Source organism: Moschus berezovskii, chromosome 17, assembly GCF_049115385.1.
Source record: "Moschus berezovskii isolate FMDL1 chromosome 17, NW_MosBer_1.0, whole genome shotgun sequence".
Classification (NCBI taxonomy): domain Eukaryota; kingdom Metazoa; phylum Chordata; class Mammalia; order Artiodactyla; family Moschidae; genus Moschus; species Moschus berezovskii.
Genome location: NC_142476.1, coordinates 63,457,388 through 63,599,256, shown reverse-complemented (window position 1 = coordinate 63,599,256; position 141,869 = coordinate 63,457,388). Strand labels below are relative to the sequence as shown.

At 48.1% G+C, this 141,869-nt stretch overlaps 4 protein-coding genes across 10 annotated transcripts in view; 2 read left to right on the top strand and 2 right to left on the bottom strand.

Moving 5' to 3' along the window:
* Positions 1-5,193, top strand: part of SRP9 (signal recognition particle 9) — a 10,592-nt gene extending 5,399 nt beyond the window's left edge. The window contains exon 3 of the mRNA XM_088845527.1: positions 3,661-5,193. Coding sequence (XP_088701653.1) covers positions 3,661-3,780 — 120 coding nt within the window. The 3' untranslated portion in view covers positions 3,781-5,193. The remainder of the gene's footprint in view (positions 1-3,660) is intronic.
* A 30,918-nt stretch (positions 5,194-36,111) lies between these two features.
* On the top strand, positions 36,112-73,668 carry EPHX1 (epoxide hydrolase 1). 4 transcript variants are annotated; one of them, XM_055419794.2, is made up of 9 exons: positions 36,112-36,268; positions 57,616-57,803; positions 60,124-60,304; positions 64,387-64,614; positions 65,175-65,304; positions 65,833-66,038; positions 68,422-68,530; positions 72,439-72,555; positions 73,155-73,668. In XM_055419794.2, the coding sequence occupies exons 2-9, from the start codon at positions 57,621-57,623 to the stop codon at positions 73,354-73,356; spliced, it is 1,356 nt and encodes a 451-aa protein (XP_055275769.1). In that variant the 5' UTR covers positions 36,112-36,268; positions 57,616-57,620; the 3' UTR covers positions 73,357-73,668. The 4 variants fall into 4 exon arrangements, with proteins under 4 accessions (XP_055275769.1, XP_055275771.1, XP_055275770.1 ...); XM_055419796.2 differs by lacking the exon at positions 36,112-36,268 and adding an exon at positions 36,989-37,143; XM_055419795.2 differs by lacking the exon at positions 36,112-36,268 and adding an exon at positions 52,727-52,745.
* Positions 73,669-74,207: 539 nt separating this feature from the next.
* On the bottom strand, positions 74,208-109,875 carry TMEM63A (transmembrane protein 63A). Of its 3 annotated transcripts, none has more exons than XM_088845526.1 (24): positions 109,581-109,875; positions 106,107-106,275; positions 104,046-104,245; positions 101,548-101,627; positions 99,420-99,483; positions 98,416-98,453; positions 94,468-94,610; positions 93,475-93,526; positions 92,962-93,070; positions 91,907-91,977; positions 89,224-89,304; positions 88,855-88,978; positions 88,628-88,761; positions 87,002-87,139; positions 85,563-85,716; positions 82,908-83,014; positions 82,679-82,765; positions 82,135-82,197; positions 81,020-81,182; positions 80,013-80,118; positions 78,641-78,808; positions 77,820-77,935; positions 77,400-77,462; positions 74,208-75,175 (listed from the first exon to the last, which is right to left on the bottom strand). In XM_088845526.1, the coding sequence occupies exons 3-24, from the start codon at positions 104,232-104,234 to the stop codon at positions 75,011-75,013; spliced, it is 2,415 nt and encodes an 804-aa protein (XP_088701652.1). In that variant the 5' UTR covers positions 104,235-104,245; positions 106,107-106,275; positions 109,581-109,875; the 3' UTR covers positions 74,208-75,010. The 3 variants fall into 3 exon arrangements, with proteins under 3 accessions (XP_088701652.1, XP_055275766.1, XP_055275768.1); XM_055419791.2 differs by having other exon boundaries at positions 104,046-104,259; positions 109,581-109,869; XM_055419793.2 differs by lacking the exon at positions 109,581-109,875 and adding an exon at positions 106,378-106,510.
* Positions 109,876-112,304: 2,429 nt separating this feature from the next.
* Positions 112,305-115,159, bottom strand: LOC129551108 (left-right determination factor 2-like). Of its 2 annotated transcripts, XM_088845067.1 has the most exons (5): positions 114,910-115,159; positions 113,638-113,668; positions 113,422-113,538; positions 112,967-113,209; positions 112,305-112,668 (listed from the first exon to the last, which is right to left on the bottom strand). In XM_088845067.1, the coding sequence occupies exons 1-5, from the start codon at positions 115,157-115,159 to the stop codon at positions 112,305-112,307; spliced, it is 1,005 nt and encodes a 334-aa protein (XP_088701193.1). The 2 variants fall into 2 exon arrangements, with proteins under 2 accessions (XP_088701193.1, XP_055274818.2); XM_055418843.2 differs by having other exon boundaries at positions 113,422-113,668.
* Positions 115,160-141,869: the final 26,710 nt, after the last annotated feature.

The window sequence follows — 141,869 nt, the reverse complement described above, 5'->3', positions numbered from 1 at the left end:
TATTTTTAATATTTATTTGGCTGCACCAGGTCTTCGTTGAGACATTCAAGATCCTTATTGCAGCATTCGGATTCTTAGTTGCAGCATGTGGGATCTAGTTCCCTGACCAGAGGTCGAACCTGGGCCCCCTGCATTGGGAGCACTGGACCACCATGGAAGTTCCCCTCCTGGCTGCTTTTGAAACAGAAAACCACTTCTTGTAGAAATTATTTTGACATCTGTGCCTCCCTTTTATCTTGTTTTTCTTTTTCTCTGTTTATTTCATTCTTTGCTAGTTATTTTGCTGACTTGCCCCCATCGATATTGGTTTCTCCAGGATTCTGTCCTCGATGTCGTCTTACCACTTATGGATCAGTCCATTAAGTCCAGTACTGCCTGTATGTGTCTGTTTCCAAGTTTGTAGCTTTAGCTCATATTTTTCTTTTGGCTTCCTGACTAGGTCTAAGTTGAGCATCTTTCCTCCTCTACTTCATAAGGTTAGCCTGTCTAGAGTGGAAGTCCTCATCCCTTATCAAACTGCTTCTTCCTGCTTCCTGTCTTTAATTACACTGTCATCTACCTGCTCAGAACCTGGGAATCATTTTTGGTCCCTTCCTTTCCCTTGTTCTCACATTTACTATTCCTTCATTTGAAAAACTTGTATTTTGATCCTCTGGTAAGTTCCATGTGCTTTGCTGGGCATTTGTGAATTATTGATTCAAGCTCTCATCTCATTTCCTGTCGCGAACCCTCCACCCTCATTGCTAACCTCTTAAGGCTTCTTTGTCACTTGCCTGGACCAGTAGCTCTGTGTCCCTGCTTCCAGTTTGTCCTTCAGTTGTCCTGTACTACTGTCCCGCCAGAGTGATTTCTAAAAATGCAGATTGGATTCTTACTACCCTGCTTAACAGTCTTTAGTGGCTTCCCATCACTCATGTTGTAAACTCCACCCTCACATCCCCTCTAATCTCTGTCTTTTTTGTGTTACTTAAGGGCTCCTTTAATATGCCATGCAGTCTTAGGCCTCTGAGCTTTTGAACAAGTCTGTCTCCATCTTTGCAGTATTGAATCCCACTCCTGCCCCAGTGTGACAAGCCAACTGCTTATATTTCAAAACCCACCTCAGAAGGACTGCTTCATTTCTTGTTTTTATTTCTGCCTCTTTTTGTGCTGTTTCACAATTAAAAAAAAAAAATCACATTTGACTTTTAATAGGTTGTGGGCTTTGAAATGACAAGAATAGATGAGTAATAGTCTTACTGTATTTGCAGTGACTAGTCCTGACCCAAAGGGTACTTAGCAAGCATTTCTTTTAATGGATTAACTCTTTAAAAAATCTCATGGTGACTTTAAAAATGACTTTTGGTCATATCTTTTACTGTATTTGTATTCAGGGTTCCATTATGAGGTTGCATGAAGTCAGATCTTTTAAAATTAGTGTCATATCTTCTAAGAACCTATTGAGTTTGGTGAATGTGAAATGCAAAAAAGGAGTAAATTGAACTGTTGTGTGCTAAACCTAGGTTGAGGAGATTTGAATCCTAGTTTAGCAGTCTAACAGCATTTTAGTCTTGGGGAAGATCAGGCCAAAAGTTTGGCTTTGGGAGCCTTAATCTGTGAAGTGCTGTAGTAATAGTCTGCTTACCTAATTGGGTTGTTGTACAAAGTAAATGAAATATGTGGAAGTGCATAATGCTAGTGCCTGCCATTTAGTAGGTTCAATAAATGTGTACTTGAATCCTGAGCATTCACATTGAGAAAAATGTTACTTGTGATTGTCACAGAGTGGATAGATACATCTACTGAAGAGAAATTGGTATGTTCTGCTTTAAAAGTAGAGGAAAATGCAGAATTGAATTCAATACAAAAGAGTTTACCTCCAAATGATGACTTTTGGCCTCTGGTAATGATTAAATATAGTTAAAGATCCATGGTGAGCAATACTGGAAAGAACTTTAACATTAATGATTTTCGTGATAAGATCTAAGTATAAAGGATGCTTTTTGTTCCCTTTCTTAAAACTACTGAGAATCAGTCCTTATCTAGAAGGGACCAAAGATAGAATCAAATCCATCGTACTAAACAATAAGTATGTGAACCAACTCCAATGAAAAAATCTGTTTTCTAATGATTTTTAAAGAAAAGTTTGTATACTTCCCTCAGTAATTCATTTTAATGGCTTAGAAAACTCTTCTTAGACTTTATTGTCTTAGAGCTTTGACTTTTTTATAGTCCCATTTATGCATCTTTTGTTTCTAATTCCATGTCTGATTTATAATATTGTTTTCTATGAACCTCTTTCTATGTCAAACTGTAGTGAGAAGGTATATGTTCTCCTATAGTACATGTGCTAAAATTGAAACTCTGAAGATGATTATGGCCGCCTTATAAGATTGTTAGATTTGTACAATGTGTGAACTTTTCTAAGTGGTTTAAGGGTTGTATGAATTCAAATCAGTTGCGCATTGTCAACCACAAATTGGCACTTGCCATCTACCTCTACAAGGATTAAATTATGTGCTGCTGCAGCTGCTGACCTCCAGCACCCCTTGAAGGAGCCCAAGATGGAGAGCAGAAATGAGGCACTCTACTCCCCGAAACCTGGCAGGACAGGTCTTCAGATAGTTAGATATTCTCAGGAGCTGATTTTCTGAGCCCAGTTCTTATATCTCCTCGTATCTAGAAAAACACTAAAATCTTTCATGGTGATGACTGTTTTATCATGACAAGCAAAAGTGTCATGAGACAGCAGAAACTTTCTAAGAAATAAACATGCTTGATTGCGTGTACTCCCCCCTTCACCAGAATTGCATGTATACTGTCCTTCTCCTTTATGTCTTTGGAACAGTCTCTCAGAGCTGTTTGAGGTGCTGTCTCCTGGGTTGCAGTCCTCGTATTGCCCCAGATAAAACTTTTAACTCACGACTCTGATGTGCGGTTTTTTTTAAGTTGACAGCACGATCAGGTTGAATTCCAAATCAGTGTAAGTTGATGAATATTACTGCAGGATCACAAAGTTCCCATTGCTTAAAACTCATACGAATCCATAAGATGGGCTGAAAAAAAATGGATTTGTGTTACAAAACGAGACTGCCAGCTTAAGTTTGATAATTTGGAAGATTCTAGATGAATGTAAAGCCAGGAAGAGTTTAGATTGGTTTAAAAGTTATACCAGAAACAAGATTGAACAAATTTATCTAGCTTGATGTAGGTAGCAACCAGCAGTAAGCAAGGAATTCCTGATTTTTAAAAGATTATCATATACCATACACTTCTCATTTCATAAACGGAGAAAGAGATCCTAAAATGTATACGTGTTTCCCACTATAACTATAGAATCATTTATAACCAGATCCCAGGGAGAAAATACCTGATTCCAACCTTTAATTTTTCTCATCAGACCATGGCAGAATTTGATTACATTAGTCTACTGATCATTTTTGAGATGCTTCCAATAGAGTTCATTTTGTTTTTTGTCCATAGCAATGGCATTTAAAATATTATAAAATACTAAACTTAAGGAATGTAATTGTGGGAACCTGGAAACTTGAATGATCTCCGGAGGAAGTAAAGCAAAACAGTGGTAGGGAAAGACTCAGATTTTTACCCAAGAATATGTTTGCTACGTTGTTAGTTATCTAGTTTTACATAGTTAATGTGTGCTTTTAAAATTCCTGACAGTGTTTGGTGTATAGAACAGACCAAGCTCAAGATGTAAAGAAGATTGAGAAATTCCACAGTCAACTAATGAGACTTATGGTGGCCAAGGAATCCCGCAGTGTTGCCATGGAAACGGACTGAATGGTTTGAAATGAAGACTGTTATGTTCTTAGGAAGTAAATATCTTTTGAATTTGAAAAAGTATTGGGAGAGAAAATACTTTATGTAACTAAATGGGCTATACAGAAGCCAAGAGATCCTTTTTTTTGTACTTTGTTTTTTAATGTTTACTTTAGAGAGCCAGGAATGTAAATGCTTTCAGTTAGAAAGCCTTTATTTATTTTTTGGAGATTGAACAAGAAATGCATCTATCTTGGAAACTTTTTGTAGATTATTTGGTGTTAAGCAAAATAAATAATTACTCTCTGTTAAATTTGTATCAGTAACTTGAAAATGAGATTAAGAAAAGCCAGTTCTTCCTTAAATTTAGTTAATCTGTGTTTAAAAGAAAACTGAATATAATTGTTTCGCTAGATTGATGTATTTTTTTCGGAGCATAAATTTTGTGCTGTTGATGACCAGCAGATATAAAATAAGGTAACTGGAATTAACTGCACAGCAATATAGCTGATTATATATAGTAGTGTAGTCTCAATTATATCTAAAAATAATTATGAAAACAAGTATGCTTTACCTTAAACTTTACAAATTTAAGCTATATTTTTAAATATAAGAGATTGTTGAGCAAAGACTTAGTTTGAATCTAATTTTCAGTGCTCTGAAACATCTGCAGTTAATTTAAATGCAGGAACAGAATGATCACTAATGGATTGAAATCACCATATTACAGAAATACTTGCCACATATTTGCCATCTATCTTTTCTCAGAAGGGCTAAAGATTATTTGAACTGTTAAATTTTTGCATACCTCTATGATATCCCAGCTCGTTTCTCTCTTTACTTAACCAAGGTATTAAGCTTGACTGTCAAAACTGTGTCCTTTAAATCAGAAATATGATATTATTTGACATTTATCTTATATTTGCAATTAATTTTACCAACCTATATATAATGTTGATTCCTACATTAAAATGTTTTTTGTTTGGAATTTGTTGTGTTGACCAGCATTTCAACATGCAGGGTTCCATTAACTATGAATTTTGGCATGTTTCAGAGAGGTCAGTAAATAAAATATTACATAAATGTGTATTATGTCTCTTTAAGTTTTCAACTTCTTAAGAATAATTGATTTCTTGATTGGGATATTCTGTATTAGTTTAGAGTAACGTGAGCCTAATTATGCTGTATGTACATTTTATTTGTTTCTTCGTACTTTTAGTAGTCAGCTTTCTCTGTTTTGGCATTTGTTTTCTTTTTTTTCTACTGTTTCTCACAGTTGTGTTACAAAAGAACCATGCTAGCTTTTACAAGTCTCCTATTGATAGACATTTGGTTGTTTCCAGTCTTTTGCTCTTAGGATGCTGCACTGAATATACACATGAGTAGTATATGTGTACATTAAATTTCTAGAAATAAAATTGGTGAATCAAAGGGCATATGTATTTCTAATTTTAATAGATACTGTCAAATTGCTTTATGTGGAGATTGTCCCATTTTGCATGCCTCGCAGAAATGCAGGAGAATGCTGTTTCTTCACAACATTGCCACACAAAAATAAAAATTCTGGATTTTTGGCATTCTGCTGCGTAAAACACTGTTGTTGTTCAGTCACTAAGTTGTGTCCAGCTCTTTTGCCACCCCGTGGAGTGTAGCCCACCAATCTCCTCTGTCCATGGTATTTCCCAGGCAAGAATGCTAGAGCGAGTTGCCATTTCCATCTCCAGGGCATTTTGTTTTCTTGAGTAAGAAAAGTAACATCAGAGACTTCTCCGGTGGTCCAGTGGTCAAGAGTCCATCTTGTACTGCAAGGGATGTGGATACGATCCCTGGTCAGCGACTAGGATCCCACATGCTGCAGGGCAGCTAAGCCTGTGAGCCACAACTAGAGCGTCTGTGCACTGTGGTGAAAGATCCTGCATGACTTAAAGAAAACCCTGTGTGCCACAACTAAGGCCCAACACAGCCAAATATTTAAAAAAGGAAAGTAACATCAGATAATGTAGGGGTTTTTTGGGTTTTGGCTGTTTCCCGCCCATAATAGGATAGCTGGAGGGTTTTTTGGCCTTTGTCTCTCTCATTTGAATCTTCCACTTTTTAACCCTACTCTATGAAGATAACCTGGAAGGGGACAGACATAGGTTTGAGTTCTTTGAATCCTTGTAACTTGTAGCAGTGATTAAAAGCAGAAGTTCCAAGGCAGACTGTGTTGCAGTCTTGGCTCCACTACTTCTACTTCCTAGTTCTGTGGTTTTGAGAGAATATTTCTCCAAGCCTCCATTTTCTTCTCTGGAAATTGGGCTGAAAGTAGTATTCATAGGGCTTTGATGATTAAATGGCATAATCTACTTTTAAGTCCTTGGCACATTGCCCGGAACATAGTAAAAGCTCAATAAATGGTAGCTATTTATTACTGTTGTGGTTGTTATTTTTCAGTGGAATCGGTATAAGTAGCCAGCTCTTAAGTTTTCTCATTTTAATTGAATATTTTTTTATAAGTTAACAGCTGCCTTTGCTACCAAGCTGTGTCTACTGTCAAATACTATTTTTGGCAGATGGAAAGTAAAACAAGATTGTCTCCATGGAGAGTGTTTTTATGTGGTGGGGGAAACTGAAATCTTAAATCTAAGACATGTTCATTTGTACCTACACAAAATTATTAGGAGAACTAATTGATGGTGAAAATATTAAATCTCTCAAAGACCGTATAATAATAAAACTCCAAATTATATATTCTAAACATCACAGTGCTGTATACCCTGACTTTTCTTTTATCAGGAGGTATTTTTGGATACTATAATCACACTTTTCATGGACTCATTTTTTTTTTTAATCATTCCACGTGGCTTATGGGATCTTAGTTCCCCACCCAGGGATCAAACCCATGGCCCTGGCAGTGAGAGCCCCAAGTCCTAACCACAGGACTGCCAGGGGATTTCCCATGGACTAATTTCTAGCAAACTGTTTTGTGATGTATTTAATCAAATCTTACTTACCCTAGTCAGTTCAGTTCAGTCCAGTTGCTCAGTCGTGTCCGACTCTTAGCGACCCCATGAACCATAGCACGCCAGGCCTCCCTGTCCATCACCAACTCCTGGAGTTCACTCAAACTCATGTCCATCGAGTCGGTGATGCCATCCAGCCACCTCATTCTCCGTCATCCCCATCTCCTCCTACCCCCAATCGCTCCCAGCATCAGAGTCTTTTCCAGTGAGTCAACTCGTCGCATGAGGTGGCCAAAGTATTGGAGTTACTGACCCTAAGGTAATCCAAATGCAGTTATCACAGTAATTGATATTCTAGGTACAATTAGCAGTTCAAATAATTTAATTTTGTTCTCTTCTTAGGAAGACCCATTCTCCTTGGAGCACATAGCATTGTTGGAGCATTAAGCATTGTTGGCTACCTGTGTTTTCTGTTATCAAGGGCTGGCTTTTCCCTTTTCCCTAGCCTGTCAACATTTTTGTCTTAAAAATATAAAAGCTGTTAGTCACAGCTTTAAGTGATTAGAGGCTGTATTGGCAGCATTTTATAGTTGACATCTGTTACCCTTAGAAAAATCTGACACTAGCAACAGTATGATGGTAATAGTCTTGAAAGTACAGCTGACCCTTGAACAACATGAGTTTGAACTGCATGGGTCCAATTATATGCCACTTCTTTTCACAAATACGTAATGCAGTGATACACAATCTGCAGTTGGTTGGAATTAAGTTCTGGAGGGCTGTCTACAAAGTTAAAATTGGATTTTCTAATGGAGGGAGTGTCAGTACTCCTAACCCTTGCATTCATTGTTCAGTCGCTCAGTCGTGTCCAACTCTTTGCGACCCCATGAACCGCAGCACACCAGGCCTCCCTGTCCACCACCATCTCCCGGAGTCCACCCAAACCCATGTCCATCGAGTCCGTGATGCCATCCAACCATCTCATCCTCTGTCGTCCCCTTCTCTTCCTGCCCTCAATCTTTCCCAGCATCAGGATCTTTTCAAATGAGTCAGCTCTTCGCATCAGGTAGCCAAAGTATTGGAGTTTCAGCTTTAGCATCAGTCCTTCCAATGAACACCCAGGATTGATCTCCTTTAGGATGGACTGGTTGGATCTCCTTGCAGTCCAAGGGACTCTCAAGAGTCTTCTCCAACACCACAGTTCAAAAGCATCAATTCTTTGGTGCTCAGCTTTCTTTATAGTCCAACTCTCACATCCATACATGACCACTGGAAAAACCATAGCCTTGACTAGACGGACTTTGATGGCAAAGTAATGTCTCTGCTTTTTAATATGCTGTCTAGGTTGGTCATAACTTTCCTTCCAAGGAGTAAGCGTCTTTTAATTTCATGGCTGCAATCACCATCCGCAGTGATTTTGGAGCCCAGAAAAATAGTCAGCCACTGTTCCCCATCTATTTGCCATGAAGTGATGGGACCGGATGCCATGAACTTAGTTTTATGAATGTTGAGCTTTAAGCCAACTTTTTCACTCTCCTCTTTCACTTTCATCAAGAGGCTGTTTAGTTCTTCACTTTCTGCCATAAGGGTAGTGTCATTTGCATATCTGAGGTTATTGATATTTCTCCCAACAATCTTGATTCCAGCTTGTGCTTCCTCCAGCCCAGCGTTTCTCATGATGTACTCTGCATATAAGTTAAATAAGAAGGGTGACGATCTACAGCCTTGACGTACTCCTTTTCCTATTTGCTGTTCATTGTTCAAGGGTAACTGTATTCTAAAACTAAAATGAGTTAAATATGGGACTTCCCTGGTGGTCCAGTGGTTAAGATTTCGCCTCCCAATGTGGGGAATGCATGTTCAGTCCTGTTCTGGGAGCGAAGATCTTACATGCACCCTGGCCAAAAAACCAAAATGTAAAACAGAAACAATATTGTAACAAATTCAATAAAGACTTTAAAGATGTTCCACATTAAAAACAAAAGTGAAATATGAAATGAATTGCCCAAGAACAATAAAGTTTGTGCCTACTAAGAATGAAAGAAAACCAAATCCCTAAGTAACATTTCGGAGAAGGCAATGGCAAGCCACTCCAGTACTCTTGCCTAGAAAACCCCATGGATGGAGGAGTCTGGTGGGCTGCAGTCCGTGGGGTCGCTAAGGGTCAGACACAACTGAGCGACTTCACTTTCACTTTTCACTTTCACACATTGGAGAAGGAAATGGCAACCCACTCCAGTGTTCTTGCCTGGAGAATCCCAGGGAAGGGGGAGCCTGGTGGGTTTCAGTCTATGGGGTCACACAGAGTCGGACACGACTGAAGTGACTTAGCAGCAGCAGCAAGTAACATTTATTGCTCCCCTATTTTTCCTCTTTTAGTAAAAAATACCTTGTGGTAGTGGCAATATCATAGTATTTAGTATTATTTCTTTTTAAAATATTCAGGAGTGGGATGGGGGAGGGAGGTGGAAGGGAGGTTCAAGAGGGAGGGGACATGTATACCTATGGCTGATTCATGTTGATGTTTGACAGGAAACAAAATTCTGTAATGCAATTATCCTTCAATTAGAAAGTAAGTTTTTTAAAAATAAATACTCCCCTAGTTGGGCTTCACAGGTGGAACAAGTGGTTAAGAATCCACCTGCCAGTGCAGGTGGTGCAAGAAATACAGGTTCGATCCCTAGGTCAGGAAGATCCCCTGGAGAAGGAAATAGCAACCCACTCGAGTATTGTTGTCTGGAGAATTCCATGGACAGAGGAGCCTGGTGGGCTCAGTCCATGAGGTCGCAAAGAGTTGAACATGACTGAGCACACAGGCACACACATTCCTCTAGTTTTGCAGTTAAAGTTTATGATAGCATGAGAAGAAAGAAAAATATTTCATTCTTTTTTCTTACATTAAAAGTAGTAATCGGGCTGGTTCCAGAAAAAGATGGTATAAGCACACTCCACCTCGGCTCTTCCGCTGAATCCAGCTGTGAATACACAGAGCAACTGTTTGAGGACTCTGAAAAGAAAAGAGGTGGATTGGGCATGAAGACCAACATGTGAAGTACCACTGAACCAGCGATGATTGATTCTTATCAATTTTCCCCCTGGAGTTATCTCCCAGCATTGAATTCAGGCCCCACTGCATTGAATTCAATGCACTGGAAACCTACAAGTGAGTACTGGCTGCAGACCAAGAGTGCTAGAAACCTTTAGATCTGGTCCAAGAAGTAGAAGGGTACATATTTGGAGGGAGTGCAGAAATCCTTTTTCTTTCTTCCACCTTTTCATTGTCCTCTTACAGCATACCCCCAAGCAGTCCCACGGTGGTAACCACGTGAGCTACCTGCAATGAAGCCAGTAGGAGCCAAAACTCAGGGAGATAGATAGCCCTTCCTTTCCAGTACAGCTTTGTTTCCAAGAGGTTGGAACCAACCTTCATTTTTTTCTCTTTGTTCTATTTGCTTGGCTCTGGATACAAAAGATGATGGGGAAAGTACACATGGTAGCTAAAGCCTCAGTCTTTTGGCCAGAGAATGAATAGAAGGAACCAGAAAGTACCAGGGAGATCATAGACAAGAAGGAACTAAAAATAAATGACCCCATAAAACTGTTTATATAGTTCTCAGTCTACCCCCAGTGTGCACATGTGTATGGATCTGATTCTTCTTAGCATGTTAAAAACTTAGAAACTGAGTATGAAGGAGAAAACAGAGCAGGCTCTTATCTTGAAAGCAGGACTCCATCTTGGGCCAGACTGTGGACTTTGAGCTATATACCCAGTATCTATGGAAACAACATACCAACTGGAAAACCAGGCCCCCCAGAAGGAAGAGCCCCAGGGCTCGTACCTAGACTCACCCTTGCCTAAAAGAGTACCCTAATTATCTGTGTAACAGAATAGAATCATCCATTCTATTATGCGTATTGGAGTATGACCACAGGCCTATTGATAATTGTCCACTGTTAACTACCTAGACTTAAGGCATATGAATCACGGGTTAACTTTGATTGTATCTTTCTTTTTCCTTTGTTCAGACTCAGTTCAGTTCAGTTCAGTCGCTCAGTCGTGTCCGACTCTTAGCGACCCCATGAACCACAACACGAAAGACCTCCCTGTCTATCACCAACTCCCAGAGTTCATTCAAACTCATGTCCATCGAGTCGGTGATGCCATCCAGCCACCTCATTCTCTGTCGTCCCTGTCTCCTCCTACCCGCAATCGCTCCCAGCATCAGAGTCTTTTCCAGTGAGTCAACTGGTCGCGTGAGGTGGCCAAAGTATTGGAGTTTCAGCTTTAGCATAAGTCCTTCCAATGAACACCCAGGATTGATCTCCTTTAGAATGGACTGGTTGGATCTCCTTGCAGTCCAAGGGACTCTCAAGAGTCTTCTCCAGCACCACAGTTCAAAAGCATCAGTTCTTCGGCAATCAGCTTTCTTCACAGTCCAACTCTCACATCCATACATGACCACTGGAAAAACCATAGCCTTGACTAGATGGACCTTGGTTGGCAAAGTAATGTCTCTGCTTTTTAATATGCCATCTAGACTGGTCATAACTTTCCTTCCAAGGAGTAAGTGTCTTTTAATTTCATGGCTGCAATCAGCATCCGCAGTGATTTTGGAGCCCCCAAAAATAAAGTCTGACACTGTTTCCACTGTTTCCCCATCTATTTCCCAAGAAGTGATGGGACCAGATGCCATGATCTTCGTTTTCTGAATGTTGAGCTTCAAGCCAACCTTTTCACTCTCCTCTTTTACTTTCATCAAGAGGCCTTTGAGTTCCTCTTCACTTTCTGCCATAAGGGTGGTGTTATCTGCATATCTGAGGTTATTGATATTTCTCCTGGCAATCTTGATTCCAGCTTGTGCTTCTTCCAGCCCAGCGTTCCTCATAATGTACTCTGCATATAAGTTAAATAAGCAGGGTGACAATATACAACCTTGACGTACTCCTTTTCCTATTTGGAAAAGGAAACTAAAAGAACCAGTCTGTTGTTCCATGTCCAGTTCTAACTGTTGTTTCCTGACCTGCATACAGGTTTCTTAAGAGGCAGGTCAGGTGGTCTGGTATTCCCATCTCTTTCAGAATTTTCCACAGTGAGGTGGGTTTGGGCATGTACATTTGGGGTATATAAAGTTTTCACAAAAACTGGTTGGGGTCCTTGGCTAAGAGGAGACTCTGCCTTGGGCCCGCTGGTGTAATAAACCTCACTCCACTATCTGCATTGTCCTTCTGAATGAGTTTGTTTCCCAGAACATGTGGCTACAACAAATAGACTACACCCAAATCCCAGACTGGCAATCAGGAGGCATTCACATGCAGTAGGTCCAAAATGCACTGTAAAAATTTTGAAAGCTGAACTGACATCCCAATCTGTCTTCTGCAGGCTATGAATCCAATGTCAATTCAGCTTTCAAAATCTTTTACCTTGTGTAGAACACTTGAAACTAAAAGAAACCAAAAAAACTTTAGCCTGCAACCTAACCAGTTTGACTGCCTGATGAAACAGACAGAAGTTCTGTATTCTCCATAGTATTTAACCAAGGCTCTGAGTTGGTAACAATATTCAAACTGTCAAGGATACTATCCAAAATAGCATACTGGAAAATGGAAAAAGTATCAACTCTTAGAGAAAGACAATCAACAGATCCCAGTCAGAGATGTTGGAGTTATCTGACAAAGACATTAAAGTAGCTATTACAAAAGTGCTCTAGCAAATAATCATGAACACTGTTGAAATTAATGAAAAAAACCTAATCAAAGAAATAAATATTTTTAAAAGAATAAATAGAAATTTTACAATTGAAAAGCAACCAAAATTGAAAAACCACTCAACAGTCTTCAGCATCTAAACTTGCTGCTGCTCCTAAGTTGCTTCAGTCGTGTCCAACTCTGTGCAACCCCATGGACTGCAGCCTACCAGGCTCCTCCATCCATGGGATTTTCCAGGCAAGAGTACTGGAGTGAGGTGCCATTGCCTGCTCCAAGTAAACTTGAAGATGAACTAAGAGAAATTGATCTGAAAAACAGAGAAAAAGATTGGGAAAATAAAGCAAAACCATTAGCAGAAATTTAGAGACCTATAGATAGCATATTAAAAAGTAGAGACATTACTTTGCCAACAAAGGTCCATCTAGTCAAGACTATGGTTTTTCCAGTGGTCATGTATGGATGTGACAGTTGGACTGTGAAGAAAGCTGATCACTGAAGAATTGATGCTTTTGAACTGTGGTGTTGGAGAAGACTCTTGAGAGTCCCTTGGACTACAAGGAGATCCAACCAGTTCATTCTAAAGGAGATCAGTCCTGGGTGTTCATTGGAAGGACTGATGCTAAAGCTGAAACTCCAATACTTTGGCCAAGAGTTGACTCACTGGAAAAGAGTCTGATGCTGGGAGGGACTGGGGGCGGGAGGAGAAGGGGACGACAGAGAATAAGATGGCTGGATGGCATCACCGACTCGATGGACATGAGTTTGAGTGAACTCCGGGAGTTGGTGATAGACTGGGAGTCCTGGTGTGCTGTGATTCATGGGGTCGCAAAGAGTCAGACACGACTGAGCGACTGAACTGAACTGAGGGCAGTAATAAAATGTGTAATGTTTGTGCCATCAGGAATACCAGAAGGACAGGAGAAAGTGTGGTGCTGAAAAAATATTGGTTGGAAACTTCAAATTTGGTGAAAAATTTAAACCTATAGATTCAAGAAGGCCAAAATAATCCATCATAATGGAAATGTAGTCAGTCACAATGAAACTGGACAATAATCTTAAAAGCAGCCAGCAAAAAGCATAACCTCAAAGGAAACTGATTTGAATTACTGGATTTCTCGTCAGAAATTGTGGAGGCCAGAGGGAAGTGGCACAATATTTCTAAACTGCAGAAAGGAACTGTTAACCCAGAATTCATATCCACAGATAAAAACCTTCAGGAACAAAAGTGAAATAGTCATTCTTGGGTAAAGAAAAAGGAAGAGAATCCATTGCCATCAGACTTGGTTTAAAAAGAATTACTAAAGGAAGTCCTTCAGTTAAAAGGGAAATGACACCATAAAGAAAATTGGAACATTCAGGAATGAAGAGAAATAGAAATGGCAATTATCTGGGTTAAATGAAGAAGCTATTATCTTGAGTTCTTAAAATATATTTGATAATAGAAATAAAATATGACATGAATGTTCTCATTGTGTGTAGATGTAGAAAGGCATCAATAGCATAGAGGAGAAAAAGATACCTATATGATAGTAAAGTTTCTATTAATACACTCCACTTGAAGTGAAAAATAGTCATTTCAGTAGACTGGAAAGGTTTAAGTATGTATATCCTCATCCCTCAAGCAATCATTAAAGGATTAATAAACAATAGATAAAATGAAATACTAAAGATTTAAATAAAAAAGGAGGGCAAGAAAAGGGCATCAGGAACAAAATATGGGAAACATGAACCAAATAATAAAATGGTAGGCCTAAATGAAAACACATCAATTGTGTGTGTGCAACATGCACACACGTGATCAGTCGTGTCTGACTCTTTGTGACCCCATGGACTGTAGCCCTGCAGCTCCTCTGGCCATGGGATTTTCTAGGCAAGAAACTGGAATGGATTGCCATTTCCTCCTCCAGGGGATTAGGGATCTTCCTGACCCAGGAATTGGACCCACATCTCAGTGTCTCCTGCATTGGTAGATTTATACTTTACCAACTGCACCACCTGGGAAGCCCGTATCAATACTTACATGAAATGTAAGTAGTCTCTGCACACAGAGATTGTCAGAATCAAAAAACTAGAACCAGCTGTATCCTCTCTGCAAGAAACTTACTTCAAATATAATGATACAAGTAGGTCACAAGTAAAAGGATGGAAAAAACGGGCCATGCCAACACTAATCAAAAGAAAGCTAGCATGACTGTGTTAATTAGTAGACTTCAGAGCCGAGGGTGTCTCCAAGGATGAGGATATCCAAGGATAAAGAGGGACTGAATGTACTGATAAAAGAGTCAATTCACCAAGAAGACATAGTAATTCTAAATATAATTACACATAAACAGCTTTGAAATGCATGAAGGAAAAGCTGACAAAACTGAAAGAAGAAACTACAGTGATGTATCACCTCACATCAGTCAGAATGGCCATCATCAAAATGTCTACATATAACACATGCTGGAGAGGGTGTGGAGAAAAGGGAACCCTCCTGTACTGTTGATGGGAATGTAAATTGGTGCAGCCACCATGGAGAAAAGTATGGAGGTCCCTTAAAAAAAAGCAAAAATAGAACTACCGTGTGATTCTGCAATCCCACTTCTGGGCATATACCCTAACCATAATTTGAAAAGACACATGCACCTCTGTGTTCAGAACAGCACAGTTTATAATACCCATGACATGGAAGCAAACTAGATGTTCATCAACAGATGAATGGATGAAGATGATGAGGGGTGAGGGGTAAGTTAGGAATTTGAGAGTAACACATACATGTTACTGTATATAAAGTGAATAATGACCTACTGTAAAAAAAGCTTTTTGAAAATCAAGATATACACAGGAGGCTATAGAACATTACTGAAATTGAGAAGAAAATTAAAAAGTGAGTCATATTAAAAAATTTCATGTATCTTATTCATGTGTCAGAAGAATCAGTATTTTGATGATACTGGTTTTCCCCCAGTTGACTTATAAATTCAGTTCAATCTTAAGTAAAATCCTAGCAGGCTTTTTTTTTTTTTTGTAGAAATTGGCAAGCTGATTCTAAAATTTATATGGAAAAGCAAAGACCTAGAATAGCCAAAACAATTCCACAAAAGAAGAATTAAAGTGAAGAGCTAAAACCTCTTTTTTAAAAAATTAATTTATTTTAATTGGAGGCTAATAACTTTACAATATTGTGGTGGTTTTTGCCATATATTGACATGAATCAGCCATGGGTGTACATGTGTCCCCCATCTGAAACCCCTGCCACCTCCCTCCCCATCCCATCCCTCTGGGTTGTCCCAGTACACTGGCTTTGAGTGCCCTGTTTCATGCACTGAACTTGGACTGGTCATCTATTTCGCATATGGTAATATACATGTTTTAATGCTATTGTCTCAAATCATCCCCCCTCACCTTCTCCTAAAGGTCTATTCTTCATATCTGTGTCTCTTTTGCTGTGTCTCATATAGAGTCGTCATTATCATATTTGTGAATTCCATATATGTGTGTTAATACACCATGTTGGTGTTTTTCTTTCTGACTTACTTCTCTCTGTATAATAGGCTCCAGTTTCATCCAGCTCACTAGAACTGATTCAAATATGTTCTTTTTAACAGCTGAGTATTATTCCATTGTGTGTATATACCACAACTTTCTTATCCATTCATCTGCTGATGGACATCTAGGTTGCTTCCATGTCCTAGGTATTGTAAATAGTGCTGCAATGAACAATGGGGTGCATGTGTCTCTTTCAATTCTGGTAATACCTCTTTCATGTCTTATAAAGCTCAATTAAAGTGCAAAGGCAAGTCAATGGAGAAAGGATAGTCTATTCAACAAATGATGCTGGTGTGATTAGATATCCATATGTCTAAAAACCATGAAATTGGACCTCTACCTTGCACTACGTACAACAAAACTAGTCATAAGTCCAAGTATAAAACCATAAAACTTCCAGAAGAAAACAGGAGAAAATCTTTGGGCCCTTGGCCAGGCAGGTACTACGCAAGAGACAAAATTTATAAAAGAAAAAAATTGGACATCAACATTGAAATCTTCTGTTCCTCCAAAGACACTGTTAGGAGAATGAGAAAACAAGGCACATATCAGAAAAAAAATTTATTTACAAGCATATATCTGAGAGATGACAAATCCACAGCACAAAGAATGGTGAAATCTCAGTAAAATCCCCCACCCTGCATAAATAGTACACAAAAGACGTGAAAAGACACTCAACTGGAAAAGATGTAAAGATGGCAAATAAGCCCAAGAAAAGATGTTCGACATAATCAGTTGTTAAGGAGATGAAAATTAAAATCACAAAACACCACTACATATCTATTGTTGTTTAGTCGCTAAGTCATGTCCAACACTTTTGCAACCCTATGGACTGTAGCCCTCCAGGCTCCTCTGTCCATGGGATTTCCTGGGCAAGAATATTGGAGTGGGTTGCCATATCCTTCTCCAGGGGAACTTCCCAACTCAAGGATCAAACCCGCGTCTCCTGCATTGGCAGGCAGATTCTTTACCACTGAGTCACCAGGGAAAGCCCACATACCTATTAGAATGGCTAAAAGACTGACCATACCAAGTGCTGACAAGGATTTGGGGCAACCAAAACTCTCATACCGCTGGTGGGAACGTAAACTGGTATAACCAATTGGAAGCAGGCAGTTTCTTTAAAAGTTATGCATATATCCAGCATTCCATTCAAGGACTTGTACCTTACCTGAACGTTCATAGGAGCCTTAATTATTAATAGCCAAAAAACTAGAAACAACTGAAAAGCCCATCAATAGGTTTTTGGATAAATAAATTGTGACACATTTGTACATAGCAATACTATTCAGTGATGAAATGAACTATTTATACATACAACAAGGTGGATGAACCTCACAATAGTTAGGCTAAGTTAAAGAAACCAGGTGCAAAAGAGTACATACTGCATGACTTAACTCACATAAGATTCTTGGAGGTGCAAGCTAGTGTACGGTGATTGCAGATCAGTGGTTTCCTTGGTGAAGAGGGGAGATGTGGATGGAAGGAGGGATCTATTTGCTGTGTTAAGTCGTGGGTATACATATACCAAACTTTGAAAAGCTGTATATTCTGAATATTTGCTGTTTACTATATGCCAATTATACCTCAACACAGTATTTTGAAAAAAAAAAGTCCTACAAAAAACTGCAGTCAGCTGACTGCCTCCAATCGCAATCGCCACATCTGTGAAGTTTGTTGCAGGTCCACACTGACGTGTCACTCTTCCTGAGCTGTTCCCAGCCTGTAGCTGAGCATGGCCAGGACACTTGTGCTGGGCCAGTCCTGCCCCGTGTGGCCTGGCCAAGACTGAGAGCTGCACTGCCAGCCGAGGCTCTTCCTTCCTCCCTGCTCTCCTGATGCCAGTGTCAGACCCACACTGTGGTCTGGGGCTCTTTTTTTTTTTTTTGTAATTTTACTTATTTATATTTATTTTTGGCTGTACTGAGTCTTTGTTGCTGCACACAGGCTTTCCCTAGTTCTGGCAAGCGGGGGCTACTTTCCAGTTGTGGTGAGTGGGCTTCTCATTGCAGTGGTTTCTTTTGTTGCTGAGCATGGGCTCCAGGCACTCAGGTTCAGTTGTTGAATTGTTGTGGTTTAGTTGCTGGATGGCATGTGGAATCTTCCCGGACCAGGGGTAGAACCCGTGTCCCCTGCATTGGCAGGCGGATTCTTAACCACTGGACTACCTGGGAAGTCCAAGACTTTTACTCATTACTGCTCCCTTTCCTGTTCACAGGCATCTTTGCCAGGAGACCATTACACTTCTTATTCCATCTTGGTATGTGCTTTCTGGAGGCTTGAGTTGACACGGTATCTTCAAATGTGTGCTGTCTGAGTTTACAATTTTTTGCTAATTTTCTGCTGGGTTGCTGTCATTTCTTTAAGGATTCTTGGAACCTTAGACAAGTTACCTAACCTCTGTGCCTCAGTTTCTTCTGATGTAAATGGTAAATAATAAGGATCTCATACAGTTGTTATGAACTTCCCTGGTGGCTCAGAGGGTAAAGAGTCTGCCTGCAATATGGGAGACCTGGGTTCAATCCCTGGGTCAAGAAGATCCCCTGGAGAAGGAAATGGCAACCCACTCCAGTATTCTTGCCTGGAGAATCCCAGGGACAGAGGAACCTGGCAGGCTACAGTCCATGGGGTTGCAGAGTCTGACACAACTGAGCGATTTCACTTTCAAAGTTGTTATGAGGATGAAATGAATTAGCATTGGTAAAGCACTTAGTGCCTGGCACATAGTAATTTCTATGTGTTCATTGAATTAAAAAAAATCCTCTATGTTTTCAGAATGTCCTTTGTTAAATAAGCCTCAAGCATATTTCCCATCCTGTCGCTCATATTTTATCTCTGTGTATGGATACTGTTTTGATCCCATGGAAACTAATTTGTTTCTTACTGCTGCCATAACAAATTTTCACAAATTTAGTGGCTTAAAAAAACCCACAAATTTATTCTCTTATAGGATTAGAAGTCCGAAATGACCCTTAAAGGGCTGAAATCAAGTAGGGTCGTTCTACCTAAGGGCTCCAGCAGAGACTGTTTCTTTGTCTTTCCGAGCCTCCAGAGACTGTTCTCATTACTTGGCTCATGGCTCCACACTGCATCGCCTTTCCTACCTCTCCTCTGTCACCACATCACCTTCTTTGACCTTCTTGGCTCCTTCTTTAAAAAAAAAGAAAAGTCCTTTCTTTGACTGCCCTGGGTCTTAATTGTGCCACATGAGATCTTTAGTTGTGGCATGTGGGATCTAATTCCCTGACCAGGGATTGAACCTGGGCCCCCTGCACTGGGAGCACAGAGTCTAAAGTCACTGGACGACCAGGGAAGTCCCTTGACTTCCCTCTTACAAGGACCCTGGCGATTACATTTCTTTCCCACCCAGATAACTCAGGATAATCTTCACATTTTAATCACATCTGCAAAGTCTCTTTTGCCATATGAGGTAACAGTCACAGGTTCTGGGGGTTACCTCGGGGATGTCTTTGGGGGAATCATTGTTCAGCCCACCACTGATACCTTTGGCCAAACAGAAGTTTCAGATTTTGATATTGTCACTCTCTTAGTCCATTCCTTTGTGGTTTCTATTGGACACCAGTCTTCTTGGCAATCATGTATAAGCAACCTGGAAACACAGGAAATTCTAAGTCTGTGAGGTTCGCCCTCGGCCAGAGGGATGGAGCTAATGCTCCTAGTTTTTGCTCCCTGGGTGAACAGTTCTGAGACTCATTTTATAAATCTTCTCAAAAGGCCCCACAGAATCAAACACCAGTTATCCCGAGCAGTGGCCAAGTTGGAAACACATCCTTGTATTGTCTTTTCCTCCTTTACATTTTCACCTCCCAGCCCTTACCTCTTATCCCTGGGATGACCTCCAAATAAGCTACCATAAGCAAGCCTTTGTCTCAGGCTCAGCTTCAGGGGAAACTAGATTAAAAGAACAACAACAAAAAGACTCCTGGATGTTAAGAACAACTGAAGTGAAAAAGAAGCTTGAAAAGAAGAAAAAAATTTCAGAAATATCCAGAAAATAGAGTCAAAAAGAAAAAAGAGGCAGAAAAACAGTTAAAGATTTGGATATAGGAATTTCAGAAAAAAGAACATGGAGTGGAAGAAATCATCCATAAGATTTTAAGAAATTTTTGCTAAATTAAAGAACATGTATTTCCAGACTGAAAGGGCCTGCTTAGTGCCTTGCACAAGGGTGAAAGTATATGAAATATCAAGGCCTATGATCTCAGAATTTCAGTATAATGGTGATAAGAGAAGCTCCTGTATGTTTCCAGAGGCAAAGGAGGGGTTCTTTAAAACAATCAGGCATAAGAGTGGCTTTGGACTTCTCAAGGGCAATACTAGAAGATTATGGAGCAATGCCCTCAAATTTCTGAAAGAAAACTATTTCCATCCTGGATATGTATTCATCCAAACAATTAAAAGGAAGCATTGAATAAAGACATTTCCCAGACACATTTAGATTAAGTTTTACTGAGGGAACCCTCCAATCTCAGTACCTTGAAAAAAGTTTATTTTTTGCTCAAATTACAGATAACTGTGCCTCCACAGTTCCTCCCCTGCTCCAAGGTCCTCATTCTAGGATCCAGGATGAAAGAGCAGAAACTAGAGAGAGATAGCTTATAAAGCTTCTGCTCAGATGTCACCTCATACTCTATTGGTCAGAGCAAATGACATGCCCAAGCCTGGTATCAGTGACATGGGGAATTATATTCATCTGTAGGGAAGCACTGGAAGTCACCTAGAAAAGGGCAGGAATATAGGAATATATATCCAGCAAATTCCTGAAAACAGTAATTTGTTTCCTCAGAAATTTACCTCCCACATACACCTTTTCAGAAAGTCACTCAAGGAAATGCTCCTCTAAAATGGAATGAACCAAGAAAGAGGAGGGCATGGGATACAGAAAGTGGATACCTAACACAGGAGAGGACAGAAAGGAATCCCCCGAGACACGGTGGAGGTGGACCTCAGATATCCCAGGGATAGAGCCACCGGATCAGATCGGAGGAAGACCAGAAGACTCCTGAGGCACTTTTTTAAGAAAATGAAGAAAATCTGATGTGAATAAATTTACTAGGAAAGAATGTAGAAAGCCTAAGGAGGTCTGTGGTATACTAGTGGTTGGCACATAGAAAACCAAGCAAATTTTAAAATTATTAAGTCTAGGGAAAACATGTTATACAGGAAAAGAAAATCATAGTGGTGTTAACTTGGCCCTGAATCGCCTTCATAATAATGAAAACACTTGAATATTTGTAACTCAAATGTGCGGGGTGGGAAATATGGGGCAAGAAGGACGTTCACCTAGTGAAGTCAATTCAGCTAATTTCCTTATCTGTTGAAGTCTTCAACAGGTAGTGCCTAAGATGAGGTTAAAAAGAAAAACACTTAAATAATATTTTAAAAAATCAGTTAAAAGGGTGAAACCTGGTTTTTGCTCTTCAAGGAGAATGGGGATGGGGTGGGGAAAAGTGCTGAAATTGCTGTTGTCTTAAAACCATGGAGAGACAACCGAGGTTTCAAAAGACTGATTAAAATACCAAGTTTAAACAACAGTCCCCCCATCCTGGGCAAAACAAGAATGATGAGGAGGAAATGGCAATCCACTCCAGTATTTTTGCCTGGAAAATCCCATGGACAGAGGAGCCTGGCATGCTACAGTCCACAGGGTCACAAAGACCCCGTCAGGTCACTAAGTCATGTCACTAAGTCAGACATGACTTAGTGACTAAACAGCATCATCTCAGATCATCGGGCATTAGATCCCAGTTATAAAGGACTATTTTTGTGAAAAACTGTTTTTGCAAAAACTTGTTTTCACTGATTTCTTGCCTCTAAATTACCTACTAGACCCTAGTATATATAAAATAGACAGCTAATAAGGACCTACTGTATAGCACAGAGAATTCCAAACTCAATACTCTGTAGCAACCTATATGAGAATAGAATCTGAAAAGAATGGATATATGTATGTGCACAACTGATTCACTTTGCTGCACACCTGAAACTAACACATTGTAAATCAATTATACTCCAATAAAATGGATAATAATTTTTTTTAAAGTGAAATGCTGCTGCTGCTGCTGCTAAGTCACTTCAGTCGTGTCCGACTCTGTGTGACCCCATAGACGGAAGCCCACCAGGCTCCCCCTTCACTGGGATTCTCCAGGCAAGAACACTGGAGTGGGTTGCCTCATCCTCAAACAAGGCATGGTCACAATGCAGTGTCCAATGTAGGCCCATAGAGGGCTCAAGAGGGCCTTGACTACATTCAAATTTTGTGAGGAAGCTGTGTTTACAACTGACTTCTTTACTAAATTTTTCTGTTGACTTTTGATCTTCCTGCAGTAATACTGTTGATCATTGACCTTGGAGTCCTGGGAATGTAGTAGAGTTGGTGATCTCAAGAAACCTGGGAGAAAGTGGTCAGTGTGAAATCATTCAAAAGAAATTTCAGGATTGTTGCTGCTGCTGCTGCTGCTAAGTCGCTTCAGTCATGTCCGACTCTGTGCGAACCCAGAGACGGCAGCCCACCAGGCTCCGCCGTCCCCGGGATTCTCCAGGCAAGAACACTGGAGTGGGTTGCCATTTCCTTCTCCAATGTGTGAAAGTGAAAAGTGAAAGTGAAGTCACTCAGTTGTGTCCTACTCTTCGTGACCCCATGGACTGCAGCCTACCAGGCCCCTCCATCCATGGGATTTTCCAGGAAAATCCATGGGATTTTTCCACTCCAGTAGTGGGTTGGAGTGGGTTGCCATTGCCTTCTCTGCAGAATTATTGAGTAATAATGTATTCTTCTGCCTTTCTGTGGACATAGGAAAAGTGCTTAAAAAACTCAACATTTTGCATCATTTCTCTTCATTTGAAACGTTTTATAAAATTATGAAATTTATTTAAAATCTAAAATTGTTTTCTACTTGTGGTTGCTCCATGATAGGACATATTATTTTGTCATTCTTGATAATCTCCCAAAAGATAATCTTTGTAAATTATCTTATCCATTGTACAGTTCAGTTCAGTTCAGTCGCTCAGTCGTGTCCAACTCTCCGCGACCCCATGAATCACAGCACGCCAGGCCTCCCTGTCCATCACCAACTCCCGGAGTTCACTCAAACTCATGTCCACAGAGTCGGTGATGCCATCCAGCCATCTCATTCTCTGTCGTCCCCTTCTCCTCCTGCCCTCAACCTTTCCCAGCATCAGAGTCTTTTCCAGTGAGTCAACTCGTCACATGAGGTGGCCAAAGTATTGCAGTTTCAGCTTTAGCATCAGTCCTTCCAATGAACACCCAGGATCGATCTCCCTTAGAATGGACTGGTTGGATCTCCTTGCGGTACAAGGGACTCTCAAGAGTCTTCTCCAGCACCACAGTTCAAAAGCATCAATTCTTCGGCGATCAGCTTTCTTCACAGTCCAACTCTTACATCCATACATGACCACGGGAAAAACCCTAGTCTTGACTCGACGGACCTTTGTTGGCAAAGTAATGTCTCTGCTTTTTAATATATTATCAAGGTTGGTCATAACTTTCCTTCCAAGGAGTAAGCGTCTTTTAATTTCATGGCTGCAGTCAGCATCTGCAGTGATTTTGGAGCCCCAAAAAATAAAGTCTGACACTGTTTCCACTGTTTTTCCATCTATTTCCCATGAAGTGATGGGACCAGATGCCATGATCTTTGTTTTCTGAATGTTGAGCTTCAAGCCAACCTTTTCACTCTCCTCTTTCACTTTCATCAAGGGACTTTTGAGTTCCTCTTCACTTTCTGTCATAGGGTAGTGTCATCTGCATATCTGAGGTTATTGATATTTCTTCCAGCAATCTTGATTCCAGCTTGTGCTTCTTCCAGCCCAGCGTTCCTCATGATGTACTCTGCATAGAAGTTAAATAAGCAAGGTGACAATATACACCCTTGACACACTCCTTTTCCTATTTGGAACCAGTCGGTTGTTCCATGTACAGTTCTGACTGTTGCTTCCTGACCTGCATACAGGTTTCTCAAGAGGCAGGTCAGGTGGTCTGGGATTCCCATCTCTTTCAGAATGTTCCACAGTTTATTGTGATCCACACAGTCAAAGGCTTTGGCATAGTCAATGAAGCAGAAATAGATGTTTTTCTGGAACTCTCTTGCTTTCTCCATGATCCAGCGGATGTTGGCAATTTGATCTCTGGTGCCTCTGCCTTTTCTAAAACCTGCTTGAACATCTGGAAGTTCACGGTTCACATATTGCTGAAGCCTGGCTTGGAGAATTTTGAGCATGACTTTACTAGCGTGTGAGATGAGTGCAATTGTGCGGTAGTTTGAGCATTCTTTGGCATTGCCTTTCTTTGGGATTGGAATGAAGACTGACCTTTTCCAGTCCTGTGGCCACTGCTGAGGCCACAGCCAAATTTGCTGGCATATTGAGTGCAGCACTTTCACAGCATCATCTTTCAAGATTTGAAATATCTCAACTGGAATTCCATCACCACCACTAGCTTTGTTCGTAGTGATGCTTTCTAAGGCCCACTTGACTTCACATTCCAAGATGTCTGGCTCTAGGTCAGTGATCACGTTATCGTGACTATCTTGGTCGTGAAGATCTTTTTTGCACAGTTCTTCTGTGTATTCCTGCCACCTCTTCTTAATATCTTCTGCTTCTGTTAGGTCCCTACCATTTCTGTCCTTTATCGAGCCCATCTTTGCATGAAATATTCCCTTGGAATCTCTAATTTTCATGAAGAGATCTCTTGTTTTTCCTATTCTATTGTTTTCCTCTATTTGTGTGCATTGATCACTGAGGAAGGCTTTCTTATCTCTCCTTGCTATTCTTTGGAACTCTGCATTCAGATGCTTATATCTTTCCTTTTCTCCTTTGCTTTTTGCTTCTCTTCTTTTCACAGCTATTTGTAAGACCTCCTCAGACAGCCATTTTGCTTTTTTGCATTTCTTTTCCATGGGGATGGTCGGTCCCTGTCTCCTGTACAATGTCATGAACCTCCCTCCAGAGTTCATCAGGCACTCAATCTATCAGATCTAGTCCCTTAAATCTATTTCTCACTTCCACTGTGTAATCATAAGGGATTTGATTGAGGTCATATCTGAATGGTCTAGTGGTTTTCCCTACTTTCTTCAATTTAAGTCTGAATTTGGCAATAAGGAGTTCACAGTCAGCTCCTGGTCTTGTTTTTGCTAACTGTATACAGCTTCTCCATCTTTGGCTGCAAAGAATATAATCAGATTTCGGTGCTGACCATCTGGTGATGTCCATGTGTAGAGTCTTCTCTTGTGTTGTTGGAAGAGGGTGTTTGCTATGACCAGTGCGTTCTCTTGACAAAACTCTATTAGCCTTTGCCCTGCTTCATTCCGTGCTCCAAGGCCAAATTTGCCTGTTACTCCAGGTGTTTCTTGACTTCCTACTTTTGCATTCCAGTCCCCTATAATGAAAAGGACATCTTTTTTGGGTGTTAGTTCTAAAAGGTCTTGTAGGTCTTCATAGAACCGTTCAACTTCGGCTTCTTCAGCATTACTGGTTGGGGCATAGGCCTGGATTACTGTAATATTGAATGGTTTGCCTTGGAAACGAACAGAAATCATTCTGTCGTTTTTAAGATTGCATCCAAGTACTGCATTTCGGACTCTTTTGTTGACCATGATGGCTACTCCATTTCTTCTAAGGGATTCCTGCCCACAGTAGTAGATATAATGGTCATCTGAGTTAAATTCACCCATTCCAGTCCATTTTAATTCACTGATTCCTAGAATGTCCACATTCACTCTTGCCATCTCCTGTTTGACCACTTCTAATTTGCCTTGATTCATGGACCTAACATTCCAGGTTCCTATGCAATATTGCTCTTTACAGCACCGGAACTTGCTTCTATCACTGGTCACATCCACAACTGGGTATTGGTTTTGCTTTTGCTCCATCCCTTCCTTCCTTCTAGAGTTATCTCTCCACTGATCTCCAGTAGCATACTGGGCACCTACCGACCTGGGGAATTCCTCATTCAGTATCCTATCATTTTGCCCTTTGATACTGTTCATGGGGTTCTCAAGGCAAGTATACTGAAGTGGTTTGCCATTCCCTTCTCCAGTGGACCACATTCGGCTGTGGTCCATGTGATCAGATCGACTAGATTCCTGTGATTATGATTTCAGTGTGTCTGCCCTCTGATACCCCCTCGCAATCTTATTGCATCTTATTTGGGTTTCTCTTACCTTGGGTGTGGGATATCTCTTCACAGCTGCTCCAAGAAAGCACAGCTGCTGCGCCTTACCTTGGACGAGGGGTATCTCCTCAAGGCCGCCCCTCCTGACCTTGAACGTGGAGCAGTTCCTCTCGGCCCTCCTGCGCCCGCGCAGCCACCGCCTATTGGACGTGGGGCAGCTCCTCTTGGCCACCGGCCCTGGCCTAAGGCATGGGGTAGCTCCTCACGGCCGCGCCTCTTTGCGAGGTCGGTTGCGCCGCAGCCTTGGCTCTATGGACCTTTGTCAGCAGAGTAATGTCTTTGCTTTTCAACACACTGTCTAGGTTTGTCATAGCCTCCCTACATTTGCTTCCAAGAAGCAAACGTCTTCTGATTTCAAGGCTGCAGTCACCATCTGCAGTGATTTTAGAGCCCAAGAAGAGGAAATCTGTCACTACTTTCACCTTTTCCCCTTATTTTTGCCATGCAGTAATGGGCCTGGATGTCATGATCTTAGTTTTTTTAATATTTAGTTCTAAGCTGGCTCTTTCACTCTCCTCCTTCACCCTCCTCAAGAGGCTCTTTGTTCCTCTTCGCTTTCTGCCATTAGAGTGATATAATCTGCATATCTGAGATTGTTGATATTTCTCCCACCTGTCTTGATTCCAGCTTGTAACTGATTCAGCCTGACATTTCTCATGATCTGCTCAGCGCATAGGTTAAACAAACAGGGTGACAGCAGACAGCCCTGTCGTACTCTTTTCTTGATCTTGAACTAATCAGTTGTTCCATACAGGGTTCTAACTGTTGCTTCTTGACCTGCATACAGGTTTCCCATCTCTTTAAGAGCTTGTCACAGTTTGTCATGATCCACACAGCTTTGGCATAGTCAATGAAACAGAGGTAGATGTTTTTCTGGAATTCCCTAGCTTTCTCTATGATCCAGCTGCTGCTGCTTCTGCTAAGTCACTTCAGTCGTGTCCGACTCTGTATGACCCCATAGACGGAAGTCCACCAGGCTCCCCCTTCCCTGGGATTCTCCAGGCAAGAACACTGGAGTGGGTTGCCATTTCCTTCTCCAATGTGTGAAAGTGAAAAGTGAAACTGAAGTCGCTCAGTCGTGTCCAACCCTTAGCGACCCCATGGACTGCAGCCTACCAGGCTCCTCCATCCATGGGATTTTCTAGGCAAGAGTACTGGAGTGGCTTGCCATTGCCTTCTCCGCTATGATCCAGCAAAGATTGGCAATTTGGTCTCTGGTTTCTCTGCCTTTTCTAAACCCAGCTTGGACATCTGGAAGTTCGTGATTCATATAAAGCTGAAGCCTAGCATGCAAGATTTTAAGCATGACCTTTCTAGCATGGGAGATGAGTACAACTGTCTGATGGTTAGCACATTCCTTAGTGCTACCCTTCTTGGGAATTGGGATGGGGACTGACCTTTTCCAGTCCTGTGGCTGTAAGGTCGAAATGGCCCAATGATGTTAAACAAAAGAACCCAAACGCCAAATAGATAATGTAACAGGCTTTAATGGCTGCACACCCCCTGGCGGAACCCCAAGTCCTAACAGAGCAAGGTCAGGAAGTCCGCACCGAACAAAGGCAAGAGGCAACTTATATAACTTCAGGCAAGATTTGGAGTGTTGGTCTCTCATAGGTCAGTTAGCCGGGGGGCAAGACCAGGTTGGTTGCCCGATCTGCTCAAGGTTGTGCTGACACAGTGGAATAGTTCTTGCTGTTTCTGGGCAGAATGCTGTTTCTGGACAGGAGGTTAGGAGGGGGAGATTAGGAGAGGGTTGATCTCTACCAGGAACTGATACTTCAAGGACACTGTAGCAATGGGCGAGGGAATGAGGGAACAGAGCACAATAGTCAGCCTTTTTCTGCCAGTGGGAAGAAGAGAAGGGGGGAAGGGAAGAGGCCAAAATGGCCACTGAGGTCTGACCTTACAGTGGCCAATGCTGGGTCTTCCAGATTTGCTGACGTATTGAATGAAACACCTTGATGGCATCGTCCTTTAGGGTTTTGGATAGTTCTACTGGAATTCCATCTCATCCACTATCTTTATTAACAGCAGTGCTTCCTTAGGTCCACTTGACTTCGCTTGCCAGAATGTCTGGCTCTGGGTGACTGACCACACCATTGTAGTAATCCAGTTCATTAAGATCTTTTTTGTACAGTTCTTCCATGTATTCTTTCCATCTCTTGATCTCTTCAGCGTTTAAATCATGTATTCTAAATCTTATGCAATACTTATACTAAACCATGTATAAGCCAGAATAACTTCTCTTACCTTACTATGTGAAAATCTCTTCTATCAGTTGGTAGCACCATATGCTAATAGTGAAGTCGCTCAGTCGTGTCCGACTCTTTGTGACCCCTTGGACCACCAGGCTCCTCTGTCCGTGGGATTTTCCAGGCAAGAATACTGGAGTGGGTTGCCATTGCCTTCTCCAGGAGATCTTCCCGACCCAGGGATTGAACCCGGATCTCCCGCATTGTAGGCAGACGCTTTACCGTCTGAGCCACCAGGGAAGTTGCTAATAGATGACTGTTAAATATAGTTGATTATAAAAATGATGAGAAAATAGAGCTATGAAACAATTCTGTATAACTGATGTTCTTATAAAATGCTGTCTTTTTAGGGTGCTTTGTAAAATAGCCACTTGCTATCAGCATCTCCACTTCTTTAATGTCCCAGGGGATCTGTAATCCATTTATTTTGAAGTAGGGAACACTTCTGTGATGAGCAGCAGGTGATATGCAACTCTAGTAAACTACATACAGCATCTAGTGCAATCAATAATCGTTCAATTAGCATCTGAAAAGGAATTTATTGATAAGCACCCAGAGAGTAGCAAGTGTAGAGCAAGAGCCCAGTGGTGAATAAACATGAAGAAAAAGCTTGAGTGGAAGCAGCAGGAAATAGCAGTTTACTGGAACTGATAAAAGCCTAGAAATAAAAACTGCAATGCATGCTTTAGAAATCTAGGGAGAAAAGCAATGAATCTGGAGTGTCCAATGACCTAGAAATCTAGAAAATAAGATTTTTTTTTTTTTTACAGCCAGCATTCACTCCCACTTTTTTTTTTTAACTTTGTTTTTTTCTTTTTTATTGGGGGCTAATTATTTTACAATATTATATTGGTTGGTTTTGCCATACATTGACATGAATCCGCCCCGGGTGTACGTACGTTCCCCTTCCTGAACCCATCTCCCACCTCCCTCCTCCCCTTATCCTCCCTCTGGGTCATCCCCGTGCACCAGCCCCAAGCATCCTGTATCATGCGTTGAACCTGGACTGGTGATTCCTTTCACATATGATAATATACATGTTTCAATGCCATTCTCCCAAATCATCCCACCCTCACCCTCTCCCACAGAGTCCCAAACACTGTTCTATACACCTGTGTCTCTTTTGCTGTCTCATATACAGGGTTATCATTTGCATCTTTCTAAATTCCATATATATGCGTTAGTATACTGTATTGGTGTTTTTCTTTCTGGCTTACTTCACTCTGTATAATAGGCTCCAATTTCATCCACCTCATTAGAACTGATTCAAATGCATTCTTTTTGATGGCTGAGTAATACTCCATTGTGTATATGTACCACAGCTTTCTTATCCATTTGTCTGCAGATGGACATCTAGGTTGCTTCCATGTCCTGGCTATTATAAACAGTGCTGCGATGAACATTGGAGTACTTGTGTCTCTTTCAATTCTGGTTTCCTCGGTGTGTATGCCCAGGAGTGCGATTGCTGGATCATATGGCAGTTCTGTTTCCAGTTTTTTAAGGAATCTCCACACTGTTCTCCATAGTGGCTGTACTAGTTTGCATTCTCACCAACAGTGTAGGAGGGTTCCCTTCTCTCCACACCCTCTCCAGCATTTATTGCACGTAGACTTTTGGATAGCAGCCATTCCGACTGGTGTGAAATGGTATCTCATTGTGGTTTTGATTTGCATTTCTCTGATTAAGAGGAATGTTGAGCATTTTTTCATGTGTTTGTTAGCCATCTTTATGTCTTCTTTGGATAAGTGTCTGTTTAATTCTTTGGCCCATTTTTTGATCGGGTCATTTATTTTTCTGGAATTGAACTGCAGGAGTTGCTTGTATATTTTGTATATTCTTTGTCAGTTGTTTCATTTGCTATTATTTTCTCCCATTCTGAAGGCTGTCTTTTCACCTTGCTTATAGTTTCCTTTGCTGTGCAGAAGCTTTTGATTTTAATTAGATCCCATTTGTTTATTTGTTTGTTTATTTTTGCTTTTATTTCCAATATTCTGGGAGGTGGGTCATGGAGGATCCTGCTGTGATTTATGTCAGAGAGTGTTTTGCCTATGTTCTCCTCTAGGAGTTTTATAGTTTCTGGTCTTACATTTAGATCTTTAATCCATTTTGAGTTTATTTTTGTGTATGGTGTTAGGAAGTGTTCTAGTTTCATTCTTTTACAAGTGGCTGACCAGTTTTCCCAGCACCACTTGTTAAAGATACTGTCTTTTCTCCATTTTATATTCTTGCCTCCTTTGTCAAAGATAAGGTGTCCATAAGTGCGTGGATTTATTTCTGGGCTTTTTATTTTGTTCCATTGAGAAAATAAGATTTTCTAATGAATTTATATTTTTATTTGCATACGTTTTTTGATAAATCAAATAAGGCTTACAGTAAAATATAACTTCCCTCATTTTTCTCCATCTACTTTCAAGTCTTTTGGCATTTACCTTTAGCTATCTAAATAATATGCTTACAATGCATACTTCTTGGTTTGTTAATTTTAGACATTATCTATTGATTTTCTCTTATAATAGATAAAGACAACGTATTATACACCCACCACTGCTGCTCCCACTGATTCTCTCAAGATAGGAACAATAATAATTTTGTGTTAAATCAATAGTACTTACATAATGATGAGGTAAATACTGCTCACTACACAGCCAAGCAGTATACCATGATTACATTTCCTTTCTTGAACAACTTTCTGTTTTTTCTGGTGTTAATCATTTTCTTCCTTCGTTTTATTTTTCTATCTTCCTTTCCTTAGTTTTTTTCCTGCTAAATATGCCATCAGATTTGACAAATATCTGTTCATGTTATTTTCCAAAAAGTTAATTCAGTTAATGTGTAATCTCACTTTCTCTGTGGAGACCTGCCTCCCAACCATTTGTCTTCCTCTTTCCATCTGGACATTTTGCTTTCTAAGCCTGCTGCACAGCTGTCAACCTAGGACTCCTATTGCTGCTCCTCTGTTAGATTCCCTGTTTCCCAAATACCATGTCTTCTCCTTTCATATTTTATCCCCTTGTTTTGCTGGAGTACATCCTTTAGTAATATGTCTAGAAATGGGTACCTGAGAAGTAAAAAGGTTTTTAGTCCTTACATGTGTGAGGATGTCCTTTATTAATTTGCCCTTACACTGTAATTCTTGGTTGGAAATAGTTTCCCGACAACTTTTGAAGGCCTTGTTTCACTGTTTTATGGTCTCCAGTATTACTGCTAAGCAGTCTGAGGATATCCTGATTACTAAGTCTTTGTGTTGACTATTTTTGGTTTGGGGGCTTTCCCCCGCTTGCTCTAGAAGCTTTTAGATCTTTTTCTTTAGTATTTTAAAATATCACAATGACATGACCTGCGTTGGTGTTCTTCTGTTTGTTTGTTTGTTTTTCCCATAGTGTCTTTTTAATGTGAAGATTCCTATGCTGTATTTGGGAAAAATTCTTAGATTACTTCTTTAATAATGTCCTTCTCTCCATATTCTCTTTTCTGTTCTATGGAGCGTATATGTCTGGTGCCTTCCTGGACTGACTTGATTTTCTTTCTTTCTTTTTCCTTCCACTGTCCATCTCTTTGATTTGTGTTCCATTTCTCTGGGAGAACTCCTCAATTCTATCTTTGGACATTTCTCTTAAATTTTTAATTTTAAAAAGTGCTTTCTAATTCTCTGAATTGCTTCTTTTTTAATCGTATCTTGTCCCTTCTTCATAGATACAAACCATTTCTTATGTCTTTGAGAATACTGTAGTTTCCTCTGTTGCCTGTGAGTACTTTCTCTCTCAACTGTGGCTCTGCCTTTTAAGTGGGAGGCTTTCCCCAATATCTGGTGATCTTTTACTATTTAGAAGTGAGGCGTTAAAACCCCGATTGGAAGTGCTGTGCACATGGTGGCCAGTACCCTAATTGACCTCAGTGGAGGATGGTTAGATGGTGAGCCAGCTGTTTTGTTATGAGGCCCCCAGGTGTCACTATCTGCAGCTCTTCTGCAGGATGGCTCGTCTAGTGAAGAGGCAGATCCTCTTCTTCCTGCCTGCGGATTAGTACCTGGGAACTGTGTTCTGTGAACTCAAGTGGGACGGCGCTGAGAAGGGCCTCACAGGTTAAAGTGAAGACTTTCACTCGGTTCTACTATTTTCAGTCAGGTGCCTCGTCCCTGTTGTACTTGGGCCCAGTGGTGCCCCTGAGGTGGAAAGAGTCTCAGTTCAGTTTCCAGAAAATAAATCCCTGGTCGGCCAGCGAGGGATGGCTGGTCACTGGCTTGGAGTGAGAACAAGCAACGGAAGGTAGAAATTCTCCTTATACAAAGTTTAAATTAGTTCTCCTAAGGTTTTGTTTTGTTTTCCTTCCAATTTCTGTGTGTGTGTGTGTGGGGGGGGGTGGCGGGGGAGGTGGGGGGGGTGGGGAGCTAAAATACACATAACAAAATTTGCCATCAGAACCATTTTAAGTGTACAGTTGAGTAGTATTAAATACATTCATTTATATTGTCATGCAATCATTACCACTACCCATTTTCAGAACTCTTTCCATCTTTCAAGACTGAACTTCTATACCCTTTAAACAATAACTCCCCATTATTGAGTCTTTTCCTTACATTCTTTTTTTTTTTTTTTTCCTTACATTCTTGGCAGACTTGGCTTGAACATGCAGGGACACTCAAGGTCTACCATTTCCCACATCCACCCAAACTCCTACCTTCAGAGACTCCCCATACCTCTAGCTCCTAATATTTTGCAGGGCTCTAAGTCAGGGACTGGCAAACCTTTTCTGTATAGGGGCCAGATAATAAATATTTTAGGCTTTACAGGTAACTACTCACTTCTACCATTATAGTACAAAAGCAGCCACAGATGGTATGTAAACAAATGAGTGTGACTGTGCTCCAGGAAAACTTTATTTGCAAAAATAAGTTGTGGGTCCAGTTTGGCCCGAGGGCTATAGTTTAATGATCTTTACAAGCCTAGGGCAAGAATCTGCCTGCTTCTGGTTGTAGAAAGGTTTTTAGCTTTATCTGTTCTGCTAAATTAGTCAACTGATTTTCATCTTAAAAAATTTGTGACATCCCTCCTCTGCTGTTATCTTTTCTCCCAATCACCTTGTCCTTTTGGAGTTCATAGCTTTTTTGCTGCTCGGTAGTGATTTTCATGGTGTTTTCAGTAGGGAACTGAGATAAAGATATATGTTTATTTGATCCACAATTTTTAAAACTTTTAATTTCAAAATAATTTAAAATTTATAGTAAAGTTGTTGCAAGAATAGTACAAGGAACTCCCATAAACTCTCTACCCAGAGTTACTAATTGCTAATATTTCATTGTGTTTGATTTGTAATTCTCTCTCTCCATTTATATATATTATATATACATGTATATACATATACATATACAAATATGAGGTGTATATATAGTGTATGAAATGAAATGAACATTTCGGACATGACTCCTCAAATCCTTCAGTGTGTATTTTCTAAGATCAAGGATAGTCACTTAGAAAAATATTCATTCTCAAAATCAAAATATTTAGCATTAATATAATGCTATCATTTATAGACTTTCTTAAAATATCCCCAATCATTTCAATAATATTCTTCATAGAAACGGTTTCTAGTCCAGGATCTAGTCTAAAAGCATCGTATGTGTTTTCATGACTCTTCAGTCTCCTTTCGCCATGAACGTTTTCACGTGCCTTTCCTTGCCTTTCATGACCCTGACATTTTTGAAAAGTATAGGCAAGTTATTTTGCAGAATATTACTTGTTTTTTTTTCCTGAAGTTTCCTCATGATTAGATTCATATTGTGCAATTTTGGCATAAAAGATGTTGTTTCCTTCCAGTGACTCAGGAATTGATCTACAGTTTTCATCCAAAACTGTCCCCCCACACACATTATTTTTAATTCTCCCCGATGTACCTGGAAACTCTCCAGACGTTTGTACAGAAGAACAGCCTTTGTTTTGACTTTTAAAAAGCACATGATTTATTCTAGAGATCACATTATACCCATTCTTTCCGTCCATATACCTTTCAATGGCTTTTGACTGAAATCTGAATCTGACCGTCTAAATTTTGCCCTGTTGATTTGGACTCGGTGCCTTATTTATTTACTGTATCTAGGTAGATTGTACTTTGAAATATCTAACAGAAGCTTAGATTTCAGATTCTAACGCTGGGTGAATGATCTAACCAAGGACGAGCATATTAGGAAACAGGAATAAGGAGTGAGGTTACAACCTCAGTGCAGTTTTTTAATACAAAAATGACATTTTTACTGAGACATAATTCACGTACTATAAAATTCATCCTTTTAAAGTGTACAATTCAGTAGTTTTTAGTGTATTCACAGAGTTATGGTGATACAGTCATCACCAATATCTAATTTTAGGATGTTTTCATCATCACAGAGTTTGAAGGGTAACAAATTTGAGTCCCTTGGTAAAATGGCCAGAGGCAGAGCTTCTGTTTGAAAGATTTAGTGAGGGATGGAGGAATCTCACAGACTTCAAGTTTTGAATGAGTACAGAGATGTTGGAGACTGCAGGGATGAGATCAGGCTTCACTAGGAAGGTGTGTGATTAAAGAACAGTTCAGTTCAGTTCAGTTCAGTCGCTCAGTCGTGTCTGACTCTCCACGACCCCATGAATCACAGCACGCCAGGCCTCCCTGTCCATCACCAACTCCCGGAGCTCACTCAAACTGATGTCCACAGAGTCGGTGATGCCATCCAGCCATCTCATTCTCGGTCGTCTCCTTCTCCTCCCGCCCCCAACCCTTCCCAGCATCAGAGTCTTTTCCAGTGAGTCAACTTGTCACATGAGGTGGCCAAAGTATTGCAGTTTCAGCTTCAGCATCGGTCCCTCCAATGAAAACCCAGGATCGATCTCCCTTAGAATGGACTGGTTGGATCTCCTTGCGGTACAAGGGACTCTCAAGAGTTTTCTGCAACACCACAGTTCAAAAGCATCAATTCTTCGGCGATCAGCTTTCTTCACAGTCCAACTCTCACATCCATACATGACCATGGGAAAAACCATAGCTTTGACTAGACGGACCTTTGTTGGCAAAGTAATGTCTCTGCCTTTTAATATATTATCAAGGTTGGTCATAACTTTCCTTCCAAGGAGTAAGCGTCTTTTAATTTCCTGGCTGCAGTCAGCATCTGCAGTGATTTTGGAGCCCCCAAAAATAAAGTCTGACACTGTTTCCACTGTTTTTCCATCTATTTCCCATGAAGTGATGGGACCAGATGCAGTAGGATTTCATATTTGGATGCAGGAGAGCATCCTTTCCAGGTATACTACATAAGCAAAGGTTTGGAGAGGGGATTGAGTTGAGTGTTTTTATTAGCCAGGAGGGAGCTACTCTCCAGGCGTCGAGCTCCACTTTGTAGATCTCAGTCCTCACCATGAAGACCTCTTTGTGCGGGTTCAAATTTCACTCAGACTAGGGTTTCTCAGACTGTGTGTTGAAAGACAGGTTTGTTTGCTTTAAAATTTCCCAATCTGTCCTGGACATAACACACATGTAAAATACAATAACAATGAACTGGTAAAAATATGAAACAAGTTACACAAGGCTGAAGCTTGAGGTTTGTTTATTGATTCAGTTGAGTTCGTAAGAACTTTGGCACCGTTTCTGACCGCGGGCCTCACTTTGAGAGCCCTCTTCCAAAGCAGAGGCGGGCTTAGGAAGGTGCAGAGTCATCCGGGTGGCCCAGGCAACAGGGGCGGAGCGGGACTGAACTCCGGTGGCCTGGCCCGCCCGCTGGGGGGCCGAGCCCGGGCGGGGTCAGCGCAGGGTAGTCAGGGGACGCGCGAATCGGGAGCAGGGGAACCCGGAGAGCCGGAGCCGGAGGGACCTCCAAGCCCAGAAGCCAGGGAGCCCCGACGACCGTAAGCGCTCCGGGGCGTCGTGCGCAGTTTCCCGGGGCCCGGGCGCTCCCAGGGTGCAGGGGCGCAACGCGATCCCGAGGGCTGGGGGACGCTGGCGGCGGGCGCCGCACGGCCAGGGCTCCGGGGAGACTTCCACACAGGCCTCCGCCGCCGCCCCTGCCCGCCGCCCGCAGCTGTGTCCGGGCCGAGGCCTCGCCGCGCGCGGTCCGCAGGCGCTCGGGATTCCGGGGAGAGGCCCGCACGCGCTCTGCCAGCCGACTGGGGCGGGGCCGGGGGAGCGCAGCGGGGGCCCCCTTGCCTGGCTCTCCCCGGCAGTACAGCTTCCAGGCGGCGTCTGGCTCACGCAGTGAAACTGCACCTGTTTGTTACCGGGGTCCTAAACCAGACCTCAAGTCTTTTGGCTGAGATGTCCTCTCTCACCATCTCTAACCGCGATCCCAGTTTTTCTCTCCCGCTCCCGGCTCTTCTCTCTGGAGAGAAGGCCAACCCCGCCCAGCTCAGCGCCCAGGAGAGGAAACTTGGGTCCGGGAAAAAGAGTTCACCGTGCAGTAGGAGCCCAGGGATGTGACCAGTCTAAGGGCAGCAGAGACACGAGACTCCTGCAAGCCTCCCTCCCCGGAGAGTTGCTGAGGAACTTAAGCCTCTGGGCCCCTCACCTGCCCGGCCCTTCTGAAGCCTTCGGGGTGCGGGCGCGGGCGCTGACAATGTTGTGACTCTAATTTTGATTTCTTTTAAAGCTCCGCCTCCCACCCCCGCTCACTCTCCTCTACTATATAAACTTCCGGCTCCACAAAGCCTCCGTGGGCCCCGGCAGACAGCCCTCTCTTAGCCCTGTCCCCGTCCTGCGGGCTCTGTACAGAGAATAGGGGTGAAAGGTAAGGGGGGACCTCTGCATTCGGCACCTCAGCACCCGGTACATCGGATGTATGAGCTATTGCGGGAAATTGTTGAGAACATTGGGATTTATGCCCGTTTTAGTGCCACTCTGCAGACTCCTCTGAATTCGGCATTAACGGTTAACACTTGAAAGAAGTGGCCCCAGCCTGGAAAGTAACACTGTCTTCTGATGTGGTGGTTGCATCCTTCTGCGAGTAGAGGCTTGAGGACCTTGTGGGGGTCTTTCACTAGCCCTAGTAGGTCTGATTTAGCAAGGAACTTTGGGCTTCCCCGGTGGGTCAGGGGTAAAGAATCTGCCTGCAGTTCAGGGGTCGCAGGAGATGGATGTTCTATCCCTGGGTCGGGAAGATCCCCTGGAGAAGGGCATGGCAACTCACATTCTTGCCTGGAGAATTCCATGGATTGAGGAGCCTGGTGGGCTATAGTCCATAGGATCTCAAAGAGTCGGAAACGATGGAAGAGACTTAGCACAGCACTGAGAGGGTTCAGCAGTTTCTCTTTCCCAAATGTCCACACCTAGAAGGGCTTTGTATTGACTTCTTCATGTTTCCCGAGCAAATCCAGAGGACTGACCGTATATGCAGGCTCTGCCCTGGGCATGGGGGCTCTGCAGGGAACATGTCTTCATAGAGTCTGTAGTTTTGTTGGGGGAAAGATGGACAATACGCAAAATAAATTTGTAAAATATAAAGTATGTTAGAAAGCCATGTGTGCCAGGGAGAAAAACAAAGCTCTGAGAGAGAAATGGGGGGGTGGGGTGGAGGGGGGAAGGAGGAATGAGGGAGTGGCAGACTGCTCTCTGGAGTGATGGTAGACCAGGTCAAGAAAGTGCACAGGCCCCATGCCAGGCATGTGCCCGGCATGGGTGAACTTTATGTCTGTTTGCTGAGTGTGGGCCAAGCTGCCACCCGTATCCTTTGGTGTGAGTGATCTACTGGATAAACTGGCCCAGCCTGAGAACAAGAGGCTCCCCCACCTCCAGTTCCAAGAAAAAGAAAGTCTTCCATGGAAAATAACTGTTCAGCAAGGCAGCCAGGATGAACTTCAACACCATCTGCTCCAACCCACATGCTCCCTGTGTGATCCCACCTGCCTCCCAAGCTATGCCTTAAGCACCCTGGCTGGTACAGACTTACGGGAGTGGGAGGTCTGTGGGAAGTGAGGTACTGGGGGCTCTTTGGGCAGAGGGACCCTTAGCGACAGGGCATCGGGTCATTGGAGGAAGTGGAATGCCTCCCCTAGCGCCCGCCAGTGGTGTCATTGTTCGTGTCTGAGGTCTAAATCCAGCACTGGCTGGAGGTCACAGGGAGCCCCGTGTTATCACTGCACGGTGACCCACCCATGGACATAACCCAACATGCCCAGACTTAGTGTTTGCTGACTTGCACCTTGACTTTGTTCCCAGCATCCTATCCTGGCCCAGACATGAGAAGGGAGGGGCTGCCCAGGTTCCAGTTCTCATCCTTGAGCTGAGATATTCAAAGATATGAAACACAACTGGGCTTAAGAAAACAAGGCAGGGCTCAGTGTGCACTGCTCGCTGCTGCCAAAGAAAGAGCCCAGTGCAGACCCACTTAGGCTGGAGTGGGCACAGAGCAAGCCTGTGGTGACTTGAGGGGCCTCTAGGATCCCATGCTCAAACCCCACCTCTGATCAAACCCTACATCCCATCATGAGTGATTCATTCCTTTGAGAGGTAATGCAGAACTGTCTAGAAAGAAGATCCGGCTGGTGTCCCAACTCTGCCAGTCAGGTCCTCTCTGTGGACCTCATCCATGAAATGAGGTTGGACTTTATAATCTGCAAAGCTTCTTACAGCTCTTTTATGTGATGATTCTGTGCATAAGAATCCAAAGGGATCTTCAGAAAAGGAAATAGGTTAGTGGGGAATGGTCAGCTTTGAGGGGCTGGGGTGGACCTGCAGCCTCTGCCAGGCCACTGAGGGCAGTGTCAAATGGAGTAAAGGGCCATGCCTGGGGTGTGGGCCCGGGACAAAATCCCAGGCAGAGGTTGAGGGTCAAGGGTTAAGGCAGAAGGATCACTTCCCAGGCCAGCTGGCCCTGTGAATTACTTGTGGGCTACCTATGGGTAGCTCTTGGCCCTGACTCTAGGAGCAGAGGATCCAGGGGCTGTGTGGTCAGGTAGGGAGGTTGCAGCAGGGAGAAGGCACCCCAGAATTTCGCCTTAGAGGGAACCGAAGCTTTTCCAAGGAGCCAGCCGCCTCCACCTCCCTCCCTGACGGGGGAGTGCTGGACACTCCCTTGCCAAGGAGACAGCTGTGCAGTCCTGCCCTTGCACACTGTGTTACTGAACAGGCGATTATACAAACCAAGTTCAAACTGAAACAGTTCCTTTTGCCGTCAAGGGTATATAGCCGGCCATCCATAACCCTGGGTTTTGAGGCCATGGATGTGGAATCCACCAAGACAGTGGGCTGACTGTATGCCACCATTTTATATTAGGGACTTGAGCATCCATGGATTTTGGTATTTGGAGGTCCTGGAACCAGTCTCCCATGGATACTGAAGAATAACTCTGTTTACAATCCTGAGGCAGGTTTATCCTTTGTCACCAGAGAGCAGCTATTTTCACTCTCTTAAGTCTAAACTGAGAGCGTATCTCCAGGCAGGCTCCAGGACCCCATTGTCTGTGTCTTGGCTTTGCTGTCAGCCAGCAGGCACTGTTGTCACGAGGAGCCAGTTGAGGGCACGGTTCAGCTACTACAAAGCCACATCTGCTAAGCTCTCCATCGCCCAACTGAAAGTGATTGCATTATGGGGGGAAAAAAATACTCCTCTGTTTGGGGAGTTTAAGGACTTTCCAGAGGATTCCATAGCTAACCCACAAGCGGAGACCATGGGGCTTGTCCCGAGTCAGGAGCAGGAGTTTTGGCTGCCTTTAACATTTGGGAAGATTCATAAACAGACTGCATTAAAATGCAGTTTTGTCTCTTACAAGCAGGGTTAACTTGGACAAACTAACTAGTTGAAGCTTCATTTTTAAATCTCTTTAAAACAGAAAAACAAAACTATTAACATGCCTTACTTCTTGGCGTTATTGTAGAACATGAGATGTTGTGCTTAGAGTCTTCCCACCCCCATGGCCCGGTCCAGGACTTCGTCCAGGGAGGTGGTGGCACCCAGACACGTAGCGATATTCTGGAAGGGTTCTGAGCACCCCCGACCCCCCATGGGCCCATCGGGCTGGCTCTAGCTGGTCTGTGGTCTGCAGTGTGAGCCGTGAGGGCGGTGGGAAGCCGATCAAGAGCAAGCAGGAGGCCAGATGCCTCCGGCTCCGAGACCCCTACTGCGCTCCTCGCTGGCTGGGCCTGGGCCTCCACCCTTCCCCGAGGACCGCCACCGTGGGATGTCCACCAGCAGCTCAACCTGGGGCTTGGCTTTTCCTGCGGAACGAGTGACCTTTGCGATACTGGGTGTGGCTTTCTGGTTGTATCACTCTTGTCAGAACTGGAGAGACTTGGACCTTTTGGAAAGTAAGAGAAACACAGTTTCCAGAGCCAAACTCCATGATTAACCCCATGAATGCCAAGGGCTCAGGGAAGTCTGACTCTATTACCAGCTCTTGGGGAAAATGGATGGCCTTTCCCGCTTTCCAGTTTTCTCCCTGTGAACCAGGTTGTCCCTGAGAGAAGGCAGGAGCAGGCAGCCTGGTCGCCAGCTGTGGGGAGGTGGTCCCCTGCCCTCACCCGGTTATGTTCCCCCTTCCCACAGGCAGGTCTCAGGGTCACGGTGATACTGTCAAGATGGAACATCTTAATTCTGAGTTGCCCGCTCGAGCTTTGGTTGAACGCCAGAAGTATTTTTAGCTTTTGTATCTCTTTTTGCAACCTAGACATTTCCACAAGCAGACTGACCCCACCAAGACAGCAGCAACGCAGAATATTCCTCTTAACTCCTACCCGAGTCCTTAAGGGTGCAGTATGTAAGCACAGGGACGCCTTTCCGTGCCATTTAGACGACAGAGCCAGCTCAGGTGACCACACTGTGGCCCAGCCTGCAGCGCTATCCTGTTACACACTACTGAGGAAGCTCCCAGACCCGGAGCACACTGCTGAGAAAAGCCACTCTGGGGCTGGGAGGGAGGGGAGAGAGCGTGGTTAATGGTGGGAAGGAAATCCAACAGGTGGATTATATGGCCCACGCCTATGATCTCCTGAATAGGAGTCTTTCTCTCCTCAAATAGAAAATGCCACATGTTGAAATTCCAGGAAGGTAATGCTTTGGCCTCATAGGCAGTGAACTGTGTTCCACTTGGGTTTTTCCTTTGGTGATTTAGAACCAACGGACAGCTTGACAGGTCTTATTTTAATTGGCAGACACGAGAAGGAAAGGGTTCAAATAAAACTCCCTGAGCATGAGCGTGTGCGCCCTGTGGGGCACCCCCTTTTGCTCCCCCCTTGTGTTGTTTAACTAAAAGTATGGGCTGAAGGTTGAGTGAATGAGTTTGTGGCCAGCCCCACTCCAGGGGTGTTTAAAATCTGTGGAGGTCGCCGTCCCCTCCCTGGAGGTGCTCCAGGCCAGCCGGCCCACCGCATGACCCCTCTTTGCCGTTCTAGACTCTCCTTTCAGACGCTGAGGCTGCCCCCTCCTTATCCCAGGCTGAATCCTCCTGCCAATGCAGGAGACACGGCTTCAGTCCCTGGTCCAGGAATATCCCCTGGAGAAGGAAATGGCAGCCCACTCTGGTATTTTTGCTGGGATAATTCCAAGGACCGAAGAGCCTGGCAGTCTACAGTCCACGGGGTCGCAAAGAGTCGGACACAACTGAGCAATTAAACAACAACAACAACATATCCACCCTGGAGCCCGCTGCTCTTCCCTCTCACAAAGAAACCTCCTTAACTTCCCACCTTGCTCAGGTAGCAGCTCCTCAGGGAAGGTTCCCTCAGCTTCAGGCTAGGTCTATCTCCCCCACCTTCGTGTTCCCAGGATCTAAAAACACAAAGTGAATGCCCTATTTGTTTTCACAGGCAAAAATTCCCTGTGTGGCCACTGTACCTTTGTTCACTCAGTAGGAGATTTACTTTATTCTGCCCATCTTGCAGACGGGGAAACTGAGGCATGGAGGAATGAAGTCTCTGGCCTAAGGTTACCTGGCCTATGGCTGGCAAGTGGTAGAGCCAGGATTCAAAGCAGGCTGTTGGTATGGAGCTGGCACCCTACTCCGTGATTTGCATCAGATCATTGGTCACTAATTGTATTCTTCCTGTCTATCTATTCAGGTGTGTGTATGCATATATAGCTAGGGACAGGGGGTGGGGTGACTCTCCAGGGCAGACAGGGCTGTGTCTGCCTTCCCTCAGGACCCAGAATAGGGGCTGCCCCATTAGAAGACTGCCCCCCACACTGTTTATACTTTTTTACGTCCCTTTGTTTTTGCCTATAAACTACTTTTTCCTTTCTCCCGGATGCCGGCTCCAGGCTACTCTCCCAGTTTTGGCTCCAGGTCTTTCAGGGAGATAAACACAGCCCTCACCCCACTGCAGAAGATTCTGATCAGCCCAGCCCAGATGACCTTACCCATGGACCCCATCCACCTGGGGCCCTGCTGGCCACTGGGGTTCAGGGAGAGGGCTGTGAGTGGAGAGGCTGGTCACATGCTGGGCTGTGCAGAGTAGGGGAGGCGCCTGCACCCAGGGTTTTCCCCCACCTACCCTGTGCCTGAGTGCTCTCTGCCACATCAAGTTTCATGGTTGGGGAGCCCTGGGAGCCCCAGATGTGGCCTTCTGTCAGCCTGCATTTGAGGAAGAACGTTCGTTCAAGGTTTGTGTTGGCAGGCCAGCCTGAAGTGGAGGGGAGGCTGTCTGTTTTCCCCATTCTGCAGGATGTGCCTCCCCCCACAGAGGAGCAGCAAGGCTGGGTAGGGCGGGGAGGGGCCGAGCCTGCCGAAGCACACAGACCCCCAGCCCCACCTTTCTCTGGCCCGGAGTCTGGGGGCCCACAGCGTACCCCTCTGCCACGCCATTGTTGGCCAGTGGCTGGCTTCTCCCAGAAGGAGCATGAGGTTCTCATATCTGAATCCCTGTCAGGAAGACTTAGGACGATCGGGTGGAGGGAAGAATTCTCAGATGGAGGTCAGAGCTGGGCCTTCTCTGCAGGCTCAGGGTTGTGGCCACCTTCTCGGCCTCTTCTCATGAAGGACATTGGGGCATCTGGCCGAAGGCCAGGTACATGGTGAGCGCTGACTTGGAGTTAGCTGGTAACTTTCTATAGTTTAGGGAGCATTTTCCAATTGCGAGGTTCTCGCCACCTGCCTGGGTTGAGGAAGGAGAGTCTCCCAGTCCCCTCCCCACTGTGTTCGCCAGGATCCTGAGGCTGATCCTCACCCTCTAGATCTCAATCTTGATTCCAACTTGTGCTGCATCCAGCCTGGCATTTCTCACCATGTATGCTGCATAGAAGTTAAATAAGCAGGGTGACAACATATAGCCTTGACTTACTCCTTTCCCAATTTGGAACCAGTCCTTTGTTCCATGTCCAGTTCTAACTGTTGCTTCTTGACCTGCATACAGGTTTCTCAGGAGGCAGATAAGGTGGTCTGGTAGTCCCATCTCTTTCAGAATTTTCCACAGTTTGATGTGATCCATACAGTCCAAAGCTTTAGCGCAGTCAATGAAGCAGATGTTTTTCTGGAATTCTCTTGCTTTTTCCATGATCCACTGGATGTTGGCAATTTGATCTCTGGTTCCTCTGCCTTTTCTAAACCCAGCTTGTACGTCTGGAAGCTCTTGGTTAATGTACTGTTGAAGCCTGAAAGTGAAAAGTTGCTCAGTCTTGTCAACTCTTTTGAGACCCCAAGGACTGTACAGTCCATGGGATTCTCCGGGCCAGAATACTGGAGTAGGTAGCCTTTCCCTTCTCCAGGCGATCTTCCCTACCCAGGGATCAAACCCAGGTCTCCTGCATTGCAGGAAAATTGTTTACCAGCTGAGCCATGAGGGAAGCCCAGTTGAAGCCTAGCTTGGAGGATTTTGAGCATGACCTTGCTAGTGTGTGAAATGAGTGCAATTGTGCAGTAGTTTGAACATTCTTTGGCATTGCCCTTCTTTGGGATTGGAATGATAAGTGACCTTTTCCAGTTTTCTTTCCAGTTTTGTCCCCAAAGTAGCAGAAAGCTATTTAGGAGTTTTAACAGGGGCACAATAGGGTCAGATTTGGGTTTCCGGAAGATCGCTCTGGCTGCAGAGCATACTGGAGGAGGCAGAGCAGGGGTGAGTGGACGCAGCTGTAGTCCAGGGAGAGAGGGGCGCCAGCTGGGCACGTGGGCAGGCTGGTGGTGGTGGAGGTGGGTTTCTGGTATAATTGGGAGGTGGAACTTCCGGAACTCACCTATAGATTGGATGTGGATGAAATGGAGGGGGGCGTTTCAAGGCCATTGCCTGGGTTTTTGGCAGCTAGAAGTGGGTATTTCCAGCTACAGGGAGAGGGAACCACAGAAGAAGACAAAGTTTCAGGAGACAAGTGCAACCTCAGATGCATTGGAGGAGGTTTTGAGACATTGAGGAACTGTCACGTTGGCAGGTGGGTGCCTGCGTCTGTTGCTCGGAGTAGGTCGGGGTTAGAGATTCACGTGTGTGTCCTCTGTCCAGAGGTGGCAGTGGGAACTATGTGCACAGAAAGGACAGCCCCGTTTGGACACCAGTTCTCCCACAGCCCAGTCAGATTTCTTTACCCCATTTCATATGTCTGCCAGGCCCCCAGCTCTCAGATGCCCGTGGGTTTCCAGGTTTCCAGATTCACCTTTTGTCTCAAGGGCTTCTTGGCCATTGGGAAGTCACAGCAGTAAGTTTGTGCAGCTCTGGTGCTGTGAGGTGTCTGACTCACTCTTGGAGCAGGATCACAGGGAAGAGTCACTCTTGTGGTCTTCTATACTTTAGAAAATGTATGATTCTTTTATTTGGGGGCAGATGGTTCATGCATGTGGTAAAAAAGTTTTTTTCAACATACAGAAGTTTATTCAGTGAGAGTTCGTTTCCTCCTTGCCGGAGGCCACTGTCACCAGTGTCTGCGTGAACTCTGACAGTCTCCACATGACTGTGTGTGTCCTTTGGTCTACACCAATGTCATCCAGTAATCATACACACTTTTTTGTACCCTACTTTTTTCATTTACCTATTATGGAGATCTTTTCATATTAGCATATAGATTTACCTTCTGCACATATTCACTGTATGAATGTCACAGACTATTTCATGGTCCCGGAAGATGAATATTTATATTGTTTCCATCTTCTGCTTTTACCAAAACAAAAAGCTGTAGTGAATATTTTTGTACATATGGCATTTTACTTAAACATAAATTCAGTATTTTGGAGGCAGAAATTCCTAGAACTAGAATTGCTGAGTTAAAGGTCATTTGTATCTTACATCTTGACAGGTATTACAAAATTGCTTCTCACCCAGGTTTTTATTTAAAGAAGAATCTGAATAGTTGGAGTCAAGTGGGACAATATCCTTTTCTGTTCTCAAGAATGATGGCCCCATTCTTGACAACACCTCTTCAAGGAGCCACCTACTGTGTTGTGTCTGTCTTTTGAGAACATACCTTTCTGTGACTGGGGCAGCAGGAAAATGCTTATTTATCATGTTCTATAGCACTGAAATTGTATATAGCATTGAAAATTTTGAAAACTGAGCATTTGTTCTTAAGAGTACGTGCCCTGGAGGACTTGATATATTTTCTTTTCCCCCTGACTTTCTCAATCAGTTAGGATTACTTTAGGCTTTATATAATAGAAAACTCAAAATAACAACAGCTCAAACAATATAGAAGTTTATTTTTTCTGTTACACAAAGGAAGTTTGGGAGTAAGTAGTCCAGAGCTGGGCTGGTGGTTCCATGATGAATGCAAGATCCTTCCATCTTTTCCCATCATCTCTGATTTCCATTCTCAAGATCACTTCATGGTCCAAAATGGCTACTGGAGTCCAGCCATTGTGTCTGTCCCAGGAAGCATGAAAAAGAAGGGGAAGGGCAAAATGTGCAGCTTTCCAACTGAGTCAGAGCTCTCTGCATAGTCTTCCACACACAGACAAGACCAATGTACCCTTGTGCAGGTTGTTCACTGGACAAGGACACCATTCATATGATCATCATCATGGATTTGTATTTTTATTTCCAAGTGCTTTCTAGCAGATGGCAGTGAGGTGTCCTGTAACAAAAGCAGTATATTAGGTTCATTTTCTGACAGTATTTTGAGGAATGGATGTCTTTTCCTAATTCACACGAAGGTTCTGTCTGGATCACAGATGGCTCTGCCTCAAACACACTTCCAGCTTTTTGTCAGCACCTAATCACCCTGTCATACTGAGAGCCAAGAAATGTAGTGTTTAGCCGGGCTTCTCTGACTAAAATAAAAATTCCAGTGCTGAGAAGGAAGAGGAAAACAAAGCTGGCAGTCTGCCACAATATCTCAATCTGGGAGCATGTCTGCTAGAGCAGCCAAATCACTAAGGGCAACTGGGGTGGAATGCTGGGTTTGAGTAATCTCTTGCCCTGGCCACCTATTTCTCACGCAACCATGAAAGACTCACCTCCCAAATATATTTCCTTTCCTTGACCCCTTAGGGATCTAATTCACAGAAGGGTCCTCTGAATTGCAAACATGATTTCTAAGTTAAAACTCCTGAGTCAGCTTCATCATGATGAAGTAACAATTTATAAAAGAGATAAGGTAGGGACTCCTTTCAGTTAATACAGGAAGAAATTAAATGACTGCCCTCCAAAGCTTGTAATCAACTCTTACACTGAACATTCAGTTCAGTTCAGTCGCAGTCGTGTCTGACTCTTTGTGACCCCATGAATCACAGCACACCAGGCCTCCCTGTTCATCACCAGTTCCCTTAGATTATTGTGGATCTTTGCTTATACCATGCACTTTCTTACTTTCATATCTTTCCACATGCTCTCTCTCTTTTTTTACTTGTGAATTTTTAAATGCCCAATGTATTTATTTATTTATCCTCACTGGGTCTTAGTTGTGGCATGCAGGATCTTGAGTTACAGTATGTGGGATTTAGTTCCCTGACCAGGGAAAGAACCTGGGCCCCCTTCATTAGGAATGCAGAGTCAGTCACTGGACCACCAGAGAAGTCCTTGAACATGCTCTCTTTTAAAAACTCTTGAGAGTGCCTTGGACTGCAAGGAGATCCAACCGGTCCATTCTGAAGGAGATCAGTCCTGGGTGTTCATTGGAAGGACTGATACTAAAACTGAAACTCCAATACTTTGGCCACCTCATGCGATGAGTGACTCACTGGAAAAGACCCTGATGCTGGGAGGGATTGGGGGCAGGAGGAGAAGGGGACGACTGAGAATGACATGGCTGGATGGCATCACCGACTCGAAGGACATGAGTTTGAGTGAACTCTGGGAGTTGGTGATAGACAGGGAGGCCTGGCGTGCTGCGATTCACGGGGTCGCAAAGGACTGAACTGAACTGAAACTCCTATTCATCCCTAAAAACCCTATTCAATGACCCCCCTACTCCATGAAATCTTTGTGGCAGGCTTACCACTCTTACCTTTGTACACTTCTCTTCCATCTGTGTAGATATTATTGTATCTCTCGTTCGAGGGATGTTATTTGTTCATTTGTTTGTCCTTCTAGAGCATGAACTTCAGCAGGCACAAGACTGTGTCTCGTTCCTTGTGCCTGCAAAGAAGCCAACTCATCATCACAGGCAGTGTTTGCTAAACCGCCCTTTGATCCAAAAGCAAGTTTATTCTTGCTTTTCCAAGGCACAAATCCAGCTCTTTTATTTTCTTTAAAAGAACAAAATGACTTCTTGATACTTTACACATTCCAACCGCAGAGTTTTCTTTTGAACTTTTAGCATCAATCTCATAGTGAACTAATTGTTTTAAAACTGGTATTTTTGCCCCAAGCATAACAGAAATACTTTACATTCACTGAAATTCTTAGCCTGAGTTTCCTTTTAACAATGCTAAAGAGAACTAAGCACCGCTTTTACTTGACCTCCTATATTTAAAATTGTCCTTTGCAAATTAAACCCAGAAAAACAAAAGAAAAGTGAAATAATAACTTGCTCTGTTTGTATCTTTTAGGGGTAAAGATCACTATATTGTGCAATTGACTGTTTCAACTTGAACTAATTCCTGATTTTTTTCCCAAGTTTCATAAGCACATGCTCAAAGCTTCGATATAGAATTTGGGGACTTAAGTTGCATACAATCCCATTTCTTATCAGAGTAGTCAGTTGTTGCTCAGATTTCCCTCTATGTTCAACATCTTAGAACTAAATGACCACCATCTTCCAGTTATTGTGTCTTTAAAAATATCTGGCTGCTTTGCAACAAAAACTACCTTTTCCTTTTGAGGCCAACTAATCGCTTTTTAAGGAAGGGTACTGTGGCTCCAGGGGGGAAAAAATGTTTTCATTCTGAAAGGCTCCTCACTTCCCCAATTCTTTCAGCAAAGTATTTTGCCAGTATTCTGGAAAAGTGCATTACAAACAAAACAACAACCTAATTAGGTTAAATATATTTTTGAAAGCTTTGGAATAGATGAATTAACCTCCAATTTCAGATGCTAGCATAATAAAGCAGAGACTCTCATTTCATTTTGTATTACTTCTGAATTTTTCATAATGTCTCCTAAATATTGATGTTTTTATGTGGATAGAATATTTTCTACACCAGCAGGAGCTGACCACACAGATGAGATAAATATAGCTTTCCTTGGAAACAGGAAGCCTTAGTAAACAGAATTCTGCACCCTAATGTAACTTCTCAGAACCGAAAAGAAGAATGGGGCCTACCTCCAGAGACATCTATTGCAAAACACCAGTAGCCAAGATGTATATAACCTTGTACTTCCCTTAACCTTCAAGCTTGTCTTCGGTGAGAGGAGGCCAGTAGATGACCATGCCATGCACTCTCCCGCCCAGTCTGCTTATGCAAGTCTTTGGCAGGGTCCTAGGCCTGTCATCGAATAGGGATAGGGACAGGGGTCCTCTGGAGTCTCTTGAGGCGTGAAAATTCCACACAGTGATAAGAGCACACATTTGTGGAGTACCTCCTTGGAGCCTGTGAAGTTGGCACTATCCCCATTTTACAGATGAGACCACAGATGCTCCCTCGTGACTCAGTTGGTAAAGAATCCACCTGTAAGGCAGGAGACCACCTGCAATATGCAGGAGACCTGGGTTCGATCCCTGGATATTCCTTGGAGAAGGAAATAGAAACCCCACCAGTATTCTCACCTGGGAAATCCTTTGGACAGAGGATCCTGGTGGGCTACAGTCCATGAGGTCTCAAGAGTCGGACATGACTTAGCGACTAAACCACCACCACCACCACCACAGATGCTCAGGGTGGTTTGGTAAGTTGGCTAAAGCCCTTCACCTGGTAAATAGCAGAGCTGGACTTTGAATTACTCGAACAAGGAAGCATTCTAGAAGATCCATTATTGTAAACTCCAAAATGTTCCAGTTCTTAAAGGTAGTCTGAGTTGCTGTTGGAGGCAAGGGAGTTCCCATGGAAAGAAGATTCTGCAAGAAAGCCAGGCTGACTCCTCAAATGGGAACACCAAAGTGGGCCACTGGGCCTCCCCAGACTCGCAAGGTGTTTGCATTTTATTATGGTGGGACTGGGCGACACTTTGTTACCAGGGACCCAGTGACTAGGTCTGCTCTCTAATGTCCCACCTTCTTCCAGGAATCAAGCTACCAGTGGCTGATTCCTGAGTCAGTAAGTCTTATTAAGTAAAGAAAGCTCGGGTTGGGGTGCCACAGTTGAAGGGTGGCATATAGGCTATGGGGAGGCCTGCGACCATGGCCACCCCAGACTCATTAGAGGGCATCCTGGGGGTGGCTCCTCAGTGTACTGCTGAACTGCATCAGCGAAGTTGCCCAAGTCTTGCTCTTCAAGCCTTTCTTTTCTAGATCTGTCTATACACTGCACTCACTGGAGAGTTTACAATACAGTGCTTGAGTCCAAAGAAAAGCTCTGTGCTGAAGTCTCTTATTATAGATCAGGTTTGCTTGTTTTTGTCCTCTATACAAACGGAGTCACATGGTGAGTTCTCTTTTGTGTCTGGCATCTTTGGCCCAGCGCTGTTTGTGGGACAGATCCATGCCACTGTGTGCAATTATAGGTTATTTGTTCTCCTTGTAGGTGTTCCATTGTATCAATAGACTGTTAACTGCAATGGGAGGACATTTGGATTATTTCTAGTTTTGACTTCTACAGGTCAGACCTGGATCGTGTGGCTATGAACATTCTAGACTGTGATTTTTGGTACACACGTGAACACATGTGGACACATTTTTGTTGGATCTATATTTAGGAGTGAATTGCTGAGTCATAGAGTTGGTATCTGCCCAGTTTTAGTAGATCCTGCTGAACAGTCTTCCAGAGTGATTGTATGAGCCTCTTGTTACACGTTTTTATAGTGATTAACAATTTTTATTATGAGTTTTTTAATATTTATTTATCTGGCTGCATCAGGTCTTAGTTTCAGCACTCAGGATCTTTTGTTGCTGTGCACCAATTCTCTAGTTGTGGGGTGTGGGCTCCAGAACACATGGGCTCAGTAACTGTGGCTTAGTTGCTCGGAGGCATGTGGGATCTTAGTTCCACAACCAAGGACTGAACCTTTGTCCCTTGCATTGCAAGGTGGATTCTTTTTTTTTTTTTTCAACCATGTAGTAATGTAGTATTTACTACTGAAAACACCTGTGAATAAGGGGACCCATGAAGTTCAAATCCATGTTACTCAAAGGTTGACTGTGACAACCACGTTACCCTCTGCAGCCCTTTCAGGTCTTCTGTAGTTAGTCTCAGCCAGCTCTATCCCAAATTACGTCCTCCACTCACAGTGCATACACACGCCTTTTCTATTTCCCTCGTCTTTTCCCTCTAGCAATTATGCTTTTACAACTTATTTGTTGAATTTCCTATATTAGGAGGCTAGATCTTACAGAATATGTAATATTAAACAATGAAGTTCACACAGAGGCTAAAACAATGTTTTGAAATAAGCGTTAAGAGTGAATCCTAAAAAAAAAAAAGTGAATCCTAGGCGAATACCTTTAAGATTTCTGGAAAATGAGGTATTTGCAAACATTTAGAGCTGATCAACAGGAAGAATTCCTAGCTCCTACTGGGCTGTTAATTTTGCTACACTGACATTTCTTCCTATATGAAAACTTTCCCATCACCTCCAATACTTTCAAAATTCTAACAATCTAGCATCATTGTGTCCTTTAAATTCCTTCTTACAGCTCACTGTGCTACATTCATCAGCAACATTTAACATGCTGAAGAATGGTCCCTTTGTGCCAAATTCTGACATATATTCTTAGTAAGTCTCTAATCCGAACTCCCTCCCCAAATGGCCTAATCTCTATTTGAATACTTCTACTGTTACACGAGGACACTAAATCTCAAGAGATACCTGACTTTCCATAGTTTACATAGCCAAAAAGGTACATATGAGGCTCCTTGTGTAGGGCTATGCATATGTGATAGAATATTAATTCACTACCTGAACGACTGCTTCATCTATAATTTTACACTACCCACTTCATAGAGCTGGGAGAATTAAACTGCCAGCATCATCCCACTGACCCAACTCCTATGCCAGTGCAGATCCATAGCTGCCACAAGCTATGTGAGAATAGCTGGACTCATTAGACGCACTTGCGTGTTGTACACTGCCGAGTGATATAGCTGGTGTAGGTCAGGTAAAATACCAGCATCAGAGAGCATTCTGACTTCAATGGCTTGTACCTGTAGTTTTCAACCTGAGATGGCATTTGCAGTTGAGCAGGGGATGGAAAGTTCCAGGCTGATGCAATCTGCTTGGAGTATTGGGGTGGGGCTTAAAGTTCAGTTTTGTTTTTCCTGAAGTCAGGTGGTCCAGCAAGGGCCCTTGAGGTAGTTATCTTCTTTTTCTAGGCCTGAGGACTCCTTCATTCCAGACCCTTAATGTAGGGGTTGGAGTGAGTGGAATGTTGGATGCAGAGCGGTCGAATGGCAAGAGTTCCCTGTTCCGGAGGTCGTCAGTGTAAGGTCAGAACGGTCGAAATGGCCCAGAGCTGCGCTTAGGCCGCTGCAGCCGGCAGTAGCTGGAGATAAACTCCCCAGGCCCACGGTTGGTTCAAGATCCGCTGTAGCCGCCGCAGCCTGGGTGGGGCCCGACCCCGCTACAAAGTAGCCGCGGCTGCACCCGCCCAATTCAGCAAGACTGAGGCAGGTGCGCGCGTGCTGCGCCGAGACAACGCAAGCGGGGCAGCAAGGTGGATTCTTAACCACCGGACCACTAGGGAAGTCCCTCCTGTTACATTTGAATTCATCCTAGTTTCTCTCTAGGACTGCTACCTCAGTTCCAATTTTGATGGGACCCTCCACCTACTCTTCCACCTTAAAGGTCAATGTCTTATCTGTGTCCAGTCGTCAGACTGAGGCCCACCAGCCAGAAGTGGGCCTGAAATCCCAAACACCCCAGCTTCAAGTGTGTGTTTGCACTGACTTGGAGGGGACAGAAGAAACAGAAGCTGGAGGCTGGGGGAAGACAGGAAAGACACCTGCAAAGAAGGTAACTTGGACAGTATGGCAGCATTGCCCCAGCTTCTTTCCAAGCTTTCCGAGGTCCCACTGCCCCCATAGTTGCAGACTGTAAGAAGGAGAGGTTATGGAATTTCTCCCCACCAGGAAAAGAAAGTTGGTAAAACATGAGAGTTGGGCTGCTGAGACTTTCACTGGCCTGACTGGGGGGTGGCAGGGTCCTCTGGAGCTGCCACATTTAGTTCAAATTTCTGCTGGGATCTTGGCCTCTGTGGATGTGGAGTCATGGTTCCATCCTTTCTCCATAACCAGGAAGGTACTTGGATCCAGCTTTCTGCATGGGACCAGTTTACCAATCTGTGCACAGAGAGAGGCTGTGCGATGCTCACCTGTTACCTTCGAGATGATGTTTTCTGTTTGCCTCTTGATTCTGTAGAAGGGTCACAGTCCCTCCTACCTTGGTCAGACCCAAGTGTTTATTCAGTAACTGCTGGTGGGATTCCTGCATCTGCCAGAAGTGGGCTCAGTGTTCACTGGGATACCTTGGGACGGCCAGCCTTCTTTTGAGTTTATAATCCAGTCTAGAGCAGGGGTTCTCAATGTGTGGACCATGGACCATGAGCAGCAGCACTGCTTGGGAATCAGTTAGAAATGTAGATTCTCTGGCCATACCCCAGATCCCTTGAATTGTTCAACAAGCTACTCAGATGATCCAACACATACTGAAGTTGAATCACTGACTTGCAGCATGGGTTCTCCACTCTATTGAGGGCAATTTCTCCCCCAGGGAACACTTGGCAATATCTGGAGACATGTAATGTCATCTCACATTGGGGAGGAGGTGGTATTACTGGCTAGAGGCCAGGGACGCTGTTACAATGCACAGGCCTACTAAGAATTATCTGGTCCAAAATGTCAGTTGTGCCAAGGTTGAGAAACCTTGCCCTAGACCAGTTACAATAGAGGGCAGGAGTGCAGTGGTCCTTTTCTCCTTTTTTTTTTCCCGGATGTATTGCTCCCTGGCCACATGGCTTTGGGTGAGTTATGGCCACTCCTGGACTCAGTTTCCCCAGCTATGAAGTGAAGGGGCTGGACTCAGGTCTCTGAGTTCCTCTTCAGCTTGGCTGTTCAATGGCTCCAAACTACGACTGACCAGCCCAGGGAAGTTGGGCTGATGCAGCCCTTCTCTTCCCCTGGAGGTGGGGATAGAGGGATGGGGTGGGGAGCTGTGTCACCTGCCTGAAGCCATCCCCTCCCCCAATCTAGGCTGCGACAGCCAGAGTGCAGTTGGTTTTGGATATCCCGGTGAACAGTGCTTTTCCCTCTTCTGGGCGATGTTGCTTCAACCGGCCCAACCCCAAAGAGTCCGCTCTGGGGAGGATAGCCATCAGCTGGCTCCACGCCATCGCCTGCTTTGTTCAAGGAGCTGGGCAGGGAGAGTGGCGCCGTCTCTCCTGAGCCTCAGACTTCCACTTTCCTCATACTCTAAATAAAGCAGCAGCCCTGACCGGGGAGATCGGGAGGTCTGAGAGCAGCCGCGGCACTCCGAGACCCTCCACGCCCCCGGCGGTGAGCGTCTGTCTAGGCTTTCACTGACTGGCCTGGGAGCGTGGGGGCGGGGTTAAGCCTAAGGATGGAGGGGCTGAGCTCTGATTGGTCGGACTCAGCGGCCCCGCCTCTTCCCGGAGTTCGCGGACCAACCACCTCCTTCCTTATGGACCCGCAGCTCCAGTGCGCGAGGAAGGGGAAGGTCTCGTTTATTATTATTTAATTTTTTGGGAAAAAAATATTCTGACCTGAAAGAGGCCTCCCGTGCAGTCGTGGCTCTCCTGTGCTCTGACTGGGATCCAAAGGGCAGGTATGAAGGCTAGAGGCTGGAAACAGATGCTGAGAGGAAATAAGGCGGGGTGGGTAGGTCGGGGTGGCAGGAGCAACATACCCAGCGACAGACCGGGAATGAGTGCTTTGACTACAGATTCTAATCCTTGAAAGTGCGATGTGATTTGGGGCAAGTCCCTTGCCTGCCCTGGTTCTTACCTTAAGTGATAAAGAAAGTTCAGTGAAATTTGGCTCCTTAGTGGGTGGATTTGCATGGGCCATGGTTTATCACATCCCTTGAAAACCCACCAGCAGATAGTTAATGTCTGTTACACTGGGCTAACCTAGAGCGCCTTGCTTCATGTGCCTTTAATACCTGCTAATAAATAAAGGGTAGTTAGTAGGTGACAAATTAACACACTGCAGTAAAGCTTGCTTTGTAATCTGAGATCAGTAGCACTAAAGCACCGTCCTTGAACCAAGAACTAATATTCTTATTATCTTAATTAAGGTGCAGGAGAAAGGGCTTTAAACTTTCTCCTTGAGTCTGTCACTTTGCCCTGGGCTGTGCCAGCATGGCCCGTCATGGTGCCCCTTGTCCAGGTCCCCAGAGTTTAGATGTACTGCTTGAATACTGATCATTTCAACACTCTAGCTCATGGTTCTGTTTGTTGCCGAAGTCCAGGGGAGATAACCGTCTGCACACCTATCAGATCTGCTAGGTTGCTAGCACCCAGCAATTGTTAAAAGGCGGTGGAGGGTGACGGTGGCACCTGCAGGCCCCTAGCATGGAGCTGGGTGCAGTATTTCACCACCCTGTTTCCCTGGCTGCTTCCCAAGGATCTGCTCAAAGGGTGAGAACTCAGAGTTCACATGGACAAGTGAAAGCCCTGGGATAATTCAACACAGAAAAGGGAAAGTAGGGCATTTATAACCCAGCGGAAAGTGACAACTGTGCTCTTGACCTCTCTGTGCTGAAGTCAGGTAAGCAGGGTGATGTGTATCATTCACTTGGGAGATTAAAGTTAATCCCTCTTGTTCATCATGATTGCAGCTCCCTTGACAAAATCCTGCAACATCTTATTTGCATACACTATATGTTGATTGCACACATATTGGCAGAATGCCTTTCTGTGCCAGACATTATGCTGGGCACTGTGGTCAGGGCAGGGACTAGGATAGACACAGTTCTTGTCTTCCCAGCTCCAGATTCTTATGTTGTGGGTACCCGACAGGTGAACCACATCTGTCTCTTCCTGCTGCCAAGGGCAGCTCTGCTCTCTGCCTTCCGTCTTTTCCTACACACTCTCCAGCACCTCACAGTCCCTGCCTTCGAATACCACAAAGACTAGCAGCTGGCTCTTCTCAAAGGGGAGGGGTTTCCGTGGCAGAGACAGAGAATCTCTTTGTGGGAAGTGGGAGAAGCCTGTACATGTTTTCTTGGCAAAGCAAACAGCAGGGCCTTGACAAGCCCCCAGCAGTGGATAGAGGGCACACTGGGGTGGGTTTGCTAGCGGCATCCTCCTCCTGCCCCAGGTTTCCAGGGAAGAGTTGGGCTGAGCCTGGGAGGTGGCTCTGCCAAGGTCTCTGGCCTGAGGATGGCGCCCATATTCACGCACATTTCTCTGACTGTGAACCTTCAGGGGAGGTGGGGTTACTTCCTTGGAAACGTGCAAAATGAATAGCTAGATAATAATGCTGAGCCATTGTTGGCCTGGTATTGGTTTGCAGGAACTAAGGTCTTCTTTCTTCCCCTTTTATGAAAAAAGTAGGGGAGTCAGACAAATGATTAAAACATCTGAGTTTATGTAAAATGTAATAAGCAAGTCTGTAGACAGAAGGTAGATTAGTGGCTGCTTAGGGCCAGGGTCTCTTGCCTGGGAAATCCCATGGACGGAGGAGCCTGGTAGGCTACAGTCCGTGGGGTCGCTAAGAGTCGGACATGACTGAGCGACTTCACTTTCACTTTTCACTTTCATGCATTATAGAAGGAAATGGCAACCCACTCCAGTGTTCTTGCCTGGAGAATCCCAGGGACGGAGGAACCTGGTGGTCTACGTCTGTGGGGTTGCACCGTCGGACACAACTGATGCGACTTAGCAGCAGCAGCAGCAGCAGGGCCAGGGTGGTGTGGAGGACAAGTGCCGGTAATAGTTAAAGGGTACAGGGTTCCTTTTTGTAGTGATGAAAATGTTCTAGAATTGTGAATATGGTTGCATGTATCTGTGAATATACTGAAAACCACTGGGTTACATGGTATGTGAATTAGATCTCAATTAAACTGTTGACAACCAGCTGAGATCCATGGCCACATTTGGGCCACTGAACACTACCCCCAACCCTGGATGCACTTAGCCTCCCAGCTCCTCAGACCTCCCCCCTTGCCCTGTATGTGCACCCTTAGGAGAGGCGTCTCTCAGGGAGAGACAGCAAGGGGCAAGCATGACTCCATCTCCTCTCCTGAGCCCACTGCTCAGAGACGTCCCTGCTCCTCCTCTGGGGGAGGGACGTCACAACAGTGGAGACAAGCCTCTCAGAAGTGTCAGGGGGAAGAGACTCCTCAGAGAACCACAAGGCCTCGGACATGCAGAGCCCACCACCCAAGGCTATGCAGAAGCCACCCCAGCTTCATCTTTCCTAAATCTGATTAATGAATTCCATACCTTGGTAGGATTATGGTGATTTTTGTGGCTTTCTGTGTCGTCTCCCAATTTTTCCATACTGTGCTTATGTTGGACTTCCCTGGTGGCTCACCAGTAAAGAATCCGCCTGCCAGTTCAGGAGATGGAGGTTTGATCCCTGAGTTGAGAAGATCCCCTGGAAAAGGAAAAGGCAACCCTCTCCAGTATTCTTGTCCGGAAAATCCCAAGGACACAGGGGCCTGGCTGGCTGCAGTCCATGGGGTGGCAGGAATTGGACAGAACTTAGCAACTAAACAACAACAAATGTTGATATTATTTTTTTTTCATGTCAAAAGTACACAGAATCGAGGGTTGGGTGGGAAAGAAGTCAGGATTCTGGCGTTTCCAGCAGAGGTCAAGGGCTGTCTGGCTGACTCTTGTTGATGGGCTTTGCTTTTGCAGGAGTCATGTGGCTGGAAATACTCCTCGCCTCAGTGCTGGGCTTTGTCATCTACTGGTTCATCTCCAAGGACAAGGAGGAGACTCTGCCCCTTGAAGATGGATGGTGGGGGCCTGGGGTGAGGCCCACAGCTGGGGAGGATAAGAGCATCCGCCCATTCAAGGTGGAAACATCAGATGAGGAGATCAACGTAAGGCACCTCTTTCCAGGCGGCTGAGCAGAGGGGAGGGCGGGGAGGCCCCATCTGGGGTTGGGCCTCAGGCTGGGCCTGGCACCAAGGAGGGTCTTCCGAAATGGTCCCTCTAGGGCTGTTTTCTGCTTGCTTTTCTCCCACTGGACTCACCTACTCTGCCCACCCATCCCTTCTGCTCCTTCCCCCTCCTCTGTCTCCACGTTCCTGGTTCCCAAGGCCCAGTACCGCCCACGCGAGGAAAGCAGTGCCAGCTGAGTCCCTCTGCCTGCATTAAGGGCCACAGAGAGCACTGTTTCTGCCTCCTCTGTGCCACACTTGAAACCCTGGGAATGAGCTTGAAGGCAGAAGTAACGCCCTTCTTGGAGCCTGGGTGGAGATCATGAGTGAAAACAAGGCTGTGCTGACATAACATGCTGCAGCACAGCATGGCCAGGCACCTGCTGTGTGTTTAGCCCCTCGTGATCACATGTAGTGACTGTGGTCATGTTGAAACTGAAGCTCAGAGAGGCAAAGCAGTTGATGCACAGTGACTGAGATAATAAGCTGGAGGATTTAGACTCAGATCTGTCTAATGCCAAAGCCTGGGCCCCATCCTCCGCACACGGCTGGAATCAGGAGGGATAGGTGTGACCCTGGAGTAGGCTAAGCTGAGAGCCAGGCTTGAGCAGGACCGGGAGGGTGGGTGGGACCTGGGACATCCCTACCCATCGTTTCTTTTATTCTGTGGGTATGGGAGCACCTTCTGTGTGCAGACCTAGTGCTGAGTACTTGGAAGAAGAGAGAGCCTTCTCTCAAAGAGCTTCTTGTCCAGCAGTTGAGAAGAGGAGCAGACAGTGAAGAATCCCCCCGCCATGCAGGAGACCCGGGTTTGATCCCTGCAAAGATCCCCTGGAGAAGGAAATGGCAACCCACTCCAGTATTCTTGCCTGGAGAGTTCCATGGACAGAGGAGCCTGGCAGGCTACAGTCCATCGGGTCACAAAGAGTCGGACATGACTAAGTGACTAACACACACGTACTCACATATGGTGTATCACTTAACACTGGTATCAGAGTTGGCAAGTCTATTCTGCTGCCTTCTTTTTTTTTAATTTTATTTTTATTTTACGTTTTAGTATAGTTGATTTACAGTGCTGTATTAGTTTCAGATGTACAGCAAAGTGAATCAGTTATAAATATTACATATGACCATTCTTTTTCAGATTGGAACCCACCTGCAATGTGGGAGACCTGGGTTTGATCCCTGGGTTGGGAAGATCCCCTGGAGAATGGAAAGGCTACCCACTCCAGTATTTTGGCCTAGAGAATTCCATTGATTGTATAGTCCATGGGGTTGCAAAGAGTCAGACACGACTGAGCGATTTTCACTTTCCCATACAGGTTATTACAGAGTATTGAATAGAGTTCCCTGTGCTGCAGTGTAGGTCCTTGTTGGTTATCTATTTTATGTATAATAGTCTGCCACCTGCTTTTGTACAGCTCCCATGCTAAGAATAGTTTTTACACCTTTAAATGGGTGGAAAAAATCAAAAGAAGAATAATACTTTGTAACATGAAAACTACCTGGCATTCAAATTTCAGTGCCCATAAGTAAAGTTCTACTGAAACAGTCACTCCCATTTGTCCATGTACCATCTATGACTTTTTCCATCCTACAAGAACGGAGTAGGTTCGCTGCGGCTCAGAAAACCTAAGCTACTTATGATCTGGCCCTTTTGAAAAAAGCTGACCAAAAAAAAAAAAAGTTGGCCACCCCTCCTGCTGTCTGTGTGCTGTGTGCTTAGTCGCTCAGTTGTGTCCAACTCTTTGTGACCCCATGGACTGTAGCTGACCAGGCTCCTCTGTCCACAGGATTTTCCAGGCAATAATACTAGAGTGGGTTGCTATTTCTTCCTTCAGGAGATCTTCCCAATCCAGGGATCTCCTGTGTCTCCTGAATTAGCAGGCAGATTCTTCACCACTGAGCCACCTGGGAAGTACCCCTTGCTGTATATAAGCCTCAATAAATTAAAACACATTTTGTTCATAGATTTAAAAACAAAAATGAGAAGTAACCTTAAGTTGAAAGTGAAAAACGTATGTTTGGGGAACAGCCACCATTGGGAAGCCAGGAGCTTTCTCCTGGGATAAACCTGACGACCCAGAGCACATGTCTGCAGGCCAGGAGCCTCCTCACCCCGTCTGGGGAAATTTTGCTTCGCCTGTACTGCAGCATGGGGTCTGGTGGCTGCAGGGTTTTCTCTGTCTTCTGGAAACAAACTTTCTCTTGTGCTCTGCCCCACTCACCTTCTCTCCTTGGGGTCTCACATTTTCTCCAGGACTTACATCAGAGGATTGACAGGGTCCGTTTAACTCCACCTTTGGAGGACAGTCGTTTCCACTATGGTTTCAACTCCAACTATTTGAAGAAAATCATCTCCTACTGGAGGAATGAATTTGACTGGAGGAAGCAGGTGGAGATTCTCAACAAATACCCTCACTTCAAGACTAAGATTGAAGGTATGTTTCCAGAACACAAGCTGGCGGGGGATGTATGTGACAGAAATGACCTTCCTAGACACTTAAATAACACTGGGACTTAAATAAAGCCGGGAGACCCAGAATGCGATTGTCAGTGAAATGTATTTGGAAGGTATAACCCCACTCAGATGCAAAAATAATGCACAATCCCAACAAATCCAATGGTCTTTTGAGCTAAATGGGAAAACATATAAATAAATTAAAAACCGAAGAATTGCACAATCCAGTTAAATGATGGAACAGTCTTTGAGAGGATGGATATGAGACCGAGATCTGGGCATGGCCTCAGTCAATATTCAGAGAAGTTGAATTTACCTTCCCAAGGGTGAAAAGTGTCGAAATTGCCCAGGTTCCTAATTTTCCACCCAAAGAATACGTATAAATTGAAAATTCTAACTGCTCACATACATACTGTATGCATGTGTGTGTGTCAGTGTGTCTCTTTCCCTGACTCCCTGGCCTGAAATTCGCCCAAGAGGACCTCCCTTCTCACTCTGTCTGCTGCCATCCTCCTCCCTCACGTTTAGGCCTTTTCAGGGTCCTTTCTGCTCCCGCAGTGACCCCTGTGCTTCCGGCTGCTCACGGCTCAGTCTGTGACCTCTCCTCGACGTGCTCTCCTCATCCCCACTAGCCTGCTTATTCGGCCTTCTTGTCCCCGCCACTTCCCTGATCTGTGATGAGCTTCTGGCTCCAGGGCATGTCCTGGATGTCCTGCTACAGATCAGTCTCTGTTCTCAGAGAGTCTGAGACATGCAGGGGTTTCAGGGGCTTCCCAGGTGGCACCAGTGGTAAAGAATCCACCTGCCAATGAAGGAGGCATAAAAGACTTGGGTTTGATCCCTGGGTCAGGAAGATCCCCTGGAGGAGGGCATGGCAACCCCCTCTCCAGTATTCTTGCCTGGAGAATCTCATGGACACAGAAGCCTGGCTGGCTATAGCCTATAGGGTTGCAAAAAGTCAGACACGACCAAAGCGACTTGCGCGCGCGTCCACACACTCACACACACACACACACACAAGAGCGGACATGCAGAGGCCTCCAGGGAGCCAGCACCTCCCAGCGGGGGCAGGGAGCCGCCTGAGTCACAGGGAAGTGGAGGTTCAGGGCTGGAACCCAGCTTTCTGGTCTCCCAGCCTGTCCCTTCCTCCTTCACCTGTGGCCACTATTTCGGCACTGGCCCTCGGCTGTGACCAACCGCTCCCCACTGCCCTCTCTGCTCACCAAGCCCATGGCTGCCCTCTGAGCCCAGTTTGTCTCCTCAATTCTGACCCGGCAGCCTGGGCACAGAGATCCTACAGGCACCACAGATCCATAGGGCGACCAGGAGAGCATTTTCACCCCAAAGGGAAGGAGGACCCATAAGGCAAATTTTAACTTTTTTTTTTTTTTTTAGTTTTTAAAATTTCAGTATTTAAAATTCGAAAAGTACAGCAGGAGACACAGTCTCCCTCTTGTCCCTCCCCAGGGGCAGCAACTGCTTCTGTTAAATAACGTGCTTCCAGGGATCGCCTGCGTATACGCTGCTATACAGAATGGATGTATATGTGTGTTTTTTCTAATTTTAAACTCAAATGATAATGTGATAGAATTTGAATCAAAAATAATCTCACACCATGCTGTGTGTTCCAAAGGAGTTAACATTAACTACTAAAATCAACTTTAGGAGTAAATTTAGCAGCATAGAAGGACACCCAGGATATTTGTTAAGTGGAAAAAAAAAAATCAGGTTCCAAAATAGAATGTATGTAGGGTTCTATTTTTGTCAAAGGCAAGTTATGTTCTCTGTTTTCAAAAACGTATGAAGCTGTCACAGCCGAAGAGGAGCCTAAGGAGACATGACAGCTAAATGTAACGTGGTGTCCTGGATAGGATCCTGGAATAGAAAAAGGACACTGGGTAAAAACTAAGGAAATCTGAGTAATATTCCATTGTATGTGTGTAGGTACCAGTATTATTCAGTCTTTAAAAGGAAAGAAATCTTATAAGATGTGATGACATGGACAAACCTCGAGGACATTACGATAAGTGAAATAAGCCAGTCACAGAAGGGGCAAAGGTTGCACGATTTCTAACATTGTTGCGCTCATGGAAGCAGAGAGTAGGGTGGTGGCTGCCAAGGGCTGGGAGGTGGGGACTATAGAATTACTAATTACCGGGTATGAAGATTCAGTTATCCAAGACGAGTAAGTTCTAAGTAGGACGAAGAAAACGGCAACCCATGGACAGAGGAACCTGGCGGGCTACAGTCCGTGGGGTCTCAAAAGAGTTGGACACAACTCAGTGACTGGACACACACACACAACACACACACAAGTGCTAAGGATCCCCCGAATAACATTGTAGCTATAGATAGCAATACTGTACACTGTACAACACACTTAAAACTGTGGAAAAAAGGCAAAAAAAACCTTTGTGAATACAGTAGGTCTCATGCTAAATGTTCTTACCACCGTAACATTTAAAAACTTAAAACTTTTTTTTTTAACTAAGGCAATCTGAATACATAAAATATGAACTTTTAGTTATTAATATATCAGTGCTGGTTCATGCATTATAATAAATGTACATCCTAACACAAGATGTTAATAATAGGGGAGACTAAGTATGGCTATATGGGAACTTCCAGTACTAGCTCCACTATTTTTCTATACATCTAAAATTGTCCACAAATAAAAAAATTATTTTAAAAAGTTGGACAGGTAACACAATGTTCTCTTCAGATCATGAGATTACATGTGATTCCACCCCCTGGTGCTTTTGATTTACCTTTGTTTTCTGTTTTCTACAGAAAGCACATATTATTTGTATAGTGAATAAACCACAGACCTTGCTGTCAGTGCCAGCCCTCATGGTGGAGGTGTGACAGCCTCCCTATGAACGCCCACTTGCTTGGGAAGAGAGACTGTTCTCAAAGGGACTCCGGGGTGGGGGGGGCCTGGGGTGGGGGGCCCTGGAATTCATTCACCCATCTTTGGCCAGCACTCTACTTTAAAATAATTAAATATTTTAAATAATTAAAATAATTTTCTCCACTTTAAAAAAAAGTTATGCATATGTCCATCGTAGAAAAATTTTAAAGTTCACACAACCACAAAAAAGACTATAATTTACTTGAAATTCTATTGCTCAGAAAGGACTACTTTTTACATTTTTGTAGTTTATCTTTTCAGACTTTAAAATTCCTATACATACCATATACACCATATAAATATATGCATACATGTAACTATTTACAGAAATTGGGTCATACAATGGATCTGGCTTCATAGTTTACTTTTACCACTTAGCAACATATACAGGACTGATTTCCATATTCAGTGCACATGGACACTGTCATTTTAGATAGACTCTATTGTATTACAGTGACTCTACTGTATTACAGTGTACCGTGTGATCATAGCTCAGTCATGTCTTACTCTCTGCAACCCCGTGGACTGTGGCTCACCAGGCTTCTCTGTTCATGGGAATTTTCCAGGCGAGAGAACTGGAGTGGGGTGCCATTTCCTCCTCCAGGGGATCTTCCCAAACTTTGTCTCTTGCATCTCCTGTGTTGGCAGGCAGGTTCTTTACCACTAGCGTCACCTGGGAAGTCCCTTACAGGGTACTGTTAAACTATAATTAGTTTCATTCTCTACTGCTGGATATATAGGGCTACCTGCCTCCCCACAATTTGTAAATTATTAAACAATGAATATGTTGAGCGTTGCCATGAGCCAGGACCGGTTCTGGGCTCTGGGAATACAGCAGTTTGAGAGCAGCCTCGCCCGGCCTCACAGATGGCTCATGTTCTCACCTGCAGGGGCACAGCAGTCCATCACTTGCAGGTGGCTGTGAAGGCCGGGTAAGCCCCCTGGGGGGGGTGGTCTGGAGCTCAGTGTAAGCACTCAACCAGCACTGTTGGTGGTGACTATGGTCGGTACCATGGGGCACCCAGGGTGGCAGCACCATGGTCCCGCTCAGGTGGGTGCAAAGCCTCACTGGCTACCCCGAGAGCTGTGACTGCAGCCTCTCCCACCACAGGGCCCTCTCCCCCAGCCCTGACTATGTTCTGTCCCCCCAGGGCTGGACATCCACTTCATCCACGTGAAGCCCCCCAACCTCCCCTCCGGCCAAACCCCAAAGCCCTTGCTGATGGTGCACGGCTGGCCTGGCTCCTTCTACGAGTTTTATAAAATCATCCCACTCCTGACCGACCCCAAGAACCACGGCCTGAGTGATGAGCATGTTTTTGAAGTCATCTGTCCATCCATTCCTGGCTACGGCTTCTCAGAGGCATCCTCCAAGAAGGGTAAGAGGCTGCTGCGGGCCGGGCACCTGCCCCAGGGTGGGGAGCAGGCTTCCTTGAGAGCCTGAGGGAGCTAGGGGAAGGGTAGGGTCTGAGACCTGAGGAAAGAGAAGCAGTGGAGACGATTTGATTGCCAAAGGGCCAGAGTGTCTTCTCAGGATTTGAGGGGCGTGGTGAGCTGGGGACCGGGCAGAGTCATGACTGTCCAGAGTGGGCTCAAGGCCTAGATTCTCGTGTCCCTGGGAGCTGCCCACTCGGGGCGGGTCCATGTCTGGACTCTGTGTTATTCCGGGCCAGCAAGGCTGACTAAGCACTGCACACAGTGTGGACCCATGGACCCTCAGCAGGGCTGGCTTCACTGTCTCCTGCACCAAGGCTAGCACCAGGTGCACTGCCTCTGGGCACTGGGCACCCCACCCTTGGGCCCCAGGATTCCTTCTCAACCACTCTCAGCTGCTCTCCCCTCAGCCTAGGGCAGGGTGGGGGTGGTGAGAAATCGCAAAGGTCACTGGCAGGACCAAAGGCGTGACCTCCCGTGATTCTTCTCTCCCCTTAACAACCAGGCTTCAACTCGGTGGCCACTGCCAGGATCTTTTATAAGCTGATGCTGCGGTTGGGCTTCCAGAAATTTTATATTCAAGGCGGGGACTGGGGGGCCCTGATCTGCACCAACATGGCCCAGCTGGTGCCCAGGTGAGGGTGGCTGTCAGGCGCTGTGTGTATGTGTACAGGTGTGTGCTCAGCCCGTGCGAGGTGAACGTCTGCGTAGGGAGGAAGGTTGGGCATAGTGTCTGAGGCTTGGCACAGTGGCCATACGGGCAGGATGCTTGTGGGCCCAGGGGAGATAAGGGAGGGTCCCTGTCACTCAGCTCTGCCTGGGGCAGTTCAACACGGTTCCTCCCTCCCTTTGGTGTCACACAGGACTGGTGAATCTGGGTCAATTGCCCAGGCAGGGAGAGCCAGCTGGAGGAGGGGGATGGTCAGGGAGTAGACCTTTCTGAGGGACCAAGTCCTGGGAGAGAGCTGACCAGAACTTTGTAGAACCTGTGTTTTCTTCCCAGCCTGCTCCTTCACCTCATGTGGACACCCGAGGGGGCAGATGCTGATGGGGGCTGGCCCTGTGCTCCCCAGCCCTGTGGTCTCTCTTTCCTCCATCTCCCCCCGCCCCAATTCCTCATCCTTGATGGCACCCAGGCTCACCTGGCCCTTCTCTGCCCCCAGCCACGTGAAGGGCCTGCACTTGAACATGGCTTTGATTTTAAGAAATTTCTACACCATGAGTCTTCCTCTGGGACGGCGTTTCGGGGGGCTTTTCGGTTATACTGAGAGAGACATGGAGCTGATATACCCCTTTAAGAAGATCTTCTTCAGCTTACTGCGGGAGAGTGGCTACATGCACATCCAGAGCACCAAGCCGGACACCGTGGGTGAGTGCGCAGGCGGAAGGCACCAGGCTCGGCGGCGGGGGGTGGGGGTGAGGTTACATCCAACCCATTCAGCAAGGTTTCCAACCAGCGGGGGAAGCCTCACTGACCCGAGGAACACTGCCCATGGGGTGAAAGCCTCTTGTGAGGGACTCAGAGCTCTTTCCACCCTTATGCTGCCTGGCCATCAAATTCCTGAACAGCTGCACTGAGCAGAATCAGTGTTCCTAGTGACTTAGCATAGAGATGGACAGAGGAAAGTAAGACAAAGCCTGCTGTTTATCAGTTCTGGGACTTGGGAAGAGGGGGGTGCCCCAGGGCCTGGGGGAGCTCCCCAGCTCAGTGAGGGAAGACAGCACGGATGGAGCTTCTGCCATCAGGGCCCTGTTAAGGGATAATATATTTTTTAAGGTATCAATCATATAGCTATACTTTTTTGAAGGGGCATACTATGTACTTTCCTCAATAAAGTAATTTACAAATTCTAAAAAAAAAAAAAATTTTTGAAGATAAAATCATAAAAATAAAAAATGAACACATGTCAAAATTTTATTTAACTCATTTACTAAAGCAACTAGTAAAATAGAACAGTTCAGAGGCATTGAGGAACACTAAAAATAAATTTGCTAATAGATACAAAATTTGTCAAAATCTACAGGGTAATAATCAAGTAAATCTTTTTTTTTAATTCAGGTTTATTGAGATATAATTGACATACAGTACTGTATACATTTAAGGTGTACAGCATAATGATTTGATTTACATCTTCTGTAAAATGATTGCCACAATAAGCTAACATCCAACATCTCATACAGGTTAAAAAACTTAAAAAAATTTTTAACCTTGTGAAGAGAATCTGTAGGATCTACCTTCTGGACGAAATTCACTTGCTTCTCTATGAACTAGAATCACTTGCATTACTATTAGTTTTCAACAATTTGCAGACCTGTAAAATATCTGTAAGACAAGGGAAGAAAGGCCCCCCTTTACAACCATATGATATCAGAAGGGTCCACTAGAAACTCCTTGAACCCCACTCAGAGGACACCCAAGAATTGTTTTGCCCGTGGTCTTTTAGAGTTTCCATGACGGTCCATACTCACACACCTTGGGCAGCTCACGGTAATAAGAACAGTGTTTTATAGAACCAGTTTTCTCCCTCTGAATATAAAAGTAACCCATGTTCAATGTCAAAAAATTGAAAGATGCAAAAAAGCACAAAACAGAAAAGACAACCACCTATAACCTCTTGTTCCCTACTTCTCCTGTCCCAGGCCTTCAGAAGAACTGGCTAGCACTTTGATTGATGAATTTTCACAAATGGAATCTGTCCATACAACCAGCATTTAAGAAACAGAGCATGACCCACCAGCCCAGAAGCCCCCAGAAGCCTCTTCTGGGTACTGCCCTCCACGCCCAGGGCAGCCACCCTCCTGACCTGACAGATAGATTGCTTTTGCTGGGTTTTATACTTTATATGCATTGGAATCCTCCAATAGGTGCTCTTTTGAGTCTGACTTTTTTAGCTGAATATTTTGCTTGTGAGATCCATCTATGCCATTTTTAAAAAGGATTTCTTTTTTAAAAAACAATTTTATTTATTTTTGGCTGTGCTGGGTCCTCGTTGCTGTGCGGGCTTTTCTCTAGTTGTGACAAGCGGGGGCTACTGTCTAATTGCGATGTGCAGGCTTGTTCTGGTGGCTTCTCTGATTTTGGAGCACAGGCTCTAGGACATGCGAGCTTCAGTAGCTGTGGCACGTGGGCTCAGAAGTTGCAACTTCAAGGCTCATGAGCACAGGCTCAGCAGTTGTGGCACACAGGCTTAACTGCTCCTTGGCATGTGGGATCTTCCTGGACCAAGGATGGAACCCGTGTCTCCTGCATTGGCAGGCGGATTCTTCACCATTCAGGGAAGCCCCCATCCATCCCAGTTTTAATGCTTGCTTTATTGTTGGGCCTATGAGTGCATCAATATTTATTTATAACTGATTCCCTATTTTGGACTTTTAGGTTGTTTCTAATTTTTCACTAATCACAGAATAGAAACGAAAAAAAAAAGTTTTAAAAACAGCATTCATATATATTTCTCATTTGGAGCCTACAAAACCTGGAGTCGTAGCCTTTTTGGTTTGAAGGAAGCTACCCATATAGCATATGGATGTCAATGAAGTAGTGGGCAAGGTGTTATCCCTTTTTGTCAGGTAAGGATTCCAAGGCCCAGGGTCAAGGAAGTGAGGTTCAGGAGCACCCCAAGAGTCAGGGCAGAGCTGTGCTCTGACACAGGCTTCCTGTCCACACTGCTGTTCTGTGGGGCCAGCACCACCCCTCTTGCTGGCCAGCTCCCTGGCCCAGGCCTGAATCGCTCCCTTGCTTCTTTCCACACCAGGCTGTGCTCTGAATGACTCTCCCGTGGGACTGGCTGCCTATATTCTAGAGAAGTTTTCTACCTGGACCAATTCAGAATTCCGAGACTTGGAGGATGGAGGCCTAGAGAGGTAAGATACCATCCTCCCCCGCCTGCTGTCAGCCCACCTTCCTCACCCACCTCCCTCCTCACCGATTTCATCTCTGGTTGCTCTGAGTGGGATGGTCAGTAAGTTCCATCTGTTGCCGGATGTCCCACAGATCCTCAGCCTGTGACCAACCCAGCCCCAATTTTTAGATGAGGAAGCTGAGGCCCAGAGAGGTCTAGCCACGCAGTGGAGATTTAAAAAATAGGATGCAGGGCTCAAGACGGTTCCGTTTGCTAAAGAGCCTCCTTCTGGGATCAAGGAGTCCAGAGGGCAGCAAGAGCCTCTTTGTCACTAAGACATGAGAGCAGCCCACGGACCCTCCCTCCCGAATCCCGGAAGAACCTGACATCATGGCTGTATGATTGCATCGTTTTTGGAAGCTGGTCCTACAGGGTGGCTACAGAAAGTGTGGGGAGGCTGTCCTGTCTCCTGGAACCTTAAAGGTTGCAGCCTCTGTGGCTCATGATTCCCAGGTCCCTGGCCTGATTCGAGCTTCATCAAAGTTGGCTCTGACCCACCTCCTTCAGGGCCCAGCCCTTTTTTTCACTCGTTCAGAGACACTCAGAGCACCAGTGTCTAATATGTGAGAAGGAGCGTATGGATCTGGCTCCGGAAGCAGGGACTTGGTCTAAGCCATGCCCAGCACCTAAAACAGCACTGAGCATGTGCTAAGTGAAGTGAAGTGAAAGTCACCCAGTCATGTCCAACTCTTTGAGACCCCATGGACTGTAGCCGGCCAGGTTCCTCTGTCCATGGAATTTTCCAGGCAAGAATACTGGCGTGGGTTGCCATTTCCTTCTCCAGGGGTTCTTGCCGACCCAAGGATCAAACCCGGGTCTCCTGCACTGCAGGCAGGTTCTTTACCATTTCAGCCACCAGGTGGTAAAGGTGGGAATATAATAGGTGCTCCACAAATAGTTGTCTGATAAAATGAACTCTAAAGATACCTGCAAAGGACTGTGGGGGCACAGAGAAAGGGGGATTCGTTTTGTTTAAGAGACAGGGAGGGGAAATGACTGGGAGAATCTGTTTGACCTGGGCCTTAAAGGATGAATAGGAGTTTGCCAGGTAGAAAGGGTGGAGAATATAGGCAGAGAGAAAAGCAGAAGCAGAGGTTGGCTTGATTAAAATGCATGGTGTACTTGGAAGGGGTAATTTGTCCCCAGGCTGGAGCAAATACAACAGGGCCAGACCTACAGATGGGTCCTCGAAGAGCCTCTCATGGGATCGCTCTCCCCGGTCCCACATGGGGTAGCACCCAAGGGTTGATGGAATGCCACTAAGAGCACATTGGCAAGGGGTCTGGCCCTGCTCCTTGCACACGAATACCTGGAACCGGGTGTGAGGCCAACCAGACCTCCCACAGGCTGCCCCCTGAAGCTTCTGCCCACCTGCATGCCTGGAGAACCAAAGCTTTGAGCAGCAGACAGACGTGATCAGATCTGTGTTCTAGAAAGATCGCTAGCTGCAGGAGGGTAGAAATGGTTGCTGTGGTAGTTTTCAAGCTGTGGTTGGAGCTGCAGGGGAGGTGGAAGCACTTGGCCAACTCGCTAAAAGCCAGTTCCCAAGTGTAAGTGCTTCTTGTAACTGTTCAGCTTTCATTGACTGGTTTTAATTTTGTTATCAAAACTGCATTTAAAAAATGTTCATTTTATCTCTATCCCTGCTTCATGCTGCCGTGGCTAGAGATCCAGGATTTCAGAGACGAAGGACTGAGGGCTAAAAGAAATATAATCCCTGAATACGAAGGTGTCTTATGAAGATGTTCTTTATCTCTGAGAAACCTCTTTTCTTACTGTATTTTCATATTTAACATTAATACCTTCTTCTGACCCCCTCCTGTGCCCCTTAGATTCTCGTTTCTCTGCTCCTGTCTCAGGCTGCACTAGTTGGGAGCAGGGCAGAGGTGAATTGAACATTCCTTAGATTGCAGTTCTGAGGATAAAAATCTGATTGACCAACTGCATCTAAATAGCTGAAGCAAACAAGTACATTTAGCCAACTGACCTTTGACTGTTTTTGGCAAATTGGCTTCTGCTGAATCGACTCAGCTCATTGCCTGGAGCTGAGGAGCCTTGCAGGGGGAGCAGCAAATGTTCTTTAAGTCCAGGCATCAAGGATGGGGTGGATATGCAGGAGCAAAGGCAGTGGGCTTGGAAGGGATGCCAAAAGGCTGAGCTGGTTTCTGTCACGGACAGGCCGAGTGGGAGATGCTGGCAGGATGCCCAGCCAGGGGTGTCCACTTGGTAGCTGGGCTCACAGATCTGGAGCTTTAGGTGAGGGATCGAATTGGAGCAGCTCTTCCCACTGTGTTCTTGGTGAGTTAGTAGTTGGAGTCATGGGGCAGATCTCCGTAGACAGAGCACAACAGAGCAGCGTCCAGGGGTGCTGGGAGGAGCCTTACTGGCTCCAGAGGAGAGAGCATCTGGGAGGACAGACCTGAGGAGAAGACCCTCCCCACGAGGCCTGGGAGGCAAGGATAGTTTGGTGCAGGGTGAGGAGGCATGGGAAAGAGAGCAGGAGCGGGAGGGAGGGAAGGCCTGGGGACAATGTGGGAGGTGACTGGCGTTTGGGCCTGAAGAGGCAGATGGAGGACAAGGGAGCAACAGCTCCCCCTGGGCCCTGAATCTGGAATCAACCAGGGAACAGCCAGGGGGGGCGGGGACGGCTGCTCCATGAACTTAGACTTCCTCACAGAGGAAGGTGGGTGGGCTGGAGGCTGTGGGTGGGCACGAGGCTGTGGGTGGGCACATGGCTGTCAGGACCCCCTGAGGACGTGGCATCTGAGGTTGGTGAGCACGGCTGTCAGGAGTGCTGGAGTCCCCTTGGGTCTGTGGGCTGTTGGGGGGCTCAAGTTGGCAGAGGGCCCCCAGGATGAGGGCACCGAAGGGGTGAGTGCGTGTCAGGGAAGCTAGAGGGGCTGGGGGGTGGGTGGTTATTCCAGGAGACAAGGAAAGAGGCCGGTGAGTGGAAGCAGAGTTGGGGAGAGCTGTGAGGAAAGGGAGGCCCAGGAGGCACAGCCCATGGGTGGCAGCCACTGATGTGGGCAGAGGGGGAGACCATGGAGGGTTCTGGGCTCTGGATGCCGGCTGGGCTGAGTGCCCCGCACTGACCGGAGAGGGCGAGGGCCCAAGGGGTGGGTGGGCTGAGAGGGTGTATTGCTTTCCAGAGTCCACAGGCCACGTGCTCCATCAGGTACCAAATGATTATTTCCTCCCAGAGTGTGGGGCCCCGCAGTCTGGGTGGGCTTCACCTGCTCAGCAGTTCCCAGGCTGGAGGAGAAAAGGGCTGTCCTGTGCTGAGCATGTCGGGGAGGGTCTCTGCAGGGCCCACGGCTCCTTCCTGGGGTGACACAGGTTTGGCAGGAGGCAAGCTGGGGACTGGTGAATACAAATGTCCCAGCAGCTGCTGATCCTGCCCACTTCTCCTGGTGCCAGGGTCCCAAAGGCTGCCTGGAGACCAGGTTCTGCTCAGGACCCGTCAGGGGTGGGCCTGCACTGAGGGCCCAGAGGTAGATTGAGCAGAGGCTGCAGCACCCTCCCCACAGACCACCCAGCGGTGACCAGCCAAGACCCTGGTTTGGTTGACCACACCTCCTTTTTCCCATCTTGCCTGAACCTTTGCAGGCAGGTCAGGGAGGGGGTTGGCTGACACCACCCAGGATGACAGCCTGCCTTGTACATGGTCATCATTCTACATTACCTGTCGTCATGGTAACTGCTGACCCTGGGCCAGGCCTGCCTGTGGCACAGGGAGAAATAAGATGACGGAGCGGGCAGTGAGGCCCAAGGAGGGGTGCCAGGTGGGTACAGCACCCGACACATAGCTTGAGAGTGGCAGCTCTCAGGGGCACCCGGCACTGAGAGTGGCCTTCCGGTCTGCTTTCCCAGGAAGTTCTCCCTGGACGACCTGCTGACGGGCATCATGCTCTACTGGACGACGGGCACCATCACCTCCTCCCAACGCTTCTACAAGGAGAACTTGGGAAGCGTCAATAAGCATGAGACGTAAGTCCAGCTGCGCCTGGCGTGGGGCTTCTGGGGAGGGTACTTCTGAGACAGAGAGCAGGGGGATGGCCTACTTGGACTCAAAGGACATTTGATATGGAAAAGCACAGCCAAGCCCGAGGGTGTAGAATAGGAACACAATTTAAAGGAGGTCAGGGGTGTTGGGCCTCTCTAGAATTAGCTCACAGATGGAAGCTAATGGAGACAGCAGCTCCCTTTGCTGCCAGGCCTGGTCCCCAAACATCCCCAGGGGCTCCCCCAGGGCCAAGGCTAGCCTTTGGTGGCATGATGGTTCTGGAACTTCCCTGGACCCCTTTCCAGATCTCATAGGGAGACTCTCAGGCAGCAGCAAAGGGAAAAGGGAGCAATGGTGGGAGTTGGAGACTGTTCCCACCTCGGCCACTTTTCAGCTGGGGCAGCCCTTCCAGAAAAGAGGGCCCTTATGGGGTTGGAACTGAGGTGGGTGCTTAAAACCTAGGTCTGTCCTTTTATGGATCCATGTGACTGAGCAAGTTTAACACCCTCCCAGCTCCCTGAACCCCTGCTGTGTGAGAGCGCCAGCCCAGCCTGCCCCTCAGTGAGATCTCTGTCTCTTCCAGGTTGAAGGTGTACGTGCCCACGGGCTTTGCTGCCTTCCCCTGTGAGCTGATACACTTTCCTGAAAAATGGGTGAAGTCCAAGTACCCAAAACTCATCTCTTATTCCTATATGCCCCGTGGGGGCCACTTTGCCGCCTTTGAGGAGCCAGAGCTGCTCGCCCAGGACATCCGCAAGTTCGTGGGGCTGCAGGAGCGGCAGTGACCCCGGCGGGGACTGGCTATCACCTCCCCAGCAGCCCCTGCCCTAGCATGGCAGGCTCCCTTCTGACACTCGCCCTTTGTAAAGTCCCTTTGAGAAGTCCCTGGTCTCACAGCCCAGCTCCAGTAGCAGTGGGGCTGGCAGGGAGACCACCCCCCATCTCTGGTCCTCTGTGGGGAGAGATGCTCCTTTTCCCAGGAATGTGTTTGCTGCCGTCCCCTGCCCATGCTGGGACCCCAGGCTCACCCTTCCACCCAGACTCCCCACGCACTTGCTAAGCAACGTGGCTTTGATAATAAATGATTTTTCTTCTAAGAGTGGCTGGAACAAGTGACTTGCTGAGCCCCAGTCCCACGTAGGGTGCCCCTTTCCGCCAAGCTGGCAAGCCTGCGGCCTGTGTTGGGGCGGTGTCCCGTTCCACTCTTGCTGGGAGGCACGACGGACTGTTGGGGGCACCAAGAGGCCACTCAGCCTATCCGGGTCCCCGCCAGGGGCAGCTCGGAGAAGAGGCAGAGAGGCCAAATGACTACTGGGGGACCCTTACTGCCTGCTTCAGCCGATTGGAGGCAGCCTCCCAGTTCTGCCCACCCGCGCCCATCACGCAGGCGTGTGCCTCGGGCGCCCCCTGGAGGCAGTTGGGAGGCGGCTTCTCCAGCAAGTGCGCAAAGAAGCATTGCAGCCAGGGGGTCTGGTTGGGAGAGGAAAAGTAAGAGGCTGTGCCCCTCCTTCTGTGGCTGTAGTCCTCTTGGCTTCAAGGAGGCCCTGAGCACTGTTCCTTTTAGAGGGAACAGACAGATGGAATCAAGGGCTTCAGATGGAGCCCCACGCACTGGATGTGAAGAGGCAGGAAAGGCTGGATCTCTGCCGTCTGGCTGAGTGGGCACTTTATTAGTGGTCCTCATGGTCCCTGCCGCTGCAGGTGACCCCGACCCAGCCACCATGTCACTGGCAAAATGAAAGAAAAAAAAAAAAACGACCCTGGTGGGGATGTGGAGGAGCCTGCTGCAGCCTGGCGCTGGCCCACACCCCTCCTGCTTCCTACAACTCATTTCCGGGGTGGGGACAGGGGTGGGAAGGGTCCGGTACCCATGAGGGGAAGCTGGGATGGACCTAGACCACCATCAGGAACCCATCTCAGGCCTATGGCTGCCACTGCAGCCTCTTTGGTTATCGGTGGGGTGTGTGTGTGCCTGGAGAGGGGTGGGCAGCGTCTGGATGCTCAGGGAGAAGGTCTTCCACATGGTGCAACCCACTCTTGCTTGATTCTGTCACCACACTCATGGGTTGGAGGGACACAGTTTCAACACATGATCCTGCTAAAAATCACCAGGGCCATCATCCCAGCCACAGAGCTGGGTGCTTGTGCAGGAGGAGGGGGACTTGGAAATAAATAGAGCCTCAGGCGAGCAAGTGAGAGTCCAGGGCTGCACTTGCTCCCAAAAGAACCCCACCTGATGGCGGTCCCGCCCTCCCTGCTCAGCCAAGGGCCAGAGCCCCTTTCTGCTTTCATCTCTTTAGAGTGGCTGTGCTTAAAACAGGTGGAAAGAAGTCCTGAACTTGGTTGATCTCGAGGGCCAGCCGCCTCTGCACCTGTGTCTCTTCACCTCCTGACTCCCCAGGGCCCCAAGCCTGGACCAGCCCGGCAGTTCCCCAGCGCTCAGTCCTCCTGGTAGGCGGCTGCCACACTGTCCTCCGGGCTCTGTGCCAGACACTGCCCCGCAACAGTCCCACTGATGTTGTTGATGGTGCCATAGGTCTGCTGCTGTGGAGACAGGGCTGTTTTCTCTGAGGACGAGCTGTTCAGAATCCGAGGCACATAGGGCTGCCAACAAATGGGGGTGTTAGTGCTTGGGAGGGCTGGGCACAAGATTCCAGACCCCATTCTCCCCCTACTGTTCCAACTCCCTCCAGCAGAAAGACACACAGAACTCTCACAAAGGACACACAAAGAAACAACATCAGCTTAGGACATGAGGACCTAAAAGAGAGCAACTGGCACATTCTCCCAGCAGCCAAAGCAAATCAGAAAGCACAGCCACATAGTTCTCATGGTCCTAGAGAAGAAAGCACACCTCTTTCTCAGAGGAGAAAAAACGTCCTCAATTCTAGAGGAACCTCTTTATAGGAATCAGGTCTATCGACACAGGACAGGTTTAGAATGCTGTTAGTGGGACTGCTGAGTAGCTGAGCGAATCTATGTAGGCTGTTCAGTTTCGTTCAGTTCAGTCGCTCAGTCGTGTCCGACTCTCCATGACCCCATGAATCACAGCACGCCAGGCCTCCCTGTCCATCACCAACTCCCGGAGTTCACTCAAACTCACGTCCACAGAGCCGGTGATGCCATCCAGCCATCTCATTCTCTGGCGTCCCCTTCTCCTCCCACCCCCAACCCTTCCCAGCATCAGAATCCTTTCCAGTGAGTCAACTCGTCGCATGAGGTGGCCAAAGTATTGGAGTTTCAGCTTTAGCATCAGTCCTTCCAATGAACACCCAGGATTGATCTCCCTTAGAATGGACTGGTTGGGATCTCCTTGCAGTATAAGGGACTCTCAAGAGTCTTCTCCAACACCACAGTTCAAAAGCATCAATTCTTCGGCGATCAGCTTTCTTCACAGTCCAACTCTCACATCCATACATGACCACAGGAAAAACCATAGCCTTGACTAGACGGACCTTTGTTGGCAAAGTAATGTCTCTGCTTTTTAATATACTATCAAGGTTGGTCATAACTTTCCTTCCAAGGAGTAAGCGTCTTTTAATTTCATGGCTGCAATCAGCATCTGCAGTGATTTTGGAGCCCAAAAAATAAAGTCTGACACTGTTTCCACTGTTTTTCCATCTATTTCCCATGAAGTGATGGGACCAGATGCCATGATCCTTGTTTTCTGAATGTTGAGCTTCAAGCCAACCTTTTCACTCTCCTCTTTCACTGTCATCAAGAGGCTTTTTAGTTCCTCTTCACTTTCTGCCATAAGGGTAGTGTCATCTGCATATCTGTGCTTCCTCTCAATCCCAGACTCCAGCTGCCAACCCCAAACCATACTGAAAATAAGAGGTTTACATCCGCCACCTGCCATGTCTGGCAGGCACACTCAGAGTTGTGCCTCTGGGTGATGAATCTTCCTGAAACCTCTGGGGCTGGTCCAAGGACAGACACTGATAAGAGTGCCTGACACGTGGGAGGGAGCCATCGGAAAGAACACTGCTACTGACCCAGATCGGCACTGTCCTAGCCCTGTCAGTCAGTCCCAGCCTGATCTGCCAGGCTGGCGGTCACAGCTCTGGGAGCCTGGGGCTCCGTTCTCCTTTCCCAAGCCCACCATAGGAGCAGGACCCTGGAGGCCAGAAGCGGGGAGAACCAGGAAGGAAAGGAGTCCTGGAATCTTTCTAACACGGTGTCCTCCTCCAAAGCAGGTGCCATGCTCATCTATTGAATTCAGAGAGGAGTTAGTGTGACACCCTCTTAATGCCTCGTGAAGCACCTCCCACAGGCAGGTGCTGGTGAAATGGTCTGATAAACCATCAAACCACAGGGCCTTGCAATGTGGCTTCAGTAAAGGCCGAAACTCACCAAGCATTAAACGTGCAGAGAAGGAAAGAGATGAGGGGTGGGAGGGAGGCTCAAGAGGGAGGGGGTATATGTATACTTACAGCTGATGCTCACTGTTGTCCCGCAGAAACTAACACAACATTATAAAGTAATGATCCTCCAATTGAAAAAACAACAGCAGCAGCCGCAACGGCAAAAACTCGCCAAGCATTAAATATGCAGAGAAGGAAAGGGAGCAGGGAACTGAAACCAAGGGGGATGGGTATGTATCACAGTAAAACTAATTATCTTCTCGGTGGTGGATACGGCTTCGCACATGCGAGAGAAAACATCCGGAGGGACCAGGGATGCCTTCTCAAATGACAATAATTCAGAAACCCTCCTGTCACATGATCAGGGGACTTCTGTCTTAAGAGAGAAGATCAAAGTGTGTTTGCAGGGCCCACCTGGCTGGGCCTGCGCAGGTGCTCAGCGCTCGGGTAAGAAGCGCACTTACTGTGAACGGTGGAGGTACCTGGGCCCCCGCTTCATTGCCTTTGTCACTCGCCGATTCTTCTGTCTGCAGATAACAAAAAAACTTGCAATGATAAACAAAACTGATCTTTCTGAACTAAAACCCTCCAAACAAACAGACTATTAACACCCAGAATAATAGTACCAGCTGGCACAAAGCTACCAGCAGCAACCCAAGAGAGGATGGGGTGGTGGGGGGAAGGCAGCGTAAGGAGCAGGCAACGGGGAGGGTGGGGAAGCGACACATCACAGCCAGCTACCCACGTCTTCCCCGTGGATAAATAAAATCTGGAGAGGGCTGCTGATCCGTTGATATGGGAAGAGGTGGAGGAGGGCTGGGGGATGAACCCAACCATCTTCTGCCAGACTCTGGCGGGGCAGCGAGCGGGGAGGGGCCCTTTACCTTGTAGTTGAGAGGGCTGAGGTGCTTGAAGCATCCAAAGCAGGTATATGCCAAGCAGACCAGGATGGTGAGTAGCAGCACCAGGAAGGTGAACAGGGTGAGGGGGGCCTTCAGACCTGGGGACAAAGGGATGCCAGCCTTGACGGAGGGAGGCCACACCTGCTGCACGGACTGTTGTGGGGCTTCTCCCTCAGGCCAAAAATAAGAGAGAAGACATCACTTCCACCCCGTTCCCACCATCTCCAGCAGCTGGGATGCTGTCTTCACCCCCAGGGGCACACAGAGTGACGCAGTGAAGAGCTGCCATTATCCCTGGTCAATTTCGGACACTCGGGCACTGAGTCAATGGCAAGAGGCCAACCTCCTTGCTGGGTTGGTTCCCTCCAGTCTCCAGTGCCCTGGGCAGAGTCAGGCATCTCTTCTGCATTTTCTTTTTTCCCAAGAGTAGCAGTTTTCCCTCTTGCCTGCCCCTACCTCCTCCACACTGTGACGTGTGAGGGCCTGGACCCGTCCACACCCTTAAAGAATCATGCAGACACTTTCCTCTCCCCTCTGGTCCAGTCCTTTCCTCTTCCCTGTAAGGCTGTCTGGGGCAATAGACCTGGCCTTCCCCAGCTTACAGCTGACCTCAGGAGCTTGGAACTGAATTGTCAGGGCTGCACCCAATCAGCCCTCAGCCTGGGGTACCACCTTCTGATTGGACACTGAGTTGATGCTCTTAAAGCAGTGAGAGATTTGACTGGCTGGTGTTGATGTGGGAATGGGAGGTTGGGGGTGGCCTCCTGCCCTCCACCCCTGCCCTAGTTGGCAGGGCCCCTTACCCAGGCGCAGGAAGGAGAAGAAGTAGAGCCAGAAGAGGCACAGGATGGGAGCGGCCAGGGCCTGGTTCACGGCCGCGAAGTGGATCCTCTTCTCCAGCTTGGCCGGGAGGTAGGCGAAGTAGAGGTTGTGCCGGTCCACCATGTGCTTGAGCAGGATGTAGATGAGGCCTGCAGAGCCAGGGCTGTGAGCTGGACCTCGGCTGGGCACGGGGCCGCTCTGCCTCCTTCCTCCTAGAGGCACTTTTTGTGACGGAGCTGGAGCCAAGGCAGCTGCTGGGCTCCATGCGTACCTGCATCTCCTGGCTCTCACCCTCCCTGACCCCTCCTCTCCCCTTCTCTCCCTTCCCCTCTTCTTCCCCTTTCCTAGCCTCTCTGACCCCTGGGAGTAGAGGTTTCTGTGTATCCTCATGGATCACTGCAGTTCTAGGACCATTTTGGGGAAAGAGGAGATTTTACACCCAGATGCCTGGCCTCAACTTCCTCCCACACTGAGCACCCACCCGCCCCCCCCCAGCAAGCTGAGCCCTTCCCCTTACCCCTCAATGCTCTGACTCTCCTCTCCTTTTCCCACCCAAGTCGACCCCCTGCACCGTCACTGTCAACAGATGCCCAAGGGTCTAAACCCAGGGGTGGCACAGAAGGTACGCAGGTGCTGCCTTTTCTATTATTATGTCAGGTTCTTAAAAAAAAAAAAATTTTGTTGTTGCTTTGAAAGAGTAATACTACTGTAGATCTTTAAAATAGTACAAGATTATATAGAGAAAACTAAAGCTTCCTCCTCTCCCTGAACCTCAGCCAACAGTCTCCTGGGTATTCTGTTTCCTTCCAGAGTCTTCCATTTGTCGCCAGCTCCTGAGGGTGTATTTTATTTGCAAGACCTTGGCCTTCTAAGTCAAGGAGACCTTGGCCTTCAAAGTCCTAAGTTTAAATCCTGCCTCCAACTCCTTACTAACACAGCCTTAAGTGCTTTATCTGTGAAAAGGGGACAGAAACACGACCTGCTTTGAAGGATTGTGAGAGAGTGAAGTGTGGTAATCCACGTGGAGGGCGACAGTGGTGGCCACAGTGACAAACACGAGGGCCTCCCCCAGTGCTGCCAGAGAACCTGCCGAGAACAAAGCACTCAGCCAGCAGAGGCCACCAGACCAGAGGAGGATGCAGAGAGGTCTCGGTCTGGAAGACCAGTGGCGGAAACCCATGAGAAGTGAAACTGAATTTGGTGTGTCTGTGGCTCTTCGGCAGCTTGTGGCTCTCGGGGTTACAAGAGGCCCTCTGTCTGGGGCGCTCCATGACGTCCTGGCGCTGGTTGTCCTGGGGAACTCTGCGGAATCAGCCACCCGCCTACCCTGGGACCCACTCCAGGGCCACTCACCAAATGGCACAATGATGGGGCAGGTGATGCTGTAGGCCATGATGACGGTGAAGACGCACAGCATCCACGCATACATGGCTCCAAACTCGTACTCGAAGGCCTGGTTCTGGGAGGGGGAGGTGGGGAGGAACTTAGGGGTTTGGTCCACCCCAGCCCACCTCCATGCTCTCTTAGGTGGTGGGAGAACACACTGGGGAGGACTTTGGAAATGGGAGACTCATAGCAACCCCCGCCTCTCAAGGAAGGCCCTTTCTGCCCCTCCACAAGCCTCCTCGATCTTCACTTAGCTCACACCCAGACCTCTCAAGGCATGATGACTCATGTTTTCATAGTGTTTTTCTTGTTCTAATCGTGTCTACCCAACAGGCCTGTGAGCCTCCAAAGGACAGAAGGGGTAGGTCTGACTGTAGAATGATCCTCCATAGACTCTGGCATCAGACCCAAGGTCAGCTCCGCCCCTTCGAGCTGTGTGTCTCAGCCAAGCATCTGACCGCCCTGTGGCTCAGTCCATGCATCTGCAAGGTGGGCTCCGGAAGGGCCCATCTCACAGGGGCTCTGAAGATTCAGTGACAGGATGCAGGGCCTCTCTGCTCACGGTTCCCACAACAGCAAAGGAGAGTGAAAGAGAACCCCACACACTGAATTTAGAGTCTTGAAACAAATGCCATCAGTCCCAAATGTCTTTGACCTCTCACGTAATCTAAAAATTTATGCAAATGGAGGGCTATGGGAAAGGAATGTATGGATCTTAGTTGGGGTGTGTGTGTGTGTGAGATCAGGCCAGTTAAAATGCAAAAATCCCCACTCTCTCCTCTGCCCAAGACAGAGTGGATGGAGGATGATGTAGCCAGGCCACCTTCACACAGGCTCCTAACACCTCCTCTCCCTGCAGTGGGGCCCTGGGCCGAACTAAGAGGCCCTGAGCACGGTGCCTGGCACTCCGCTAGGTAAACGAGGTTGGTGGGGAGGCTCTAGGACGAAAGCAGTGCCCATGTCCACCCTCGTACCTGCTTGACGTTCCTGCGGTCGGCCGCGGTCTTGGCCATGACCATGCGGAAGGTGTACAGTATGAGGCCGGGCAGCCGCAGTAGCTCCATGCCGTTGCCGATGAAAGCCGAGGCGATGACATAGTTCACAAAGAAGGCGCCCTGGTCAGGCAGGAAGACGCACCTGGGGAACCACCAGGTGTGCGAGCTGAGCACCCAGGGAGGGAGAGGAGCCCGCAACTGGGCAGAGGAGGGACTGAGAACTGACCATGGATTTGGCCATCTGGCTATCACTGTCAACCTAGACCTGAGCTGGTTGGGTGTGTTTCTCTGTGGCTGCCAGCTCCCAAGTCCTCCGTTCACCCAGCGAGAACTTAAGAAAATTCACTCTCTCCTTTCAGATAGGCACGCCCAGGCCTCCCTGTGAACACTCCCTTAGAAAAGTTTATCTTGAACTTTAGGGTCTACATCTGGTGTAGTACCAGAGGGGCTGGGCTGTATCCCAGCTCTGTCTCTTAACTGGCTGGGTAGCTTTGGGCAAGTTCTTCAACACCTCTGGGCCTCAGTCTCCTTATCCATAAAATGGAAACAGTCATCATTTCTGCCTCACAGCTTGTTGTGAAGATTCGATGAGAAACAGAATAAAACATTCAGCAGAGAGTCTTTTTAAATAACAGGTATTATTATTAAAAGGGCGTGGTGTAAGCTGAAAATACTAACAAGGACACACATTTAGAAATGAGTTTAACTCCACTCTCATAGCAAAAATAACCCGGGACCAGACAGTTATTCTGGTTGCAGTGTTAATTACTATTCCCCTTTCCCTTCCCTGGCACCCCTGAGACCGAGCAGTTCCCTCTCCCCAAGCGGTTCTGTTCTCAGTAAGTACGTTTCAAAGGATGAAGGAGACTGTCACTAATTGAGTTTTAACCTAAAAGATTAACCACATTTCTGCACATGTAGCACAAAGTGGGTCAGTTCCCAGGATGCAGCCCAGCCAGGAAGCTGGAGGGGTGATGGGGAGGCTACAGATGCTGAAGCACAGACTACCCTCCCCACTCTGTCGCCCGAGTCCCAGCCCCTGGGGGACAATCACCCGGGACCTAGAGCCAGAACTCAATGTGACCGATACTCACTCCAGCCTGATAGAGGCCTCTGAGGACGTTTTATCAAAGAGCCACCGGAAGAAAAAATCCAAACTGAAAGAAAAATAAATCCTGTAAGAATTTATTTCCAATACTCCATATGATCATATCTATATTTTCTTTTTTTTGCTTTCTGCTTTTTTTGATTGTTGTTTGTTTTGTAAAAGGCCTAATCTCAAGATCTACATTGGTTTTCTACACTGCATGCACACTGGTTACTTATTACACCATAACTTATCAGGGCCCACTTTCACAAAAGCTTCCTTCCTCAGAATAATCAAAGCCATGATTAGACTCACTCCCTAGGTGGAAGGTCCATGATACGTTTCATTTTTAAGCTTTTTTTGTTTTCAAGGCAGAAAGAACCTATCTCTCAAAGTATCAGTGGGCACAGCTGCACTCCAAGGGGGTGTGACAGCTTTAAACGTTGTAGACAGTTTCCATCCACTTCCAAACCATTCGCATTTTCTTGGAGACAGCGTTCTCTGGATGGGACCTTGGTTCTGAACTTAGAACAGGAGGTGGTAATGTGTACCTGGTGAGGCCAAGGGAGGGCAGGATCAGCACCATGAAGATCAAGAATATGTAGACCTTGGTCATCATGATCCGGTTCTCTCCTGACCTGCAGGAAGTCAGACGTGAGCCCTCGCAGCCCCTCAGATGCCCCCAGGTATTGCCAGGAAGGCCCCTGCTGTGTGCCCATCACGCTGGCAGGCTGCGGGGCCAGAGACGCCCTCCCTCAGGGGCAAGCCCAGCGAACTCACTTGGTCCAGTGAGATTCCAGCAGCGTGGAGTAGTAGACAATGGTGGGGAGCAGGGCGGAGAAGGACCACAGGAGGAGGGTTGGGAAGAACTGGCTGATGACGGGGTCCTAGAACACAGTCCACAGCAGAGACAGCTGTCAGCCTGGGCGATCTGGGTCGTGACCTGTGGCATGGTGACTCAATGAACCCAGGAGTGTTGGTCGTATTTGTCCCCTAGAACCAATGCTGTACCTGGTACAGGGTAGATATTCCAAATGCTGGCTAAATAGATGATAACAGCACCTGACATTTGTACAGCTCTTTTTTTTTTTTAATTTTGGCCATGCCACACAGCATGTGGGATCTTAGTTCCCTGACCAGGGATTGAACCCATGCTCCTACAGTGAAAGCACCAAGTCTTAACCACTGGACCTCCAGGCAAGTCCCTGTATAGTGCTTTAGAGGGATGAAAGCAACTTCACATACAACTGAACTCCACTCACCTTCCTGGACAGATAGAGAACCTCTTCTGTTCCCTATAGAAAGCCAACAGCAGACACCAAAGGAAGATGTAGTACTGATGGCCAGGGCCCCTCCCCAGCCTCCTGCCCACTCAGCTCCCACTGGCCCACTCATAGCTCCCCAAAACTGTGCCATGTTAGTTCCCAATCCGGTCTATGCCTGTGGTACTTGTTACTGCAGTTTCACGGTTCAATTAACTTATTACCTTCTCTGAAAAAATGAGCCTTGTAACAATAGAAGATTTCTTTGAAAACTAGGTTGGACACTTTGGAAAGACTTGATAAAGGTGAATTTCTGAAAAATGCTGTTGATAAAGGTGAATTTCTGAAAAATGCTGTTGATAAAGGTGAATTTCTGAAAAATGCTGTTGAATTTAAGAGTAAATTAATTGAAAAAGAGCAAGGAAAATGAAACCTAAGATTCTGTACTTCGAATGGCTTTTTGCAAGTATCTTTAAGTTCTTGCTTTACTGTAAGAAACTAAAACTAGAATCACAAACAGTGAAATAAGGGTATGTTTTCTGTAAAATAGACAAAAGGGAATTCTAATCAGCAGATCGTTCCTCAAAAGAACAGGCCTTGACCATACACTGTTGTTGTTTAGTTATCAAGTCATGTCCAACTCTTTTGGGACCCCATGGACCACAGCCCATCAGGTTCCTCTGTCCATGGTATTTCCCAGGCAAGAATACTGGAGTGAGTTGCCATTTCCTTCTCCAGGGGATCTTCCCAACTGAGGGATCGAACCTACATCTCCTGCATTGGTAGGCAGATTCTTTACCACTGAGCCACCTGGAAGCCCAACCATACAGTCAGTTCAGTCGCTAAGTCATTTCTGACTCTTTGTGACCCCATGGACTGCAGCACACCTGGCTTCCCTGTCCATCACCAACTACCAGAGTTTGCTCAAACTCATGTTCATTGAGTCGGTGATGCTATCCAACCATCTCATTCTCTGTCATTCCCTTCTCTTCCTGCCTTCAATATTTCCCAGCATCAGGGTCTTTTCTAATGAATCAGTTCTTCAGCTTCAGCTTCAGCATCAGTCCTTCCAATGAACATTCAGGACTGATTTCCTTTAGGATAGACTCGTTGGATCTCCTTGCAGTCCAAGGAACTCTCAAGAGTCTTCTCCAACACCACAGTTCAAAAAGCATCAATTCTTCAATGACATGCTGAAAATCGCAACAAAACTTATGCCTTTTTAAAATTATCTATTGAGCCATTAATCACAACAGCCCCATGAGTATAACATGGCAGCATGTTATAGAAGAAAAACCAGTCTTTAGAGGAAAAAGCAAGGCTCAGAATTCATCAGCTAGGGAATGGCAGAGTTAGGACCAGGCCCTCAGGCCCTCTGTCCACTGTGCTTCCCAGGGTGTGATTAACCAAATGCCAAGTGGAACTGGAAAAAACAAGACTGAGGATGATATTTCAGCAAAGCCAATTATGGGAAACCAAGTCGATGCCATTTTAGGGAGTGTTTAGTTGTTATCAATTCATGTAAGATTTTTAAAAAATCATTCATTAGCTATCTAGAGTAAATAACTTTACAACAAGATTACCAGGAACTGAAATGCAAAAGACAACAACAATAATAATTGATTCACGATCCTGCTATCCCAGAGAGCAAAAGACTTTTCAGTGTTTGCCAGCCACTCCCCATAGCAGCACACTTCACGGGCCATCACTACGACCATTACTGGGAGACAATGTTATATCCTGCTCTTATCATAAGCCCCCCATGTCTGCCACAAAGTCTATGTAATTTTTTAATGAATGCTTAACGGTCTATCAGACTGAATACACCTCATTCAACTCAAATTTCCCCTATTGTTGAACATTTAGATTGATTCCATTAGAGTTTTATCTACATTTTTATAGTAACACATATATACATTCATATACACGCATGCACACACACACACACACATATACACAAAACATTACTCTAAACACGTGGTAATAAATGCTGCCATATATGCCCAGGGCTTAAAAACACAGACATGAGTCGAGTGGTTCAGTTTGAAACTAAACTCCTGGATTAGTCTGACTCCCACCCTGCCACCCCAGCCCTTGGCCTCACCCCTCCACCTCCCACTCCACCCTCATATCGCCAGCCCCCCAGGAGGGGCCTTGCAGAACGGTCACTCACATTCAGTGCGTGGATGGGTTTGGTGACGTTGAACTTGTCCATGGTGGACAGGATGATGGAGGGTGTGGTCAGGAAAAACAGCCCCACGAAGAGGATGAAGTTGATGCCCAGCCATTGGAACCACCAGCGGAAGCCCTGAATGGAGAGGTTCTTCCTGCAGAGAGGAGGACACGGGCCCTGGAGGCTTAGCTCTCAGGCTCTGGTCACCTGAGACACCAGCAGTGCACTTGGCTCAGGCAGGTCAGAAGGTCAGAGTCAGGCAAGGCAAGTGACAAGGCCGAGGGCTCGGGCTGAGGGCTCGTTCTGACCTCAGGAGCAAAGGCAAGTGTCCTGCACTGACCTTCAGCTCCAAGAAGGTCAAACTTGGGGTCCCTGTGAGCTCAGGGGGGAAACAAGTTATTTGCTGCTAACATGGCTCCTCAGCTAGAGTCTGGGGCCAGAACCTACCTGAAGAGACGCCATGAGCCCCCAGGCAGACCAAACAGACTCCAACGTGGCATTTCTCAGACATACTAGAGACACATGACTCCCGAGGGGCCCATGAGCTGGGGTGTGAGGAGGAGGGAGGCAGGGGACAAAGGCAAAACGTTCATCTGGGAACTCCCTGGCTTCTTGCCCCCACCAAGAGCAGAGTGATAACCAGTCCCACGTTTAGAAAGGTCAGCAAACCAAAGAGCAGAGCTGCCAGGGCTGACACACAGCCGGCAGAGGTGAGGGCCCAGAGCTCCCCCTGGACAAGGAACTGAGGCCAGGCTGGACAGTGAGCCGAGCTGGGGCCTCTGCCGGGCCGTCCTCGCCCTGGGCATCGTGCTTCAGGCTCCCGTGGACACAGCTCAGGTCACCAGCTTGTGCCCCAGGCCAGAGGCAGATGGCACGAAATGCAAGTCTGCCCTGTCTGATACAGTAGCCTCGAGTCACAAGTGGCTGCTGAGTGCTGACATGTGGCTAGTCTGGACAGAGATGTGCCAAAAATGTCAAATACATGCTGGATTTCAAAGACCACAACATATGAAAAGGAGACTGTAATATTATATATATATATATATATGGAGAATTCTTACGAGAATTAATTTTAACATTTTTTTAGACCTGTTCTTTATTTTTATTTTTTGGGTTTTATTGCCACACCACATGGCTTGCAGGATCTCAGTTCCCCGACAAGGGACTGAAACCAGGCCACAGCTAAAAGGAAACTTAAAATTACACACACAGCTCCTATTATAATCCTTCTGGACACTGCTGATGCCAGGGAGAAACACTGGAGTGAAGCCCTGGATGTGGACAGGCCCCCCCATGATGCCCCCCATCCCCAGCCCAGCGGGGTGCAGGACAGTGTGTGGCTCCCTGACTGCTAGGTCACAGCTGTGCTTCCAGGTGACTTAGGCAGCCCCACAGGACACCCCGGCCTCTTTCTCACCCCTTCCTGGCTGTGGGCTCACCAGCAGATGTCCTCGGGATAAGCGGCGAAGGTGACCGTCCACCTGGAGATGCCGAGCTCTCTGCCGTGGGACGATGGCTGTGGCTCACCTTTGCACTGAAGGCCCTGACACTTGCAGGCATTGAAGTCCTTCAGGATGCTGCCAAGAAATGCAGAAATGGCCAGGGTCTAGACCCCTCAGGGTACCATGTACACATGTGGCAAACAGGACCATGTGAGAGTGGAAGCCCCGTGGCACAGGACTTCTGCTTTATCATTCTGTTCTGTTCTGTTCTGTTCAGTCGCTCAGTCGTGTCCGACTCTTTGCGACCCCGTGGACTGTAGCCTACCAGGCTCCTCCATCCGTGGGATTCTCCAGGCAAGAATACTGGAGTGGGTTACCATTTCCTTCTCCAGGGGATCTTCCCGACCCAGGGATCGAACCCGGGTCTCCCGCATTGGAGGCAGACACTTTAACCTCTGAGCCACCAGGGAAGCATTAGCTTATCATAATTAAAACTATGTAAGAGACGCCATTCTTAGCACACCATGTGCAGAACTTTGTTCAATCCTTAGAACAAACCTGCCAGTCAGTGATTCCCGTTACTGTTTTACAGACGAGGAAATGCAGGCTCTCAGAGTTAGGTTTGCGTCCCAGCTGTCTGACTACAGCTCCTGTACTGTTCCCATCACCCCAACACAGGGGGCGCCTCCTTGCGTTCTGCCCCCCTGCTACAGGCTGTTAAGCTGGGCTCTGGTCGCATCCCCCTGCCGGGGCCACGGCCTCACCCTTTCACTCTCTCACCTCCCCCCAGACGCCCTAGCAGTATTAGACTGCATTACTTACGACCCCAAGATACCCCTCCCTAGGACTCCCACCTCCACCTTGACCCCCCTTTCCCCCTTTAGTCACCCACAAAGAACCCACCAGCCCCCGCACTCCCATCTCAGAACTCCCTTCCCCTTCTCACTGGCCTTCCCCCAACTCCGCTGCACTTCAGGGTCTGCAGGTCCGTTCCCAGGGTTCATGAAGCCCGAGGCAGGGAAGGCAGGGGGAGGGGCATTTGCGGGGTCACCTGCCTTCCGCATCCCTCTTCTGCTCTCATCTCCTGCTCTCATCTCCTGCTCTCATCTCCTGCTGCCCCCAGCACAAGGTGACATGGAGATCTCAGGCATGAGAGTGCTTTAGGAGCTAGGACCCATGCCGAAGTGGAAATCCACTCCCCTGGGCCAGGCTCCTGTCAGCAGTGAGCATTCCACCCCCAGCAGTGCCTCTGTAGGGAGCTGGGAAGGACACACATGGAAGGAGAATCCAATTCCAGAGTGGATATATGAAAGAGGGTGGGTACACCTGACCTGGGAAAATGCTGGGCCACAGGGGCAAGAGGGTCCCTGGGCAGCTGGTGAGAGCCCGGCAGTGGGGTGAGGCTGCAACAACAAAGGAGCTCAGCTGCAACCACCTGGGCCAGTTGTCGCACAAACACAGGCGGGGCTCACCGAGGGAGTGAGGCTGCCCCCCTACGCCAGCCACACCAAGAAGGAGATGCAGATGGCACCAACAAACCCCAGCAGTGGCAGCCCAGCAGGACCATCTCAGCCCGAGAGGAACAGCAAGTTGTCTGGAAGCAAAGAACACGTGCACACTCACTAGGTGGCCATGGACTTCTCCTGGAAGGTGACGAAGGCCATTCCCAGGGGCTGGTCCTGGACCCTGCATTCCTCCTCTGTGATCCTCTCCATCAGCCTGTCCTTCATGCGCGTGTAGTAGGAGATGGCGTCCTCCTATCAGAGGACACAACCCCTTGTGATGACGTGGCCTTACGCGGGTGTCAGGGGGCCCAGCACCCATGCCCCCGCTGGGGTGTGGGCCCTCACCCACTCACAACCCCGCACTTCACAGCAGCAGAACTGGCCACAAGGCTTGGGGTTGATGAAGGTCTGCTGGCCTGTCTTCACCTGCAGGTTTGTGTAGTAAGTGAGGCTCTTCTCAGTCTTTTTTCTGTAGTGGGAGGGACAAACGTCAGACTCGTAATCCTGTGGTGTGACCCACAGCCTCCACACCTGTCATCACCCACTGGTCACCACCAGTTTTCTAAGCAAGAAAAGGGCAGAGCCACCCTCCTCCCATCCTCGCTGGGGGAGCCAAGGCCAGCAAGGAAGGAAGGTGGGCATCCCAGAGGGAAGGGGTCAGAAAGCTGCAGGCCAGCTTTGCCTGTGCCCACCGCCCTGCCAGCCCTCCCTTACCTCTCCTTGCACAGGTAAATCAGCTTGGCCACATTGTAGCACAGCTGGACCTCCACCACTTCACACGTGGGATATGCGTCCCTGTGCCCCGGAAGCAAAAGAAGACCGTTGGAAAGAGAACCCCTGGCAGGGGAGACCCTGAAGACTCCAAGGGGGCGCAGAGCAATTACGTTCTCATTTCTGCACCAGTGGAGACCTCTTTCCTCTTTGTCTCTTACCAAAGGGGGAAATTTTGAAATATAATACAAAGAGGTCCTTTTTAATAACAAGAAAGTAACTGCCTGAAACTGACAAGTTTACATCTACTTGGCTTTAAAGCAGCACTTCTTTGGGAGAAAGAAATATCACTATCCATTACCTCCTCTACCCACGCAAGGGAATAAATTTGTTGTTTGCTCCAGATCATATTTACCTGAGACCATCGCCGAAATCCTATTCAGTTTGTGACCCTTTTGAAAAATCACAGGTCTAATGAAAGCAAAGGACCCTCAGCCCAGTAAATGCATTCACAAATCATAGTAAAATACTGCATGTATACTTATTCTTGGCTAGGCAATGTAAGAACATTAACTTATCTGATCTTTACCATGATTTGTGAGGTTTCTGTGCCCACTTTATAGATGAAGAAAATAAATGCTAGAGAGGTAAAATGACTTGTGATCAAGATCACACAGCCAGTGCGTGTCTGAGCCAGGAAGGGAATCCAGGTGGCCCAGGTCCAGGGCCCATACCTGTACCTGTCATACGATGCTCCCTCACCATATACACATAATCGTATGTACAACACCTGGGCATTCCTGAACCGTGTAAATCCCTATCTACTTCATGCCAGGCACCGGGTACTGGGCGTGGAGCCTGGAAAAGTTTACATTTTAGTGAGAGACAAACAGCCTGAAATTGTCACAATTCAGGTCCCAATAGGAGGTTTGAGGAAGAGAACAGTGAAAGCATCCTTGCTACAAGGCTGATTCACACATCAATCCCCATGGATTGCAGCAGTGTTCACTAGAAGGGCTTCCTAAAATAGGAGAAAGTGTGATTCAGTGTTTGTAATGGGAATGCAAGGACTTTTTTTTTTTCTATTTTAGATAATACATTAAGTGGAGCTACTGTTTCCAAAGGGCTTCCCTGGTGGCTCAGTGGTAAAGAACCTGACTGCTGATGGAGGACACGTGAGTTAGATCCCTGGGTTGAGACGATCCCCTGGAGGAGGATACGGCAACCCACTCCAGTATTCTTGCTTGGGAAATCCCATGGACAGAGGAGCCTGGCAGGCTACAGTCCATGGGGTCCCAAAGAGTCGGACACAACTGGGCACGTATGCATGCACTGTTTCCAGATGTTGCCTAACAGGACACTTGGGAGAGCTGTTTCAAGGAATCAAGAAAAATGATTCCAGTATCCGGTGTTTACATAGAGAAAAATATTTCTAAAATGTTTTGAGCTTCTGAAAGAGAGCTTAGTCAATAAATTTTAAACATTTCATTTTACAATTCTGTTTATACTAGTAATTTGAGGCCTGGCGTGCTGTGGTTCATGGGGTCGCAAAGAGTCGGACACGACTGAGCAACTGAACTTGAACTTTAACTTGAGTGATTTGTTTAGAAAGGGTTCTTCACAAATAAGGCAAAGGTAAGCCATGCTGTTGCTCAGTTACTTCAGCTGTGTTCAAAGAACACACAGTTGTGTCTGTGTGACACTGTGGACTGTAGCCTGCCAGGCTCCTCTGTCCATGGAATTCTCCAGGCAAGAATACTGGAGCAGGTTTCCATGCCCTCCTCCAAGGGATCTTCCTAGCCAAGGGATCTTCCCAACCCAGGGATCAAACCTGGGTCCCCTGCATTGCAGGCAGATTCTTTACCTGGGAATCTGGTAAAGAATTCAGGGAAGCCCAAGCTAAGCCACAGCCAACCCTTAACCCATACTACAAATTATTGACTGCTGAGGAGGACGAAACATAGACTGAAACCTCAGCTCCCTGGTTGGGGTTCCAGCCCTCCAGCCCAGGATTCTGGGAGCCTCTGGCCTGCTCTCCCCACACCACCCCCTTACGATGCTCTGCATTCATGGCACTGTACACACAGAATTTCCTTCTCACAGGAAAGCCCTTCTCCAGCCTCCCCCTGTAGGAATCCCTGTGCAGGTGCTCAGAGGAGGCTGCTGGAAAGGAGCTTCTGGTGGGAGGGTTGTGAGTGAGCTCTGTGAGGACAGAGCTCTGGACAGAGTGCTCACTCAGGAAACACACACTGATCAGAAGGATTGACCATGAAATGCAGGCCCAGGTCCTTCCCCTCCGAGACTACTCTCTCAGGTATCTCTTCTTCTGCAAAGTTGACACGGAGAAGCCCAGGGTGAATCCTTTTTTTTTTTTTTTTTTGGTGGGGAGGGAGGGTTTCCTATGAATCCTTTCCTTTTCCCACTAGCTCTCAAGATGCTTCTCTGTTCCCACGCACTGGCCTGTACTCTGGCTACTGCAGTCACGTGGCTTCTGGCAGAGGATGCATTACCCCAGCCCAGGCCCTTGCAGCCCCAGCAGAGCCTGCCCACAGTAGTATCCAAGGCTCTGTGGCTTGGCCACGTACTCTGGGGGTCTCTGTGGGTGCCTAAGCTCATCTAAGGTGCTCGTCCCACCCGGAGGGTGGCCGCGCTACCCTCCCCTCCCAGCAGAAGTGGCCCTGCTCACCGGAAGTGGCTCTCCACCGTCTCTTTCTTGGCATCTCTGGGGAGTCCCGTGACAAACAGGGTCCTCCTCACCTTCCAGAGAAACACACCAGCGAGAAAAGTCACCAGGGCAAGTCAGTCTGCAAGAGGACACCCTATTCAAGCTGTTCACCGTTTTCCTCCCCAAGGAAAACAATGAGGGCTCAGGGACTTGGAGGCTCATCTTCCAAGCCTGACAGAGCCTTGAAGTCTGTTATTTACACAGCATCTTTTCTAGGCAGTCAAAAATACACTTCCAGGGAATTCCCTGGTGGTCCAGAGGTTAGGGCTCTGTGTTTCCACTGCAGGGGCATGAGTTCAATCCCTGGTTGAGGAACTAAGATCCCGCATGTCACACAGTGGCACAGCCAAGAAAAAAATACATTTCCAAAGCAATTTCTATAAGCCTCCTTTACATGACAAGAGACTGAGAAAGAACCCAGAGAGGGGAGGTGACTCAAAAGAGGTCACACAGCAGATCAGAGTAAGACCCAAGAGCCAACTGACTGGAAGTGACCCTGATACTTGGAAAGACTGAGGGTAGAAGGGGGCCAACAGAGGATGAGAGGGTTGGATGGCAACATCGACTCAATGGACATGAGTTTGAGCAAACTCCGGGAGATGGGGAAGGACAGGGAAGGCTGGTGTGTTGTAGTCTGCAGTTCATGGGGTCAGAAAGAGTCAGACATGACTCAATAACAACAGGAACTTCCCCTACCCCCATCAAGCTGTGGGCTGCAAAGAGAGAAGGAGCTGATCTCAATTCAAACTTCTTGAAAGTTACTTAGAATCAGTAACGACAAGCCCAAACCCCACAAATCTAAAGGCTAGTTGGCAAAACGGCGGGTAATAGCCAAATCCTAAAACAATCGATCAAAAAGCAAAATTCTAAATGCCAATTTTGAGCACACACATGCAAGCCTGAGTCCCCCTTGCACTTACTGCCATTGTGGTGCTGGGGAATAAGTGTTGTGCCACTCCTTTCTGGCTCCCACCCAAGACCTTCCCCAGCACATGCCCAGACCACCCCCTACTCACCAGGCTCTCCTCCTTGTACTTGATGGACTGGGTGTGGTGTCGCATGAAGACCACGGTGAGGATGAGGTAAAGGATAGCGAAGACGGTGTGTAGCCAAAGGAGGTTGTTGCTGTGGGGAGAGGGGAACACCACCTGCTATCAAGGCTGGGCCTCCAGGCAAGGGATGGAGGGCAGGGGCTGGGTTTGGTTACCTTCATGGCCCTGAGCTGAAGGCCAAAGGCTTCATCAAAACAGATTCCTCCAACAGAGGTGGCATGGCCAGTGCCCCTTTATAGAGGGCACTGTGCTGGCAAATGCACCCCAGCCCCACGTGACAACCCCGGGTCTCCTAAGACCCACTGTAAAACAACAGCAGCCTGGGGCGTGTCCACACCTATAGCCCAGTGACAGGTGCTAGCGGCAAAGAAGCTTTGGGATGCTAACCCTCTGGCTTTGGCCTATCCTGGGCTCCAGAGTCCACCCTCTCCTCTGTCTCTCCCTTAGCACCCTCATGCCCGGCCACCTTATACTCACTCAGTCTGCAGGTTTGCGATTGTCGTCCTCCCAAAGCTGTAAGGGTCTTTGTCTGCAGAGAAGCACAGATACTCAGGGTCACACTAGAGACGTGCGGGGGGTAGGGGAAGCAACCTTGGTTTGTGGCGCTCTGAGGAGGGGAAAGATAAGATATCCAGACCAGTCCGAGGATGGTGACGCTTGTCGACTCTTCAGAGCTACACCACCCAAGGCCTTTGCTTTACTCCAAGATGCTCCTGACAACTTCTTCTCAACCTACCTAAAGTCAAAATTTGACTTCATTGCTTTGAGATTCTCATGGCATCCCTTTGGAAATCTAGATACAACCTAAACTGTTCCCAAAACCAAAGCTGGGAATCACTGGGTATAAGAAGTGGGTTCGTGGGACTTCCCTGGTGGTTCAGTGGTTAGGAATCCACCTTCCAATGCATGGGGTGCAGATTGGATCCCTTGTCAGGGAATTATTAAAAGATCCCACATGCCTCGCAACCAAATAAAAAAAAAAAACGAATCATAAAACAGAAGAAATACTGTAACAAATTCAATAAATATTTTTAAAAAATGATCCACATCAAAAACCCTTAAAAAAAAAAGAAGTGGATTAATGATGGTGTTTTGGATGTTGGATTCCTGTGGGTGCTTGGAAATAGAATTCCACGCTCTGATTTCCACTCTGAGCATCACAACCATCCACTAACTGTGGCCACCTGATTTGGGTGGTGGCAGGAAGCTATAAAACACACTCTGAAAGCTCCGATCTTACAGATTTTGAAGTCTTCCTCCTACTTAGAGTCCCCAACTCTTGGCCCAGGTTTGGGGTGGATTCTCCATCAGATCTTTAATCAAACGGGAAAGTTCAGAAAGTCACCCTGAGACCTTCTCACATCTGAGTTCAGCAGGAATCCTGGGGCTCTGACCCAGCACCATGAGCCCCTTTCCCCAGGGCTGATGCTCTGCCCGGGGCCCAACGCAGGCAAGACGAGGAGTCCTTACCCAGCAAGTCCCCTGAGAGGTTGACAGGCAGGATGATGCACAGTGACAAGCAGCTGACCACCACCAGCAGGAAGATGATGTGTCTCTGGAAGGACAGGTAGTGGATGGCGTCCTCCCCACACCACTCCAGGATCTGGTCATCCCTGGCCAAGACACACACAGGATCCTAATGAGTAGTGGTACCGGGCCAGACCCTTGGGGCTTCTCGCGGATTATCTCATTTAATCCTCATGACCAGGAGGTATCTCCCAATCTGACTACCATATTACATGTGAGAAAACAGGAACAGAAAAACCACATTAACATCTACAATCTGGGACTTCCCTGGTGGTCCAGTGGCTAAGACTCCATGCTCCTGATGCAGGGGGCCCGGGTTTGATCCCTGGTCAGAGAACTAGATCCTACATGCCACAGCTAAGGCCTAGCACAGTCAAATAAACATTTTTTAAAAATAAATATTTTACAATCACCCAGCCTGTAATAGCAGAGCTATGATGTGAACTCCAGAGCCTGCCTCTCAGCCTCCACCCCATTCTCCTGGATCAAAGAACCTGCCACCACTCCACTTACTGTCTCTAGAAACATCTGTGCCCACATTTGTATGGGAGTGAGGTGTGTAAGTACAATTATCCCTCAGCCCTTTCCTGCATCCATGAATAAGGAGAGCCACTGACAAGAGGGCTGCAGGGAATCTTCTGAGCAAAGCTGTGTGTCAGGCTCACAGCCCCCACCCTTCCTCCTGTCTCCCCCAGACAAACTGGGAAAGAGAGGTGAGGTCACTGCTTTAAACATTGCAACGTTCTGTCCACCCAACCAGCCCTGCTTCCTCCCTGTGTCCCTGCTGTGGCCCCAGAGGTGGGGGGAGGGGTCAACCTGCTCCATCCCTTCCCACCCTCAGTGCTATATCTGGAGGCTCTGGGTCATCTGGGCACTCAGAAAATTAACATTCTGGTTTCTGACAGCCAGACTTTCCTGCTACAGAGGGAGAAGACTAGGTGGATCACAACAAACTGTGGAAAATTCTTCAAGAGCTGAGAATACCAGACCACCTTACCTGACTCTTAAGAAACCTGTATGCAGGTCAAGAAGCAATAGTTAGAACCAGACACAGAACAACAGACTGGTTCCAAATTGGGAAAGGAGTACGTCAAGGCTGTATATTGTCACACTGCTTATTTAACTTATAGGCAAAGTATACCATGAAAAATGCCAGGCTAGATGAAGCACAAGCTAGAATCAAGATTGCTGGGAGAAATATCAATAAACACAGATATGTAGATAATACCACTCTTATGCAGAAACCGAAGAGGAACTAAAGAGCCTCTTGATGAAAGTGAAAGAGAAGAGTGAAAAAGCTGGCTTAAAACGAAGATCATGGCATCTGGTCCCAACACTTCATAGCAAATAGATGGGGAAACAATGGAAACAGTGACAGACTTTATTTTCTCGGGCTCCAAAATCACTGCAGATGGTGACTGCAGCCATGAAATTAAAAGACACTTGCTCCTTGGAAGAAAAGCTATAAATAACCTAGACAGCATATTAAAAAGCAGAGACATTACTTTGCCAACAAAGGTCTGTCTACTCAAAGCTATGGTTTTTCCAGTAGCCATGCATGGATGTGAGAGTTGGACTATAAAGAAAGCTGAGGGCTGAAGAACTGATGCTTTTGAACTGTGGTGCTGGAGAAGACTCTTGAGAGTCCCTTGGACTGCAAGGAGATCCAACCAGTCAATCTTAATGTAAATCAGTCCTGAATATTCATTGAAAGGACTGATGCTAAAACTGAAGCTCCAATACTTTGACCACCTGATGCGAAGAACTGACTCATTAGAAAAGACCCTGATGCTGGGAAAGATTGAAGGCAGGAGGAGAAGGGGACAACAGAGGATGAGATGGTTGGATGGCATCATCGACTCAATGGACATGAATTTGAGCAAGCTCTGGGAGATGGTGATGGACAGGAAGGCCTGACATGCTGCAGTTCATGGGGTCGCAAAGAGTCAGACATGACTGAGCAACTGAACAACAACTCAACAAATACTGGTGGAAATGATTAAAACCAATAAATAAGCAATTTTCATCAACCATATTTTTCTTGAGATGCACCTCTGATTTCCCTGTCTTGCTGGGGAAAGGCAATTCAGAAGGAAACTGAGAGGCCTCTTTAAACATCAGTTGTAATATTTGAGCATGAGCAGCTGTTAAAATTTAACTGCAGCCTTTAAAAAAAAGTCAAAGGGTAGTCCTTTCTGACACAGGAAGAAAAGAGAAAAAAACAGTGGGAGTTGAAAGAGAAAAATATGTCTGATATAGCATTAAAAGAGCCGACTTATTGAAGAAGATCCTGATGCTGGGAAAAATTGAAAGCAAAAGAAGGCAGGGATAGAGGACTAGATGGTTAGATAGCACCACTGACTCAATGGACACAAATTTGAGCAAACTCCAGGAGATGGTGGAGGACAGAGGAGCCTGGTGTGCTGCAGTCCATGGGGTCAGAGTCGGACACAACTTAGCGACTGAACAACAAATAGCATTAATATGACAAAGCAGAATACACAGCTGTATAGGTTACAGCCCCACTCAGTGAAAGGCGAAGTCTACGCTGGAAGGGGACATGGAAAGATGGAAACCATAGGTGTGGACTACAGGGCAAACTGTAAGCAGTCTTTTCTAGTCACTATGAAGATAATATGTCAAAATTTCTGTTCTGCCCCACCCGATCCAGGCGCAGAGCTGGGGCCACAGTCTGGGGTGGGGATCACCTGAGCCCCAACCAGTAGTGGTATGGAGGGTGGTGGAGCAGAGGAAAACGCGCCAGAGATAGGTACCTTCCAGAGGTAGGGCTGGGGTGACTTAAATTTCTTCGCACTGATTCTTTTCTGTCTGTGATAGACTTACTACACAAAGTGTGACAACTTCCAATGCAAACGGGAAACACTGACATGATTTCATAATGGGCAGGGGTGGGAGAGGCTAGCAAGTCCACCCTTCCTGACCTCAGTCCTCTCCTCCCCCCAGAAACCTCTCCTCCTGCTTCCTCTGGCTTCAGAACAGACTTCCCTGCTTTATTCTGCACAGACTGCGTCCTGCCAGTTCTCCTGGGAACATCCTTCACCAACCTCGGCTTTTCAGAACGTGGTCTCACATATGAATGCACCTGAATTAGGCAGAGCAGCTGTTGCGCTCAGTCTTTTTTTTTTTTTTTTGTGAGGGCAGGGAGAGGACAAATGCTTTACAATGTTGTGTTTCTCAGTTAAGAAAACCGAAGGCCAGAGAGAAGGGTGCCAGAGAGAAGGATTTACCCAATGTCCTGGAACTACCACATTTCATCAGTTCTAAGACAACCTTTTCATATTTCAACATCTCTGAAATGGGGTGGGATCACAGCCGATCACAGCATAATAGAAAGCATTTTCTCATTCTCGGTGCTGTGTAAAATAGTGTGCATCTTACAACATTGATCTCTCAGATGGGACAGAACACACCACAGGCAGCAGAGCCGAGCCTCGTATCATGACTCTGCCAATCACAGGCTAGGCGACTAACTGGGCCCCAAGCACCTTTTCTCTCCAAGGGGTCCAAGTTTTGAAAAACAGCAAACTTTTAACCAAATGAACTGAATATATTAAACAATCATTATTTCTCCATCGTTCACCAATTCAAAGACACATGATGCTGCCTAGAAGAGCTTCCATGCAAATAGATCAGTAATAAATGGTAAGTAGACAGAATTACTGCCTAAAGCAAAAAGTTAGCTTTAATTAGCTTGCATAGAGGCTGCCTGGACCACTTTAATTCTCTGCCCCCACATACTGCTTCGGGCCTGAAAAGTATCTAAGAGACTCCAGCTCAGGATCGGCACCTTGGTTCTCTCCTCCTGATTGGCCAAACACCCAAACAAACCCACCCAAACAAGACATCCCCAGCCACCCACGCTGTACTCACTGCAGGCGGAAGATTGCAGTCAGCCAAGAGCAACATCCCTGGGAATGGAGAACAGGGGTTAGCTTCCAATAATCTCTGTTTTTCAGAGGCAGATATAATCTTCAGCTTTGACACTAAACAACCATCTAACCTCCTGTTTCATGTTTTTAAAAAAACCAAACAAATAACAAGCTGCTTCTGTCCCCAGTTCAGCAAGCAATGCTCTTGTCCAAACACAACAGGGTCTGCGTGCTCCCAGTCCTTCGTAACATGCACCATGGGCCTGAAAATCTAGGGAAAACCTCTCAAGTTTTGACAATTTGTGGAATTATACAGGCTCCTGGGTCAAATGGTGAAATTCAAATTGACAGCTGATGAAAGTTCAGCGCCACTCTGGAGAAGTTGATGAGGGCTTCTGTTCATTTCAAAATGACTGACAAGATGCAAGACAGAGCCGAGGAAACAAGCCTGCTTAACTGGACAGTTTCCTGGATGGGGGTTTAGAGGGACAGGGTGTCGTGGGTGTTATTGTCCAACACATCTCTTAAACTTAGCTCGCCTTAAAGTTGGACTGTCACCCAGCTGGGAAAGACAAATATTTGCTCGTCATTCATTCGCCAGTTACTCAGGACCTACTGGGTGCCAGGAGATGGGGAACAGAGCTGGATAAGACTTCGTTCCTGCCTGCAGCTGACTCATAAACCAGCAGGCAAGTTAATAATTAACTGTCACAAAAAGTCATAAATATGATAACACAGACAAGTGCTGTAGCCCTGTGCCTGAGAATCAGTCAAGCCTCCTGATCCTGGTCACAAAGCCGCCATCTGTGCCATAGTAATCCTCAAGGGCAGGTGCCTTGTCAAAGCAGAGAAGCACTGCCACCAGCATTTGCCACTCAAGGTCAAGGGTGCGAAGTTAGCAGCTCACCAGGAGTACAACTGCCCTCTCCCTGCCCTTTCATTCCTGCCCATCCATGCAAAGCCCTGCCTCCCAGCCACAACCACACCATCCCCTTAAATACCAACCAGCTCGCTTTCAAAGTCCTGCTGCCCTGAAGAGGAAGACGACAGTCTCTGGAATCTGGACTCACTAGAAACACAAAAGGGAAAAATGACAGATCATTAGTTTAAAAGGTTTAAAACTTGTGTCTAGTATCTTGCTCCCTCTTGGAGCTCAGGACCAAAGCTACTAGCCTTCATAAAAATATAGGCAAAGACACTGACCACTGCAAAGAATGGTGAGACATGAAACTCTGCTATGTGGGATGAATAACGGGGGCCCGGGTGTCAATGGACCATCCTGTGTTTCACCCCCTTGAACCTCAGCCCTGTGACTGATATACGTAAAGTGACTTCAAAGCGTTGCCTGTTTACAATATATTTCCCAACATAGCAAGTAAAACTTGGAATAAATACTATCTTATTAAATCTAAAACAGCTCTGGCTGTAAATGGCACAATTATTTTTTGAACCACTAAGAAGGAAAGGATGCTGGTCAGATAAATTATGACCACCATTGATAACAGGTTGCACCTTATTTCACAGATGAGAAAATGTCCAAAACATGTATTTTGGACTTGACAAATTGGGGCATTTTACATTGTTAATTGGGGTACATCCTTTCTTCTGAGTGACCCATGAAAGCTTCCCGTGCACTGCGGATATGAGGTGTTTGCAATATGCTAAGTTTTGTTTCTCTCTGTTTTCCTGCTCCTGGCTTCACTGTCCCACTTCTAATGGCACAAGACCTGGTGAAACTCAACTGTCAAAGCCTTTCCAGAGAACTGCCTTATACGACCTTCACGGTAACCCTCCAGGCAAGAAAGGGCCAGAGAAAACAATCCATCAAGCTCAAGTTCAGGGTCCCGGCCAAGGTGACACAGCCACGGAGGTGGGGGTGTCTCCTGACTTCCAAGGGCTCTGTTCCGCTGCAGTACTCAGTAGCACTGAGGCTCAGGTGGTAAAGAATCCTCCTGCAATGCAGGTTCGATCCCTGGGTCAGGAAGGTCCCCTGGAGAAGGGAATGGCAGCCCACTCCAGTATTCTTGCCTGGAGAATCCCATGGACAGAGAAGCCTGGTGGGCTGTATAGTCCACGGGATTGCAAAGAGTCAGACACAACTGAGCAACTAAGCACATACGCATGCATGCACTCAGTCCCCCTAAGGGTGAATGTGCCAAAAATGTACCAGGTGTTTCAAAAGGTCCCCTAAATGGTCCACGGCTCACATACAGCTGAAGCAAGAGGCCTCACAGCCTCACCCTCGGGCTTCTGCAAAACCAGAGTGGAGACTGCAGGGAAGAAGGTGCATGGATAAACAACCCCCATCGAGCCTCCCGCACAGACCACATTTCAACACAGGAGCCACCTGTGGAGCAAGAGCGGGGCCTTCCTGGGGAACCCCTGGGGAGGCTGAGGTCAGGGGGCCTGGGCCTGTCCTTGTTTCCACACTCACTTCCTATTTCAGCATCTGACACAAAATCCTGGGGTGAAGGGGAGCAGCTGGAGCTGGAAATTCCAGTTGTGCAGACCTAGAACTCTTTCTCCCCCTTCAGGTGCCATGCGCAGAGAGCCAGCAGAGCCCAGGGTGGAGGTGGAGTCCTGAGTCCTGGCCAAGGCAGTCTATGCTCTGACACAGGCCCTCTGAAGCTGATGGATTCGGGCCATGGGCAGACCCTGGAGCAGTTCACCTGCAGCCCTGCTGCCCTTCCCAACCCAGCTCTCCCCACCCCCAGCCCCGAACTAATTAATCTCAAAGAAGATACACTTGGAAATGTTCCAGGCAAGGAAGAAAGCAGGCATCCTTCTTTGATGCTGAAAGCCTTAAGTATCTGAAGCAACTAGATTCCTCCCGTAGTCTGAAGCAGAAGGTTCATGGCCATGGCCAGCCCCAAGCGAGAGCTGGGAGTGCGGGCCTTGGTTTTCTCACCACCACAAAGAAGGTACCAAGGGTAACCTCAGGGGTCTGTGGTAAAGAGCAGAGACAACAGTTTCTGGTACAGGCCTGGCAGACACACTAACAAGCACAATCTAAATTGGCATCACGTGTGGGCTATGCCTGGCGGGCCTCACAAGCCCTCCCCTGCCTCTCGCACTCTCTCTCCCCATCCCCCCACCTACACACACACACACTTGAAATAATGAGTCTTTTTACCTGTTTCCTTCTGACACCAGGGCAATGCGGCCATAATCCCAGAATTTTCTTCTTATGATGGAAAATACAGCTATTAAAAACTAAAAGTAGAAAAGAAACCAAGTAAAATCTTATTGGATGGCTTCTAATTAGAAGAGAGAGCTGTCTTTGGGGCAAAGGCCACCCCCCTAGACTCAACAGGGCTAGAGGGCTAGAGAAGGCACTGAGCTGCCCCAGGCCACAGAGCTCAAGAGCTCAACGTTGCATTCTTCCCCTTCACCAGCTCCTGTCCCTGTCAATGCTGACACTGAGCTTGCCCTGGCAGCCTCCCAGTCAAGCTCCCAGGGCCTATCCTCTGCTCTCAAGGCAGCACTGGCAGCCACAACCTTCCTCAGCCCTGGTCTGCCTGCAAGGGCCCCTGAGCAGGAAGGCCCTAACAGCACCCCTGGGGACCAGCTGGCGCCTTCGCATCAGGTTGCATTTTTAATCACAGAACCACGATAGCAGAGCCTCCCACCCACAGACTGAGCTAGAAATGGTCAGATCTTTACCTTGAGTTTAGTTCTCCAGGAGGCAAGCCCTGGGGACTCCTGGTACAGAGTATGTGGGGGCAACACCATCCAAAGGCCTAGTGCTGGCTGTCTTGGCTTCCACAAGCCAGGGCGAACCGCAGCCCTGCATGCCCAATGGCAATGGAAGGGGCTGGACTCTAGTCTAACCCCGTATACGCTGTAAAAACCCATGGATTCTAGACTCTCTCCTCCCTTCCTTTGCAGGTCCTCTGCCCTATTCCTGCCTCTCTCCCCGCCCTGGACAGGATCCCTCCCTTAAAATCCAGGGAGGCAGAAAGACACATCTTAATCAGCGTATCCCTGAGTGCCCTGGTCAGGGACTTTGGTTTTTAAAAGTGGGTTTTGGACTCCAGAGTGGCTAAGTTCCAGCTGAATTTTCTCAAGGTGAAGGTGGAAGTTGGTGATATAGTTTCAAGGGCAGGTGAGTCTTGTCATCAGAAAAATATGAAAGCCGCTCAATGAGTGCCACCTCTCTGCCCTGGCTGCTACCTTGGCTCAAGTGGGGTGGATGTTTCCCGTGCCTCGATGTCTTTCAGGCTTCTCTGGCTCCAATCCCCAATCTTTCTACAATAAAAATCTACCCCATCAGCACACTCCAATGGAGAGTGACTCTCTCTTCTCATCAAACCCTGTTCAAGACAGACCCACCCCAGCCTGTGTCTCCTGACTTCTCTCCTTGTCCCAGACACTCCCCTCCCTGAAGACGCTGGATAACAGCTCCAGAACCACCCTCCTCCATTAACCCCACCAACCCTGAAATCCATCACCACACTCAAGCCTACTCCCCCCGCCCAGCCATGCGTGGTAGAAAGGACTGTTCTCAACCTATGAATGGGTTTTGGCCCCAAGAGGTAGGTTGCTTGACACTTAAAAGAGCCCTTTATGGTAAAAGCAACATGAGTAGCACACAGGTTTCCATGTCTGCCAGTAGAAGATCAACAATGTAGCAAAACTCTAATGCAACAATTTAGACCTTAATCCTAGGGAGGAAAATGGAAAGAGGAGTGAAAACTCGGTTCCTCTCTTCCTATGAACATTTTTCCTGCAAGTAAACATGGGTTGGATAGCCGCCCCCTTTAGGGCACAGGGCCCCCAGGTGACTTAGCATGCACCTTAGGCTACCCTAACTCCCCTCTCCCAGGTTCCCACCCAAGCCTAGCCTCTGGTCCAAAGCAGTCCAAGGGGTCCCCTCCCTCCGCCCCTTCTTACCTTGGTTACCCAGATGGTCTCCACTACATGTAAGGAGAAGGTGACAAGAGGGACCAACCATCCCATGGACACTTTTGAAAAGAAGGTGCCCTAGCACCCCAGTAAATCACACCTAGCAAGTTTGAGCCAGTCTAGGGGGGAAGATGGCATATTTCAAATTGGGTGATGGTGGTGGGGGTCTTTGGGAACAAGGAGGTCTGAATTAACGAAAGTCCACTGTGAGAAGTGGTGCTAATCAGGTGTACTCGCCTTCCCCCAGTTCTCTCCTTTTCTCCACGTCTGATTCTCTAAAGGCCCAAGGACCTCAGCGGGGAACAAGGGTGACATCTATAAATTAGGGATTGCAGCTGCTTTGATTCTCATCCACACCCTCCAGTCACATCTCTCATCCCAGCAGACTGACCCTTCCTAAGGGCCTTAGACACATGATGGGCTGACAACTTGGCAACAATCATAATAAACAAAAGAGCAGTAATGTACATTCTTTACATGCTTTGCCTTATTTAACCTTCTCCAAGAAACTCCGAGATAAGAATTATTACCTTCCTTTCACAGAGCAAAGACCTGAGGCCCCAATAAGGTATGTAATATGCCCAAGGTTACAGAGCTGGAAAGCAGCAGAACTGGGACTTAAACCCAGGGATGTCTGGCTCCTCACCTGAGTTTCCCAGAAAGCCCTGTGGTGGGGGAGGGGGTTGGTGTTAAACAGATAACTGATGTGATCCCCGGGGGTCTCACCAGGAAGCAGATGACATCTATGAACAGGACAGTGGGGATGCCCCCGAAGGTGACCCCCTGGAGCACGGTGCTGTTTTTGGCCGAGTTGTAGCAGTAGGAGTCATTGGGCTGGTCCCCGATGCCCAGGCGCTCGCGGATGGCCACTGCTCTGGGCTGCCACAGCTCCAGGAAAGGGGAGTCGGTCATCATGCTGGTCCTCCCTGGAGAAGGAGACCTAACAGAGAGTCACGGCACCAACTCTCCCGTGGTTTCTGCAGCCAGCGCTGGCAGAGCCAAGGGCGGGTGTCTCCACCAGGGGCTGCTGGGGCACAGGGATCCAGCAGAGGCAGACACCAGCCTTGAGTGCCCGGCAGAGTCTACAGAGAATAGCTCCATTGTGGATGCAGCCCAAGGGTCAGATGGACGGGGCAGATGGCTCATCCAGGACACAGCTGGCTGCCTCCCCAAGGGCAGGGATGAACAGGAGGAAAGGGAAGGACAGGAGCCTGCCTAAGGGGTGCCAAGTTCCTCTAGTCTCAGGGATGACTGTCAGGAAGTCATTCCTGCGGGGTGGGGGGTGGGAGTGGCCCTGGGAGGCCTGGAGTGCAGGCAGGGGACAGGATGGGGCAAAGGAATAAACAGAGGAGGAAGAGTGTCCAAATGCAACAACTGCTGATCGTCTGAGCCATGGACAAGAGCTCATGAGACGTCAGGCTGGGAACTCAGAGACAGGCCCACTCCATACACTTGGAAACTGAGGCTCAGGGCCTAAGAGTTTCATTAAGAATAAAGAGCTGGTCAGGGCAGAGTTGAGTCTCAGACCCAGCCTCCTGGGTCTCAGATGCCAGTTCTCTTTCTGCGATGCCACATTCCCTCTGCAGCTGACTAGCCACACCTGTTTGGTGAGAGATTAAAAAGCAGAGGAGACTTCCCTGGTGGCCCAGTAGATAAGAATCCGCCCTGCAATGCAGGGAATGTGAGCTCCATCCCTGGTCAGGAAACTAAGATCCCACATGCCCTGGATCCGTGTGCCGTGATGAAGATCCCACATGATGCAACTAAGACCCAATGCAGCCAAATAAATATTTTTTAAAATGAGAGAAAGATTTAAAAAAAAAAAAAAAAAGCCAGGGAAAGAGCAGCAGAGAGGAGACAGAGAAGGCAAAGGGGGAGGAGGAGGACTGGGGGGAGGAGGACAGGGGCCCAAGCCTCCTCAGGAACCCCTGAGTCACCCTCCATGCATCGCTGGAGCACTCCCCGGGCTCTGCCCTCTCATTCTTACACTCCTGGCCTTTCTGGAAGGTCCAGCATTTCCAAAGCAAATATTGCTCCAGGCTGGTTGTTGACCTTTCCTTTCGGAGACGCCCGGTAACCGCAGATGAAACTAATGGAAATCTCCAAATTCCGAAGGCCCCAGGGTTAGTGTCCAGGTTCTGGCCTGCCTTCACACTGTCTGCAGCTGAAGAGCCTGGAAAAATGCTCAGCATCCCTTCCTCTCAAGGTCCCATCTCCTTAAATCTAGTTAGACTAGATTCCCAGGGGACTTCGGCTAAGTCTGGTCTTCCTGCCTGTTAGAGGGGCAAAAATCTGGGAGACAAGAAACGGTATAGAGAACAGACAGATATTTGGACTTGGACTATGCAGTAATACAGTCTGGGTGTGTGTTGGGGAGCCAGTGATCTCCAATTCTGGTCGCTGGGATGGCTCTTTTAGGACAATCTCATGCACACATGACAGGAAGTGCAGGAGGCATGGGGGAGGCAGTAGGTCTGGGGGCATGGGAGGACTCCCCGAGAGGCCAAGTCATTCTGTCATCCCTATTAGAGACTTGGCAGTGGCTGGAGGGTTGATGGCAGAGCCATGGAGTTGCCGGCCCTGCGCAGAGTCACAAAAGCTGCCTCTGGGAAACAGATGGTCTTAGTTTCCCTCCTTTTAACACCACCCAGTGCTATGGGGTCACACAGAGTCGGACACGACTGAAGTGACTAAGCAGCAGCAGCAGCAGTGGCACCACCCCAATGCAACACCCAGCCTGACGCTGGCTGGCAAAGCCCTGCCCCTCCTTCCTGTCCCCACACTTACCAGATGCTGGGGAAGGAAGTGTGGATGTGTCCCCTGGAGAGGGCCTCAGTTGGCGTTGGCAAAGGCAGCGGTGGCCCTGGCCACCTCCCAAGCTGCCTCGGATCCGCTGCTCATTTCCTGCTGGGCTTTCCTGATGGGGGTCATGAGGCACCAGCCTTTGCAGACTTCCCTGAAGGAACACAGGAGACAACCATAGTCATGTGGGAGCTGTCCTTTTCCCAGGCCGGGCGTTCTGGCGTGAAACCCTTCAGCACACTTCCCCTGCACTCACACTTGCCCGGTGTCTCAGAACCCAAACACTGGTCCAGAGCCGTCGGTTCTTCCCAACAGGCTCCCTCCTGTCCTGGCTCTCTCTCCAGGCACCTAGTGTTTTGAAAGGGCCAATTCTCTGTGCGCCCTGTTCCTCTCCTCTCTCCTCCCCAGCATCACCCGAAGCTCCAGCCTCTCCCTTCTTGTCTGAGGGCTCAAGGCCCTGGTGAGCCCAGGGCACAGGGACTCCTCCCACAGAAGCACTGGGAGCTGTAGGCTCTGGGAAGACGGAGTCCAGGACCTCACACAGGCCCCAAGGGTAGCTGGGAAAGCTTCTCCAGGTCCCCCAAAGAGCTAGAATCAGGGGAAAAAAAAAGAATGTAACAGAACCAACAAGGAATGCCTGAACAGTGAAGTGAGGGAAAAAAATTATCCCCATAAAATGGTCTCAGAGGGAGCATTGTCAAGAGCAAGAGGCACTGCTGCGGTGGGGGCGGGGGGTGGGGACCTCACCAACTCTGCTTTGTGTGGAGCTTTGAGAGAGCAGCGGCCTAATGCGAGGCAGGGACCTAGGCTCCTCCCCATCTTTTCCGCCCCAGTCATGCCTCTGAGTCAAACAGGCTCCCCTGGGTGATTTGACAAGGTTTGATAAGAAGGACTCAGTGAGGTCAGCCAACCAGCCTGGGATGAAACCTCAGGTCTCTTCAGAGGTGGCCTGTCTCCTCTGTGCCCTCCAGGTTCAGGCATGGCTTTGGGGGCCCGCAGTGTCTCTCAGACCTTTCTGTTTAGTTGAGGTCTGTCTGCGCCTGTTACAAGTCTGCAAGACTGCAGAACCATCACAGTCCCTCCAGGGCCAGCCCCCTGCATCCTCCCCAACGGGCATGCTGAGAGGGCAGCTGGCAACATATTGACCACAGGGCAGCCCCCCCAGGCTCAGGAGGAGCAGGAGCGGGAGAGAAGGAGACTCAGCTGGTGGTGACTGGGAGAGAGCTGGCTCAGTGGCTGAAAGACTGATAGTGCTGGGCAGGGGCTAAACCAGCAATTAGGCCCTGTGGCCATGGGTGCCCTGCCTGGTCATGTTCAGTCATCCCATATTTGTCAGATTCACATTGTGAATGTCTGGTCTTATCCATCCCTTCTCTCAGGAGCTCTCTGCTCATCATCTCATTCAGGAAAGCCAAGATATACTGCTGAGGCCCTGGAGTCAGGTAAGCAGCAGGTGACTCAGGACCCAACTCAAAGTTCAACCCACGTACACCCCAGAGTCCAGCTGTGGCAGGGGGACAGAGGGCTTAATGCTCTGGCCATTCCCCAAACTGCCAAAGAAGTCAGCCACCCATGCTAACCCCCTGCCCACCCAAGCTGGCAGCTGCTGGCCCCTGTAGCACACCAGAAGACCTCTGTGCCTCCCAGCCACAAACAGGAGCAGAATGTACGAGCATCATCAGCTCTTGCAAATTCGGGGTATTTTTATCATCACCAAATCTTCTGACTTTGTTACTACGATGGCAGGACGACAAACAGTTCCAGGCACTCTGCCGTAAGAGAAGACTCTGATGTTCTAGACGGCAGGTTGCAAACTTCTCCTTAAAGCCCCACCAAACAGGGTCCAGGAACCTGGACAACCATTCACCTCCACAGACACCAGCAGTGGAGCACTAGGGAAATGGCACAGTCGCGCTGCAGTGGACTGAAGCCCTGAGCAGACTCTGAAGTGAGGCTCCCAGCACCACGTGGCTTCACCACTCTGTGCCTTGGCCTCCTTCTCCATAAAATGGAGACAATGATGTTCTTCCTGCAGGGTGAGTGGGAGGCAATGCCCATAAAGCATTGAACCCTCATGGGCACTCCAAATCTGCTTTTATTTTAAGTCACCTCTCCTGACAATGGGAAACATGATAGCAAAACCCCATCTGACATTTTTCCTGTTAGAGCACAATGAACACCCAAAGGAGATCTTTGCCCATAAACTAAACAAACAAGAGGTGAAGTGAAGTGAAAGTTGCTCAGTTGAGTCTGACTCTTTGTGACCCCATGGGCTATATAGCCTGCCAGGCTCCTCTGTCCATGGGAATCTCCAGGCCAGAATACTGGAGTGGGTAGCCATTCCCTTCTCCAGGGGATCTTCCAACCCAGAGATCGAACCCAGGTCTCCCGCATTACAGGTGGGTTCTTTACCATCTGAGCTACCAGGGAAGCCCAGACAAGAGCTGTGTGAAGGCAGAAAGAAGCCTCTCCTTCTGTACACTCCACCTCAAGACAGCAGCAGACTCGGGACTCTCTGACAGGTGTCAGAGGAGGGAAGTAGAAAGGCAACCATGGAGGAGGAGAGGAGAAATACGGGTTGTTTCTTCAATAAGAGATGACCTGGAGTGTTTCCTCATCCCCAACAACAGTCCACAACTCTGCTTGAGCCAGGGCCCAAGAAGGTCCTCAGGATGCCCCCACCCACAGCCTCTTTGTACACACTAGGCCTGGACTGGTGAGCACAATCCACTGGCTTAACCTCAAACCTTCCACACTCTAGGGGCTGGATACAGTCACACAACTTCAGCGCAGAAGGAAGCAAAGGGGGAAGGGGTGTCATTCTCTATACCCCTGTGCTCTCCTGTTTTTCAGAACACCGACTGAGCTGAAAGACAGGCCACCCCAGTCTCAGGTAGCCAGGCTTATCAGGTACTGGAACCGCTACGTTTTTGGTTTCTCAGCAGAGCTCTCCTCTTCCCCCTATCCTCCAAAACCCCTAGTTTCCCTCCTCAGGACTCCAGAGAGTGGTTTCTACCTTCCCAGGGGCAGGGGACTCAGATGCTCAGCCCCTACCCAGGCCCGCCTCGCATATCTCGCTTAGAGAAAAAAGAGCCCCTGGGCTGAGATCCCCGGGCTAGGCTGGGAGGTCGATTCCAGCTGACAAATCCCCAGAGAAAGGGTAGGAAGAGAAAGGGATCAGCCTTAAAAGCGAAAAGTTGGAGCCTTGATTGGGAAGTCGCGTAAAGCCATCAGGCGCGGCGCTGGAAGCGGGGCGCGAGGTCTGCGCGGCCCGGGGACTGACCCTCACCTCCCAGCCACTCGGTCACCCCTGCTCCGGAGTTGGGGCTGCGGAGGTAGGAGGGCCGCACCCCGGAACCAGACACTAGACGTGGCACCCGGGCGCAGACCCGGGTCCTGCCCGTCTCGGGGAAAGGAAGAAGGCTTCATCCCCCCCTCTCAACTCCCCTTCCCCTTTACCTGCGGCGGCGGCGCAGCGACCCGGGCAGACCACAAGTTGTCTGGCTCCACCTGGTCGGGCGGGGCTACGTCCTGACCACTTAAAAGTTACAAAGTGAAACTCCCGCTCTCCCGCACATGCGCAGAGCCGCGTCCTCGGCTTGCCCAATTTGCAGCTACGCCCGAGTGGGCGTCAGCTCTGCCGCCGCCTCCCACCCCCCGCGCCGTGCGCCCCTCGGCGATCCTCAGTCCAGGCCGGGACGGGGGGCCGCTGCTCAGTGCGCGCAGCTCCTCCTTGCAGTCTGCAGGCCCCGGCCCGGCCAGCTCGTGTCCTGGGACCGAGGAGAGTGCCGCCAGGGCTGATTCCTCTCCCTGGCCCCCCGGCGCGTCCCCCTTCCCCCGACAGACACCTTGGGGAGCCCCGGGCCTAGTACAGGGTGGTCACATCCGTGGGAGGCGGGGGCAGCGCATCGGCGAAAGTTCTTGATTTTTCTGTAGTGCACTGAATTTCCTAGACCAGCTCTTAGGCCCGCCTGCATCGGGGCGGGGTAGGGGGCGATGAGAAATCCGGTGGGCTCAGCCCGCACCTCGGCTCCACGTAGTCCGTCGTCACCTTGTTCCCAGTGCGTAAGACTACGGCTCCGCTATCGCTCTGAATAGCCTGACAGTGAAAGCCCTGGGGCCGGGGGGTTCCTACGTTTGGCCCCAAATAGAAGTCTCAGTGTTTTCGGCTGTGCCCTGGAGCCAAAGCCGGAACTGCCAATACCAGGCCGCCAGGGTCACCGTTCTAGCCCAACTCGCTGAGCTCTGGGTCCCAGAGAGTTCCCTATAATCAGCAGCCCCCGCCGCTGGACTGTAAGCTCCCCGATGGCGCCGGGGTGTGCTCTGGGCAACACACAGGTCGGCGTTCCATGAGGACCGTGCCCCCAGTGAAACCCACTGCACAGCACACCGGCTGCAGCAATCTGCCCTCCTCCGCAGGCCTCCGTTTCCGCAGGGGGTTGGACCAAAGCTTTCTCTCAGGTCCCTTCCAGCACTAAAAATCTGTGAATCCTGAATAGCTCCGCACTCTGTACCTGCACAGCTTTGCAGGGCTCTGACCTCTCTTCCATTTCTGGGCTTTCATCTTTTGTTGTCACGGTAAATGTATTCACCTTACCTCCCTCCCCAGCCAGCCTGGGGATCTCTGGAGGGAACTGGGCAGGAGTGTCTCCTGCTTCTCTAGCAGTGCTTTTCTGACCCATTTGCTGGCTTCCTCCTTCTCCCCAACCCCCAGTCACTAGTTGTTTCCAGAGTTTGCCCTTGACCTCTGCGTTCATCACAGCCCTTGTCCTACCGGCAAGCATCTGGCCATCTCTCCTCCTGCAGTTCCCTTCAGCGGCCAAGGAACCCACAACTGACTTCCAGCAGGTGCCTGCGTGTGGCCACTGGGCTTCCCCCTGGCGCGTCAGACGGACTCTGTCCACTCTCTTCCCCCCATATCCTTCACCTTGTGTCCCTATTCTTTCCCTGCCTCAATGAATGGAGCCACCCCTGGTCTGTGCTTGGGGTCCAGGGAAGTGTAAGGTTCTAACCCCAGTGATTACATTGGTGGAGACACTCAAAAGAAAAGTTAGGATCCTTGACTTCAGAGAAGGAAGTCAAAATCAAGAGACGGTTAAACAGATCAACATGTGGGGTGAGATAACCATAGCCCCACTATGTGTCAGGCAGCAATGTGGAGTGCTTACAAAAACAGTTTCCTTAAATTTCCAGTAGAAGTACAAAGAAGCCAAGGATTGTTCCTATCTGATAGACAAGAAAATGGAAATTTAGAGGATGTAGAACTTACAGTTAATTTCAGCTGTAAAGATAAGCAAGGAATCCAAGACAACTGTGCCCCAGGCCTGAACCCTTTATCAAACTCAGTTTAAAACCAGTGTAATCTTGGCATTCTAAAATCAGCATTTTATCATCTGCTCCCTTTATCTGCCCTCAAATCTAAAGAAGTGATTCACATTCTTGTAGATGATGATTTTGATCACAGATTTTAAAAATTTTGTATCAATTAGAATTGAAATAAAACCCTGTGCCCAGAAAAGTAAAAATATCAACAGCAATGACAAAAAATGTTCTGCCTCAGTCTTAAGAGGACAGGCACATTAGAATCAACGAATTCCAATCCTAGCATCCTGGATCACTTAACTGAGACCTTGAACAAGTCTTTTAAAGTCTTTTCCTTAGTTTTCTAATCTGGTTGACCTAATTCCTATAGAACTTTCTGTTCTCTCACAATTTGCAGGGTTCTGGGTAAAACAGAATAAAATGTATTTTATTTGTTTCTTGCAGAATACCCTTATTATTTGAGTTAGGAATGCACAGCCTCTACTTACTACAGATGTTTAAGCCCAGAGCAGCAACTGTATCTCCCAGCCATACCACAGAGCTCAGCCCAGGTCCAATAAGAGGACAAGGAAACAATGACAAATTGGTGTTTCTCTTCTTAGGTTACGAAATCTACACAGGTAAGTGCTTAGGATACAGTGCAGTGAAAAATGTTGAAGAGAGAAGACTGGGCAGGGGCTCCCAGTATCCAGGGAGTCTTGTTCCTGAGAAACAAAAATCAGAAGCGAGCTGACTGGTCAGAACTCAGTACGAAGCGCAGAGCATGTGCCATCATCAGTTCAGTCATCCCCATCTCTTCTGGCTCCCAGAACACTTTCAACATACACACAAGCCAAGTCCTTCGATGACTATACCCCACACCTATGGCTCCAACTTCCTTGGCACAAGCACCCCGTCCCAGGCACAGCTGCACGTCTGCACCCTCATGTTGGGCAGGCTGACCACATGGGGCTGGAGTCGGCCTCCCTCCTGGATGCTGACAATCATGGGCAGCGAGGTCGTCTCCGAGGCAATGCACTGTCGAGGCCCCAGAAAAGGCCACTTGAAGGTCAGGGACTCTGGGGGCTGCTGGCAGATGCCCACACATTCATAGGTTAGGAAGCCTGGGGGCTCCAGGACCCAGTTCTCAGCCCACTTCATCCCCTGCAGGTCAATGTACATCTCCTGGCGGCAGCAGCGGGTGCCCTCGGTCACCGGTGCCTTAGGATCACAGTTTCCCTGAGCTCTGTGGGGGGCAAACAGAGGCAGAGTCAGAGGTCAGCTGGGAGAGCAGGGGTCATGGGGCCCAGGGTGAGACCTAGTGGGACACCTGGAAAGATTTATGATCCATCTCTCATTATGTTCAAAACGTTGGATATTTGTGATAGGGATGGATACCTAGAAATAACCCCCAAAATGATAATTAGAGCTGACATCACTCCCAAGAGTGTAAGGAGATATTTTATGTATTCATTCATCCCACAGCACCCTGTAAAGTTGCCCATTTCAAAATAGGTTCACCCGCAGTGACCCACAGCACCTACCCGTAGTCCCTGAGGTCCAGCGTGTGCAGCTCCAGCTGCGGCTCCCCCTGCCGGCCGCCCGACGGCCCCTGCGGGGCGAAGCGGACCAGCCTGTGCGCGCTGGAGGCCAGCGGGCCCAGGTGCTCCCGCTGCACCAGCACCTGCAGGAGCAGCGGCTGCCGGGGGCCGCGCAGCTGCTGCCAGAAGTTCACCGCCTCGGTCACGTCCAGGGCCTTCCAGCCGCTCTCGTGGATGGACACCAGCCTGCGACACCGCACGGCGGGAGACACAGGCCCGCGCTCAGGGGTGGGGACGGGGACTGCCCGGGGAGGCCCCGGGGGGCAGCTCTCCCGCCCGCTCGCGGGTGTCCCCGCCGGGACCGAGCCGCCCCTCCTCCCGCCCCGGGCCCAGCCCCCTTCGCTCCCCGCAGCCCCCTTCGCTCCCCGCAGCCCCACACCGCGGCCGCGCCTCCGCACCTGGAGTCGATGAGGGCGGTGCGGTTGGAGCCGTCGTCGCGGACGTGCAGCCACTGGACGGTGACCCGGGCGCGGTCGCTGCGCGGGAAGAGGCGCTCGTGTCTGCGGAGCGCGGCCCTGGGAACCGGCTCCTGGAAGAGGCGCAGCACGGCCTGCACCAGCTCGCTGCGGGGCGGCAGCCGCTGTTCCACGTCGAACACCAGCAAATGCGAGGACGCCTCGGATGCCAGGAACCTGCCGACCACCTCTGGGGACAGGAGCGGGGTCAGCGGGGCCCCTCCGAGCACCAGGCGAGCTCTGAGGATGCGGAGCTCAGGGCGAGCGAATAGGGTTTCCCCAGGAATCCCCAGGGAGAGTTTGTACGCTGGGAAACTGATGGGCCAGGCCAGCAGCAGAGCACCTCAACTCCTAGAAGAACTGTTAGGGTCAAGCAGGCTCTCCAAAACCATCATCTGGGGTTGGGGCTTGTTTACTAGCGATGACCCTCCTCATCTGGGTGGGGCAGCTTTGGGATACTGAGCAAGGGCTGGTGAAGACTGCAGACCTGCAGGCTTCTTTAGGCAAAGGGGCAGGAGTGGGAATGGAGGGTGGAAGGCCGAGGACCAGCCAGTGAAAATCTACAGTCACCACCTGAAACCAGCTTTTCCTAAGAGGCAGAGAAAGAACTCTGAATTTCATTTCCCTGCCTGGTGAGGGGACTTTTGCCCGGTGAAAAGTAACAGGGGTAATTCTTGTGGAATTACCGAGCCCTGAGGGAAATGGTGAGGTCAGGCACAACACCCTCTTCAGAGGCCCCAGCAATCCGTCCCCAGCACCTGAGGCTCCAGGTTGGCAGCACGATCAACTGATCAACCAGCCCCATGGCCGCCAGCAGTCACCCCTGCTGAGGTGTCCAGCACCGGCCTCCTCGTCTCCCCAGGTGCCTGGCCTGGTCTATCTGTGGGTGTCGAGGAGGTGAGCCCCAGCCCTGGGGAGGTGAGAGGCTGCCGTAGGACTCAGACCTGGTACCTTCCATCTCATAGAATACCCACAACTCTGGGAAGTAGTCAAAGCTAATTTAATCTCATTTCAAGAAACACAAATAGGCTCAAGTTGTTGGGAGACTTGTCCAAAAACAAATACCAGAGCTGAGAACTGAACGCAGAGGTCCTTTCTCTCTAAGGCTACACTCTGCGGAAGCCAGCCTATTTGTCCCCCAGCACAAAGGCACCTTGACCGTCTCTCTTCTCTTTCGTCTCTCTTCTTTCCACTGTGCTTCCCTGCCCCATGATTCCCTGTTCTTGCCTTGGCTTTGGCAGTGGGTCCAGCCTGGCCCAGCTCCTCGTGGCCCTGAGAGGCGGGGTCCTCAGTGCAGACAGAGCCCAGGAGCCCAGGTCCGCCATCCTCACAGGCCATGGTCCCCCCTCACTGCCCCGTGGACCCTGCACACCAGACAGCCCCACCACCACCACCACCAGAACCAGGCTGCAGCAGGAGGGCGGGCCTCACCTCGGAAGTTCTGGCTGAACCTCTTCCCCCGGGAGCGCGCCCCATGGCTGCGCTGCAGCAGGGCCACGTACTGGGCCCTCACGTGGGCAGGGATGACCAGCCCCTCCACGGCGGCCTTGTCCATGATGGGAACCTCGCTGAGGTGCAGCTGCTGCAGCAGGCTGTCCAGGATCCGCTCCTCAGTCAGGGCTGCCCCGGGGCCGGCCAGGGACAGCGCCCAGAGGGCCCAGCAGAGCCACAGGGGCCGCATGGTGCTGCTGGGGAGAAGGAGGTGCAGAGAGGAGGCTCCAGGAGGGTCCCAGCAGTGGGGTGTGCTGAGAGCCAGGCTGGGCCAGCTTTATAGCAGCCCTGGGCTGAGCCAGGGTGGTGGGAGGGGGGAGAGGCCCGGAGGAAGGGAGGTCACACCCCTCAGACCTCCTGGGAGCTCAGCATCCAGACAGGTCCCTGAGCCTGAGGAGGGGGCTGTCTAGGCTGTGGACAGATGGTATTATTGTGGTCAGGCGCCTCTACCTTGGCCGGGGTTGCCGGACCAGTTAAATTAAAAAGCTTGTTCCCTGAAGAAGAGGCAAGAATCTCTACTCGCTTCCCTGTCCCTCAGTCACAGAGCAAACTCTGGTCCCTGGTGTGGACTTAGAGTCCTGATTCTTGCTACAGCTACTCTGTGTGCACACCCAACACAGGGCTCTCTGGCTAAGGACCGATTCTGCCTACAAAGATGAGCATCTGAACCTGGTGCTCAAAGGACTCCTGGGGGCTGTTGAGCTCCTGGGCTGTCCACAATTGGAAAACCCAATGTTTTTTCCAGTGATTGAGGGGGAAGGGGCGACCTTCCTAGACAAGGGAGCCTGGGGTAATTTAGTACCAATGGGATTTTGTCCAGTAAGGAACCTCATCCTCTCCTTCTCCCTGGCTCTTCACGAATTCAGAGACTGGAGCTGAAAAAACCATCCAGCCTGTTCCCTCCACCAATTGTTGAGCTAAAACCAAGGCTCAGAGAGGCAACAATACCCTGGCTCACAACAGTTAATGACGGATGCCTGCATGAAGTCAAGTCTGATTCCTAGCCCACAGCTCTTTCCACAATCTCCAGCTGTTTCCAGCCAGCGTCCTTGTTCAGTCCTCTGAAGCAGCCAAGTGGACTCAACCCAGGTGAGCAGGGGCTCGGTGTGGATAGGGGGCACGTCCTTCAATTTCCTGAGGCTTCACCAAGTGAATGTGGATTTGCATGGCAGAGGAGTTTTAGTGGGGAAGTAAAACAGTCGGGCAATCAACCGGGGGGTAGGGCTGCCAGATAAAATACAGAACACAATTTGGGACACACTTTAGCACATCATTTGTTGTTTATCTGGAATTCAAATTTCACCTTTCACCAGGAGTCCCATATTTTTAATTGCTAAATCTGGCAACCCTAGCCAGAGGCCAAAGAGAAAAAACCAGTGTGGATTGGGAGACTTCTGACAATGGGCTGATTAGCGGGAGGGCAGCCCCCACCCTTTGTCATGCAGAAGAAGGAGCCAGGCTTCCCCCACTTGCACCCTCACCTGTGTCTGGCCCAACACCCTGCCGGTTCAGGTTGGCTGGAAATGCTTTAGTGGCCCCTGAGCTAGTTCTTCCGTCTGGAAGAAGGAAAGGGACCAAGGGAATCGAGGGTTTGGGCTTCGATGTGGGAGACCCAGGTTTGATCCCTGGGTCAGGAAGGGTCAGGAAGATTCCCTGGAGAAGGGCATACTCCAGTACTCTTGTGTGGAGAATTCCATGCACAGAGGAACCTGGCGGGCTTACAGTCCATGGAGTCACAAGAGTTGGTCACAACTGAGTAACTAACTTTTACTTTCACCCCGATGAAGGGCCAATCTGGACCTTGCCCAGAGCTGAGGGTAGCACGGACGGCAATGGGCTGGCCGTCTTGAGGTGTGGGCCACAGACCTGGCCCCCAGAGAGTCCCGGAAAGATGGATGAAAGGACTGAGACGGGCAGGCAGGTAAGGACCAGGGCCAGGTGCCCACGACCACCCTCCTATCTCTTACAGGCTGGTTTTGATCCCAGCCAGAGTCCAGACTGCCAGCTGAAGGCTGTGAGAAAATGTGAGGCCAGAGGTGATCCTGCAGACTCTGTGGATGGGGACAAACTTGACCAGAGCCTAGACTTGGAACCAAAGGAAGCTGTGAGGTCAGTGAAGACTGGAGTCCAACCGTGGGTTCACTTCTGGATTAGAGCCCAGCATCTGAGGGGGAAGGGACTCCTATCCCCTTCCTAATCAGGAAGGCATTGCTGTAGTGCTCCAGAAACACCCCGAGCCCCAGCCCCAGATGCCCTGGGCTGCCCCAATCCTGCACCCATCAGCCTACCAACCCAATACCTGGGGGCCCATGTGGCTCCTTGGGGGTCTCCAGACATGCCCCTGGGTGGGCAGTGAGGCCTCCTTGTCCTCCAAGGCAACTTGGCCTCGGTGTCAGCTGGGCCAGCACTTCCAGGGGTTCCCCCGGCTAAGGAGGGGTGCGGACAGGGAAGGACTAAGAACCCAGGTTTCAGTTCATCCACACCTTCCAGGCGAGGGTGGGTCCTGGGTTCAGTCCTTGCTGGGCCACTCATCAACTGTGTGGCCTTAGATGGGTTTTCTACCCACTTCAATATAAGTCTCCCTCTACAACATGGGGATAATGTACTTTTCTTAATCCTGCTGCACCGCACAGCTTGTGGGATCTTAGTTTCCTGACCAGGGACTGAGCCCAGACCCTCACAGTGAAAGTGCCAAGTCCTAACTACTGGACCTCCAGGGAATTCCCAATACTGAAATATGCTTTTTTTTTAGACAAAATACTTGTCAGTATTAATGGAAAGGTCATCAGAGTGCCTTGCACAGCAGCCCCCACTATGCGCACGCGCGCACTTGCACACACACACACACACACACACACACACGCACAATAGGTGCTCAATAAATGGTAAGGATCTTTCAACTGATACTAACTTACAATGTTAAACTTTTTAAAATTTCAAGTTAACAATGTTTCTGCATTATTATATAGTTAATACACATAGTACAAAAGCCAAAAGATCAAAAGTGTTTGTGAAAAATGTCAGCCTCTGTGACTTTGCTGCTCATCTCCCACTTTACCTCCCCAGAGACAGTCTGCTTACCAAGAAACTCAGATATTTTTCCCACCACATGAATCTTACTAATCTATCGCTGTGACCCATGTCCTTTTTTCAAATTATAATTTTATTATTAGAATTCTTATAATTAAATAGAATTCTATAATTAAAAATTATAATTTTTAATTATTTGTTTTTTGGCCGTGATGGGTCTTCGCTGCTGCACACGGGCTTCCTCTAGTTGCGGTGAGCTGGGGACTACTCTCCAGTCGCAGTGTACAGGCTTATCATTGTGGTGGCTTCTTGTTGCGGACCATGGGCTCCAGGTGAGTGGGCTTCCGTAGTTGCAGCGTGCGGGCTCAGTAGTTGTGCTGCACAGGCTTTGTTGATCCACGGCATGTGGAATGCTCTCGGACCAGGGATCAAACTGTGTCCCCTGCCTTAGTAGGCAGATTCTTAGCCACTAGACGCCCATGGAAGTCCTCTGTTTTGCAAGTGAAGTGAAAGTCGCTTAGTTGTGTCTGACTCTTTGCGACCTCTTGGACTATGCAGTCCGTGGAATTCTCTAGGCCAGAATACTGGAGTGGGTAGGCTTTCCCTTCTCCAGGGGAATCTTCCCAACCCAGGGATCAAACCCAGGTCTCCCACATGGCAGGTGGATTCTTTACCAGCTGAGCCACAAGGTAAGCCTACTTTTTAAAGGGTACAGTAAAACGTCTCTTCTATTCTGGCACCCACCGCCACCCTCATCATCTCCCTATCCACACCCCCCCACCACCCATCAGTGTTGTTAGTTCAGTTGATTCAAAGGGGCTTACTGTTGTGACACACTTGCCTCTGTGAAATCGGAATGTATCTCAATCCCTGTCAGTCAGGGGCGGTTGGGACACTTTTGTGCGACCACCTTCTGAGGAAGGTTGTCTCAGGCTGCTGCTATAACAAAATGTTGTGTAGGGGGAGGGGAGGGGGAGGCCTTAAATCGGCAGAAATTTGTTTCTTCCTAGTCTGGAGGCTGGAAGTTCAAGATCAAGGTGCCAGCAAATTTGGTTTCTTCCGAGGCCTCGCTCCTTGGCTTGCAGATGGCAGCCCTCTCACTGTGTACTCACGTCTTTCCTCTGTGCCCATACATCCCTGGCGTCTCTCCGTGCGTCCAAACTTCCTCTCCTTAGAAGGACAACAGTCAGATTGAGTTAGAGCCCACCCTAGGGGCCGCATTTAGTGTAATCATCCCTTTAAAAGGGTGGGTTCAGTGACAGCTTTGCACAGCCTCTCTGTGCTTGTTCCACGTGCTTTGGCTTTTTTTTTTTTTTTTGCCATACTGCATGACCTATAGAACTTCCCTGACCAGAGATCGGAGATCGAACATGTGCCTGCTGAAGTGGAAGCATAGAGTTTTAGCCACTGGCCCAAAAGGAAGTCCGAGTGTATTGTTTTGTATAAAGTAATCATTCTCCTCTCTCCTTTGCTGCTGCTGCTAAGTCTCTTCAGTCATGTCCGACTCTGTGTGACCCCACAGACGGCAGCCCACCAGGCTCCCCCGTCCCTGGGATTCTCCAGGCAAGAACACTGGAGTGGGTTGCCATTTCCTTCTCCAATGTGTGAAAGTGAAAAGTGAAAGTGAAGTCGCTCAGTCGTGTCCGACCCTTAGCGACCCCACGGACTGCAGCCCACCAGGCTCCTCCATCCATGGGATTTTCCAGGCAAGAGTACTGGAGTGGCTTGCCATTGCCTTCTCCACCCCTCTTTAAAAAAGTATATACATGAGTTACTCTTTTTCTTTTTTAAAAAAGTATTTATTTCACTGCACTGGGTCTTAGTTGCTGCACTCAGAATTTTTAGTTGCGGAGTCTGAGACACTGGACGACCAGAGAGGTCTCTATACATGAGACATGGAAGGTTAACTTTAGGAAACAGAATTTTCAGTGAGACCATGACCAGACTTGAGGAGCAACTAAAACAGCCTGTGATCGATACAATAACCCTTGGGATTATGAGTCTTCTACTCTTTGGAGGTGAGAGAGAGTTGCCGCACAGGTAGGAAGGACAACTGTCTCCTGTTAGGGAGAAACATACAGTCGTGTTCTTGTGGTCAGGCAGTTCCGATGTGTAGAAGGGAGGACGCAGAAGCTGAGTTATAAGGAGTGGACTGTGTGAGTCATTGATTTATCACCTCAGCGCTGGGTGCATCCTTCAATAGATGCTCTGTGAAGAACAGAGGAATTTCTAAGAAGTTCTCTGAGGCCTTCCCTGGTGGTCCAGTGGTTAAGATTCCACCCTTCTGGTGCAGGTGGCGCAGGTTTGATCTCTGGCCAGGGAACCAAGATCCCACATGCCGTTTGGAGCAGCCAAAATAAAAAAAGAAGTTCCTTGAAAGGGAGGGTGATATTAAGCTTACCTGAGACAGGGCAGTGAGTTGGGGGGAGGGGTTTGTCCTTCAGGAAGAAGAGGCTTTCCTACAATTTCTGGTGCAGGCCAAGGTTGGTGGTGTGGGAGTCCACCCTGGTGGACCTCTTTCCCAGTCACAGGCTCAGAACAAAGTCCGTCTGTAGCCTCGTAGCTTTGGCCTGGCAACGGCCTTTCCACAGCCCTTTCACCAGAAGCCAGCTGTAGAGGCCTGGAGGAAGGGTGAAGGCTTAGGACCCAGGCCTTCGCTGAATGAAGTGCTGTACCCTGACCCACAGGGCGGTGGGTGGACCCTCGCTCCAGCCAGGAGGCTTTCTGGGAGGGGGCTGGCCGTGGGGGAAGGGGTGTATTCAGAGGGAAGGGAGAGCAGCATGGGGTGACTGGACAGCAGCGGCAGGAGGAAAGGAGACTTCCCAGCCCACAGAGCCTCCTTTGGCCCTTTTGTCTCTGGGATGAGAGCTTTACTTAGCTCGCTGACAGGAAGAGGAAGTGGGGAGGCAGGTGGGGGGAGTTATCAGACCACCTATGTCCCCATATTCAAAGCCCATGTGAGTCCCAGGGAGGCTGCAAACCCCAAGCCATCCCACCAACACTGCCCTGCGAGCTGCAGATGTTGCAGGAAAGGGGACCCCTTCCAGGGCCTGAATGTGGGCTCTTGTCTAACACTCAGGAATTGTCTGAGGAGCCACACGTGCTGACAAAGCAACAGATTTTATTGGGAAGGGGCTCCCGGGTGGAGCGCAGTTAGAGTAAGGGAACCCAGGAGAACAGCTCTGCCACCGTCTGCTCACAGTCTCAGGGTCTGTGGTGATGGGACCAGTTTCCAGGTTGTCTTTGGCCAATCATTCTGACCCAGAGTCCTGCCTGGCGGCGCACGCATTGCTCAGCCAAGATGGATGCCAGCGAGAGGATTCTGGGAGGCGGTCAGACACATGGTGTCTCCTTTTGACCTTTCCCAAACTCTCTGGTTGGTGGTGGCGTGTTAGTTCCATGTTCCTTACTGGGACCTCCTGTCATAAAATAACACACAGGTGGTTACTGTGGCGCCTGGCCAGGGTGGGCGGTTTCTTCCCCTAACACAGGGAGCATTGTCTCCTGCCCGAGTGAGTGCGTCCACCCCAGACTCCTCCACCACCCATGCTGCCAAGCCCGTGGGCCTCTGGCAGAGGAGATGTGGCCTCCAAAGGCTCCCCCAGGCCCTGGGTTGGGGTCTCCCAGGGTATAGAGAGCTGCCAGAGCCATTGAGGTTCTTGCCGTGAGCCGAGACCAACTCCCTAGTGTCCCTTCTCTATGCCATCTGGGAGGGCAGGGGGATCTACACCAGACTGAGTGAGTGGGGCTCAGAGGATACGGTTGCATGGTGAGTCGGCCACCGGTTTTCCAGGGCTGGGTCTTGGCTGGGGCAGGCTGGGCAGCTGGAGGGGACGGGGTGGCTGTGCCACAGAAAGCTGTCCAGGCCCAGATCAAAGCGGCAGCGTCTCCCTCACTTCCTACTGCCGCGCCCACTGCAGGGAGCAGTCCTGCCATTTCCTGCCAACATTAAAGTTGTGCCCAAGAGTTCATCTTTTCCTTCCTTTGTCGTGGGCCTTACTGGGGGAGCTCTCACTCTGTCCAGGACAAGAGTGCAGAAGACCTGGGAGGCGCTGGAATCGGTTATGTGTGCAGAACAGTCATGTTTACCTGCACAGAGAAGCCTCCAGACAGAGATCCAAACAGGCTTGGTTTGGTTCTGTGTATTTGTTTGTTTTGTTCTTCTTAACGGCTTAAGGCTCCATCTGTCAATGAACATTTTTTGTTGGAGAAAACACCTGGAGAGTACACGGTGAGGGCAACTTCCCCGCATCTCCGTCTGTGGTCGGCCACTCCACACAGTAGGCAGGCTTTGTCCGGGGGACAAAAGTGAGTCCGCTGATGGTGAGCTGTCGCCTGTCTTTCTCCGTCAATAACAGCAAACTCCCCTCTAACTCCTCTTCACCTCGCACCCCTGCCCAACAGTAGAGTCCAAACATGCCTCTCCATTATAAAGACTCTGGGACTTCCCTGGTGGTGCAGTGGTAGGACTCCAATGCAGGGGGTGTGGGTTTGATCCCTGGTCGGGGAACTAAGATCCCACATGTCATGCGGTATGGCCAAAAGGAAAAGAAAAATTAAGAAAAAAAAAAAAAAGGCAAGAGTTTCCTGGATTCAGAAAAGCACAGTTGTGACTGTAACACAAGTTGTTTTCCTCCTCACCCTCTCCCTTTCTTTTCTATTTTCTTTTTTTTCCCTGAAAGAGTTGTTATCAGTATTAGACTCTTATTTGTGCCCCCCCACCCAAATAAAAAATGTCCAGAAAAAAACGGCCACATAAACTAGTCTGTAGCCTCAAATCTTGCCCTGAAGAAGGAACTCCTAGACGTAGTTTGTCTCCGTTCATTCCTCTTCCTGCCTCCCTCTCTTCTATTAATTAAAAAACGTTTACCTGGAGAAGGAAATGGCAACCCACTCTAGTATTCTTGCCTGGAAAAGTCCATGGACAGAGGAGCCTGGTGGGCTGCAGTCTGTGGGGTTACACGACTGAGCATGCGTGCATGAGGGTGGAGGGAGATGTTTACTGATGACTCTGTCCCTTCTCTGTATCCTGGGGACAGCTAAGGAGACAAAAGGGCAGTTGATTCAAGAGGAAGCTTGAGTTCAGTGCCAGAAAGGTGGGGGGTGGGGGCAGCCCAAGGGTTCCCTAGATGCTGTGTTTTGGGTGGTTCCACAGCCTCGCCCCATCAGGTCTGGGAGCTCCCTTTGCTTCACTCCCCTCCCATTTCTACCTCACACCCTGGGAGGAAAACATTGTTGACACTGAACGCGAAAGGCTCAGAGTGGTTAAGACCCTGGTCCAAGGCCATAGATTGCTAATGAGAGCACTGAGGGGAGCCAGTCCTGGCCAGTGACCTTGGACAAGTTCATCACCTTGCCTGCACCTTGGTTTCCTTATCTGTGAGATAGGAACACTAATAATACGTATTGCACAAGCGCATGGTGAGCGCTCAGTGGAGTATGGCTCAGAGTAAACAGTCAAGACCAGCAATTATTATCTGGTTGCAGAGGTGTCCTTCCTGGCCCTCCTTGCAGAAGTCGGGCCCCTCTCTGCCTCACCCAGCTGACCAGACAGCTGTCAGAGGAGGGCACAGTGATTCTCCTGAGGTCTCACAGCCAGGGAGTGGCTCAGCAAGTACTGAAGCCAGGACCCACCCTCGGCTGGAAGGTGTGGATGAAATTGAATGTGGGTCCTTAGTTCCCCCCCACCCCCTCTTCAGCTCAAGGAGCCCCAGAGAAGGGCCAGCCCTGTGGTGCCAAGGCCAAGCTGTTCTGGAGGACAGGGAGGACCCACAGGCTGACATTTTTCACAAATGTCTTTGTATCTTTTGACTTTTGTACTGTGTGTATTAACTATAAAATAATGCAGAAACATTGTTAACTTAAAATTTTAAAAAGTTAAGCATTGTAAGTAAGTATCAGTTGAGAGATCCCTACCAAAAATCCCATAGACGGAGGAGCCTGATAGGCTACAGTCCATGGGGTCGCGAAGAGTCAGGTATGACTGAGCGACTTCACTCTCACTTTTCACTTTCATGCACTGGAGAAGGAAATGGCAACCCACTCCAGTGTTCTTGCCTGGAGAATCCCAGGGATGGGGAAGCCTGGTGGGCTGCCGTCTATGGGGTCACACAGAGTCAGACTCGACTGAAGCAACTTAGTAGCAGCAGCAGCAGTGTGTATGTGTGCGCGTGTGTGCGCGTGCAGGGGGGGCTGCTGTGCAAGGCACTCTGACGACCTCTCCATTAATACTGACATGTTTTTTGTCCAAAAAAAAAAAAAGCATATTTCAGTACTGGGAATTCCCTGGAGGTCCAGTAGTTAGGACTTGGCACTTTCACTGTGAGGGTCTGGGCTCAATCCTTGGTCAGGGAATTAAGATCCCACAAGCTGTGCGGTGCAGCAGGATTAAGAAAAGTACATTATCCCCATGTTGTAGAGGGAGACTTATATTGAAGTGGGTAGAAAACCCATCTAAGGCCACACAGTTGATGAGTGGCCCAGCAAGGACTGAACCCAGGACCCACCCTCGCTCGCCTGGAAGGTCTGGATGAACCAAAACCTGGATTCTTAGTCCTTCCCTGTTCCCACCCCTCCTTAGCCTGGGGAACCCCTGGGAAACCCTACAGTGTCCTCAACCTCAGGCCTGCAGCCAGGCCCTCAGTCAGGGGTACCGAGTGTCTCCCCATCCTCACCGCTCGCTCTCACCCCCTGTCCTCCAGGACAGCAGATCTGACTTAACTACCTTTTGGTTTTTTAAAAAACAGAGATTGTTTTAGTGTGGACCATTTTTAAACTCTTTATTGGATTTGTCACAATATTGCTTCCGTTTGATGTTTTGGTTTTTTGGCCATGAGGCGTGCGGGATCGCAGCTCCTGGATCAGGGATCGAACCGCCCCCCCACCCCCAACATTGGAAGGGGGAGTCTTAACCACTGGACCACCAGGGAAGTCCCCTCTGGGCCATTCAGGACAAATCCAATCGCAGAAGGCCAGACTATCCTCAGATCCTCACCCGGAAGCCAGGCTCCTTCCTCTGCATGACAAAGATTACCCCTGAGGGCTAACAGCCCATTGTAAGAAGCCTCCCAATCCACACTGGCTTTCTTCTGGCTGATTGCCCAATTATTTTATTTTCCCAGCAAAACTCTTGAACCCGTGTGGAATCCACATCCAGGAAAGGGGCCTGTGTTTGCAGAGGGATAACAGGTCTGGGGATTTGCCCAGCGTCTGCCCCTATTGATCCCCTTGCCAGGTCGACACTCAATCAGTCCCCTGTGTTAACGGCATCTCATCATCTCTCTGACCCCAGGCCAGAAGGGCCCCGGGGGCTGACCTGCTGTTGCAAACAGCCTGAGGTCATGGAAAGAACCTGCTGCTCTTTCCTCCTAAGTGATGTGGTCCAGCTTCCTGGCTTCCCTGGCTATCCAATCACTGATGGCTCTAGGCTCACACTTCTAGCCTGACCACATCGCTGAGTGCCAGAACCATATACCCAGCTACCCTTCCACCCCTGCTGGTGCTGCTAAGTCATTTCAGTCATGTCCAACTCTGTGCGACCCCATAGATGGCAGCCCACCAGGCTCCCCCGTCCCTGGGATTCTCCAGGCAAGAACACTGGAGTGGGTTGCCTGTTCCCATCTCAGCAAATGGCTCCACCCTACACCCAGCTAGACCTCCAGACCTAGGGGTCATTCTTTTTTTTTTTTTTTAACAAATGACTTTTATTTTATTTACTTTTAAAAAGATTTATTTTTTACTGCACAAGGTCTTTGTTGGTGCTCAGGGGCTTTCTCCAATTGTGCAAGTAGCCCCTGGGCTACTCTGGTGCTCAGAGTATCGTGGTGCTCGGTCTTCTGACTGCAGTGACTTCTCTTGTGAGGACCACAGGCTCTAGGCTCGTGGGCTTCAGTAGTTTCAGCTTGCGGGCTCTAGAGGGCTGGCTCAGTAGTTGTGGCCCACAGGCCTAGTTGCTCGGCAGCATGTGGGATCTTCCTGTACCAGGAATTGAATCCACATCCCCTGCATTAGCAGGCAGATTCTTAGCCACTGGACCACCGGGGAAGTCCCTGAGGGTCATTCTTGATTCCTATCCCACATCCTCAGAGTCAGTTCCCAGGAAGCCCCATTGGTCTCACCTGCAAAGTAAATCTTGTTTGTGACCCTTCCATCACTTACCTGGGCAACTGCCACTGCCCTCTCCCTGCTCCTGTTCCCCACCCCCATAGTCAATAGTAATCCTAGGCAAAGTTTAATCACATTAACTCTATCCATTAAAACCCTACACGTGTGTGTGCTCAGTTGCTTCAGTTGTGTCCAGCTCTTTGGGACCCTATGGACTGCAACCCATCAGGCTCCTCTGTCCATGGATACAAAAATTAACTATTTTACTTTATTTTTGATTGTGCTGCATGGCTTACAGGATCTTAGTTCCCCAACCAGGGATCGAACCCATGCCCCCTGCATTGGAAGCACAGAGTGTTAACCACCAGCCTGCCAGGGAATTCCCAAAATCCTCCAAAAATTAACTCAAAATGGATCATAGGCCTAAAAATAAAACCCCAAACCATAAAACTCCTAGAAGATAACAAAGGAAATCCAGATGAACTTGAATTTGGCAGTGATCTTTTGGATACAGCACCAAAGGCAAGATCCATAAAAGAAAGAATTGATTAGCTGGACTTTATTAAAATTGAAAACTTTGGCTCTGCAAAAGATCCTGTCAAGAGAACACCACCACAAGCTGCACAGTTTGGGTGAAAACATGTGCAAAAGAAACATCTAATAAAAGACTATTATTCAAACTATACAAAGATCCCTTGAAACTCAATAATAAGAAAATGAACAACTTAAATTTAAAAATAGGCAAATGATCCAAACAGACACCTTGCCAAAGAAGATAAACAGATGGCAAATAAGTATGTGAGAAGGTGCTCTCATAATTTGTCATCAGAGAAGTGGAAATTAAATAAAAATGAAATACCACTACTCACCTATTAGAAGAGCTGAGATCTTAAACATCAAATACTAGGGTACATGTGGAGCAACAGGAATTCTTCATTGTTGGTGGGAATGCAAAATGGTACAGCCGCTTTAGAAAATACTTTGGCAGTTTGTTTCAATAATAAGCATACTTGTGCCATATGATCCAGCATTTGTGCTCCTTGGTATTTACCCAGAGAAGGTGAAAACTTGTGTCCACACAAACGCATGCATGTGGATGTTACAGCAGCTTTATTTATAGTTGCCAAAGGCCTGGCGTGCTGTGATTCATGGGGTCGCAAAGAGTCGGACACGACTGAACTACTGAACTGAACTGAAAACTTGGAAGCAACCAAGATGCCCATCAATAGGTAAATGAATAAAGTATGGTGCCTCCAGACAATGGAACATTATTCAGCACTTGAAAGAAATGAGCTATCAAGTCATGAAAAGACACGAAGGAAACCTAAATGGGTATTACCAAATGAAAGAAGCCACTCTGGAAAAGTTACATGCTGTATGATTCTACTATATGACATTCTGGAAAAGGCGAAACTATGGGGTAATATAAAGATCAGAGGTTGCCAGGGGCTGGTGGAGAGGGATGCGGGGAGAGCACAGAGGATTTCTAGGGCAGTGAAATTACTCGGGATGATACTGTAATGTCAGATACATGTCATTCCACTTTTGTCTAAACCCACTAAATATAGACCAACAGTGGACCCTAATGTGAACTATGGACTTTAGGTGTTTATGATGTGTAAGTGTAGGTTCATCAGTATAATCAATGTACCCCCCTGGTGTGGGACATTGATAAAAAGGGAGGCTGTGCCTGTGGGGGTCAGGGAGGTATAAGGGAATTCTATGTTTTCCACTCAATTTTTGCTCTGAACCACTAAAGTCTATTTCAAAAAACAAACAAGCACAGAGTACATCGTGAGAAATGCTGGACTGGATGAAGCACAAGCTTGAATCAAGATTGCCGGGAGAAATATCAATAACCTCAGATATACAGATGACACAACACCTATGGCAGAAAAAGTGAGAAGTGAAAGAGGAGAGTGAAAAAGTTGGCTCAAAACTCAACATTCAGAAAACTAAGATATGGCATCTGGTCCCATCACTTCATGGCAAATAGATGGGGAAACAATAGAAAAAGAGAGACTTTATTTTGGGGGGCTCCAAAATCCCTGCAGATGGTGACTGTAGCCATGAAATTAAAACATACTTGCTCCTTGGAAGGAAAGTTATTCTAACCTAGATAGCATATCAAAAAGCAGAGACATTACTTTGCCAACAAAGGTCTGTCTAGTCAAAGCTATGGTTTTTCCAGTAGTCACGTATGGATGTGAGAGTTGGAGTATTAAGAAAACTGAGTGCCAAAGAATTGATGCTTTTCAACTGTGATGTTGGAGAAGACTATTGAAAGTCCCTTGGACAGCCAGGATAGCCCACCAGTCCATCCTAAAGGAAATCAGTCCTGAATATTCATTGGAAGGATTGATGTTGAAGCTGAAACTCCAATACTTTGGCCACTTGATGTGAAGAAATGACTCACTAGAAAAGACCCTGATGCTGTAAAATATTGAAGGTGGGAGGAAAGGGGGATGGCAGAAGATGAGCTGGTTGGATAGCATCACCGACTCAATGGACATGAGTTTGAGTAAATTCTGGGAGTTGGTGAAGGACAGGGAAGCCTGGTGTGCTGCAGTGCACGGGGTCACAAGGAGTCAGACATGACTGAGCGACTGAATAGAACTGAACTGAACCCCTTGTTTTAAGTCTTCTTTGCTGAATATTAATAAACATGTAACAGCTAAAAAAAAACAAGCAAACACGCTTTGAATAAAATTAAAATTTCTTGCCATGTCATTAAAGCGTAGACTGACTGGAGCCAGCTTCACCTTCCCACCTCAGGTCCCACCACTGATCAGGTGCTCCCTAAGGTCCAGCCACACGGGGCCGTCTTACTGTCCCCAAACATGCCATGCTGGGTTCCACCTCAGGACCTTTGCACTAGCTGTTCCTTCTGCCTGCAAGGCTCTGCGTGCAGACCTCTGCAGGGTTAGCTATCATTCAGGACTTAGATCAGATGGCACCTCCTCAGAAGGCCCCTCTCTTGGGTATTCACAGATATCTGTATAACCCTTCCTGTCTCTTCCAGTTACTATCTTTTATCGCCCTGGCTTATTTCCTTCTTGACACTTAGTACTATCTACAGTTACTTTCTTCATCCCTTTGCTTAACTCTTTATTGACTTTCTGAGTTAGAATGTAGATTCTAGGCGCACAGTGACTTTGTCTATCATTTACTGCTGTGTGCCCGTTCTGAGAACAATGTCCAGCCCTGGGTGCTCCAATACTTATTGGATGAATGAGTTAATTTTAAAAAATAGGAGTTTTAGGGACTTCCCTCGTGGTCCAGTGGTTAAGACTCTGTGCTTCTAACACAGGGAGCACAGGTTCGATCCCTGGTCTGGGAACTAAGATCCCACATGCCACGCCATGAAGTCAAAGAAACATTGGGGGGTTTAGCCATGCAAGTTTCTCTGGATCTCAGTTTCTTTGTAAAATGAGGGAGATAAACCAGAATTTTCTTCCAGCTCCAAAACACCAGAAGAGAAAACAAGGGTGGACTGGGCTTCTCCCTGGACAAATGGCCACCAGTGTAAAATGATGCCAGACTCCTGCCCACGCTGGTTTCCCCAGGACCAGGAACGGCTGACTGTTTCCCAGCTGTGGGCCTCTGCCCAGAGGCCCTCTGAGCGCCAGGCCCCTGCCCACGGGCAGGACTGTTCCTCGGGCAGTGAGCCCAGGTGCTGACGGGGAAGTTTTCACACCTGCCCACACTCAGCTCCAGCGAGGAACAGGGCACCGGCTACAAACAGCAGACCCAGCTGGTTCTACATTGCAGGGCTTACCCAGCCCTTGCAGGATGTGTCTGGTGAGGAGGTGGACCTGACTGCTCCTCAAGAAAATAAGCTCTTAATCTAAGTGTTTCGTCTCCCTGGGCCGGAAGGGCTCTGGCCACCCCAGACCTCCCTACCCCTCTCCAAGGCATCTTCTGATAGGCAGGTACCCTGTGCATCTTGTGGGGGCCTTACTTGGTGAGGGAGACAGCATGAAGGGCTTGGCCTCCCTCAGGCCCAGGGCAGCAGGTCCTACTGAAACCAGCAGGTCCTACAGTCTGGGAGCACCCAGGGCCCAAGATGGTGGTGGGCTGGGGACAGGGCCTGGCGTGCACCACAGCCCAGGGACACCCCGGGGGCAGCAGTCTGGAGACCTGGCTTTGACCCAGCTCTGTTACCAGCTCAGAAGGAAGACGCCTCTGCACTCTGGGCCTGAGGGACAGATCTGCTGGAATTTCAAAGCTAAGTATCTGTTGGGCTTCCCTGGTGGCTCAGTGGTAAAGAATCCGCCTGCCCTGAGGACAGACTTGGGGCAGGTGGATTCTTCATTATGAGTTGGTGACAGAGTCCGGTCAAAGCCAGGTCTCCACCCAACTGGGGAAGGAGAGAATGAGACAAATTCAGAGAGTAACAATGAAACATATACACTGTGCATGCTAAGTCGCTTCAGTCATGTCTGACTCTTTGTGACCGATGGACTGTAGCCCACCAGAATCCTCATGGGATTCTCCAGGCAAGAACAGTGGAGTGGGTTGCCGTGTCCTTCTCCAGGGGATTTTTCCAACCCAGGGATCAAACTCATGTCTCTGGCATCTCCTGATTGGCAGGTGAGTTTTTTTTGTTTGTTTGTTTTAACCACTAACACCACTTGGGAAGCCCAAAATATACATTACCGTATGTAAAACAGATAGCCAGTGGGAATTTGCTGTGGCTCACAGAGCTCAAGTCGGTGCTCCATGATTACCTAGAGGGGTGGGATGGGGTGTGTGTGTGTGTGTGTGTCTGTGTGTGTGTTAGTTGTTCAGTCATGTCTGACTCTTTGGGACCCCATGGACTGGAGCCCACCAAGCTCCTCTGTTCATAGGACTTACCTGGCAAGAATATTGGAGTGGGTTGCCAATTCCTTTTCTCAGGCGCTGACAGGGCCCCAGGTGCTGATCAGGTGCTGATCTTCCCAGCCCAGGGATCAAATCTGTGTCTCCTGCAAGTCTCCTGCATTGCAGGTGGATTCTTTACCATCTGAACCACCTGGGGGCGGAGAGGGACGTATGTATATTTATGGCTGATTCTTGTTGTTGTGTGACAGAAACCAATACAATATTGCAAAGCAATTATCCTCCAATTAAAAAAAATTTTTTAAAGAAAATAGCTGTAACTCACAATGTTAACAGGTTAAATGACTTAAAGGTTAATAAATAATTTATTAATAAATAAAACAAACAATAAATTCATTGCTCAAAAAAAAAAAAAAAAGGGAATCCATCTGCTAATGCAGGCAACAAAGGTTTAATCCCTACTCCAGGAAGTTTCCACGTGCCGTGGAGCAACTAAGCTCAGGTGCCACAACTACTGAGCCTACACTCTAGAGCCCAAGAGCCACAAGTACTGAAGGCTGAGTGCCCTACAGCCTGTGCTGCACAAGAGAAGCCACTGCAGAGAAAGCTGTGTGCTGCAACTGGAGAGAAACACTCCACAGCTAGAGAAAAGCCTGCACAGCGACGAAGACCCAGCACAGCCAAAAATAAAGAAAGAAAACTAAAGAGAATTTATTAAAAAAAAATAAGTATCTGTTCCCAACTTTTAAAGCAAGAGACCTGCAGTGGGCACAGGGAAAGGAGGAGGGTCAAGCTCCAATGGGAAGCTTTGAGAGGAGGGTCCCTCCCACCCTGAGGCAAGGCCCCGTCCTTCTGCACTGCCCGGGACCCAACAGCACAGACCACGCGATGGGGGTGGGAGGCTCCATTCACTCAGGCAGGGGAGGAATAAGACCACGCAGGTGGGGAATATAGGGGAAGAGAGTGGACTGAGTCCATCTGAGACGTCAGGGGGAAGCCCAGAGGCCACAACCAGATGGCGGTCAGGTGTGGGTTCCTTGGCCGTAGGCAGGAACAGCAGGAGAGGGGCCAGGTGCTTGCATGGAAGGACAAGGGCTATGCTGAACACAGGGGCCAAGGGCAAACTCTGGGAAATAACTAGTGGCTGAGGGCGTGGGAGAAGGAGGAAGCCAGCAAACGGGTCAGAAAAGCACTGGTAGAGAAGCAGGAGACACGCCCACCGCCACCCCTAACTCCAGAGGGCCGCGGGCTTGTGGAGAGGGAGGTAAGGAGGAGACATTCGTGCTCGGCGCTCAGTCACTCAGTTGTGTCTGACTCTGCGACCCCATGGACTACAACTTGCCAGGCTCCTCTGTCCCTGGGATTTCCCAGGCAGGAATGCTGGAGTGACAATAAAAGATGAAAGCCCAGAAATGGAGGCGAGGTCAGAGCCCTGCAAAGCTGTGCATGTACAGCATGAAGGGCTGTTCAGCTTTTACAGATTTTTCGTGCTGGAAGGGACCTGAGATGAAGCTTTGGTTCATCCCCTCACTTCAGGGCTTCCTAGGTGACGCTAGTGGTAAAGAACCCGCCTGCCAATGCAGGAGACATAAGAGACATGGGTTCAATCCCTGGGTCAGGAAGATTTCCCTGGAGGAGGCCATGGCAACCCACTCCAGTATTCTTGCCCAGAGACTCCCGTGGACAGAGGAAACTGACTGGCTACAGTCCATAGGGTCGCACAGAGTTCGACACGACTGAAGCGACTTGGCAAGCACACACGCACCTCACTTCACAGATGGGGAAACCAGGGCCCGAGGAGGTGGGTGTCCCCAGCCTGGTCACAGGATCCCCGCTATCCCCAAGCTCCTGGCCCCAGTGAGCCCCTCCCTCACCCCATGTTCCCAGTGGGTCCCAAAGGCTTTCCTTCAGAAGAACAAAAATCAAATTAAACAGGACACTACATCTGGCTCAGCCTGGGAGGCTCTGCTGCCTCAGCTCTGTAATTAAAAATGAAGTAACATGTAACGCGAGACGGGAGCTGGCCCCCAGGGCTGCCATGGGACCAGCCTCTCATTTCTCACAGGGAGCTTTGACTCCACCCAGGGCCTCCCAAAGGATGGAAGCTGTGCAGGTGGTTGGAGGCTCACCTCAAATCAAGGCACCAGGTGGGAGCACCCCCAGTGCCTGTGTGTGGGTCAACATTGACAAAGGTTGGCCCGGGAGCTGGGTTTTGCGGCTTGAACGCAAACCAAGGGAACCTGTAAGGGAGAGTGGACCCAGCACAGGCCTATGCTGTGTGATCTTGGGCAGCCCAGGACCCTCTCTGGACACTGAGCAATTAGCACGTCCCTCCAGAGACTGCTTCTCAACCATGGCTGTCTCCTTCAGATCGGAATCATCCCAGATGTGCCTCTCTTTTATTTCCACTCCATTGTACTGTTTCCCCTAAAAGGATCCTGAGATGTGTTAGTTCAGTGTCAGCAGCAGTCGAGTAAAACAGGGGCACCATCGGGGTGTGCATGTGTGTGTGAGTGTGTGCGTGGGTGTGCAATCCCCTTCCTGACCACAGGCTGACCAAGGGCAAGACCTCAGACTGTAATTTCACTACTGCCATAGAGCAGCTCGTGCTTCCAGGAAAATATGTGTTCTTTGTGTATGTGTTTTAGTGGGAAAACTGGTTGGCCTGCAGGTGCCCCTGAAGTCCCCAGAATGTGTTCAATAAGAGGACCAGGGTCCCTCGGGCTCCACATGGGAGCAGTTAGAGGTAGATTCCAGACATGGACAGGATAGGGAAAGAAAAGAAGCCAAACTGGCCCCTTTGGAATGGCTCACACGCCACCTCTGGGTTGGGCTGGTGTTCCAGGTCCTGTGGTCAGTGGCTCAGTGATGCTCAGACCTCCCTTGCCCCAGGCTTGGGCTCAGCCTGAGGCGGACTCAGCGCTGATGGGGGTGGACACACCTGGCGAGAGCCTGCTTCCCTGTGGCCTGGCTCTGCAGCTGTCATGCCACCATGGGGAGTGGTCAGTGCAGCAGGCACCCCTTCCCACAGCTCTGGGGAGCCCCCTCTAATGAAGACACCACAGCCCCTACTGGTGATGAGCGGAAGTGCCTCCATGACTGCGCTGACCTTTGTCTGAAGCGGGTCTGACTGATGCTTTAGCAGCTGGAGGTGGCCGCTCCAGCCACTTTCTCCTCCTCTTGAGCACTCTCCCATTTCTCAAAGTTCTGCATTCAGGACCATAGACGCCATCACCCTGGTCCCCTCTCCCTGGATTACATGGAGCCTCCCATCATTTGCCAGCCTCAGGGCTTCTGCTTAATCCTTGTCCTACGAGCTGCCACTGCATTACCAGAACATCCTCGCCCGTCTCCCAGGCTCTCTCTGGTCCTTCTCCCCTCAGCACTTGAATCTCCACAACCCCCACACTCTTCCTGTGGTGGGCCGAATTGTGCACCCAAATTCACATGCTGGAGCCCTCACGCCCAGTGCCTCAGAATGCAACTGTGTTTGGAGACAGGTCCTTTGAACAGGGAATTATGCTGAAATGAAGCCATTAGCAAGGCCCCAATCCAACCTGATGGGTGTCTTTATAAGAAGGGAAAATATTGGATTGGCCAAAAATTTCCCTTGGTTTTAAAGTAAAAATAAAAGACACATTTTTCATTTTTCACCAAGAACTTTATTGAACAACTATTCACCATTATGTTCCACCTACCTTCTGCCACTTTTTAGGCAACTTCATAATTCCATCTTCTGAAAACATTTTATCTTTCTGAGCAAACAACTGTTCCAAGTGCCTTTTAAAGTATTCCACGGAATTGAAATTTTTTTCCATTAAGAAAATTTTGTAAAGACCAAAATAAATGGAAATCTGGAGGTGCAGTGTATGGTGAGTACAGATGAATCAGAACTTTCCAGATAAGCTCTAACAGATTTTGCCTGGTCATCAAAGAACATGAGGTCTTGTGTTATCCTGATGGGAGATCATGCTTTTTCTGTTGACTAATTTCTTTCTGTTGAGTGCTGCTTTGAGTTGGCCTAATTGGGAGCAGTACTTGTTGGAAGTAATCATTTGATTTTCTAGAAGGAGCTCATAATAGAGGGCTCCCTTTGCAATCCTACCATATATACACCATCATCTTCTCTGGATGAAGACTGGTCTTTGGTATGGTTGGTGGTGATCCATTTTGCTTGCCCCATGATCTCTTACATTCCACATGGTTATACCGTATCCACTTTTTGATCTCTCATCACAATTTGTTTTAAAAATGGAATATTTTCACTGCGTTTAAGTAGAGAATCACACACAGAAATACAGTCAAGAAGGTTTCTTTCGCTTATGTGGAACCCAGACATCAAAGTGATTAACATAACCAAGCCAGTGTAACTGATTTTCAATGCTTGATTTGGATATTTTGAGCACATCAGCTATCTACTGCATCATATGACATTGTTGTTCTCAATTGGATCACTATCAACTTTAACCCGTCTACCAGGAGCACATCCTCCAGCAAGAAATATCTAGTATGAAATTTCATAAACCCCTTTTGACATGTTCAATCAGTCACAGGACCTTCTCCATACGCTGCACAAATCTTTTTTTGCATTTCGGTTGCATTTTTACCTTTCCTGAAATAATAAAGCATAATATGCTGAAAATGTTGCTTTTTCCTTCCATCTTCAATATTAAAATGGCTACACAAAAACTCCAGAGAAGGCAATGGCAACCCACTCCAGTGTTCTTGCCTGGAGAATCCCAGGGATAGTGGAGCCTGTTGGGCTGCTGTCTATGGGGTCACACAGAGTCGGACACAACTAAAGCGACTTAGCAGCAGCAGTAACACAAAAACTCACCAATTTTTTTTTTTTTAATGCATGCTGGTAGGACAACTGTCACAATGCAATGTTACAAAATTGTTTCAAATAAAGTTAAAGACAACCAGGTGCTACTAGGGGCTTCCCAGGTGGCACTAGTGATAAAGAACCCATTTGTCAATACAGTTTGCCAATAGACATAAGAGACGCGGGTTCGATCCCTGGGTCAGGAAGATCCCCCTGGAGAAGGGCATGGCAACCCACCCAGTGTTCTTGCCTGGAGAATCCCATGGACAGAGGAGCCTAGCAGGCTACAGTCCATGGGGTCACAAAGAGTTGGACACAACTGAGCGACTGAACTGAACTGAACTGAACTGAAGTGACTTAGCAGGCACACAAGCGCTATTACAGCCATCTTACAAGAAAAGAATGAATGAACATTTTAGCCAACCCCATAGGACACAGATGCAGAGAAGACCCTGTGAGGACACAGCATGAAGGCAAATGTCTACCTGCTTAGGAAGAAACAGACCTTGCTGACACCTCAAATTGGAACTTCCAGCCTCCAAAATTATGAGACAATAAACACCTGTTGCTTAAGCCATCCAGGCTGCAGTGGTTAGTTAAAGTGGCCCTAGCAAGCTAATATTTTGCTTTTCCCACACAGATGCCCACAAAGCTCCAATTCTGTTTAGCTCTAATGTATGGCGCTGGGTTGCAAATCCACATCTGGTTCTAGAAGCTTCTTCTGAGGTTGCTCTTCAGAGGTCTCCACCTCACCCTTGTCTCACCCCAAGTGGAACTCCTGACAGCAGAGATGGGTGAACACAGGCTCTGGCCTCTACTGCAGCCCCGGGGCAAATGGGTGAGCCTCGATTTCCTCCTTGTAAAAATGGGGCTCAGAATGCCCACTCAGCAGAGGTGCATGCAACGATCTGGGAAGAATTGTGTAAAGGCCTAGCCCTGGGTTTGATCCTTACTTGGGACTCAACAAATGGCAGCTGTTGTTTTTATTATTTCTCTTAAACCTGACCCAGTTTTTCCCAGGTCAGTTCCTAGAACCACCAAGTCAGGAGTCATGGAGGGGCCTCCACACCTGCTCCCGCCACGTGCCTCCCCCACTCCTGGAGCTGACCTGTGTTTGCTTCATTAGCTCAACAATCCTTATTCAGCACCTACTAAACAACAGCCATTATACTCTCCTCATTGAACAGGTGGCCTGGAGGAAGCCTGTGGGCGGGAAGGAGCTTCAGCTTATCTGCACATTCATTAAACAAATTGATTTTTAAACAATCAGCTACTGGAGAAAAGGGTGTATTGGGGGAAATGAGGGAGGGATCCTTAAGCCGGTGGATCACTCTCTTCAGCTGGCCTCTCCTCTTTTCCGCAGATAGCGGCAAGACTCAAGTTACAGTTTCCTGAGGCTTCCAGAACTTTCTTTCTTTAGCAAAAATAGACCTGATCCCTTCCTGCTTAAAATCTCCCCTGGCTGCTCCTGCTTTCAGTGGGCCCACGCCTACACAGTGCAGCACATAGATGGTCTTCCCACCTATCATCCTGTCCTGCACCCTTCATACTTGCCAAGTGAGAGTCACTGGGTCTCTGTCCACCTCCAGACTGGACACAGGCAGTACTTGTCACCCCGGTGTCACTCCTTAGTCCACCTTTGCTCTTAGCCACCTCTTTCTGTCTGGAGAACTCCTGTTATCCTTCAAGAACCACCGCCAACACCCCTTCCTTCATCAGATTTCCAAACACCTCTCTGCTCCCAGGGTGCTTCACTGCCCCCATCAGAGCATTTATCACCTTGTAATCTGGAGTTTGCAGTGATTTATTTGTGTCTATTTCCCTACTAGATCAGGAACCCCATCAGGGGAGGAAGAGACCAGGTCTGATAATATTTGCTGCTCCAGGGCTGGGCACACAGCGGTGCCTCTGATGAGCATACGGAATAAACGAATGACAGAATAAAAGCAGGCGGTTCAGACTAAGCCAGGTGCCTTTATGCCTCCTCCTATTGAATCCTCACACAGCTGAGGAAGCACGAGGTAACGGGAGAGCCAGCTACCCTCTCTGCCCTGAGTGGCTTGGGATACTGACACCAAACCACAGAGAGTCCCCTACCTGAACAATCTGCGTTTTCTGTGTCCATAAGCTCTAAATGAACATGCATTGACTGGTCATCACGCAGGTATTCTTCTCTGGTCTTCATCTTTCTTCTGGTCTATCTCCGTGGCTACCTGGCAATGTTGGCTGTGACCACAGTCAGCTCAATTCAACAACTGTTTCTCAAGTCCTGGGCAGTGGCTCCCACACTGCTGAGGCTTGGAATTGCTAATTCTGAGGTTTTAAGTTGGAGATGAGGATCTGCCACGTTTACAGAAGTGGAAAAGACAGGGAGAAGCCATTTCCAGTGGCGGAGATGGGGTGAGAACAGACAGTGAGGGGCATATGGGTAAGGATAGGTCTGGGGCCCGGATTTTCGAGAGTCACGGGTAATAAGATTGGAAACGGAAATGTCAGTTTCCTCTACATTTCCCTTACTTAAAAAAAGGCAGGTGACAGGCTGGTTTGAGAACCAGGTCTGGAGCCAGTGGTGCCCAGGGAACAGGGGCCATGTGCACACCCGAGCCTGAGCTCCACCAGGCCCCAGCTCTGGACCTATCCTGCTTATTTTCCCTGAGTTTCAGATTCCTGCACAATTGTAGTAAAAATAACAGCAACCTCCAGTCATTAGTGCTCACCTCCTGCCAGACACCAAGCCCAGTCCTTTATCTCATCGAATCCTCATCTCAATCCTCCAAGGTGGGGACTGTTATCATCCTTATGCACCAGATAGGAGCCTGGAAGGTAAGTAACTTGCCCAAGGCCACAGGACCACTGAATAATCTGACTCTCAAAGCCACTTTTTTCTCCCCAGGTTTATTGAGATATAATTGGCATAGAGCACTGCGTAAGTTTAAGGTGAACAATATAATGACTTGACTTACATCCATCATGAAATGGGCTTCCCCGGTGGCACAGTGGTAAAGAATCCACCTGCTGATGCAGGAGATGCAAGAAATGCTGGTTCAATCCCTAGGCCAAGATGATCGCCTGAAGTAGGAAACAGCAACCTGCTCCAGTATTATCGCCTGAAAAAATTCCATGGACAGAGGAGCCTGGCAGTCAACAGCCCATGGGGTCCCAGAGAGTTGGACATGACTGAGTGACTAAGCACAGCACACATGATGAAATAGGCTTAGTGAACACCCATCATCTCATAAGATATTAAAGAAATAGGGAAAACATTTTTCCTTGTGATGATAACTCTTAGGACTCTCTTAACTTTCACTTATAATGGTACAGCAGTATTAATTACCTTCATCATGCTGTACACCACATTCCCTGTTGTTCAGTCACTAAGTCATTTCCGACTCTTTGTGACCCCATGAACTGCAGCATGCTAGGCTTCCCTGTCCTTCACCATCTCCCAGAGTTTGCTCAAACTCATGTCCATTGAGTCAATGATGCTATCCAACCATCTCATCCTCTGTCATCTCCTTCTCTTGCCCTCAATTTTCTCCAGCATTATGGTATTTTCCAATGAGTTGGCTTTTTACATCAGGCGGCCAAGTACTTATTTATTCAAGGCTTCTTCTTGAGCAAGACTGGTGTTATGGTGTGTATTGACTGAGATGACCTCTGAGAAGCCTGCATCCTGGGGCCCTTGAGAAAGTGCCTGGGACGCCCAAGGGAGGAACTCAGGTGTGGGCATCCAGGTTTCTCGTTTTTTCCCACCAGGGAAGATGATGCTGAGGGGAAGAGGGCTAAGGCTGCCCAGCAGAAGATGCAAGTGCTTCCCTCTGTACCAATACTAAGCTGCTTTGTTACGTGAATATATGAAATCATGTACTGCAGCCAGCACCCAACGCACCAAGCTGAATCGGCACCTCTGACCGCTTTTTCCCCAGGGCACGGGCGCTCCGGCTTCTACAGCAGGAATCACACAACCTGGGTGCTCAGCGGCTGGCGCCTGGCGCCCTCTAGTGGCGCTGGGGAGCCTTTCCTCGGCAGCTGAGCGGTCGAGTCGGGCCTGGGCAGCCAGGACAAGGTTCCTCCTGGGCCTACCTTGTAAAGGGTATCTTTAGGAGCCGCCTACTTACTGTCCTTGAGAACCCGTCTGTGAAATGAGTGGGGGAAAACTGGAAAGAGGACTTGGAATCCAATAGCTGCAATTCTGGCCTCGGCTCCCCCCATTGCCTTAGCTCTTCCTGTTTGAGGTGGGGGTGCCCTACCCTCCCCACCTGTCCCTCAAGATCCTGTGAGAATGCTATTGGACGTGATGGGTGACAGCACCGTGCCAGCTCAATAGCACCGCTAACAAGCAAAGTAGTGTGTTCATCAGACAAGTACGAACAGAGTGGGGTCCCGGATGCTCAGGACCAGTGAAGGGCTGGGAGCAAGGGAAGGAGATGGGGCCGAAGAGCCGGGGGGACGGGAGGGACCTGCAGTAGAGGAGGTGGTGTGAGCAAGGTGGTGGGGCGGGGCTTTCATGGGGACAGGCCCACGTGTGTTGGGCAGGGGAGCCTTCTGAGGGAGAGGTGGGCAATGGCTCTGGAAAAGGAAGCCATAAATAATTTCTCATTTCCTTTCTCTTAATTCAAAATGACAATTATATTAGTTTCCATGCTAAAATGGAAAAATTAAAATGTTTACTTCTCTGAGTGGGTCTCCCGAAGGCTTGGTACCCTCAAAACAAGATCCCCATCCCCAGTGAAGGCTGTAATGAGGCCAGTCGTGACACCCCTGTGTTCTGAGTTCCCTTCCCAGGCACCTGCCAGGGGCCCCTGCAATTTATCCCCCGCCTGCATCCCTACCCAGCCTAGTTTTCTGGTCATTCCTTGTGTTCCGCCAGGAAGACCCCTTATTTAGGTCAGTCAGTGAGGGCAGCTGTGCCCGCCTGAGGCAGGACAGGTCAGTGTTTCAGGAAAGGGATCTTGGTTTCTAGCATCCAGGCTTTTCCCTTCATTGGCTTTGTCCCTACCAGCTCTAAACCTCAGTGTTCCCATAAGATGAGGAAATAGTAACTATATCATAATTGTTCTTTTAAAGATTAAATGAGATCACATGTATTGCACATATAATAGAGTGCCTGGCACTTAGGAAGAAAATATATGTTAGTTTATTAAGGAAGTTTCTGTTTTAGATTATAAATAAAATGCTGCTTGACAAGAAATGTTGGCCAGGCTTCCCATCTCAGGGAATGTGAAACCTTTCCTTGTGGGGTTGCAGAAAGGGGCGAGGTCAGGGGGAGAGGAGGAAGTTGGGGGTGAGGGGTGGGGGGCTGGACACAGACCTCCATGTCAGGGCAATGCTGTCCTCTGCCAAGGTGCCACCGGGCTGCTCTGTGACTCAGGCTTCACTAAGGCTTTACCCGAAGCAGAGACCGCCCTGGGAGAAGCGCAGACAATTAGTGTTATTTTTCCATTTTAATGGCTAATAATCCATTGAAATCAAAGCAGATGAATGACTTGCATGAGGTCATCTGGCCAGTGAAGATTAGAACCCAGATCTTTGATTCAGGGTGACCGGTAACTGAGGGGTGCAGAGGTTTCGCAGCATCTCCAGGTCACCACTACTGACGTATCTTGATTGATACGAAAAATCTCTGATGTCTAATCAAAAATATTGCTGCTGCAGCCCATGGAGTACATTTCTGGTTTTATTTTCAAGGAAGAGAAAGCATATATCCATGTAGAAAGTGTGTTAGTTGCTCAGTTGTGTCCGACTCTGCGACCCCATGGACTATAGCCTGCCAGGCTCCTCTGTCCATGGAGTTCTCCAGCAACAATACTGGAGTGGGTTGCCATTCCCTTCTCCAGGGAATCTTCCAGACCAGGGATCAAACCAATGTCACTTGCATCTCCTGTATTGCAGGAGGACTCTTTACTGTCTAAGCCACCAGAGAAGTCCTATTGGAAACTGTTAGGAAATTGATTTCCATTCCTGTCCCTTTTTACTTAAACATTCCTGAAGTGCTTCCCTCTTACCTAAAGGACTCCAAAGCCATATGAAATGGCTGATACCTTTGAGGTGTCTTCATGCTGAAAAAGCTCTCAGGTAGCCCTGGGGGAGAGACAGGGTGCACTAACTGAGGTGCCCTCAA

Coding starts and splice junctions, on each gene's coding strand:
- EPHX1 (XM_055419794.2), top strand. CDS start 57,621: ATGTGGCTGGAAATACTCCTCGCCTCAGTGCTGGGCTTTGTCATCTAC. Junction 57,804..60,123: donor CATCAGATGAGGAGATCAAC/GTAAGGCACCTC, acceptor CATTTTCTCCAG/GACTTACATCAGAGGATTGA. Junction 60,305..64,386: donor CTTCAAGACTAAGATTGAAG/GTATGTTTCCAG, acceptor CTGTCCCCCCAG/GGCTGGACATCCACTTCATC.
- TMEM63A (XM_088845526.1), bottom strand. CDS start 104,234: ATGATGACCGACTCCCCTTTCCTGGAGCTGTGGCAGCCCAGAGCAGTG. Junction 93,527..94,467: donor CCTCTCAGGGGACTTGCTGG/GTAAGGACTCCT, acceptor GCTTCTCTGCAG/ACAAAGACCCTTACAGCTTT. Junction 77,936..78,640: donor CTTCTCCTTCCTGCGCCTGG/GTAAGGGGCCCT, acceptor CTTTGTCCCCAG/GTCTGAAGGCCCCCCTCACC.
- LOC129551108 (XM_055418843.2), bottom strand. CDS start 115,159: ATGCGGCCCCTGTGGCTCTGCTGGGCCCTCTGGGCGCTGTCCCTGGCC. Junction 113,669..114,909: donor GTTCAGCCAGAACTTCCGAG/GTGAGGCCCGCC, acceptor TCCTGTCCCCAG/AGGTGGTCGGCAGGTTCCTG. Junction 113,210..113,421: donor ACCGCCCTCATCGACTCCAG/GTGCGGAGGCGC, acceptor GCGGTGTCGCAG/GCTGGTGTCCATCCACGAGA.